Source organism: Marmota monax, unplaced genomic scaffold, assembly GCF_021218885.2.
Source record: "Marmota monax isolate L192 unplaced genomic scaffold, Marmota_monax_Labrador192_F-V1.1 WCK01_AAM20220418_F8-fsc00939, whole genome shotgun sequence".
Lineage (NCBI taxonomy): Eukaryota > Metazoa > Chordata > Mammalia > Rodentia > Sciuridae > Marmota > Marmota monax.
In genome coordinates, this window is record NW_026693461.1 from 1 (window position 1) to 119900 (window position 119900).

Here is a 119900-nt window from a genome sequence, read left to right on the forward strand (position 1 = left end):
AGTTTCCACTGTGTCTGCTATTTCTCAAAATAAATATACTCAAAATAATCCTTATGACAAAAAAAGGCATATTTTGATGTAGCGTATTCTGGTCTTCTATCTTTGTGGTTCCAGATAACATTTTCTGGTCTATTACAACCAGTAGCAAATGCCTATAAGCAAGGTCTGATTTTTTTTTCTTTTCTAAGTATGATGTAAACCTACTATCAGGAGAAAAGCATTAAGAAAAAAATATGAAAATTTGACTTGTATTATAAATAGAAGTACTTGCAAGAACAATTTAACATATTAGAAAACATGTGTGCATACTGTTTTGTATTTTAGCATTTATCTGAAGTTTTTAATAGAAAAATAAGATATATTCATTTTACAATATTTAAACATTCCAAAAATGCACAAATCATACATAGCAACTTTTCAAAGCTACTTGCTATTAGTAGTTTTTAATGCATGTTCTGAATAAATATATTCTTTTGTGAGTATATATATATATATATATGTATATATATTTATATTTATATTCTTATGTGTGTATTTATACACACACACACACACACACACACTGCAAAAGTGAGGGGAAATCTCATCCTACTCCTTCCAAAGTTTTACTGGAATGAACTGACAACAGACAGATTAATAGGAGAAAAAGACTTACAAATTTATTTCACATGAACAGTGGGAAATTCCAGGAGTGTGATTATCCTCCATATTAGTAAGGTGTGGACACTTAGGTATCTATCTCATAGATAGGGACATGTAGGGGAATGTTGCATTCTTTTTGAGAGGTAGTAAATGGTTATTAGGAAGGAGGAATGTTAGCGAGACAGATTAGCTTTTAAATGATTCTTTTAGAAATTTGAATGAACCCCCAAAATAGACATCTTGTGACAAAACTCTATCTAGGTATAAATTCCTCAGTGGTCTTTTCTGCCATTGATAATTAGATACTAGGGAGAAAGAAGAAGATAATTGTGTTCTCTTTGGCAAGTCCAGTTTCAAGGCCAATAAGACAATGTCAGAACAAAGTTTTCCTCATGCCTTTGGAAAATAGAGGATCAAGAGAAAAAATAGCCAGTGGTGGAAGAGTGGAGGTCAGAAAGATATTGATCCTCCAGCTCAGCATGTCAAAGTGCTACATTTTGGGATGTTCAGATCTGCTTCATTCCTGTTGCATTTGTGTCAAATAGTACTTTGTTGTGAATGTACAATGATTTCCCCATTTGCTGGTGACTTTCTCTGGACATTCTGTATGTCTGGCTATGCTTAAGCAATTGTGCCTGGAAGAAAATCCTTGCAGTCCAATTGATTGTTCATGACTTTTAAAAATGATATACCACCACTATTGTTCTAGTCTCCCAGGGTAGTTTGTAACAAATTACTATAAACTTGGTAGCTTAGACTAATAGAAATTTATTCTTAAATTTCTGAAGATCCAGGTGCAGGAGGAAACTTCTTAAGGAGTCTTTGTGGGAGACTGCTCCACTGCCTCTTTAACATCTGCTGTCAGTAGTTGTTCTTGGTATTTGGGGGCTTGTGGTCACCTCTCTTCCTATTCTGCCTCCATCTACATATCAATACATCTTTTTCTGTCATCTTTAATATCTGTCACTCTCAACTCTCTCTGCTATTCTCAGTTGTAAGAGTACATGTGTTTTAATTTAGTGCCCACCTAGATAATCCAATATGTCTCTCTGTCAAAATCCTTAACTTAATCATATTTTTTACCATATAAAGTCAGATTAAAGGTTCTCAGTATTTGGATATGGACATGGTCACCATTCGGCTTGCTCTACTTGTTTTTACACAGTTCTAAAATTAAAATATTAGAAAATATGGGAATTGTTTTTATGAAAGTTTCAGCTCCAATTCTTCATAGATAATCACATGCTGGTTCACATTATTTTTCCGAATTGGCCAATTCTAAAATAATGTTAGTGAGCATGATCCTTATTATCAATTAGAATTCTCAGAGTCATTTTAACTACAGCAGTAGTTTACATCTAAAAATAGGTTTTGTATTAAAGACATTGTGTGGACCATGCTCAATGGATGTCTTTCTTGCCTGGATGTCAAAGTAAATCAGTCCAACAGATTGAAAAGATGGTTTACTTTGAACAATAAAATAGTCTCCCAGGACTAGATTCCAATTTTAATTCAATTACATGTTAGAAAAGAAAAGATTTGGTTCAATTTAATTCCTGTTATAAAATTGGGCAAGTTGTCTCCTAAACTTAAACACCATATATTAGTTTGACATTGCTAGATTCTTTTGTGTAAGAAAAGAAAGTAAAAAGATCAGTCTATTATTATTTAAAAACATATTAATTTGTTCAGGTACAAAATGGGACACTGTTTAGGTCAGATGTGAAAGAAGACATGTGCTTTAATGTAGAGCATCCAGATGAATTTATGGTGAAGTCAATAGTCTCCTAGCTCATATTGATTTAATCTGGTACTTAGTTTGCTGAGTACATTATTTCTAGGCAGTATATTGAAAGATAAACTTCTGGACAGTGTAGGCTATTGATAAGGCTTCCAAGAACTGACACATGCTTGTTTAGGTTTTGGAAATTGAAGAGGATTATTCACAAGGTTTACAGAGGAATATTTCAATATTCTGTGCAACTGAATGAGTCTTGAGTAAAACTAGAGTCTAGCATTGCTAATAGTTTTATTACTTTTGGATCCTGCATCTTTTCCATAAATTAATCAACTTAACTTATCAACCCATATTAATTACAGAAGACAAGGAAAAGTTTTTGGGCGTTAGTATGTGTTCTATCATATAAGTTGTTGAAAATCACTTGAAATACTCATTTTTTTTCATTAGCTTTCAAGCCTTTCTTTTGTTAATGGTAGCAATACATTGTAGACTCAAAACGATAATAGAATGCACTGATAAATATAAATAAGATAGAAAAAATGTTGAATTTTCAAATTACTTTGAAGGATAGTTCTAGTTTTTGAATTCCAAAAAGTAAGTATATTGATTCTGATGGAAATGATAGCTAAAGCATATGTAATAATTGAATTTGAAAATTCATTATAGTAATGAAACTGAAGAAGTGTAATTGTGTGGAGAAGAAGCAGCCTCCAAGTTGGTGTGTTAAAGTAGATTCAGCCTCAGTGACCCTAATAAAAAGAAAGTAGTCATGGTACCAATTGGTTACCTACTGAACAATACACTTGGAAAAAATCCTTTTGCACCTCTGATCCTTTATGCCTTCATCTATGAAATGGGATTCAAAATAGCAGTTTTTCTGAATCTGTGGAATTATCAAATATCAATAAAATTTTAGACAAAAATTGAAAGATGTAAAGCATTATTTTTCTTGCATCCTGTGATAAGTAAATTTCATCACAAAACGTCTCATATAAGGGGGACAGCTAAATTAGCACTTACTACATATCATCTGCTAGGTATAATAATTAACATTGCTTTTGTAGTTGGAAATAAGCCTTATGCCTACTTGGATTTTAGGAAGCTATCCTTAAAAGAGTTATTTTCTCAGATTAAAAAATGTCATTCCTTTGCTAAAAAGTTGATATTCTACTGTATTTTTAGTTAGATGCAGAGATTCTAAAACACTACCTTTCCTATTTTAATAATGTTCTATTTTAAACACATGGATATCAACTACTCATTCATTGCATGAGTAGTTGATATCCATGTGTTTAAAATAGACCATGATAGTTTAGGATATGTAGTAAAAGAGATGTAACATAAATTAACCTAAGTGTAACTACCAAGGAGGATACTTCTGGCTCATTGCCCCATTTGTTGAAAAGAACCTAGGGTATGGGTTGGTCTTTCTGGAAGAAAATGGTCTCGTTAAGGCAGTGTGAAATTTCATAGAAATGATGATCATGTAGAATTTGAACTTATTAAGATCTCTTTGTTCTGGTTCCTAAAATCGTGTGTAAATTGAGTGTAATAAAACATAGACTGAAGGGTGAGGGCCGGGTTTTCAGATGTACCTCCCACTTTCCCTTGAGGCTTTTCCCTGAACTCAGAGAAGTTCTCTCTCCAGAGGAAATGAATAGAAAACACATTTGTTCAAAACATAAAGGTCTCCCACATTTGCATGGTACTTGAGGGTGGGATGAGGCTGCATTCTTGAATTAACAGTGCCCCCCTTAAAATAGCTGCAGAGGCTCCCAAGTTCCTAGTGTGACTGAAGCTGCTCTGATCAAAGCTGTCTTCAATGCCGTTCCTGTCAGATTCTAAGATTTTATGTGACTTTCAAATTCCTTTACTCATCTTTTTCTAACCGCCACTGTCAGTTTCCACCAACTTAGTATTTAGATAACATTTTCTCCATCCTCTAATATAACCTCCCTTCACCTGGTGACTGTTGTCTTCATTCAGGACTTTAGAACATGTGGCTCTGGGTGCCAGGCATGTGACTGTTTATTTATTTGAAAGAACTGACTCCTTCCTAGCTTTAATCCAGTCATATGAAATTCTGGCCCAAACAATATTACCTCTTAGTATCTAAAGGTCTACATATTCAGCATCATATTGAGAAAATGATGAAATAAACATATTTGATATGTTATAGACTCAGCATATTCGTCTATCACACACACCTGATTAAGAAGTTTTAATTCTGAAACATAAGGTCTATAAAATAATTTTTGTTTGTTTACTGCCCATTTTATCTCATTACTAACACATGTATACATTATCAATGCTATTTTTAATAATGTTCTTTTAAACTTTGTATTTCCATTGTTATTGGGTATTTATTTAGTTGAATTTTAGAGCAATCTGTTCAATACCTTAATGGGTCTAAAGAATTATTTGAATGACAATTAATGCCAATCAGTTTTCTTTCTCATAATTAAAGATATACAATATATTCATGTACACATGTATGTATACATGTGTGTATAAATATATATATATATATATATATATATATATATATGTCTGATTCTTCTTTACCTTGTAGTTTTTCACTCATGCACACATTTTCTCATCAAATCTCTCTCTCTCTCTCTCTCTCTCTCTCTCCCTCTCAGAGTCAGTTATATATATATATATATATATATATAGAGAGAGAGAGAGAGAGAGAGAGAGAAAGAAAGAGAGACCCATATAGATGTACACACATACATATACAAGCATATTAAATTTTACTAATTATTAAAAGATGGTCACAGTTATCGGAATTAGTTTATGCTAGTGGTATCAATGAGGCTGTGGAATTCAATTATACATGTGACACTTGTTTTCTATTTCTTTAGATAACGCAGAGCCTGTCTACCTCTCTTTCTTTGCTTTGCCTTCAAATATTGCACTTCAGCACAAAGTGACTAGGATTAAAGATTCCACAAAAAACCCAAAGAAATCTATTCAAGAGGTCATCTATCAACAGGTAAAAGTATATTTTAAATTCTGTTTTTTCTTGGCAGCACTCACAAATGAAAGGGACAAAGCATAACAGGCACCAGTTTTATAAAATGTTACAGAATTTTGCACAGGAAGAAATCATGAGGCCAAAGAGTGTGTTTGAACTGTATCCTGATTATTAATCAACTCAAGAGTTGCTAATAAGGAAGAGGTGACAGTCTTGGTGACAACCTTTCCAAGGGCTAATTGATCTGGCCCCACTTTCCAATGAGTTAGTTAAGAGATCAGAAGATGTCGCTTTATGTGAAAGAAACAACATAGGTACTAGGTAAGAAAGTGAAGAGGCATATGAGTGGTGACTTGCAATCTGGAGCATGAAACTGTAATTCAAATCAAGAAAATATGTGGGGAACAGAAAATAAAAGATCATAGACTAAGATACTAAACTTACAAACTGAAAAAAGTAATGCAAAAACAAAAAAAAATCAAGGACTCAATCGAATAATGCTATTTTGTAAAAGGGAAAGAAAGCTTTTGAAAAGTTTGAAACGTGTAACATCTGAGAAAATAGATTGACTTCTATTACAAATAATAGAAAATTCAAATACTTAATGACCTGAACAACAAACCTGCAGTTTGAGGCTATGAACATTAGAAAAACATGAATGTAGTAGGGAGATGAAATCAGAATTCCAGGAGGTCTTTCTGGAGGATAGAATCTAGAGAAATGGGAAACAGCTCATTGTCTATGGAAGGCTGATGTGCAGATCATAAATTGTCTTTCAAAATTGTTAAAGACTTTTCATTGGATGAATGACATTTGTGGAGATGATTGATTCCTAGAGTAGATGAGTGTATGCTTATGTTTCCATGTGTTGTGCTGTGTGTGTGTGTGTGTATGTGTGTGTGTGTGTGTGTGTTTGCACGTGTGTATTGGAGATAAAAATAGGAGGAGTTGAGGGAAAGGAGAGCTAGCATAAGTCATTGCTATGCATTTTTACTTCTTTCAGATTTTTGGATGCTTCTATTTTTTGAGCCCTTTTTCTAGATTTCAGTGGTACATTCATTATTTACCTGTGTCTACATTAGTCAAAATGTATTCAGGAGATATTGCCTTTCTTTACTTTTAATTTAGGTTGTGATCTAAACTCAGCCTCTTCTCAGGCCCTTACGCCACAATTGCTAACATTAGCTACATGGTGTTGCTATCTCCTTGTAGAAAACATTTAAATTAAAAAAAAAAACAAAAAAACTATCTCAATCAAATGTATGTGGGCCCACATTTTATTTGTTTATATATTTAACTTATTTTATGGCAAAACAACAGATTATATCTCATTTTATTTGGAAGTGAACAAATTCATTTTTAAAGCTAAAATTATAATTACAGAGAGAAAATTACAGCAGGTGGTACAATGGGTAAAATAACTTCTTTCCAAGCACAAGTAGTTACAACTAAAAGTGTCCTACTACACATCAAAAACAATGCTGAGAACTTGAGATACAGTGAACAGCTTGTTATCTTGGACTAATGGCAAAGACATACATTGAATAAACCATTAGAAATGCTATTTGAAGGTAACAATTTTATAGAGGTTTCAAAATTATTAATTGAAAGAATGAGAAATTTGGAGGAAAAAATATATTTTCCTATGGTTTAGATTGAAATAAGAAGTGCAGGGAAAAAGTACTTACTGAAATATAATTTAGAATATCAGGATACAATGAACAATCTACCATCCCTAGGTTTAGCAAAATTACATGGGCAATAGTATCTAACAAAATACTGTTAAAACTGGTCATGTAGCTATGTATTTAGGAGTTAAAAATAATAAATGAGAAATTCAAATGATAGAAATGTATCTATATGTAGCACATTTATTTATGTACATTAAATTTATATACATTAAAATACATATTGAACATACATATAAAAGTGTAAATATTTGCTGTATTCGTTATTTCATCAATTTCAAGAAACACATGGCTTCACATCTTTGAAGTGAGGATGTCTTGCACTGGATGGCATATTACCATCAGTTTTGCCAAAGTGCCAATCATGACAGGGTCTTGTATGCATATATAAATTTGGTGCATAATCAATTGGTGATTGGTCAATTTTAATTCCTTCATATTTGAGTCAATAAACTCATTTAGATAAAGAAATATAAGTTCTACTTTCTTTTTTATTTTTCCTTAATATCTTCTGTTGATACGTTCTGTTAAGATCAAGAAAATATTGGGGTCAAAACGTAAAATATCCTGAGCAGCTTGAAAGAAATTGCTGGTGATATTGATGGGGCACTCTGTAGAAATGCTCTTGATACTCCAGGGGAAAGTATCTCAGTGTCATTGAAAATTATTTTTCAAAAAGTGATTCAGAAGAATCATCATCTGATCATGAAAATATTTATGAATACATAAACCAGTTGGAAGTTTTTATTTGTTTTTCTATTGGTTACATGTTGGTAGGTTGAATTTTGATAGAACTTGAAACTGTCATTTCCAATTTTGCAACACAATTATATTTGTTATAGTTTAGTTCAGTGTTAGGACTGTGGGTGATTTTGTTTTTCTTTACCATCTCCATTTTTCATGTTTTAAAATTTTAAATTCCAGGCACCACTCTGCCTTCTTGTTTCAGTTACCTACTGTAACCATGTAACCTTTGTGCAATCTACTTAATGCCACATGTTTTACATTTTTATGCCTTTTGTTAGTGAATTTGCAGTTTAAAATGACCTGCCAGAGTGCTGCTGATGTTCCCCAATGCCAGAAGCCTGGGATACACCTTACAGAGAAAACATTTGTTAGATAAGCCTCATTCAGGCATGATTTACAATGCCGTTGACCTTCAGTTTGGTGCTAATACATGAACAGTATGTATTAAAGGATGCATCTTTAAGTGGAAATACATATCAATGAGGTTATATATTGATTGATGAAAATGTGATTGGAGTCGCATATAAACTCAATCCCATATTTCCTCTAAAAGCAAATGTTCAGAATTTGCTAATACTGGGTTCAAGATAACATCATAGAACATACCTCCAATGAATAATAAGAATCCTCTATACTCCAAAACATCAGATTAAAAAACCTTTAAGAATATTGTCTACATGTAAAATTATAATATTAAATCAAAAATCTATTTCTGAGAATACTTATAAATGAATCTATGAATGTAAATATTTGTATGTAATATATAGAATAAAAACATAGATTTATATATAATGCCTTCATTAAATTACTATTAAATTTTGCCTGTTGGACTTATATATATATTCTATAATAAAAATTTTACATAAAATATAAAATATTTAGTTCATATATTACATATGAGTTTGTGAATATATACACTAGATAGCACATGCACAAATACATACATTGTAAAAATATAAATACGATTAATTTAAAGCTTCTCATATAATTTGGAATAGTTGTTTCTTAGAGAGCAGGTGTAATCTGGAAGGGCACATAGAAAGCATCATGTTAAAAAGGTCTATCGTTATTTTTCTGAAGCCCTAAAATTATTCAGTATTAGCAAAAAGACTGACATTTCACATTCAAATTCAACTACCATTTATTTATTTATTTAGAGGGGTTACCAGGGATTGAACTCAGGGGCACTTAGCCACATTTTATTTAGCCACATCCCCAGCTCTATTTTGTATTTTTATTTAGAGGCAGGGTCTCACTGAGTTGCTTAACACCTCACTTTTTTTTGAGTCTGGCTTTGAACTCATGATCTTCCTGTCTCAGCCTCTGGAGCTGCTGGGATTACATGCATACACCATCACATCTAGCTGGGATTTATGACTTTTGAAGTCACTAAAAAATTGAATCACCCAGTTGAATTTCTAAGTGTTTACTATAGCAGATGTGATAAAAACTACAAAAATTTATACTCATGAATTAATAATGAAAGATGGATTAGCTTCTTTTATGCAAGCAGAAAAATTACTAAATAACATTTTTTAAGTCTGTTAATTGTTTTTACACTCTACAATAAACAGTAGTTACCATACAAATGTCATTTAATATTTCTTCAGTATTTCTCCAAAAATAATTTTTTTCCATTGACAAGCAGTAAGAAAACTGGATACTTTAAAATACAATAAAATTTAGTAATCTGTTGATTCAGATTCTTTAGACAACTTTCAAAGGCCAATTGCCATTTTTAGCTTATTTAATTAATACATAAAATCCACCTCTTTCTTTTTTATTTTTCCTTAGTGTTAATGATTTTTAAAGAAATTATTTCTAGTCCTCATGTATTATAAATTGATGAGTAAGGAGAAATAAGTAGTATAGGAAAAAAGATGGATAATTTTAATTGTTTCCAAGAAAGAAAAATGATTATAAAAGCAGAGTATAAATATACTGCTAACATTCATATTTTTAAAAAATAATTATTGATAAGTTGTGGTATTTTGGGTTGCTTTTTGAAAATTTTATCATCTTTGATAAATATTAAGTTAATATAAAGTATTAACTTGATAGAAGTGTTTTTGTCCTGATGATCATGATTGATCAAGATATGCATTGTATGGACAGTTTGTGGTTAAAGCATTTTATTTTATTTACTTATTTGTTAGTTTTCCATCACCATGACAAAATACCTGAGAAAATCAATGTAAAAGGAGAAGAGGTTTGCTTTGACTCTGATTCATGGTTTCAGAGACTTCAACCCATGGCTCCTTGGTCACTTGGTCCTGTAGCTTTGAGTCCATAGTAAAGCAGAACATATGACAAGGAATATATGGTGGAGCAATAAAGTTCACCTCATGGCAGCCAAGAAGAAAAGAAAAAGGAACCTTCCAATATCTCCTTCAAGGGCACACCCACACTGACTAACTTCCTTCCACTTGGCTCCACCTCTTAAAGGTCCAACCACCTCCCATTACCACCAGAGGCTGGCAATGAAGCCTTTACAATGTGACTCTTTAGGAGATACTTAACATCCAAATCATCCTACTGTCCCTATGAAGAGTGAATAAGTTTAAAGTTTAAAGAGTGAATAAGTTTATTGTATAATGTACAACCCAATGACTGTATTTAATAATACTGTATGTATTCTGGAAATTTGTGACATGAGTAGCTTTTAGGTGTTCTCAATAACAACAAAAAACAAAAACAGAAATGAAAAATGGTAACTATATGAGGAGATATGTTAATTAAATTGAAGGTAATGATCAGTTCACTCTGTATATGCGTATTAAAATGTCTTAATTTGCACCTTAAATATGAATTTTTAGGCAAAAAAGAAAGTTATGACCATGTTCACAATCATCCAAAAGTGAAATAACAATAGGTCATTTTACAAGCTAGATTTTCTGAAAATGTGTGGCAAAATTAGCACTTTTTTTTCCACTTATTTCTGATTTACCCTTTACCTTTCAATTAAGGAATATCTACATATAGAAGATATTTTATTTCAGTCTAAAGAAGATACTTAAAGTAGTGGCAATTGCATATTTCCAAGAACTAAGCAAGCAGCATCACTCTCCAAAAACAAACCAACAAACTAGGGAACCAAATATTTTTAATTTAATCATGTAGTTTTAATATTATATTACTTTCTTCCATGGGAAAGTGGATGTTCTAAAGCCTCAACAAACAAATTTATTTTGGAGATTTTATTTTATGTATCTTTCATAAAATGGTAGGTAGCACCAGTTCTGGAAGTATATTAAAACTAGTATAATTCCACAGAAGCATATAATTTTTAGTTTATTAGTTTAGAAAACAGATTCAGACAGAAATGATTTTACAAACTATCACTTATTAAAAATAGAAAAATTCCAGAGTATGCCTATTAAATATTTTATAATTCTTTGTATTTAATATCTAGTCCTTTGAAAACTTTGTATACACAATTTTAAAGTCAATATTTTGAATGTAAAAAGTATTTTATTTTAAGTGGTGGCAGTTTCATTTTCTTTATGTTTGGAAATAAAATTGAAATAGTTTTTATTGTTTGGTTGATTTAGATGTAAATTCTTAACTTCACTTCAAGAAATTTTTGTCCCGTAAATTAAATGCTTTCAATTTTTAGTTTATAGTAGTCCAGGTTATATACTTCATATTATTTTTCATAGATTTTCTGAATTCATGAGTATAAAATATTCATGAAAAATTGTATTGTAGTTGTAACTGGGAAGTACTATTTTAGTAACTAGCAAGAGTGACATACAAAAATGCAAATAAGGTTAAACTGTTATTCATTTTTTTGTGTGTATATAGGTTACTTGAATTTGAAATACAGGAGCGAAATGCCACCAATGCCAAGTTCCCCACCTTTATACCCACCTCCTGATGGAGGATGGGGCTGGGTTGTGGTTGGAGCATCTTTTATCTCCATTGGATTTTCATATGCATTCCCCAAAGTCATCACAGTATTCTTCAAAGAAATTCAGCAAATATTCCACACCACATACAGTGAAATCGCATGGATATCATCCATTATGCTGGCTGTTATGTATGCAGGAGGTAAGGTTGTTGTCTTGGATTAAGTAGAATTCTGGATTAAGAAAACAATTCCTTCATGCCACAGTTCTACTGTGTGATTTATGTGCACTATCCTGGTATATATTAAAGCCCTGTTTTCATGGTACAGTCACAAACAATCAAAAGTATTACTAAGAAATTTTAAATGATTTTAATCCAGTGTCTAAAACTATTCATTTTGAGCCTCTGGCATTGTTTGAATGAAAATTTATTTGTAAAAATCAAATTTACTAACTTTTGAAATTTCCAAGGTAAATAATTTTCTATTTAGATTGGAATAAAAGCTGCACTAGTGTTGCTATCATTTCTTATTATTGGTCTAGCTGGGAGAAATGTTTTTTTTTTTTTTTTTGAATGAGAAGGAAACTTGTTTAAGTTGCTGACAATTCATAAGCCCTGAAAATACTTTACCTTACACTGCAAAAATAGAGTGTTATTCACATTCTGGAGTCTTTCAGAATCAGGTAAGAAACAATTCCTTATTATTATAGTTCTCATTAAATATGACATATTTTTTATTTAAATGGTTGCCTAATAACATGTTGTTATATTCTATATTTTAATGATGGGTTTGAGTCATGAAGAATAATGAATATATCAAAATATCATCTCACTTCTGAATGTTAAAAAAATGGAATTAGTACATTTTTATGTGGCTTGTCATCTTTAAATCAGTCTCACTAGAAGACCAGACTGACTTACAAATTTTTTTAAAGCCATTACTTAAAATACATGGATTTTAGAGTTTTCATTTTCCAAGTGGATATTTAACTGCAAGATACAATTATGGACTCAGAATATAAGAATTTAAACAAATCATATAAATTAGTATCATTTTTTAAATTTTAGAAGTAAAGATGATGTGGCTCTTACTGACAGAGATATAACATTATTGCTATTTGCCCAATATTTATTAATATTTAGTTTCAGCCAAGGCCTCCCTCATCACTATACAGGGTATGACTTAATCCTCTTAACCTATGAAATAAATGTTATTTTCTCTCTCTAGATGAAGAAATGGAGAGATAAAATAGCTTTACTGAGTCAAACATCTCACTAGTGGCTGATAAAAGTGGTACTTCAAATATTTAATCACTGTATTCTCTGCCTTTCTCGTATCTTCCTCTTTTCATCTAGAAAACGACAGAGCCATAGCTAACCCAGGCCTTCTGCAAGCCCAATGCAATGTTTTTTTCCTTCCTTGCAATGTAGTGACTTATGTACTACATCCACCAAGGTCATTTGTTCAATGACATAATAATTAATTTTAATGATGTTATCTTTTCATTGCACTATCAATGTAAAAAAAAATCCTGAAATAATCCTACTGTGTGTGTGTTTGTGTGTGTGTGTGTGTGTGTGTGTGTGTGTGTGTGATGTGGGCATACACACATATGTTGATATTGGTGTTTTCTATTTTTTTGTTAATCAATAATTTTAGATTGATACAGCATGGGACTACTTAGGTTAAACTGATGTATTTTTATTTTAATATCAAGTGGTATCTTCAGAATGCTATTTGGACATGTCAATAAGAAAATCTGCATCTAAAACCCTTTCTAAGAATCTCTTTTGTACAGTTGCTGTAAGCATTTAGCAATGGTATTTTTTTATGAAAAAGGACAAGAAATATTGTGCTTTGGGTTTTGTTCTTTCAGCCAGAGGGTAGGTGTTCTTTCATAATGCTCTGCTAGAACAACACACAAGTCATCTTAACTTGAGCTCCAAAAGCTGTTAATATAAAGGAATGTAGTGTTTCAATCCCCTCTTAAATACACAATACCTTTATTTATTTTTATGTGGTGCTAAGGATCGAACCCAGTGCTTCACATGTACAAGGCGCACGCTCTATCTACAGCCCTAGCCCTCCCCCTCTTAAATACAATGTAAAAAGAATCTTCTAAGTGACTTAACATCAGTTTATTGAATTTAATTGGACTTTAGGTCCTATTATATTCTTAATTTTATGCTCTCCAAATTGATGACTAACTTATAGGTGAGACAAAAATTGATGTTATTAAATTAAGACTTGACTTAATTTTTTACACACAAACCCAAAGTCTCAGTGGCTTAAGGCAAGGTAGATTTATTTCTTACTCAAGCAGTGTTTCATCTTGTGGCTATGCCATCATAAGTCTTTGTAGATTATTCTTTCAATCTTCTCTGTTTCCTGGACAAAACAAAGATAGACAGCATGGATGATCATAAACTTCATTTATGCATACATTCCATGGGTCAGAACTCTTAAAACTTCCCTACCTAGATTTAGGGATTATGGGAAAGGCCAGCATTCTAGAGGAAAACTCAGAGCTGCATGCAGCCAGCTATTGCTGGACTGAACTTTATACCTCACCAGTCATTTTTCATAAACAAAAGGAGAATGGGTTTATGGACTTGCCATGGACATATGACAGCCTTACACTCCCTGGCTGAATATAAAAGCATCATAGAAATGAAGAATGATATGAGTTTAAATCACTATAAAATATAATTTTAATTTCCTCAAACCACTAAAACTTGGTATGAAATGATAAGTAAATACCTGCATTATATTTGTCATAAATAATTTTTTTCCTTTTATTTATACATTTATTTTCTTTTTTTAAATGTATGGTAAAAACTCAAAAAGGTCCAAAAAAGATTTCTTGAAATTCATGAATAAAATGGTAGTTTGGCAGTTACAAATTTTTAAAAAGTTGCCTTAAACTATTTAGGATAAATAGAATTCATCTAAGTTAAAAATTGACAGATATTTGCTTCCAGTAGTTCAAGAAAGCAACGCTAAACATGTGAAAATATTTAGTGTGTAGTAATTGATGATGGTAATATTTAGGTGAGATCCTAGTACTTGGAGTATTTTCCAAACTCCTCAGTTATCATGGCCAAAACATTTGGTATGTCATCTGTGATCATGGAAGAAAGTTGGGGATTTTAGAAATTTTGTTACGCTTTTTTCTTTCCCTTAAAACTGGAAATATAGTTTCAGATTCTTTGCTTAGTGGGTAGAGATGGTTATAACTGCTATATCTACCGTCTGATCTAGATCTCATGCATTTACATGGCTTGTTGGAAATAAAATTAATGTATTATTCTGGTAGTTTTTAATCTTCTAAAAAATTAATTTGCACATTTTAAGCTATAATCTCAATGTGAAAACAGTCTTTGTTATGAGTGTGCATGATTTTTTCAGAAACACAAATAACCATTTAGAACAAAAAAGCCTGATAGATTCAGTTACTCTAAGGTGCAGGTTATTAGTTCTGCTACTCAGATTGCAGTGTTTTTTCCAAGGGCAGTCCATAGATTTTTCTGTTTGGGAATACAGGGTCTCTTGATAAAAATATATAATTCTAGGCCTTATCCTCAACCCCCTCACACCAGAATTTTTGTTGGTAGAGTCCAGAAACTTGTATTTTTAAACAAGTATATTGAAAATCATCTCACTTTATGTATAATGTATGGGTTTACTGCTATAGAAAACATCAATGCTTGATTGAAAAATATATACATATTTCTCTGTAGGTTTTGAAAGATCTTCATGTTAGAGAGGCCTTTTTGTTTGATGATTATAAATTTGAAGACCATATGAGGTCTTTGAGGTGAAAAGGCACATCACTTACTATGAAGTATAATGACTCTCTCTACCAAGCAACTGAAATATTCTGTTCAACATAATGCTAATTACATTAGCCTGGAGAACATTTAAGATCTGACACACTCATTAGGGCTTAGCGCTCAACCTATTAATCTCTATGGTTGGGTCATTGAGTAAGATGGAGCATGTTCTCAGGCCTGGCCTGTGATGTCAGGGCTGGAGTCTCTTGTAGTAATTAGTTGGCATCTGGACCTTGGTAGCAAGGTATTATCTTTTCTTTTGATGTCTGAATTAAAAATGAAACTAATAAAAGGTAAGCAGGAATGATGGAAAAGAATGCAAATTATGTTGATTTCTTACTTTATCCTTAGAATAATGGCACTAAATTACAGCAACCCATCTGGCTATCCATATGGTCTCCTGGAGTTCTAGCAAATTTCAGCAAATAGGTCAAGCAAAGTGGTCACCCTATTAATACAGTGCCAAATAGCAGTAGAAAACATATTATAATTTAAACTTTCTACATTGTTTAGATGGAAACAGGGATTTATTTTGTAAACAGTGATTACATAGGATAGTCTTTTAGTGTGGTGTTTGTCTGCTATTCTCTTGAATGGGGATCCAAGTATGGTTGGTTACCTGCACAAGTACTGAGTTTACACTTTGGCCTACCCGTGTCTCTTATAGTTTTTCTGGTAATATCTATTCTGCTTTGAAAGAATCAGCTATTTTGGAGAGCAGAATTAGCTTTTTTTTCTGCCTGGGAATTTATTCTTTGTTTTATGTAAGCACCGATTGCCAATTGTGCTAAAGTAAGATTTTATGATGGACCACAGCACACAGGGGAGTAGAGCATTAGACCACTGAGCTTATTTTACTGAAGGCCAAGAAGCAAAAAGATTTAGCATAGCAGATTGGTGGCCTAATATTTACCAGATATTTTTTTGCTCTCTTTAAAATTTAAATAAGGTCACTATATTATTATGTTTTGTGCTTTAAATATTTTGTAGACTGAGAGAAGCTATTAAAATGATTCAATACTGCTCTTAGTAGCAATTAAAAAAAAGGGCATTCCCATTGCCATACTTGAGATAGATTGGTCTTTCTTTTTAATTTTACAAAGCCAGAAAGCCCAGCAGGTATACTTGGACAATCCTGTGTAAGCAGTCTTGACTTCCTGTATCTATGCCATTTAGTTGTTTTGTTTATTCAGTTTTTGATTGTTTGTTTGTTTGTTTTTAACATGAGAATAAATGTTGCTAATTTTTTCCTAGGAAATAAGGTATGGTGTGGCAAAAACTATCATGCTCAACTTTTATCCCCTTAGAATGAGATCAAGTGACTAGTTTTGGCTGATTAAACTTTAGTGGAAGGACATGTAACCCCTGCACACCTCCTGGAAGAAACAGTGTGAGCACCTTCTTCTCTTCTGCAGCAGCCAGGTTACACATGGCATGGCTAACAGTGAAGGTCCCTTTCCTACTGCAGACATTGAATAATTAAACAATGCTTATTCAGTTTCTGAAGATTATTATAGAGATGAACCTAGGATGTATTGATCATAAGAGGAAATCTTTGTTGGATAACTACCATATGACTTATGTGAATTATTACATAGGTGCTGGAATAGGCTATGAGATATCTTTAGTCAATTTAGAATATCATAAGAATGTGTGCACATGGGGTACTTCGTCAGATCTCTGCTGGAGAAGAGAGAGTCTTTAATATTTAAAATGAAAAAAGCAGTTGTAGTAGATGTCATCCTTGACAGTTTTCATAGGTGTAAAAGTGAGAGAGACAGGCACTTCAAAACACAGTACAGAGAACAAATCATATCCCAGGAGATTTCTCTGATTAAATGTCCTTCATCCATCCCAAGACAAGGCAAGGGTCCAGGACATATTAGAAGTATGCTTAGGGCTTTGAAACTGTTCCAGAAAATTCTTTGCCTACAGAGGGCTGATAATGTACTGCAAATAATATCATATTTTTTACTAAATTTTTATTAAAATGCTTTCTGACTAACATATGTGCTTTAGACCGTGAATCTTTCACTTACTGATTTATAAAAGAAAGTATTTATGTGGTTGCATTTATTATTGCAAATGACTGTAGCCTGATTCAAATACCCTTCAGCCTAGAGAAATGTTCACAGAGGAGAAGAACAGATACCACTGTCCTCCAGGTCAACTAGCACCAGTGATTCTATTTGTTCAGTATGTTGCTTTCTTGCCTCTTTCTTCTTCTGGAAGGGCAGCTTCATTTATTTATTTTGGTATCTTTCCCCGGCATAAGGAAAATAACTGCGGGCATCTCAGTCTCATGTTTCAGGCTCAAATTTATCTTGACAGAGTCTGTCCCTTTTCTCTATATTTCACTCTGGCAAATTCTAGGGAAGATAAAGAGTACCTGGCCTGGTTTGCTGGTGCCTGCAGGCAGAGGATCATGGAGGGACTAACATTGGCAGCCTGAGTAGAGGAGTTCTCTAATGGAAGGATGATACTATTTCCAGAAGAAAGAAGGTTGCAGAAGAGATAATAGGGCCTTACTATTGAACTCTTTTTCAAGAGATTAATATATTATTTTTCAAAAGTAAAAGCATGTGTGGGATTTTACTAATCACTCATGTATAACCTTTCATTTAGATACTTTATACCTTTTGGCATACATTATATGCCCCAAAGCACATACGGTATTTAGACACTCTGTTGCCTAATGACATACAGTGTTTAGTAGCCACCCAGAAGTCTCAAGTGCATGTTGTGGAAGTTGATACCTAGAGTGGAATTTAGATATGGATAGTCCTGGAATCTCAAAAGGCTTAATTAATGACTTACTAGTCCAATGAGAGGCAGCAGAGTATTTTAAGTAAGACAATGAGCTTCAAAACCTCAGCTTTGAAATTGAGACTTTGCCACTTGATTGTTCAGGCTTTTTAAAACTTAACCTTGGAATTTCAGTTTCTTCTTGTGTAAAATCACAAAAGAGAGAATGTGTGTGTGTGTGTGTGTGTGTGTGTGTTTTAATATATACTCCTCTGGTCAGGGTGATTATCATTAAACCAAAATTTGAATTATAGGAAATTACAGTGTATCAGGATGTTTACTCAGTTTCCTTGAAATAGGGCCATGAGTCAGATTAGAAATATTAAAGGTATGAGAAATTTAAGAAATGAAGGCAAGACACAGAAATAAGTGAAAAGCGAGGCCCAGTGGGATGATCCAGCTCTGGTAGAGACTGGATCTAACAGCAAAATACAGCCCTTGCGCTTTATTTAAATAGGTGGGAGCACCAGTAGGATTCAGAGTGAAGAACTTCCTGAAAGAAACAGGAAGAAGGTGGCAAAGACAAGGTGGTTAGGGGTTAGCAGGTTATGCCCACCTCCTCTACTTCCGGCTGTTGCGCTGCGTTTGCACTTAGGGCTGTGTGAGCCAATGAGCCAGGGGTTCAGCATAATCTGAGCAGTCTCCAGTAAGAGTTCTCACCAAAGAAACCCCTCGCCTTGAGATGGCTGAGACAAACCCATAATTCATTCATGGCCCTCCAACAACAGTGTTTTGATTATAGTGCTTGTTGCCATCCTGTTCTTGGTATTATCCATTATGCAATGAAACCACAGATAAGGAACAAGAGAAACAGAGCAAACTGTGCCAATAAAATTGGGAAATGGGGTAAAGCAAGAAATATAAGTAGGTCAGTAGTCATTCCTAAAATAAATTCCAAAGCCTTTATTTATATATGCTGTGGCATTTCCCCCAGGCCTTCTCCTGAGTAATGAAGTGGGCACTGGTCATTCATTTGGGTCATCCTTTGAAAATCCAGTTCAGAGAATTCCTAATTTTATCATTTCCCATCTTCCTAAGGACAAAGTCAGACATTCAATTTCTCAGAATTCCTTGTACTATGGACACAGACATATGACCCAGGCCTAACAATTTAGTGCAACAGGTTGGTTTTGATTTAGAAACTACTGATGGGAAGAATCAGATATGTCCTGGAATACATTCAGATGAAATGGTTATAGATAATCCATAGTCCATTGGCATAAAAGTAACATCAATGTTCAGAGTCAGTGGGGCTTGTGATGTAGACTGTGGTATGAGCTATTTGTAGCTCATGTCCCTAATGGAGCAGTCAATAATAGAGCATGATTTGGGCAGCACCCAGTTTGGGTTTTTGATTCTCCCTCTTGTTCTGTGACTTACTTTTATGTTCTTATTGAGTAATTTCTTCTTTAACTCTGGGATAGAGGGTAGATATATGTGGAATTGGGCTCCTAAAAGGTCCTACTGAGGGGAGCATGGAATATTGACTTGCGATTGTTGTTTTGAAAACTTCCTATGAATGTTTCTTCTATAAAAAGGAGCTTTGCTACTCCCCCTAAAAACATTTATATTAGGATTGAAGATTTAACAATAGTTCAATTAACTATTCTTAAAGGGTCTTGTAAAATAGAAATTAAATTTCATATTTTCACATGCTGTGAATGACAAGTTTGATGTATCATGTCTATCAAATACACTTTAAGTACTTGTTTCATTATTATAATACTAGTGCCTTTGGCAGAGTAATTGCACTATTTCAGAGAGGTTTTCAATTGATTAATGTAGGTGGCTGTCCTTAAGCAAGAATTTGCCCAGCTGGTTAGAAATATATCCTGCAGGAATATGGTTCATACTTTTAACCCTAAGGTAAGACCACAATGATTGCAGAAACTGGTAATGTACATTTATTACTCAAGTATGTATGGTCACCAGAGGTGAGTATGTCCAGATAGTTCAGTGTCACAGCTGTAGAGAAAAACCTTTTAATAGTTTCACTTATTTATTTATTTCACAAGTAAACATTGTGCATCTACCGTGTGCAAAACAATGGTGTGGCCCTGGGAAAGTCATATGGAGCCATAAGACACTGTTTTCAGAATATAAAATAGCTATTTGTATGTTTCCTTTTTAATTGAAATCATGATACATATTAGTAAAGAAACAGGAGGTGCCATATTACTAACTTAGAAACGCATAGCTGAGTCATCAGGCTATGTCTCCTTGATATCTGATTTAATTATAATGTTGATTCACTAACATTGAACTTATGGCCAAACAAGATAAATTAGTCCTGAATGAAACTCATCTAACTAATATATTTTCTGTACAAGGCAACTCACTGCCTTCTTGTGCTTAAGAAAACTAACAAGTACTTCAGCATTATGCTTAGGTGCTCTTTTAAGTAGTAGACTCACCAAGACAAAAAGCAAAAAAAAAAAAAAAAAGAAAAAAGAAAGTGTGGCATAACATACAGCATGAAAAAGACACATTCGTAGCATGAAAGCTGTACTAAGAAAGCAGAGCATTGCCTCTACTGACAACATATATCTCAGGCAGTGTAAATTCTTCACTTTGCACATACACACCAATGACTGTGAAAGCACTGTGAGTATTGATTTGGGGGTTATAAATAAATTTTACTGGGCGGCAAATTTGCAAGTAAAGAATCTGGAAATAATGAGGATCAACCAGGCCTATATAACGTTTCTCTGATAGAATTATACCAGATACATTGTATTTCCTGTGCTGTGTGTAAATATTCACAAATATTCAGCATTTTTATTACACTTGTTTTATCTGTTGTTTGTTGAGAGTGGGATAAGTCTGCAGAATAACAAAGCTAATTTACATTAGCAGTTATGTAGAAAATTCTTAAAGGAACACAGCTTTGCTAAGCTGTTAAAGTAGTAATAATTACACGTAGACTCTTTTCAGTTACTAGAAGGACAGGGTAGTACTTTGGAAAGCTTCTATGGAAGCAGTGATGGATTTTTGAAAATGATGAACAACTAACAGATGATCCACAGCTTTGAATTATGCTGATTAGAATATGCTTTGTTTGATGACTACAGCACTCTCTTGGTTCATGTCATTTTGCTTTGGCTTCACCTCTCATGCAATCAGTGATTTGATTAGAAGCACTAAATAGAAGTGATCTGTATATTTTCTCAGCATGCCAGGAAAGGAGTGTGCATTCCTAGAAGGCTGAAAAGGAATAAAAACATTCAATACAACTCTGATCTACTTCAGATTTTTCTCTTCTCTTTACACGATGAGTAAAAAGCTTCTGTAAATAATATAATATTAGAAATCCGGATAGTGAACAAAAGGGAACAAAAGAAGAATCACCGTGTGGGTTTGATATTTCAAATTTTTCCAGTCTTCCACTTAGTAATCCAATGTTCATGTCAATAATTGACAATGATAAAGAAATATAAGAATCATCTATAGACTAAAGCAGTGAAGGTACCCTTTTGGTATACTAGGAGGGAAAAAAGCCATATAGTAAGTTCAAAACTTTTGAAATCTATTCCAAATTGGGTAAGCTGTTGTGATATTGAAGAAATATAAAACAGTATGTGTTTTGGCAGTGACAGTTGTAAAATCTATGTAGCACAAACAACAGATGGCTGCTAAGTTGACTTTGGGGCAAGAACTGGGCTACAGAAGCTGCTGTTGAAACAAGTCTTAATCAATGTTTAAAATTTCTATCCTCTTCCAAAGAGCAAACCTGGATCTGGAAATAGCTTTTTTTTTTCCTTTTTTTGGTGGTGCTGGGGCTTGAATCCAGGTACTTGTGCTTGTACATGCTAAGCAAGCACTCTACCAACTGAGTCATATCCCCAGCCCCTAGAAATAGGAATTTTTTAAAACCTCCCTTGGTGTTCTTTGTCCCTTGTTGTCTCTGACAAACTTTTCCCCCTCCATCTGGAATATGCAAAGGGTTGAATTTTAATAACTTCATTTAGGAAGTCCTTGAACACTTGGAGGTTGTCATTAACCTTCCAAATGCCTCTTGGGGCACCAGAAATATTTCACAATTAGTTTAAAATATGTACAAAATATCTACAAAGAATTAATTTGGCACTTTCAGATAAAGAAAAACAAATTTAATGCAATGACTAAGATAAAAAGAACTGTAAGCCTTTCTCATGAACACTGATCCATGCTAAAAATATTAAATACCTTTATGTTGTGGCAAAAATATTACTTAGATATTTCTCTTAAGTCAAGCACAGTATGTTGTAGAAGCTGCCTAAAACTTTATAAAAACAGCATAATCTTAGTCCTTCATGTTGGCTTCCAGTTTGGGTCAAGCACAGGTAACTAGGAGCTTGAGGTGAGTAGTGGGTGTTTGTGAAACTGATTTCCCTAACAAATATTTCTGCCCCTGCATGTGATAAAAATTCCAGAATACACACATGTGGAAAAAAAGAAAAGGCTTTATTTGCTTCTATTTTAAGTACATATTTGTGATCTCTTATTTTGTCTGTATGGTATTATTCTCTTAGGATGATGGAATGAAGCAGCAGGTAATGTTGTACAATTATTTGACAGATTTTTTTTCATCTACTTGTAAGGAAATAAAATCAAACATAGACATTCTTCCCCCCCCCCCCCCGTATATATTCTGCAATCAATTATCAGGAGGTAGTCAGTAATAGCAGTCAGGAAATCACATTTCACAAAGTATCTGAATTTCTATTTGGTTCCAAACAGTACTTTTTATTGCTTTAGCAAAATCATATATATATATATATATATATATATATATATATATATATATATATATATATATATATATATATATATACAAAAGGGACCAATAGTATTTAATAAAAATTCCTTATCAATTCATCCTTACTGGGGATTATTATATTGTGAATCCTAAGAATAAGATAGCATGCTAATTTTCCAAGGAAATATTGAAAAATTAAGTCTTTCAGACTTTAGAGCTCACTTTTCTGTTCACTTTTATGTATTTATGGCATTAAACTTATTACCACCATATCCTTTCCTTTTCTAATCTCTTCAGGTTAGTATCATGTACAACTGTCATGTAATCCATCAATTTCTTGTTATCTATTATGGTGTCACTGTGAAAAGAACACAGAATTGTAAGGAAAATAAATTTGTCTCCATTTGGATTTTTCTTATGTCATTGTTAGTTATATGTTTTTGCTAGACCAAAAATTTTTATTAGTTATTTTTAAAAATATTTTTGGTTGTAGATGGACACAATACCTTTATTTATTGATTTTTATGTGGTGCTGAGGATCAAACCCAGTGCCTCGTACTTGCTTGGTAAGTGCTCTTACCTAGCCACAACTCCAGCCCCTTACTAGTTATTTTTATTTATTTTTTTTAACTCACCTTCAGGAAATTGGTTTATGTTTTTTGAAAGAGATTTTAGTCTTGTGAAAGAATAATTATTTTGCATGCCAATAAAAATATTTCTCTGTTATTGAAAAGGATCAGTCATGATAGTTTGAGTTTCTTGTATCACTAAAATAAAATAGAGACTGAGAATATAAACTTTTAAGTCAGAAAGATTTAGTAATGACCTGTTGCCAGTATATCCTTAAGCATATTATCTATCTCATCTATACCTTAGTACTTCCTTTACAATATGGTGAAAATTATAGATTGCAAGCCAACACTTTATTGTACTTAAAAATAAAAGGGAGTCTATTAAATAATACTATTATTAACACTACCATCATCTAATCACCTCTTTTTTAATCATGTGGCCTCTCAGTACTTAAGCTTCTTATCTCCAGGAAGACACTAACTCTCATGTTCACTCCTTAATCTTGTCAATACCACTAATTATGAAAACTTAATACAATTTTAATTTTCTCACATCTGACTCTCTAACCACCAGGTTCCATTTTCAGACTATTTCTTCTAGTATTATAATTCTAATAATCTTTCAACCTTATTGGTACTATCAGTCTATTGATACTGTCACATTTATCACCATTCTTTTCCATATTACATTTCCCCTTCTTATCTAGATAAATATCAGATTCCCAGTGATTACTATTTTTTGGGTAACTTTTCAATTTGCCATCCTACTACTAAATTTCCTCTATCCATTGATGAAAACAGAACTCTGATTAAAGCTAGCTTTCCATCTGCTCAGTCCCTGCATCTCCATACATGAAAGTAACTGAAGAAAACTAAACTGTAGGATTCCCTGGTCTCTTTTAATTAATGATTTATTTGATGCCTTTAACCATGCCTTCTCAGGATTTATTTCTAGTTCTTCCTAATCTCCTTAAACCTTCAATCTTGGGAAGCTTGGCTCTTGGATTTATTTTCTCTCTGCACTTGATTTTGATTTTTAAATAATTTTATGATTTCAATTTCTTTTGCATTTCCAGTTTGGTCATTTACTTCTCATTTCATTGAATTAATTCTTTGTATTTTTTTTTAAGTTCACAGAGCCTAATACAGTTATTTTGAATTCTTTGTCATGCAGTTTCTATAGCTCCGTTTCTTTGGGGTCAGCTAGTGGGGGATTACCGTGTTCTTTTGATGGTATTATTTTCCTGATTTTCCATGTTTCTTGTTGCATTACACCAATGTCTGCACATGTGAAGGAGTAGGGACTTAATATGGTTTTTGCAGTCTCCCCTTTTTGGGAAATCCCTTCATTATTCAACCAGTCCAGAGATTCTGGACAGGCTGTCTAGCATATCTGAAGAAAAGTTTACTGCTGGAGTCCTTGGGCAGACTCAGCTAGTGCCTGGGTTAGCAGGTGGATGACCTGGTACCTGGATCTGAAATATTGGACCTGAAGCCTGTATCTCCTGGTTGGACCTGCTGATTGGATCTGAAGAGGTGGTCCTGAAACATGGTCTATAAGAGGATATCTGGAGCCTGTGTATGTGGAGGCCATTGTGAAGTCTGTGTCTACAATGGCTGACATATTCTGGGGTGAACCTGGAGTTAGTCCTCAGGTCAAGATCTTGGGTTTATGGGGACTGGTCTGGAAACAGAACCTGTAGGACTGGTCTGGAAACAGAACCTGTAGGACTGGTCTTGGAGTCTCAGACCCTGTACTCTGACCTGGCTCCAAAGTCTACATGAGGTAGGTTTGGATCATGGATCTGCTGAAGTGGGGCTAGGCTTAGGTCCTCAGGAATTGGGGATTGGCCTGGTGCTGGCCCTAGAATACAGCCTGGGACCAGTGACCTTGTACTTTCTCACAACTTTATTATTTATAGTTCATTACCTTCTCAAATTATATTTCCTTTCTTGAATTCTAGACCTGTATGTAAAAGTTTTCTTCAACATATTCACTCATATGCCTAAGTGACATTTTTAACTTGACATATCCAAAATTTATCTCCTAGAATTATCCTCCAAATGTGTTAAATAGACCAAAAAATATTAGAGCCATTCTTGGTTTCTCTTTCTCACACTCTCTCTTTTACCTCAACCACCACTCTGCAAATTTGTTGCTTCTGCTTTTAAATATATGAAACATTTTATCATTTTTTTCACCACTTCTGCTATGATTACCTGGTCCAAAGGACTGTTATTTATACTGAAGATTATTGTTGTCTTCTGTGCTGTAGTGTCCCTGTTTCTGAATATAATTGCCAGTAAAATACTGTTGTAACCTAAATCCAATCATGTTCTAAGGCTTCCCCATCTCATTCTGAATATCTGCCCTCCCACATTTCCTGCTGGAATCAATATCTCATTATACACCCTCTTGCTCATTCTTCTGTAGTTACACTGTCTACCTGCTGTTCCTAGAATATGCCAGCTATTCTTTTACCTCAGGTATTTATACTCAGCTTTCCCTTTACCTGAAATGATTTTCCCTTGAATTAAATGTCTTTACCTTCTGTCCCCACTAGTTTCAGATCTTTATTCAAAATTCCTCTTCCCATATAAGATGAGCTACCCCATCAAAATTTCAATACTACATGAACACAATTCTACCCCTCTTTTATGCATTATATTTTTTCCTCCATAAAATATTACTATCAAAAAAACCCATCACTATCTAATTTAAATTTTCTAAGGATAATACTGTCCTATAGAACTTTCTGAGGCAATACTATATAATAAATCTGATTATCCAATAACTGTCATCCACTGTCTACATATAGCTATTGAACACTTGAAATGAAGACAGTTTGTATAAGGAATTGAATTCCTATTATATCTCATTTTAATTGAATTAAATTTTAAAAGCTGCAGTTGGCTAGTAGTTACCATATTAGACAGTACTCATTTGGAATGTAAGATTTTAACTTCCAACCAGGATATAAGCTTTATGAAAGGATTGATTTTACTTTAGGTTTGCTAACTGCACATAGTAGGTCTTAAAAATATTCCTTAAGGGATGATAAAATAGATCATTATCAAAATTATTATAGCAATGATCAATAATCAAGGCTCTTGTCCTAGATATATGACTCAATAATGGTTTATTGTTCAGGAATCTTTCATTCATATTTTTCTCTGATTTAATAATTATGTATATTGAGATTCTCTTATGTGCCAAGAACTGTACTTTATGCTGATGAACAAAGATGAATAAGAAATTATTGCTGATATGCAATCCAGTTAAGAAGATAGAGAAGTAAAAATTATTGAAGCCATGTTACAGTCTTAAAGACAGACATTAACTACCATTAAGGAAGTGAACAGGAACAAAAGGCAGCCTTAATATTTAAAAGTGTATTTGATGGAAAGGAAAATAACAATGCATCCTGGAGGAAGGAGGAGATTTGGAATGTTTAAAAGAATCATCATGTTAGTATAAACGCAACAGAGAAGATATTTAAAATTAATTCCTGAGGTCACTATGTAAAGATGAAGAGAATACTCAAATTCTGATAATCCTTTAGCTTCCTGTTACAAACATCTAAAGCAACAGTTGTCATCAACTATTGTTTGACTGTTTGTATTGTTCTTTCATTCCCATTGCCTGCCTTTCCTTCTGTATAGTAACTGTTTTTCTGCTTATAGTCAAGGAACATTTTAGAGATTGTTATGATTTGGATATGTCATGTCCACTAAAAGCTTATTTGTGAGACAGTACAAGAAAGTTTAGAGGTGAAAGGAATTGGGCTATGAGAGCCTAGTCTAATCAGTAAATTGATTCACTTGAATGGATTAACTGGGGGTAACTGTAAGCAGGTATGGCGGCTAGAGGAGGTGGATCCCTGGGGGTGTGGCTTTGGGGTATATATTTTGAACCTGGTGAGCAGAGCTCTTACTCTCCCCCTCCTGGTGGTCACGTCCTGACCTGCTTTTCCCCACACAATTCTTTGGCCATGATGTTCTGCCTCATCTCTGGCCCAGAACAAGGATGTCAGCCATGAGCACCAAATAAACTCCTGTAAAATTGTTCTTATCAGGTTTTTTTAGTTACAGTGGCCAAAATGCTGAGTAAAACAAATATTGTACTTATTTTTTTATTCCTAAATAGGTATGGAGGTTATAAGGACTCAAAAATGGGAAATATAATTGTGGAGATAAAAAATACATATGGATATTATGGATATATAATGTCTATTAAATATACATTTGTGATGCTAGGGATTGAATTCAGAGCCTTGTGCATGCTAGGCAAGCATTCTACCACTGAGCTGCACCTCCAGCCTTTATATTATTTTAATATTATGGGTAGCTCACCAGGATCATAAGCAGTCAGATGCACTTCCCATGAAAATTTTAGAGCACAAAGGCCTGAATGGCAGTAGAAGTACAAAATAGATTCTCTTCTCTTAAATCCTCAACAAAATACAGCTTTTATGTACATCTTTCTTAATACCACTGAGGATATAGTGATAGTGGAATAAAGAATACTGGTAGTATGATGAAGCAGGGTAACTATATACCCTTCACAGCAACCAAAGAACATATTGGGCATTTCCCCTGAAAACTAAGCTTAATATCATGCTTGAGTACTAGCTTCAGAATTTATATATATATTCTGATTTATATATATATCATATATATATATATATATATATATCATATATATGTATATATTCTCCTATATATATTATATACATATATATATATATATATATATAAATATATAATAAAAAAGAATTATAATTTATTAATTTGATTTATTTTTTCCCAAGTAAATAAGTATATTATAATATAAATCTATAAGCAGACATCCTGGAATCCCTTGGATGCTTACATCTGAAATGTTTACCAAGGAGCACAACAGAACAGGGATAGAGCTTAAGGCACAATTGTATATTTATTTATACAGAGCATTATTAACTAAGTAGTGATTTCACTGAGAATACTTTCATTAAACTATATTTAAGGTAAATGTTAGAACTTTTATTTTAAGAGTAATTCCTTTAAAATTAAGATGTATATGGAGCTGGGTGCAGTGGCACATGCCTATAATCCCAGCAGCTGAGGAGGCTGAGATAGGAGCATTGCGAGTTCAAAGGTAACCTCAGCAAAAGTGAGGTGCTAAGCAAATAAGTGAGAACCTGTCTCTAAATAAAGTACAAAATAGGGGAGTTGGCTCAGTGGTCCCAAGTACCCCTGAGTTCAATCCCTGGGATCTCCCCACCCCCAAAAAAGATGTAGATGGAATTTGTACATTTAAGAGTACAAAAGTAAAAGAAAATCCCTTATAAGTTTTGTATCTGTGAAATGACAATAATAATACAAAATCTTGTGCTTATGAACATATCGATAAATTAGATAAATCGTACTATGTAATAAGTTGCTCAAACATATAAAGATGACTATTCATATTTTAGTAAGGAAAAATAATGGAATATTGATAAATATATTGTTGAATGAATGCTTTTCCTAAAAAACATATCCATACATATTTAATCACTGAAATACAGGAAATAATTCTTTGTATATACTCATAACTAAATGGAACATTGCTAATGAATACTTAATGTCAGGCTATTGGTATAGTTTATCATCCAACAGCTGGAATCCAATTGAAACTTTATATAATAATATTATTTAAAGAAATATCCTATTTATTTGAATTCATAGAGTTTTACAAAGTGAAGGAAAGTTTCCTCTACTGCTGTATTTTACAAATTAAGAAAGTTATGCACTTTCTGAAAGTCACAGAGTGGCATTTGTCGGATGAAGTCATTCTCTCTGACTTCCAGGCTTTTATGATGCTGTTCTTTTGGAATTATTTTTCCTTTTAAAATTAACACAGGGGCTGGTGTGTGTAATTCATGATAGAGTGTTTGTTTAGTATGTGTGAGACCCTGATTTTGGTTCCCAGAAAAACAGCCCCCAAACAAACACACACCACCAAAAAAAGTAATAGTCTTCTATTAGAAATAACTTGCCTCAAATTATTTCATAATAAAAATATTATATAGACTTACAGTGTTTTCAGTACAACTTAATTATACTTTGTTATGTAAGACATTCTGAAAATTATACTAAAGAAAGAGAAACTATCTATTGATTATTATATTCTCCTATGTGGTAAGTAATAAATGTTTTTATTTTTCAACATATTTAGTGTTTTCAAAAATATGAACAGTTATTCCATTGTCTATCTATTGTTTTAATAAGCACAGTCAGAACTGAGGACCAAGAAACCTGACTTCTAGTTTCAGATCCCGGTCTTTGGGCTCTCCATGTTTCTGGCTGTGGTAGTATAGCTGTGCTCTCCCTCACTGTCCTGCACTGAAACCTATCAATTTCACCTCAGCCCCTCCCCAAAGTCAATGATCATCATGTACATAGCTGAAAAAAATGGGAAAAAATTGAAAATAAGATTATCCAAACATTGGTACTTTATGTTTTATACCTAACAGATCAAAATATAGATAGATAGATAGATAGATAGATAGATAGATAGATAGAGATTGTATCTACCTATCTATCTATATACATACATCTTAAAGGCACCCAGATTATTATAGTAATCATACTGAATTCATTTACTTATCTAAAGAATTATATCCAAAAGGAGTGAACATCAGGCAGTATTTTTTAGTATCTACCCAAATACTGTCCTTTGGTGGAGCAACTTTAGCCAACTGATATTTAGTATTACAGTTTTTAGCAACCGTAGAAAATATGTAGTGGCTATAAATGTTATACTGAGAAAAAATAAGAATACATACTCAGGAAGAGTTAGTTATTTAGTAATGGAACATGAGTTAGTCCTTGATGTAACTTCTCTGGTCTCACCTTAGGCTGACTATGATAATTTAATACTGAAGAGGAGAGAAAGAGATGCTCTTCAGATAGAGGAGTGAAATTTCAGACAGTGGGGAAAGTAGATTATTAGAAAACCATACAGTAGTATTGGGACTCTATCGAGTTTCCCTATGAACTGCGAGATACTGAAATTTAAAGACAAATCATTATAGTTTTGTGTTTTCTCCAGCAATTTTAAGATCTTCCGTATAAATGTAGGAAAGGGAATGTGCTTGACTTCATTCTGGGTTGTGTATTTTTCCAAATGAACATTATGGAGAGAAGAATAAGTGAGTCAAAGATGCTTTCAAAGGAATTCTGTAATAATTAGCCGTCCAGTTTAAGTTCTATAACAAGGGATGGGTTGTTGGAGAAATTGATAAATGTGGGGAATTGGTGGGATAGCATTTGACATGGCAGTGTGTGTCAGAAACCTTGATGTGGGTGAAAAAAAGTTAATAGATTATCTGAACAAGTGAAATGAAGGAACAGTGCTCCAAGTTAGTGAGGGGGGCATTTGCATATGAATCAAGGCCCAAGATGTGGTGCCATATTGGTTGATGACAAATTCCAGCTTATGATCACTCAGTGCATAATTAAGGTAGAGTATGTCAAAAAAGAGAAGGAAAAACAAAAAGGGAACTTTAGAGGACACATGTAACTAAGATATATGACTGGAAGTGGAAGAGAAAGAAACTCTTGGCCATAGGCCAGTTCGATGAGAGGTAATAGCAGCAAAGAGGCTGGAGAGGGTTATGCATCTTGATAGATATAGCTTCAAACAAGCACAAAGATTTACACAAGAGCAGGGAGAACACTTTTGCCATTTCCTGGCTCTTGAGTATTTGAGTGTGGGATTAAATGTTGAGATGGTTTCAAGAGAAGTAATTTTGTCATGAAATACCAATGGCACTGAAAAAAGAAGCCCCAAAATATCAAAAAACAAACAAATAAAGAACAAGCAACCAGCCATACATACAAGCAAAGAAAAAAAACCTTGGAGCTCCAGAGTAAGTATAAAAAAGTCAAAATTATAGATAGCATGTCAGGTGGTAGGTTTGATAGATTGCCTGGATATAAAAGGTCACTCTGGGAATGATCAGGATTAACAGGCATTTGAGGCATAGTATAGAACAAGCAAGATCCGAGAGAGTGAGCACTTAGTTGTAGTTCTGTGGTTCCAGATATTTCCTTTACTGATTCAACAGCATCCACTGCATTTTCTCCCCATAACTATATGCTAGGATATGGCCCTGATGGCTGTGTGCACGTCTTTAGGCAACCAAGAGCAATTTGTCAATAAATGATAGTGTCTTGAACTAGGGTGGCAAGTGATCAATATGAATTTACCCCTGAGCAATGGGAATGGTCTCAAGTGACTGGCAAAATATAGTATTTGGATTTTCAAGACTGAAACCTATCATCAAACAATGTTTAGATAATGAACACCACACTGTGATACCTATGGGATGATATTCAGCCATACCCTGTGAGAGGACGCATGCTTCCATAAAGTGTGGTGTAATTTTTGAAAAATTTCTGTGAAGACAGGAACCTAGAAATTCTGAAAGTTTGCCATTTTCTCAAATAGGAAGAAGTCAAACAGATAGGTAGATGCCCTACCTGGATACTTGTTTGAGATTATTTTTCCAGCTTCTATTTTCATCTGAAAATTTATTTTCCTCAATTAAAAAATCACAAAATACTCTTCCATTTCAGGTTATTGATGTTGCCATTAAGTTGGGTGAAAGGCGTGCCATGTACATGTAGCTACTGGATGCTCAATATATTTTAATTAGTTGTACTTATGGGTGATTTTGATAATTGAGTTCATAATTATCCACGTTTCCCTGTAGTCATTTGTTCATACTATTCAACTTACTGTTTGTTCACTACACAATTTCATGGAATCCATAGAAGGTGAGGGAATCGATTGGCATAAGGACACATCAGGTCGATGACCAGGCTGTGCCTTCCCTTTCCTACCACCTCATTTTGTCTTTTTACTTTATGTTAATCTTTTTTTCAACAAAAAGATGGGAAAAAAAGTTTAGAAAAATGGTATTTCTCTTATTTAATTCCTTAAAAGTTCTCTCTTCCAATTCCCATACCATTATTTGTCCTATGTTTTCATTCCTCTCATTTGATTATCATTTACAGGACTTAATTCTTTAATTGTACCCATAAAAGCCAGAAGCTTTATGATTCATCCTTTACTATGTGTAAATCAATTCTTCTTTCCCTTTTAATACTGCTATATTAGAATTGCACAGATAAAAGATTTTACAAATGACATGCTTTTGTGGTTTTTAAAATAATCATATGAGAAGGAAATAGATCTTCACCTTGTAAACAGATTAGTTTTGTTAGTTTGTGGCTGATATCAAGTTGTTATTTGCCTCTTAGAATTGGCCTTCTAAACCAGGCGCAGTGTCACATGCCTGTAATCCCAGCAGCTCAGGAGGCTGAGGCAGGAAAATGGCAAGTTCAAAGCCAGCCTCAGCAATTTAGTGAGGCCCTAAGCAACTCAGTGAAATCCTATCCCTAAATAAAATATTTTAAAAAAAGGTTGGGAATGTGGCTCAGTGGTTAAGTGCCTCTGGGTTTAATTCCTGGTTCCAAAACAAAAAACAAAACACAAATGGAATTCTAAGAGTAAACATCTGAATGAATGCAGAGTGACAGTTCAGGTAAAGTTAAGCACAGCTTTCAAACAGCACAATGAGGCTTGCTGACAATTTAACTGATTTTTTTTCCCTGAATAAATCTCTCCAATTGTCTGTTTCTGAGGAAAAGTTAAAAGTAGGTCTAGGAAGGGATTCATTCTTCTCCACTTATAGAAAATTATTGAGCATCTTCTTTTGTTATCTCTGGTGGCCTGCAAGCTTTCATTGCTGCAAAAGGATTGTTCAGTGTCTACAGAGGTCAAATATGACCAAGCTATTTATAGGAAGCTAGACTTGAAATTTCAAGACAAGGGTTCTTCTGAGCATTATGCACCAGGAATTATTGAAGCCTAACCTTTCAGGCCTCAGCACCAGTTATTGCTACTACATTTCCTCATTATTGTCAGGGTTCTTTAGTTTCCCAGCATAAAAGGCACAAAATCTTCTCTCACATTTCTATGTAAAAGAACTCTTCATCTTCTACTCCCATGCACATTGACAACTGCTTTAAAAGGGTGGGCTCTCAAAAAATAGAAATAGCCAGGAAACACAACTCCTAAAGTGAAGAGCTACTGAAGTTTCCAAAATTTTCTGCTATTTGCTACATTAGTATATAAACCTTACAAATGCTGGATATGTTTTAACATATGAGTGTATGTTTAACTTACTGTTAAGTAGTTGCAATTGAGTACAAATTTTGGTAAAGCAATGTACTTAGTAAACCAAAGAAGTCACCCAAAGATGTGGGAAACTACTTGGTTAAGGAGGAGCAGACAGGCAGCAGGACATTTTGCCTGAGCATCTGGGCAAAGTCCATTGATTTTTTGTTCTTCTTTTCCTAATTTATTTTGAGAGACATTCAGATTCCAAATGGCATTTTTATGCTCAGCAATTGTCTCAAAATATCTTCTTTTTAGAATGGACTGGTTTAGTAAACTAGTCTTTTAGTTTACTAAAGTTCAACCCAGTTTATAGATCAAAGGGAATTTCAAGGTCTCAAAGTCTCTTTATCACTTGTACTTATCAGTAGTATCTTTATCCATACATGCCACCAGACCCATGAGACCCTGTGCTATTTTACAAATTAAAAATAAAAGAGGTTGCCTGGCACCTGTAATACCAGCAGGGAGAATCGTGAGTTCAAAGGCAGCCTCAGCAATGATGAGATGCTAAGCAACTCAGTGATACCCTGTCTCTAAATAAAATACAAAATGGGAGTATTTGATGTGGCTTAGTGATTGAGTGCCCCTGAGTTACTTCGCCAGTACCTAAATAAATAAATAAATAAAAATAAAAGAGGGAAGTTATCATTCCATAAAAAAAATCACTGTCATCATCATCATGAAACTGTAATCTAAAGCAAATATATTGTTTATTGAATTTCTGCCTAGACAAATCCTAAACATCATTATGCCAAGTGCTCTTGTATTCTTAGCCTGGATCAATTTATTTTATGTAAATAATTATGCATACTGTAAATTAAATTAAATTGAAGCATTCAAGCTCACATGTCTATATTTTACCCTTTATTCATATGCATGCTCAAAACTTACAAATCAAATATGAAAGTACCCTGAAGACTTTTTCAGAAAATTCTAACCTAAGTGGCAGAAAACAGTAACATTTTTACATTTGTGTAGCATTTTAAAGTTTATAACACCCTTTAATAAGTACCAATTCATTTGAATTTTATACAGTGTATTAGTTTCAGGAAGGGCATGGCCTTCATTTTTCCAGATGACAAAACTGAAGTCCAAAAAGGTTAAAAGACTGGCAAAAGATCACAGGACTAGTTTCTAGAAAAGCAAACCTGGTAGCTCTCAGGTCAGTGCTTTGAAATGTTGGATAGTGGGAAAAGAGTCCAAGATAAAGACTTGTTAACCTTTCTCTCAGCTTTTCAAATCACTGAATTCGTTGGTAAAGAACTTTGGATTTAATGTAAAAGAATCAAGTTCTAATCTTTATTCCATTATTTGTTAGCCATGTGACTATTGCAAATCATTAAATTCTCTGAGCCTGATTCTTCCTCTGTGACATGTTTGTTTATGCGGCTCCTGGCTCTGTCACAGAGAGGTTGTGTGACCCACACCAACACAGGGCAAGTGCTCTGAAAATGACTGAGTGCTCTTCTACAACATAAACAAATATTATGCAAGCCACCTTGGCATATTGTAGTAAGGATTTCACCCAGGAGAAAAAGACAGGGTCATGCCTCAGCTCCACTACCAGGAGTTGATTCCAGGCAAGACATTGAACTGCTCGCTGTGAGAATCTGTTTTGTCCACTGTAAAATAAAGACTTTTGAGTGATATTACATCAGTAAATTAGTGATGCAAAACAAATTTTTGTGAGAGGCCAAATGGGATAAACAGAAGCATGAAGGTCTTTATACATTGAAAAAGGGCTATGCATCTATTCATATATATGAAGGAAACCCTCATTACCATATAGTATACTTAAAAATATTTCTAGTCTTATGTCAGAAAACACAGTGGTTTCTGAATCTCTAAAGTTCTAAAGAAAATAAACTAAAGCAGGTATAGGAGAAAGCAATATGCATGAGATCATCATATGTGACTAAAAACCTTGCTTATAACTTTTTATGTGTTTATTTTCACACTTTTACCTTTCACAGGAGTTTCAACCCTTTTGCCCCAGTGTTTCTTAATTTTTCCCAATACCCAGGTTCCTTATTGTTCTGCTACTTTATAAAGGATTCCATAGAAGTTGAATTGACATTCCACACTGACTCCTCCCTTCGCGGATTATTAATTTATCACTCCACTTTCTCCATTGAATTGACTTGATGCTTGAGCCAGATCTAGTTAGACTTAGGGTCTAGTCAGCTCCAAGATCTTTATCTCCTCCCTTCTGACACCAGTCTTGAACAAGAGAATGTCTTAAGAGTTGATGTAAGAGATCACTTTTAAAATGGCATTGTTGAAAAGAATGTGTAATTTATTCTTCTTGGAAAAGGGTGAGGGAGAGAAGGAGAGGTAAGGGAAGAGAGGAAGGAAGGAAGGAAGGAAGGAAGGAAGGAAGGAAGGAAGGAAGGAAGGAAGGAAGAAGGGAGGGAAGGAAGGAAGGAAGGAAGGAAGGAAGGAAGGAATCCCAAATTTGTCAAAACAAAAGAGACCCAACAAGGGCTCTGGCGAGTTCTGACAAGTGAGCAAACATGTTTAAATGGTAACTTTATTCCTTCAATGTGCAAATGCTATGGGATGCCTCAATTTAAACATGACTTTCTGGGAACAGAGTGAGGCTCAGGCTATTGTCACATTATTGCTGAAGTTCTCTTGAGATTATAGTTGATTAAATGGGTTTGGAGATTTTGATGATTTAGATAATCATCATTGTTTTATTCATGCAACAATATTATTTAGGTGTTATATTAGAAGTAAACATGATGAAAATAACAGATTGAGAAATATTATTTCATTAGGTTTATAATGACATATTTTTAAAAATATTCACATATTGCTATGCATTTATACAAACATGTATTATTCTCTAGTTTCTTAAAATTCAACTTGAAGTTTCCTTTTCTATGGCACTAACAATAAAACCCAATGCATCTCCATATAACTAAATCATTTTGATTGGAGACTTATTTAACTTCTGTCTCATAGTTTTTATGTTTGAAAAAGAATATTTTTTTGCTACTAGAAAACCTCAATTCTCATCAGAAGCATAATGTGTTATATCTTTCCTGAATTTGGTGTATTTCATTGAATAATTTTAATGTGCTGTGGCTGAAGAATATCATATCACTCTTCACATGAAAGGTGGTTCCAGTAAAGCCTGATGTCTAAGCCTCATTTGTAATACCGATGATGGGGAGCCTGTGGTTTAATGGCTACTGATTTTTTTGAATTTATGATGCATTTCAGCCATTAGTAGTGAGCCACTTTATATCAGTCCGTGGGAAATAAGAGTTCTGTTGGTGGTGGGTTTTATTTCCTGATGTCAGATGGGAAAATGTGCCCATTTCAAGAGAAAAAAAAAGAATTATGCAATGAAGTAGAATTAGGTCAGAAGTCTACCAATTCTATGTAATAGGTCTCATACATCATGGATTTCATGGGCCTTATCATAGATTACTGTGGGGGTGTTTTTTAAATGAAAAACTGTAGCCCTGCTGGTTTTGCATTATATTCAAACATAAATTTAAAATTCAATTTCCACTAAGTTTTTTGAACATTTTTAATAGATATTCATCATGAGATTTTTCAGAGTAAGTAATATAAATTTTATACATTGGAGATTGCCATACATTTAAATACACACCAGCATTAGATTAAAAATGCCAGTGTTTTGGTTGATTGCATTGTTGAGAGAAGAATTTCAGACCAGTTTATCAGAGTTCTCAGAAGTTATTTTTGCTTAGTAATGGGCCTTTTAAAATAATCAATGCAGTCTCTAAAACCTCTTTCCTCTTGTTACATCATTAAATAATTTTAGTTTAAACTGTGTCCTCATAGGCATTTGATTACTAACAAAGTGTTGATGTTCCTTTAATTGCTTTGACTGGGAGAAAAACTGGTGTGACTTCTTGATAATGTGGTAAATTGAATGGGACTTTTCCTACTTTTCTTTTAATGCCATGATGATATGGACTCTTCATTATGGATTCTTCATCATGAGGTTCCTCGCTCTAGACCTGTCTCTGTCACAAACTTTCTGTAGAACTTTTCCAAATCAGTGTTACTGTCCCTGGTACAACAGCAGAATTGATGGACAATTTGATTACAGTTCTGCTTCTACCCTGCTAACTCATACACCAACCCAAGAAGTAGAACAATTGGTTGCTTCTCTAATGGTTTAATATTCCAGCTTATGTCTTGTAGGTCAATACTAAAAACTAGTGAATCCTACATAAAGACTGTGGATTGCAAAACCTGATAAGGATTTGCCTCTGGATATGAGACAGTGACCAGTGACCTCTGTTCTCATATTTCAATTCCTATACTTTTTAAATGAAATTTATATCAAATTACATTCTAAAAAATATCTAGACTGTGCTTTCTTCTGAAGCCTTATCACAGAGATTCTTTACTTTTCAAAAAATGTTTTCTTATCAACTCCAGGGTAGGTATCAGACCTAGACTATTTTACTCAGCACATTTACCATATTTGATTTGGATGGCTGCAGGTTTTGATTTGGAGACACTTTAGCAGTCTATGTCATAACATCACAGAAATCTTTCTGCCAAAGAGTAAATAATTTTATCTATGAAGTATGAAACTATTAAGATGTTTTGAAAAATCTGTTCTTTACTAACAAAATTGGAGTTTCTGAAAGCGTATACATGAACTATTATGAAATGTGCCTATATTCTGAACAGAATTAGGAACTTAGGTCAAATGAAAAATAAAATTAAGGTGTCCAGAATAACTTTCAAACATCTTAATATGTCTTGAATAGGAAAGATGTGAGAAAGCATGTGGGTTTGCTCCAGTGGGGTGAAAGTTTTGGTGATTGAAGTCTTCTCTATTCTCCAAGTAAATAGTTTGAGAAGGGAAAATTGCTGAGTGATGATAAGCAGGAAAAAAAAGAAGGATTAGAGATTTGAAGAGATTTAGAAAATAAAAGTCATTGTATAGAATGTACATGATTTGGTTTAAAGAAATACAGTAGAATGGCTATACAGCTTGGAAAATAGGTATACCCCTCAAAAAGGCAGGTGATTGTGAATTTCAGTTATTTAGTTCTGATTTCTTACTACAGTCTAAGGGATTAAGTATTAACATCAGATGACTCAACAAATTCTATTTTGAGTAGGCAGCTTGCCAACAGAACAAAGAATGCATTCAAGCTGGACTACTATCACAGTTGTAAAGTGAGGTGAGTCAACAGTAGGAAGACTTCTGCTTTGAAAACAAGTTAGGGGATTAAACTCTTTCTCAAACATTATCACCGTTTTGGCCTTAAGATCTGCTGATAGACATGTGACTTGTTTGGCTCTACTTCTCAAAGGTGAAAAAGAGACACCAGGGAAAGAAAGCATTTTATTTTTATGAAACACACATGACTTATGTGAATCTCAAAAAAAAAAAATTACTGTAGGCTATTTTTGCTCTAGGATTTTTCTTTCTCAACTTCCTGTTTGCCCCTGTGACTTGTTAGAAATACAGTGACATATTTACATGTTACTCACAATTATCTTGCTGGATTTTTAAAAATATTATTGACTAGCTCAAAATTCTGACATAGACAAACCAAGTATTTAACCTTGTTTGTAAACTATAAACTGTCTTGACATTCATCATCCCCTGACAGATTAGTCTGTACCTGCCCCTGGTTTTGACTCTAGCTTATTCAGGAGAGCTGGCAGCCATACTGCAGCCTTGCCTCAGATGGAGAAAAATGCTGACAACAGGTCTTAGGTGAAGACTGAATGCAAATTTTAAACCCCAAGAAATGTAACCTTTAAGTTCAAAAGAATCAGTTGATGATAATGAAAATTTTCTAGAGCAGATTTCTATTTCTGGAATATCTCCAAAGATCCCCATGCAGTTGGTATGTCAGAGCACTTTAAGAAACCTTACCCAGTGTGTTTGCAATCATGGCATGAGAAGAATAAACCTCTCGGTGCTGTGCTGGCCCACTGCTAGAACCGACTCCTTCTTGGCTCTTAGCTCTGGATTGGTCTTAGCAGTATGGGTTTGCTGGAGTTTTTTGGAGATGCTCATTAAAAACAGCACAAGAAAGACATCTGGAGGTAGAATGAAAGGTGTCCTAGGGACCGCACCCTACCACTTTTAGTTATCACCATCCTTTTCACTTAACTATATAGTTTTCTGAATAAACAGGAAGGCATTAGCTTGGACTTCAAGAAAACCCCAGGGGCTCCTGAGGCCAGCCAGTGGCAAAAAGGAGTAACTTTATGCTATTGATTTGTTGGCTGACAGCTAGTTTTAGAACACAGAGGAAAGGTGTGCCTGTTTAATGTGCACTGTGCTGGCAGGCTTTCCTTTACAAGGTCCCCAAGTACCCAACTAGGAAGAAGGTGAGAAAGAAGGAAGTCAGAACTGTTCCACAAGGGAAAGAAGAACTAAAGGCAGAGGAAAATACCTTACAGAAATCTGATGAAAATGTTATGGAGAGATTTAAAACAATCTAGCAATCTACAGAGAACATCATGATCTGAACAATAAACTCAGAGGGAAAACAACACTATATCAAAAACTTTTAGAAAAATAAGTGTTACTTATATATATGAACTTCTCTAGAAGTATTTTAAGCCATGCTAACATAAGAAAGCAGAATGAATGACATCCTCAGGCAACTCCTTTATGTCTATTGTATATAAAAAGACATTTTGGGAATTTCAGTCTTTAGCCTATTTTTCTCTCTGTATAAACCCATGCGTGGTTAATTTCAATTTCCTTCATATTTCACCAATTTTAGTTTAGTTACTAGAGCTACATTTATTGGATGTCTAAGAAAATATCTTTCATCCTACAAGAAATCACATCTATCTGTGTGTGGTTAAATAAGTAGGTGATTAGATATACAGAAATTATTGATAAATAAGTAATCATTCTTTCATAATTTAATCTGTATAATGCTAGAGTACAGGAAAGTGATGCTTATGTACTAGGGGAAAAATACATGTGAATACCAGTTGCTCAAGGGACCCATTATGCTTTTTCACTAATAATTAGCACCAGTGAGGTAATAAGATAAATTTGCTATGTTTGAACTAAAATGAGATACCAGGGTAGGGAGAAAAATTAGAATAATTACTGAAAATCAGAACAAAAAGCAAACTTTCAATGCAGAATGAATATACAACTATTTATTTTCTAGTCTCATTAGGAATAAAATTATATAACAAATGTAAGTTACTTAGTGGATTCTTTGTAATTTGGTAAGAACTCAGCAAGTGTTAAAGTATTAGAATGTTTTTGACATGAGAAACAGAAGTGAAATCCTGTTAGGTTAAACAATTTGAACATTTATCATCTGACACAGTTAGGAGAGCATTCTCTCATATGGATTGAAAGTAGCGTAGACCCTAAGGTTAGTTGATTTAGGAGTTCAGCTTCTCTCATCTCCATTCTCACCTTCATCCTTATTCTCCATGCTTTCATAATTATAAATTGGCTTCCAGGAGCAACCTAGTGACTTAACTTTGCTTTTCACTTCTGAAAGGGAAGACAAAATTTCTTGCCTATTCTAGAAGCCCTAAGTAAGTATTTTGTCCCATTTCATTGGCTCATATTGGTTTAGTTCTAGCTATTCCCATATGGTACTGGCTAGGAGGATGAGATCGCTGGCACTTGCTTCAGACATAAACTTCATGGAGATGGAATGGATACTGAAAAATCACAACATCCACTACCCTAATAACAACCATGAGTATGACAGATAACTGCCTTATGATTTACCACAAAATTAGTTGAATATCAGGTTAAGATTTAAATCAACAAATAAAGTAATGGAAGAAACTCTGTACATAGGCATCCAAGTAGAAATTCTGTGGATTAGTCACCAAGTTCACAATGGATGACACCATATAATCCACATTATATTGTAAGAGACAGAAGTATCAAGACAAAAGCAATGTATGCCTTTACACAGAATTGTAGAAGTTATGATATATGTGCAAATAAAGAGGCAGATATTTCTTCCTCTGAATTCAAGAATACTATGTACATAGATCTTTCATTTAGGATGAATTTTGCAATTTTATAGTTATTTCTTACATCTTCAAAAAGGCATTCCAATCAAAAAGAATTGGAATGAAAGTAGTAGAAGTCATGTATAAAGCATAGTGGGCACTCAATATTTATGTGGAAAGTAAACTTTATTCACAAAGATCATGAAATGAATGTAAAAGCCAAAGTGGAAAACTGTGAAGTTGGAGATGAGTAACATGATAAATGGGCTATGTTTCATTTTAAAGTATTTCATCTTTATCCTGAAGCTGATAGTCAATTGAGGGTGTTAGGAGGGAAAACCATGATTGATATTGTGCTTTTTGAAGATCATGCTAGTGATCTATTTGTGTTCAGTAAACATCAAACGATGAAACACCAACAAGGCTGAAAAGAAGCAACTGGTTTCAGGGCCTGTTTAGGTACTAAAATTGGCAGTACTTGGTACTTAATCTGATGTCCAATGTGAAGTGCAAGGAGTAATCTAAGATGGTGTCAAACTTTCTGACTTCATTGAAAGGATAGCAATGTCACTCTATGAGATCAGTTATACAAGGAGCAGAAGCTAGTTCTATTTGAGAAGCTCGAATGAAGCAATATTTGTGACTTAACATTATTTTAAGAGACATCAGTGATATCTGTACACAGCTGAAAAATGCTACAAAGGACTGTCTTTTCCTACAAACAGAAGACTTAGAAATTTTGAATTCAATAACTATGTGGTAAAGTCGGAATAAAGTTTGGTGACAGAGATGAGGTGAATTAACATTTAACATTGAGTAGAGTAAGGGGGACTATAAGTTAATGCATTGTTATTTATAATTATCTTTACCTAGAACATCATTAAGCGCAGCCCAGTTTTGTTCTAGCCATATTGACATTCTTCATAGGATCTTCCCCAGTGCACCTGTGCCTAGCTGTAAATTATTGTATTTTCCCTTCAAAGAATATTGACAAAGTGGACAACAAAGCAATTAGGAATTTTATGGGTGAGAAAGTCCTTGAAATCTGATTTTCTCCCAAAGTAAGAAAGTGTTCTTTATACTTAAATTAAAAGACAGTTCACTACCAAGAAATATACATGCATATACATATATAAACACACACACACATAATGAGATAATAGTTGTTACTATTTAAGCAAAAATTACAACTATCAGATTGTATTATAAAGTTATCAGACTGCACATTTGAATAAATCAGTATTCAAAACTAGAAATATAGCAATGAAATTATTTAATATAAGAATTCAAAATACATTTGTACAGAAAACAGTAAATATTTATATTTATTTTTGTAATTACAAAAATTATAAAAGATCTCCTAAGTGTTTTATAACTCCTTTTTTCTAAAATTTTAATGGTAGGTCATATCATCCTATATCCTGATCCCCACCATATATCTGGATCTTATGATCTTACCTGCTTCTGTTTGGTCAAATGAAGGAACAAAATCCAGTGAGAGAAGAGGACAGAAGTAAGACACCATGAATGAGAGAGGGCAAGGTGTCTAATTCACATCATTTAAACTACATGATGCTATCCACAGCAGTAAACCATTCTCAGACTGGAACCAGTCATCTCAACAATTTTTTCTCTCTAGCCTTAGGGTAGGTAATGGATAAGGGGAGTGGAACTGGAAAGTAGGGAAGCAGAAATTATCTTGATGTGGAAGGAAGAAATGGAGCTTATCTCTTTAATATTTGAAAACCCCCTTTTTTTTTTCACTGATGAGATAACATTACCTTATTTTATCCTCCAAAGACCCTGTGAAATAATCTGTGAACCATTAACAGAGATATGACTATCCTAAATGGCTAAATTATGAAGTCAGTCTTAGATTTGATCAAAAAGTTTTCCTGAATTTTTCAAAGGATTATGCCAGAGGGCTTATTCTGTGTAATATATTAAATATGGACTTCAATTTCTATCATACCCATCACATCCATATTTTGCACTGAATTTGTGCAGTTGATACATACAGCCTGCAGATAGACATTTAAAGCCAGTATTTTGTATAATGCCATATGGTATTGTCTTCTGATAAGTAGACAAATTGACAAGGATTAAGATTTGACAGCTATATTGTGTGTAAATTCTATTGACCCTTTGATATCCAAATTAAAAATAAACATGCTGCATCATCTCACTTATATGTGAAATCTAAAAAGGTTGAGCTCACAGAAAGAGAGAGTCAAATGGTGGTTACTAAGGGCTGGTGGGGGAGAGAGTTTGGGAAGATGCTGGTCAAAGAATACAAAATTTTACCTAGGCAGGAGAAATAGGTCCAAGAGACCTATTGCATGAAGGTGCTAACTATAGTTAGTAACAATTTATTCTTGAAATTTTGTTAGGATGCTAGATTTTAAGTTTTCTCACCACACACACACACACAAAAAAAAACTTTTTTACAAGTTTGTGAGGTAATGCCTGTTAATTAGCTTGATTAAGCTATTCCACAATGAGTATATATATATATATACAAGTATGAGTATATATATATATATATATATATATATATATATATATATATAAACAATCAGTTGTACACAATAAATATATACAATATTTATTTGTTGATTAAAGATTAATTCTCTTTGACTTAATTTAAAAATAAAATACTGTATTATACACTTCAAAAAGTAAGAGAGTAGACCTCATGTTGAGTATTCTTAGAAAAGTAAAACTAAAAAAATTTTAAATGAATTTAGAAAAATTGTAATGATGAATAATTCCTAGTTGGATTTTAATTTACTAAAGAATAATCTATTGTCTTAAAGATGCTATATTTTCTCATGTGCTACTCACATTACAAAGGAATAATGGAATTATTTGAATTCAATTAGAAATTTATAACATTGTTTAAAAGGAAACCAGCACCAAGGTATTCTCAAAAAGAAAAGTTGAGTCTCTAGCATACAGAGCATAATTATTATAATTAATTAATTCAGTCATGATAATATGTCACATAAATTGAATAAAATGATAATATTGATTAGAAAATAATGCATGGAGAAGGGAAAAAATAAGCATGCCCCATTGAATAGAACACTGGTCACTAATGACTGCGATGTTTACCTGTATACATAATGCATATTTGAAAAGAATATATATCACTGCCTACTTATGAGTGACATTTCTGGATCTTAAAAATTTAACACATTTTCTTAAACGTGGTAGTTATTTATTACTGTTAAAGCACCATATGCACATCTCTGTGCCTCCCTATTTTAAGTTAGGCCTCCAATTCACAGTTAACTGAATTTCAGGCATCAATTTATGAAGAATAAACACATCTCCACTTGTCAGATAGCTTAGGATAACATTTATTTTAATGAGTGTGTTATTTTTCCATTTTCAATACTTGTTGACATTTTAAAATAACAAGGCTGTCAGTTTTATTATATAATTTGACATGGAAGATATTTTGGGGTCAATCATCAGTCTTTATCATGACTTTTCTGAAGAATTTATATATTTAAGGAGTGACTTCTGTACATTCTGAAACTAGACTAAGTCCACTAAACCTAATCTACTTTCTGGTGATTGTTAACCATGAATATTTTATCTTAACCTCAGCACATAAGAAACTTTCATCCTTCTTCAGAATAAAACCAAGCAAATATCTTACAGTATTTATGATAAAGTACACAGAAGTATCTGTTGTGATATTTATAATCAATACAATTAAATTGCCTATTTCCTTATCTACATGTCTGTCAAGATCCATTCTTCATATGAGGATATTAGAAACATTCAAGAGTCATTAAGATAGTACCTGAAATTCTTATTTACAGAATTAATTTTACTTCATATTTATAGTCATTTATATTAAAACCCCTTGACAATGATAAAATAAACATTATTATTGCTATGGGTATATACATGACTGCATGACCAATGTAATTCTGCAACCTGTACACTCAGAGAAATGAGAAATTATATCCCATCTGATTCAAATGTACTATATGTCAAGATAATTGTACTGCCATGTGTAACTAATTAAAACAAATAAAAAAAGATGTAAGACAGAAACCAAAAAAAAAGAATACACAGAAACATAGTAATATATATCCTTTAACTAATTAGAACAAATAAAAATAATTTTAAAAAGTAATGTATATCCTTGAAGTTATTTTACAAAATAATAGTTATCAGCTACTTTTTTATTTTATCAATTGCTTTTAAACTGCAAAGAGCTTTTCATTCATGCTCCAGTGTTTTTCTACAGATTACAAGACTAAGAAAAAATATGCATACTCTAAGAAAAGAACCCATTTTTCTAATGGATGTAAATAAATACCTCTCTTGTGATGTATGAGTTTAAGATTCAACAGAAAATATTTTGTGGGATATATTTTGGATAAATTCAGGGGGGGATATTTTATTTTAGAACACGTTGATGCTCTGTCTTTTAGAGAGAGAACAATATAATGGTGTGTTTAGGGATAAATTATGTGAATATTAAATGCCCTGTCCTTTCAGCTGAATTACTTTACATCACTTCTTATAAATTCAACGTTTTTGTTCCTTAAATTGTTCTAGTAACTAATATTAGCATGACATTTTAAACCTAGCCGTTATGTTTTTTAATGAGATTTATGTGCAGATCAGAAATAGATGGCCTATGTTCTCAGTGGCCATAGAGAAACTGAATTAAAATTCTTGTGAGCACCCTGGAACTTCTCCAATTCTGTGGATCATGTTAGTTTAAAAATAATAGATTTTAGTGGCCAAAAAGTACCCAGACCCTCTTATTTCAAGGACAAACAATACAGAGTGAGGCCTTGTGAATCTAAACCTCTCAACTTGAGAATTATTTAGAATGCAGCCAAAGAGCATTGGCATTTCCAGGAGTGAATCTAGATTTTGGTGCCTTGAAGGAGCATACCATTTAGAGGAAAGCATTTAAGAAGAAATATCTATCTATCTATCTATCTATCTATCTATCTATCTATCTATCTATATCTCACATACACACACACACACACACACACACACATGAATGTATCTTTTCAAACTTATGATCCTCCCTAGGCCTAAAGTGCAGCACTTTGAGATAAGCTTCTCTAGTTTTATAGTAAACCTGCATTTGGATATAGTAAAAAGAACATGAAACAAGCATGAAATTGACTAACGACTTCATTATTCTTAATTAAATATTGCATGGCATCATATGTGGATTCTCCTGTTAAATATAAAACCAAGTATAGATTTCAAACAACTAGTTCTTTACAACTTTCAATAATTAATCCTCTTGAAAAAACTCACATGTATCCTGCAATACCAAACTTAACGGGGGGGGGAGGGTACTGGAAGATGTATTGTACATGTTTACAGGAAGTGTGTGGGAACTTTTTCTCCACCTCTGTGATATCTTGATCACTCAGGATTCAGTGCAGTTTTACCCAGAGTGAATCTCATGAAATGAGAGATAATCTCATAAGATATGGAACTATTCATTGTTAAATATTTGATAATATTTAATTTCTTTTCTTCATGTTAAAAAAAATTGTGTTCTCTTGATGTCTATTTTTCTAACCCTTCAAGTATTTGGGTCTGTGAATTAACTACTTAAGTTATACAACTGCTTTATTATCTGTAAAGGAATGTATACAATTTCAATGCATTTTTTGACTCTATAATAATATGTTCTATAATAACTATAGAAAATGGTTATTTATCATAAATGCTTTGTGGCATTTGGATTTATTTTTCATTTTTATGACTTTTACCCGTGGCTAAAAATTATTTTATATTTCTTTTTAATAATATTAATAATGAAAGATCTAAGAATAAAGTATTATTTATAGCATATATGTCTCTCTAAAAAACATATTATGAGTACATGTATCACTGAACCTTTGTCATTTGGCATTTCACATAAACAGTAAATATTTCAGGTGAACAATACATTCTTGCTAAGAAACAACTGCCTAATGATAGGCAGAGTTTCATGGAAATGATGATTCCAGAATGGCCAAGAAAACTTTAGACAAAGTTACACATTTTTTTCACATGTTTATCTATTTATTCCCTTGCTGTCAAGACTCTAAGCATAAATTCTCAGCATTTTCATGGTGTCTGGGGTAGTTCTGGTATTTATCAAAGAGAAGTCCTGAAGGTGGTCATTATATTGCAGAATAAGTAGGAGATTGGACTTAGACCTTGATACATTTGATCTTACCAGTTGTGCTCACCATATTCTAATTTGTTATATATGATGGCAGAATGCAATTCAATTCATATTACACATATAGAGCACAATATTTTTATCAAAATCCTGGCATTTGCTCACTGTATTTCTTAAGGGGCTTTTGCTTTTCTATGAGCCCTCAGTAGGTGACCTCCATATGAGACAGGTGTTACATGTAAGGCCTGGCTGAATTGTTCTCTAACACAATCTGAGTCAAGGTAAACAGACATTCTTTGCCCATCTGCTGCTCTTTGTTCATTGTCTGTGTCTGCAGTTGAAGTTGCTCTGGCCATAACCTGCAGTATGAGACGCATCTTGCCTTACATATCCCATGCCAGAGACATAGAGGTGTGAGGAATCCTTCCCACTTGAAACATTCCATGAAAAGCTTTCTTTTTAAGTTATTTTCATTCTAGCTTGAGTACCCAAATGGAATACATTAAGATAAACTTATAATTCCATCTCCTTTATTCTGTTATATAATTATGATGCATGGTGAACTGAATGAAAGTTATTGCAAAGTTTTGAAAAGCTAGGTCATGGCTTATGTATTATTTGCTTATCTAAAATTAGCCACTGACATTGCAACATGTACCACCAGGGATACATTTACCATCAAACAAGAATTTCCATAACTAAAAGATATCTAAAGGTTTTTCTTTGAATTTCTTCTTACAATGTTTGCATAAGAATAATATGCAGATAGTAATATGTTTTTGAAATAACAATGGAATTTCAGTATCAAAATGATTTGATGCCTTTGTAAATTTAAAAATAAGTAAATGAATGATTATGGGACAAGACAGTGATAACTTTTGCATTTGATCCTAGTTTAAATTTATATTTCCCTTATATTTCTACAAAGTGTTTTCATCATTTTAATCCTTTTTTATCTTACTTCACAAAAACATTGTATCTATATCTAATTTTTTAAAATTATCTGGACTTATAGGTCCTACATGTAGAAAAATTATTGTACTTGACTTTTATATTATTGTAATAGTTGGTTTAATCAAAAAATTACTAAATAAAATATAATCATTAACTGCAAAGGTATCTGTAATGAAATGAATGAATCCCCGTATATCTAGATGAATATTCCTTATTGCTAGATAAGCAGAAAAATATTTTAGTCTCAATTGTATTCCTCCTTTGTTTATATAGAGATAGCTGATAAGTAACTTATTGACTAGAAAAGAAGATGATATTTGTTAAAGTATTTGTTAGTAATGTCAGTCAAATCTTTGAACTTAGCAAAAACCATGTAATGATTAATTATGAAAATTATTTGTAATGATCTGTCAGCTAACAACAATTTCACTGTCTTCCCTCAATTTTGTGAAAAGGACAGACTTGAAAGCAATCTCATTTATAAGAAGATTATTTCCAGGTTACATACTTCCTAATTTCTGAGTTCACCAAAAACATTCACCACAATTTACCAAATGATAATTAAGTATATTACTTTTCTTAAATCTGAATCCAAAATGCTCATAAAACATAGAGGAATCAAATATACACTTTTGTTGTTATGGATTAAATATTTGTGTTCCCCCCAAATTCATTTATTGTACCTCCAACCACCTGTTATAGCTGTATTTTGTAATGGCACCTCTAAGGAAGAAATTAAGTTTAAAAGAGGTCATAAGAGTGTGGCCCAGATCCAAGCATGCAGTGAGATGTCAGTTTACCCACACACTGAGTGAAGAGGACCAAGAAACTGATCTTTCCAACCCCTTGATCTTCAACTTCACAGCCTCCAGAACTTCGAAAAATATGCTTCTGTTGCATAGGGCATAGAGTATATAATAGTTTTTATGGCAGCTCTAGAAGAAAAAAAACTTTGAAAATAAAGTTTTACCATATCACATGCTTTATGTGAAATATTTGTGAAAACATTGGAGATTCAGACTTAGCTCATTTAAAACACTTAAAAAGGATGCCTCCTAACTGAATCATCAAAACCAGTTCCCGCTCTCAAATTAATCAATTATATAAGATTTAATTTAGGCAGAAAATGTCTGAATTGATTTTTACATTCAAATAAACATTTTAAATGCATTTGAGTATCACTGTAAAAGCACTGAAAAATAAATTATATAATGCATCATGTAAAAGCTACATCAAATTAAAATGCTATTGATCTAACTCTGACACTTATTTTGAAGTGTTTCAGTATAATATGCAGCAAAGATTATAATTTATTTATAAAGTAAGGACATGATTAAAGACATGGCATTATTTTAGTAAGTATGTATATGAGTATTTTAAACCTCGGGTATAAATATTCAGGAATGCCTCACTTTTTTTTTATTTCAACTATTACCAACACTTTCTATAAACTAAGTGAAAGAGAAAAGTACATGCTGCTAGAATATGAGAGGCCCAATAACCACTTTAGTATTTTACCTTTTAAAAGTAGGAAATTAAAAAAAAAAAGCTTTATAAGACAAAATGTGGACTGATTGTAATTAGAATAAATGTTTTATTATGATTTTATAAAATGCATTTTAAATACCTGACAGCATAGCACAAACAGATTGTACATGGAGTCATGTAAAATAGTATTCATAAGCTCAACATAAAACCTTGGTACTCTAGAAAAGATTTCTGTTACAATTATAAGAATAAGCTTCAGTGATCTGAGCTATTCCCAGTGTTCACAGATTCTTTTCTTTCCAATTAATTACATGTTTTTGGAATGAGCAAAGAGAATAGCTAAAAAGAATTAATTTAAGTCATATTTAGCAAATGCTACTTTTTATCAATGCTCTGTTTATTTTGTTCTCATCACACTCTCCCTTAAGGGAATTGCATTTTTTGAATAAAATGAAAATGAAAAAAAATGAAGTCAGTGCACAAAAATTCCATCATTTTCTTGCCACACTACAATGTATTTGGTTTCATAATTTTTAAAAAAGGCCCCAAGCTGGGCGAAGTGGTGCACACCTGTAATCTCAGTGGCTTAGGAGGCTGAGACAGGATGATCAAAAGTTCAAAGCCAACCTCAGCAACAGTGAGGCACTAAGCAATTCAGTGAGACCCTGTCTCTAATAAAATACCAAATTGGGCTGGGGATGTGTCTCAGTGGTTGAGTGTTCCTAAGTTCAATCCCCAGTACAAAAAAAAATAAGATCCCAAATACCTGATAAGTAAAAAGTCTGCATCACCCCAACCCACCCCACCCTAGTAACATAAATACAACAGAGAAAGTCAGGGGGCTATATAGTGTTTTGTTTTAGTTGGATTGTTGTTGTGTTTGTTTTGTGCATGTTGCAGAGTGGGGGTTGGTTTTGGCTTTTATTTTTTTACCTTTACTTTTTGCGTTTATTAATCATTAATTATTTCTTTTTTAAATCTAAGAAAATTGTTCTTTCAGTTGACTGTTTTGGGCCTTCAGGTTCTAAAGTGGATTCCCATGAAAGTAGAGTTAGGAAAGAAGACCTTACTTAATGCTTGGAGTTAGTATGTGTGGGAGATGAGGATCAAAACAATTAAATTCCTTGAAATATCAATACCCTTTGGAAATTTTTCATCGTGTTTCAAGAGCAATTGCATCTTAACTTTAAAACTACTTATCTAAATGGTTCCCATGTTATTATGTCATGCCACTGTTTTCTCTGTAGAATATCATCTTCTTGACCACTGTTCAGCTTTCTCTTAACTCCCGAAGGGATGTCAAGTTCTCCTTTTTCATAACTGTCTTGAAAGCTCCATAATAGTATTAGACTGCCATTGTATTTTCTCAAGTGTTTGAACCATCCTCATTTACTTATCTCTGGCTTACTTTAAAGTGACCCTCACCTCACAAGCTTGGGATAAGGTTAGCCCCAGCAACTGAAAAACACTTAAAATGACTGGCAAACAAATAATACTCTCTATATTTTTCAAATGAATGAATGAATTCCAGAACAAGTTACCAAAGCATAGTATGATAAAACTTTACAAAACAAAACCTTTAAAAATCTCTTGGCTGAGTGATTTTCCATAATCAATTCTTCCCAGTGATCAGAACTTTTCATTGACAGAGATAAGAATGTCTGCATTATCTGAGAACCTTTTTAGATGTGAGCATCTCTCTCCCTCTTTGAAGGCAGTGTCACCATGACTGCTACAGCTCATGTCACTCAGAGCTACAAATGTTTAAAGAGATGTACAAAGTTGTAGAATTACACCTTCCTTTTTTTCTACATTGCCAATTGTTTTTAATTTCTCCGTTTGAAGTGAGAAAACAGCCATCTACCATAGAATATTTAGAAGAGCATCCCCCATACCACCTTCCCAACTTAGAACTAAATATTTAATTTTTGATAAGCAATTAATTAATGGGGTCAATTCTTCTTACTAATTTAAAAAGGAATGGACTATGTATGTTTCAGAATGCTGAAATTTACCCTTGGCAACTAAATATAAAATTCTGTACTTTTCTAGCCATCTTTCATACCTATGTTATTTAGAACACATTCAAACAAGGAAAATTACAGATGTCATGAACAGTGACTGTTAATACTAGAGTAACAGAATTAAATCACAGGAGGTATAAAAGTTGATTTGACACTTTACCCAAAAATAAATCTATAGGTTATGTGTTTTTGATAAGGAAAGTTTTCTTTTTTAAGAAACATAAGGCTTTCTAGCAAACACCATGGCAATAAAATAACTTCAAAATGTAGACTGGAATTAAACCTGAGAAACTTTAAATTTAAAATATTTTGAATTGTAGCATCTGTTTATAAGAAATTTGAAATATTATAGAATTAATAAAAACTTAGGAATTAAAGAACCATAAATGTCTGACCATCACTCGGCCCTTAAGCTCCTCTATGATATGCTGAACAGATGGTCGTTATAAGTTATGGTTAATCAATTGAAAGGCAATTTCAAAGCTTAAAGAATGTCTTTTCTATCAAAATCAAAGTCCTGTAATTTCTGTCTATTCTAATAATTTTCCCACTTGAAAATTTTTCAAATAATGAAGAAGTTGTCATGTTCTTCCTAAATCTTTACTTAAATCAATATAGTTATGTATCAATATCCATAGTGAATTAGTTCTAGGATACTAAAATCTATGGTTCCTCAGGTCCTTTTTGTAAAATGGTGTTTTATTTGCATATAACCTCTGCATATTCTCCTGTATACCTTAAATTATCTCTATATTACTTATGTTTATAAAGAGTTGTCATACTACATTATTTATGGACAACATCTGCTCAAAACAGATGCATTTTAAAAATATTTTTGACTTGTGGTTGATTTAATCTGTTGACACAGAGGACCAAATACATGTACCTCTTTTCACTATTCTGGGTATAGGATTGTATTAAATGTTCATTGTGTGAATGAACTATGCTCTACAGATAACCCACTTCTATTTATCTAGTGACCCAAGTACTTCAGTGGGAATTTTATTTCCTTCAGGATTGAACATATCTTTACAGTGTGGGTCCTGCACATTTCAGGAGGTTTAGCACTGTGTTCTCAGTGCCAACAAATGTCCCCTAGAGATACCAGACACTTATGTTGTAGGCTCTCAGTTAAGACACTTATGTTGTAGGGTTTTTTTGTTTGTTTGTTTTTCTGCTTTGTTTTGGTAATCACATGGTCCCTATTACTTGAAGTTAGTACAGAAATGTTGATGTGGATGTAACCTATAGCAGAGCCCATTGGCAGACCACGAGAACACTGACTGTAAGCTAGTTTAGGACTCTTTAGTCCCTCTCCTCTATTAAACTTACTGGTCTGAAACTCCATCTGCACCTTCCATATTGATTGCTAGAATTTCATTAGCCATCTGGTAAAATATCTTCACAAAGGCTGATGTGTTCTTTTCTATATTTATTTGACACGTAGATAGATACAGAAAGAAATGTGTTTAGTTTACAGTGATAAATTTGCTGACTTCTATTGATCATAGATTTCTATTTTAGGTTTTATAATAAATCTCTTAATCTAGTTTAGTTTCTTCCTAGAATCTTCAGGATTGATGTCAAGCTCATTAATCTACTAAAGGCATATTTTTGTTTGTGAGAAATAGGTTTTTATTTCTATAACTTGACTTTTCTCTCACTACTGTGGTGTTTACACCTCCCCTGAACACATTAACTTAGTCACCCTGTCAGCATCTATCAGTGCTTAGAGACCCTGACACTCATTACTTATTTTTATATTTTGTCCTCCAAAAAATTATTATTTTTTTTACATGAGATTTGAATCTCCTGCCTGTCAAGCCTCTCAGACATCACACATTTACTCTCCTTTCTAGGCTGTTCTTCATTAGCCCAACTAAGTTAATTCCCTCAACTGTATTATTACTCTTCTCTTGGGCTTTCGTTTTTGCTTCCGAAAACTCAAATTTGCTTTGCATTTTAATGATCTGAAGCCTATTTCATATTTGTGTAATTTGTTCCCTTTCCATATCAAACAAGTTTTCATTACTTCCCAATCTTTTGATTTTGGTTTGAGTCTACAATTCCGGACATTTTCAACTATTCCTTCTCTTTTTATGATCCTCCCCACATTCTGTCTTCAGTAAGTTGAAGTATATTACAAATTCTTTGCTCTTTTTCTCAAATTTTCTCAAAAAGCTTGCATTCACTGCTCATAGGTCCACATGCTCCTCTCTGCAGATCTTAATTGCACATACTATTTCTACATATTATGTATGGTATTCTTAGGAACTTGTTGATTTCCTCATTTGAAAGGATATGAAGAGCATGCACAGTTCTTTTAAACCATTAAATGGTGGGTTTTATTCATTCTTTCATTTTTCCTTTCAGATGTGCTTTCTGAACACTAATACAGTTGAATCTGTTTACAGAAGTTATAGATGGTGTCAAAAGATATAAATGGCTTATTGTAATTTTTATAATGCTGTATCCTGCTTTAATAGTAACATTACATACATTAGAACACACACACGTATATACCACAATTAATAATGACTTCAGAAACCATTCATAACCTCTAATAAAATTTTACAATGATTGTGTCTGTAGATAAATATAATTTGTTATTAAGAACTTAACTATATGCTGACCATAATAACATATTTAAGTAGTGTCATATATTTTATTTAAGCCTTTATGAAATTTAGAATGTCAATAAACTCTTGTCAAAGAGTTTTCATTTAATTTATGAATGTATATAGTGCAATAAATTTATGATTGTCACTTATTTCAGGAAACTTGTAAAATAAGCTATTAAAATACTCAATTCTTCAAAGTAAAATTGAAAACAGGTTCTTAGACATTTTATTGAATAATTTTTAAAATAATAACTTCCAGTAATTCCAAATATTATCCTTCTTTGTACCATAATGTTTAAGGAAACACATTTAAGAATAACGCTTTTTCACTACAAGTTTATTTGCTGCTATGCTTTTCAGCTTCAACACCCATTGGGTGGTTGAACATAAAGTACACACCTTACTTCATAGGAAGTTTAGAGGAAGAGTGACCATAGATTGGCCTCACTGTGGCTCCATGCCCATCCCACTGTGATGCTCTTGAACTGCTAGGGTTTCAGTCAGCTTTTCCGCCGCTGTGACTAGATGACCCGACCAGAAACACTGTAGAGGAGAAAAAGGTTATTTTTTTAGATGTGTTGGTGTGTGTTTGTGTTTTGAATACAAGGGACAAAGTACCTTCTATTATTCAGAAGTCTTAATACACAGAAGGCTGGCTCCATTCCCTGGGGCTTCAGGTGAGGCACAACATCATGGCTAGGAGTGTGGTAGATGGAAGTGGCTGACTCTGTTATAAGGAAGCAGGAATTAGAATGAGAAATCTCCACTTGACAGATACAAATATATATCCCAAAGTCACGCCCCCCATAATTCCCACTTCCTCCAGCCACAGGCTACCACTTCAGTTATCACTCACTTAATCCAATGGGGATTAATTCACTGGGTTAAAACTCTCACAACCCAATAATTTCTCCTCTGAATCTTCTTGAATTGTCTCATATGTGAGGTTTTGGGGGATACCTCACATCCAAACCATAATAGTTAGCTACTGTGGTTCATCTTTTCCTCCAGCCATCTATCTCCAAGGGTAATATGGCTGCTGTAGTACCAGGCAATATATGCATAAAAGAAAACATCTTGTAATATTAAATCTTTTTTAAAACTGGGGGACTTTTTTTCCCAGAAATCATTTGTTGACTTCCATTCATGTCTCACTGGTTAGTATTGGATCCTAACTTGGCTCTAAACCATTAACTATTAGGGAGAATGAAATTACCATGATTGACTCTCTTAGTAAACCAGATTTTACTTCCACCTCAGTAGAGTGTAATTCTCTGAGTATGTGCCTGCATAGTGAAAAATATGTTGTTACAAGGTTCCATGTAGTCTCAACCAAGGGGACAGGCAGGATACATCCTAAGTGTCCTTAAATGGATTCACAGATTAAACAATTGTGGCATATAGAATATTAGTCAACCTTAAAAAAGAAGAAACTCCTGTGATTTCCAACAAAATGAATGAACCCAGAGGACATTAAACGACCCAGAGAAAGAATATATATTGCAAAATCTGACTTATATGTAGAATCTAAAACAGTCAAATTAGTAAAAGTGGAGAATAGAATGATTGTTACTGGTGGAAGAGAGGATATCAGGGAAAATTAGGAGATGTTGGTCAAAGGGTACAAAGTTGTAGTTCTATACAACAAATACTTTCTAGAGATCTAATGTATAATATGAGGGCTGTAGTTAATACTACTATATTGTACTTGAAAAGAGAGATCTTAAGTGTTCTTGCCACACACAAATGCGCTAACCATGAAAGGAGATGGATATGTTATCTTGACTATAATAAGCTTTTCACTATGTACATGTATCTCAAACTATGCCATTACCATTGTACACAGTGTGTGTGTGTGTGTGTGTGTGTGTGTGTGTGTGTTTACAAAAGAGGAAACAAGAGAAATTGTCTGCCCAGTCCTAGCCCAAAGTATTAAACAAGAGAATACTGGTTTGGACATTAATTATTACTTCTCTAAATTATGTTGATTCCCTGGAATGAATATACAGGACTAATTTCTTAAGCTTCGTAGCACTTTACAATATACTGGAACTTATGTAAAAAGAGCACAAGCCATATTAGAAAGCACATTCTCTTGGTACTTTGTCCCTTGTATTCAAAACACATATATGCACTAACACATCTAAACCTACACTAGGTAGAAAATCAAATACTGTACTGCACAGTGGCAGGGAGACTGAGGCAAGTGGACCTTATAATTTGGTTAGGAATATTTGCTCATAAACTAACATTCTTTTAAAGAGACACATTAAAGTGAATGGAGAACATATACACATTTCTAAAATGGCCTTTAGCTTGGAATATGTGTTGTATATTTTTTTGTTTTGTATGTGGTTTAGAAAAGAAAAAAGATTCAGAAGATTGAATATCTTTTTTACAAAGATATTCTATCTATAATGTATGCTATAATAAATATCGGCATCATGCCAATGAAGTGATGATGGCATCCTAAGACAATCCTAAATCTATTCAGAAAATAAATTTCTTGAATTAAATGATATTTATCATCTACTATGTGAAATTAAAATTTTCTATGCCTAACTAAATTATAAATATGAGTAACCTTCAGCCCATACCACACTTGTACTGTAATTCTAGGAACACAAATATGCAAATGAGTATAATATAATATAACATAACATATAACAAATATGTAAGTGAATATAACATAATGTATGTATGTAAAGAGAGAGAGGATCAAAGCAATTAAAAGGTTAAGGAATTATTAAAAAGATGAGTATATAGAATGCTTTAAGACAGTGTCATTTAAAACTAATTGTGAAGTGCAGATGAAGGAAACATAGCATTTTCAGCAAAATATAATGTTTCATAGGACTTCATGTAATATTCTATACATAGTAATAGATATGAGAAAAAAATTCTCAAGAGTGCAATGTTTTTGCATCCTTTGGAAATGGTCATATTGCTAATTATTTGCCTAAAACATAAGAATTCTCAATTTACAAATTGCATTTTCCTGACTTGTTCATGGAATATTTAAGATGTTTTCTTTTCTTTCTTTCTTTCTTTTCTTTTCTTTCTTTTTTTTTTTTGAGAAAAAGGATAAAGAAGGTTTATTGCTTTGCTAGCAAAGGAGAAACAACATAGGCACTCATGTCACAGAGGCTGTGGTTCTGCCCCTCAGCAGGAACTGGGGGGTGGGGAAGCTTTTAAAGAGGCAATTCAAAGGCTACATTCCACATGTTCTCTGTCTGGAGTTGTAATTCACTTCTTAATTTGAGAGTCATTTCTGATATCTTCTGGTACTATCCCCAAATCTGGATTACTTCATTCCTATAGTGGTGTGTACTCAAAGACAGAAAAAATCTGCCTAAAATGGGGAAGAAAGGTAATCCTATTTTCCCCTGAGATTAGGGACTGGGGAGAGATTAGGGAGGAACCAGGAGAAAGGAAGAGAAAGAAACATGTCTGTTTTAAAAATCAATTCTAGTGGCAGAGCAGCAAGGGCTATTATCAAATCATAAAGTGGAACACTGTTACAGTTCCCCACTGTGAATTTTTGTATTCCATTTCTATGGAAAAGTGGGCAATGACTTCTCCAAGTTGCTTTCTGCTAAAAGAGGACAACACTGAGGGAATTAACCAAAAGTCCTTATTTTCTATCAGGTATGGACAGTTAAGGATGTTCAGCATCATAGCAGTTCAGAGGTCCACAATGGCAGATGGCAGGTGACTGGACAAGGCATACCTAGGGCAAGGATCATGCTAAGACAACAGTAAACACGACAGCAATGCATTCCTTTTTTGTAAACAAGTAGCACAAAAGCAATTAGCATTTCAGCCAGTCTCTGAAAACCATGAAGACAGTAACTCATAATCATACCATGAAAATCAGATCAAGTTTATCAATGTAGGAGGTTAGGAAGATTTGTAGGCCTATGAGATCAGACTCAAATTAACTCAGGACAAACTTAGGAATCTAGAGTCCTCTGTGATCATTATTAGGCACTGGCACATAAGAACCATTCTTTTATAACCAGTTTACTTACTTGTGGTAGGGCTGACACAAGTGTACATCTTCAGTTACATTAAACAAACAAACAAACAAAAAATTCTTTTTTCTTTTAAATGGCCACGTAGGACTGTGCTTAGGCTATATTCTCCTTCCTGTTGTGTAAGACCAAGTTGGTTAAAACTGAGATTCCTCAGAGGTCACCCTTAGGGACCTGTGCAAAAACCTCTTGGCTCCTTTCTGTTTTTCTCTACCAGTGGTGCCATCTGCCAGAGTGGATCAGGGTCTTGTTGACCAGACTCTCTGAATTATATATCCACATTTCAAAAATTGTGTAGAGATTAATCTATTCCAACATTTAGTTGAGCATGGTAAATTTGAAAAATATCAGAAGCACTTTCAATTCTCCATGTTAGATCCACTGAGATAATTCTTCGAAACTAAATAACCTTTCAAGCTTTGGAAAAGGAGATATATAATAAGTAGATGTTAACTACTTGTTTAGTATGAGAGTATTAACAGATTTTGTGAAATTATTAATATGAGCTAGATTTTTCTAATATTATCTAATATCTTTTAGAATGCAAGTAAGGAATAACCCAATGTCCATTGGTAAATAAATAAAAAAAGTTCAGTGATGTCTTCTCACATTGAGTCTGTACAAAAAGCAACTCCTGGCTTGGCTGATTCATTGACCTTTTCATCTAATCAGGGCTTCATTATCTATCCCATCTACCTTCAAGCTAATGCTTCACAGTTCAAAGATGTCCATGGCATCTCCAATACCATACTCTCACAAAAACATCCAGAAGCATTTGCTTTCTTTTTAAAAGTGAGGAAAGTCTGTCTCAGAAGCTCCCAGAAGAATTTATCCTATATTAATTGCTCCCAAATGCACACATTCAAACCTGTGTCTAGTTCTGATGCTGAGCCATCATGATGAGCTTATGGTACTTGTGATTCACCTCTCAGGTGGGGCCTGGAGCCTCTCAGAGCAGTATAGGTATATAGTAAAATAAGGATTTGATTAGGAAAAAGGAAAGATTTGTGGCTCTTGAGAAGGCAACTAGCAGTTGTTGCAGCACAGTCTTTATGTTTCCATTTTCTTAAAAATTATTGCAAAGAGCAGCAAATGCAATGTATAAATAATGTGAAATGCAATGTTACATGTAATACTGTTTTTGAAATGAGCATCATACATGTAAAAGAGAGTGAATCATTTCTTTCCAAAAAAAAAAAAAAAAAGTTCAGAGGAATGATAACAGAATACTTGAGCAATCTTTCCAAACTATTAATTTGAACCTGTTTCCATATGTACAAAATAGACACTAAGTAATAGTACCAACTCGTAATGATGTAAGATTTTATGCATAAAGAGCTTAGAATAGCATCAAGTGCTGAAGACGTCTTATGTTTATTACTAACTAACCATTGTACCAGCCTCATAGAGGGGAGAATCTTCCCTACAAGAACATAATGTAGCCTGTGAACACTAGGAAGTCCTTGCTGTTGTTGTCCTTGGGTACAGAGAATTAGAATGGTCACTTTCACCACTCTTTGGTTTGAAAAAAGTGGTATTTAATACAATTTATTAAATATTTACATTTATTAAAATTTAATGCCAATTTGTCCTATTTCCTCCCTTCTCTCATACAAATAACATGATAATATCTTTTAAACAGCTGTGATGATTAAAGTTAGTAAATAAATGCATTTCGAATTTATGGAAAGAGAGAAGAAAATAAGAAAAAAAAAAACCAAATAACTATGCTTTTATAAAGCAAAATTGAAGAAACCGTCTTCCAAACAGGCCAATGACATTGAGATTTGTGAAGAAAAAAAAAATTCAGGGTGGAAAATATGGCAAATGAGCTATAGATATGTAGATACATCTTAAAATAGCAGTTTAGAATTAGCATTGAACTTTGGAAGCTTCATCTATTTGTGTGGTGAGAATATGCTCCCTGAGGAATTGTTACGTCTACTGAGACCTGATTATGAGAAAAATAAGCCATTTCTATATTATATATGGCTTCCAATATCCCCCATTCCTGTTATGCCCCAAGTGTACCTAGCACACTAATCCCTTTCCTTTCCCTGCTTTCTATGACTGTCCACACAATTCATTCTGAACCTTTGCATGTTGTCTTATGCACTTGCAATACTAATTGAATGTTGATTAATACACTATCAGTGTCTCCAGTGGACACAGAGAAATTTTTTCATCAAAATGAATGAGCCCTACTAAATCACATTGAGGCAATTATCCTTAAGGATGTCCCAACTGAAGATAATTTACTGTGTAGTATTTTATCTCCATCCTTTGTAAAAGCAAATGCAGTACCTACTTCATAATTATTCCCCCCATGTTTTTCATTAACCTAAAATGAAAGATCATATATACAGAAAAACAAGGTGAACTTTCAATCCCAGATCAAGGCAGGATAAAACTCAAGAAAACAAATAGTGAAGATAATCTCATCCTCCATTCAAATAAAAATAGTAAGCTTCCTAATTCAAAACATCTGTTTGAAAAAATCTTTAAAATACAGAAAGCTACTGTTAATAAGCACACATGCTTACAGACACACACACACACACACACACACACATACACACACACCCTATTGTAGTAAACACAAATAAATTTCTATAATTGCAAACCACTTTCTCCCAGTCCTGTACTAGTGCTTTTTGTCATTTGATTTGACAAGATACCACATATACAAATTTGAAATAAAGCAAATGGAAAATAAATTATGACTCTTTATCATTTCTTCTGTTAGTATTTATGTCATGCATAAAAATTTTATATAGCTCCAATTGATAGTCAATTCCAATTCATAGTTTCTGTCAGAAATTGATAAAATATATTTTATGAAATGTTCATTACATTACATTCAAATTTTCTTGTAGAATTTATCATGTAGTTTTGCAATATACAGAAGAAATAAAAGCAAGTACTTTGAATTCAGATTTACAAAACATAATAACAATATATGAAACAGACTTGTTCATTTATATGTAGGTCAGACATTTTTAAAATATGTCACCTCAAGCTCATCTGTTTATAATTATATGCAGAACTCTAAATTCAGCAGTAGGAAATATATGGTCTAGTACTTGTATTCAGAGTCCCTAAGACCACTCTTAGCTTCAATGATTTGTTAAAAGTACTCACAGGACTTAGCTGACCTTTGAGGCTACCTCTTTCTCATGGCTATGATTTATTAGAGTGAAAGAATGAAGAAAAAATCAGCAAAAGGAAAATATGTAATGCAAAGTCCAAAGGAAACTAGGTATAAACTTATCAGAATCCTCTCTCAGGGGAGTCACACTAAATGGGCTTAATTCCTCCAGCAACCCCTTAGGACAACATGTATGAGGTGCTTTCTGTCAGAAAGCTATTGAGACTTAGTGCATAAGGTTTTTATTAGTGAACTGGCCACATACATATTCTCTGCCTTCCATGAACCAAAATTTTAGACTCCCAGGAGGAAAAATGAGCATCATACATGAAAAAGAGATAATCATATACTACATTGCTTATTTGATGGTGAGCATGAACCACATTGTACAAGCACTTTTGGTGTAGTCACCCCTTTTATCATTTAGAAAATCATGCTCCTGAGATTCAAGCTCCCCACTGCAGACAGGGGCCAACTTTGCAACAGTCCTTTCTCTGGATAGCAGTCTTAGTCCTGCTATGCTAAATCTTTTCTGCTCAGTAGTTAAAAGCACAGTTTTGTAATCCAATGACCCTGGGCTGATATTTTACATTTTATTACTTCATATTAATGTGACCTTGAGCAAGTTATTTAAACACTTTGCACCTCAGTTTTATCAACTGTTAAAACGCTTTAATTAGGCAATTATCATAGGAGTGCCATGAAAAGTATATGTAATTAAAGCATGTACAATTCTTAACACACTGTTTACAAAGAGTAATGCTCAATAAATGTTGATGACTAATATGGTGTATGGCAACTGCCTGCAAAAAGCTTGGAATAGGATGCATGAACAAGATTCATAAAATATATAGAAAATAAATGCTCTGTGTGTGGTGTGTGGTGTGTGTGTGTGTGTGTGTGTGTGTGTTACCAACTGTAAATGCACCAAGAGTGTTGAAAATAGGCAGTTTTATAATTTAAAAGAACTCACAAAATATTTCTTGCTGAGATAAATGAGCATTCTTTTAAGTGTTATGAAGCTACAGTAGTAAAAGATTGTTGCTTATCTTTCAGAAGACAAGGACCTAGTTGTCGTCTGGATAATAATATTGTTATCCTCGTGCCACTCCCTGACAAAGTCCTTCTTTACAGTTTCATGAAAGTGGCTGTTATTCTTGAGAATAAAATTCTGAGAATGAATTAGAAGGATAAGTGTGAATTAGAAGGATAAGTGGCTAACCGGGTCTGGTGGCACAGGCCTATAATCCCAGTTACTCAAGAAGCTGAGGCAGAAGGATCTCAAGTTCAAGTCCAGCCTGAGCCACTTGGCAAGATGCTCAGCAACCCTGTCTCAGAATTAAAAAGCAAAAAGAATGGGGGGATGTATTTCAGTGATAAATCACCCCTGGGTCCAATCCCTAGTACTAAAAAAAAAAAAAATCGGGAATCGGGGGGATAAGTGGTTAGATAGATCAGTCTTAGACACAGCCTTACTACACTTTTATGAATGTTCTTGGAAATAAAAGATTATTATCCTGGTACTCTTGCACACCTTTTGGGGGAATTCATTCTTTTCTTGTAGCTTTGTCTTTCTAATTAATATAACAAACTCAACATCTACTAGAATGTAGAGAGCTGCTGGATGGTGGTGTGTTTTGCATTTAATGTTGAATGACTCCTAATAATAAACATTTAGAAATTTTTTTAAAAAAAAGTCACTTTTACTCTATATTATAAATTTAAATTGCCCTCAAAACTATTACCAAATAGAAAGACTTTATGACAATTTATTAGCATTAAATATTGAGGAGGAAAGAGCTTCAGTTATGTTTAACTAGATCACTTATAAAGCATATCTCATTTTGCTAGAAAAGGAGTATAGTTGACTTGTATAAATACATCCTCACAGGACATTATTTAACTAAAGTACACAATTAAAAATAAAAGCATTTGTTAAAATTAGACCTCTCATTGGATCTTTTTAAAAATTTATCCTAATTAGTTATACATGACAGTAGAATGCATTTTGGTTCATTGTACATAAGTGGAACACAGCTTTTCATTTCTCTGGTAATATGCAATGTAGAGTTGCAACATATGTGCAGTCATACTTTACTGAAGCCCTTATAGAAGTTATAGAAGCATACTCCTCAAAAGAAAAGAAAGGAAAAGAATTAACACTGTTAAACATTTTCTTTAGTGGCTACCCTTAGTTAATCATAGTAATGAGGAAGAAGCCTTGGTGTGGTTATCCCAAGCTAAAGATGTAATTATTCATCATACATTGCAAATTAACTTATGACTCATAACTACATTCAAATTTTAATTTATGTAGTTTAGACCAATACATTTATACAATATTGTAATTGATTATACCATTCATCAGTTTGTTAATTATTCAGCTACCACATAGAAAATGAAGTACATAACATAAATAATATTGAGAATACATTGTTCTAGTCCAAATAATTAATAAATAACTTTAAATCTATTCTGAATCTAGTATTTATCGTATCATCCATCATAGTTCTTAATATCACATTGATTATTTCCTCCTCTGTACAACAATGTATTGAAGACTGTAGTTGTGTTTTATTTATTATTTTCTTCTTGATGTGATTCAACTGGTTTTATACTAGAAACTTAAGAAATGATGCACTGAATTGATTTCAGTTAAGTTGAATTGAATTGAATCAGTTAAGTAATTTTCAGAAAAGAATTGGTGTGGAATATCATGAAACTGCCACACATAAGTTTAATAATTAATTATAGCCAATCAATTTATTGTGACTCTTCCTTCCTCACAGAAAGTTATTTTAATTTATTAATATGCTTTTCAATGAAGATGCATATTTCCTAAATCATAGAGTGGTATATTACATATAATATATATGTGTATAATTTTTCTTCTTGTCAGTTCTTCAAGGGAGTTTTATGACATTAGGTACAAAATTCTATTATTTTCACTTGTGCATCTTTTTAAAACAATTTTCCTCCAACTTGTAATCACAGATCTGTATTTCATATGGTTTTATAAAAATTTTAATATTTTGTAATTTATTTTTGAGTTATCTCTGTCTAAAATTATGCATCATTCTTAGTCATTGTGACATATTAAATCTCATTAGACACTGATGTTTAATTTCAAAATTATATTTAAAGAATAAAAATAATATTTATATAAGGATGAAAGAATATGGACATATTGATGAGTGAATCTCTGTGTGTCTTAAATACTATCCATGCAGAAAAATTTAAATGCAGAGAAACAGTACTTAGCAGATTTGTAATTTATAGTATCACTAAAATAATCCTTTTTTAATCTTTCTAGGTCAAATTTAGTCTGAGTATTTGGACCTAATGTAGTCTTTTTCTCTTTAAAGTGGTATCCCAAGTTTCAGATGATGTATAATTTTAAGTTCAAAAGGAAATGTCAAAGCAAACCATTTACCCATTGACAGGTCCTATAAAATAATATGAATTTTCACTGACTTGAAGATGAGCTCAGTTAAGTTGTACTGGTGTTTTATGATACACCAAGACAAAAAAAAATGCTGTACACAAAGTAAATCACAACACTTTCTTAATATTTATAATTTTTATAACACAAAAAGAGCTTTTGTAGACTTAACTAAATCAGATTATTTTAATGATACTAATTGTTTCTGAATATTTTATACCTGTGCACACATACACCCATGACATATATTTTTTAATTATACGTTAAATAAGTTGGGTAAGCCATTCTTAGAATTTTTTCTCATTTAGTATCTGAGTCAGTTCTCAGTGTTTATGTTTCATGCATAAGATTGTTCTGTTTGCTGGTGAGGCAACTATACACCATTTTTCTAGAAATTTCATTTGAACTGCTACACCCATTCTGTAAATTTTGATGCTGCTACTTTCGTTTTTTAAAAATTAGTTCTTTTTAGGTATACATGACACTAGAGAGTATTTCAACATATGATACATACATGGAGTATAACTTATTCTAATTAGGATTCCATTCTTGTAGTTGAACATGATATGGAGTTATATGGTTGTGTATTCATATATGAACATAGAAAGGTTAGTCTGATTCATTCTACTATCTTTCCTATTCCCATCCTCCCTCTCTTCCCTTTATTCTCCTTTGTCTAATCAAATGAACGTCTATTCTCCCCAACTCTTTATTGTGTGTTAGCATCTGAATACCAAGAAAACATTCAGCCTTTGTTTCATTTTACTTAACATGATAGTGTCCAGTTCAATCCATTTACCAGCAAATTCCATAATTTCTTTTTTATGGCTGAGTAATATTCCATTGTGTATATATACCACAATTTCTTAATCCATTCATCTGTTGAAGGCCATCTAGGTAGATTCCATAGACTTGCTATTATAAAGTGAGCTGCTATAAGCATTAATGTGGAAGTAATAATGTAGTATGCTGATTTTAAGTCCTATGTGTATATATGGAGGAGTGGGATAACTGAATCAAATGGTGGTTCCACTCCAAGTTTTCTGAAGAATTTCCATACTGCTTTTCAGAGTGGTTATACCAATTTGCAGTCCCACCAGCAATGTATGAGTATACCTTTTCCCCCACATCCTTGCCAACGTTAATTTTGTTTGGATTCTTGATTGTGGCAATTCTGACTGGTGTAGTTTTGATTTGCATTTCTCTAATTGCCAGAGATGTTGGACTTTTTTTTTTCTGATGCTGCTACTTCTTTTATCTTACCAGAATGGGTCAACAGAAGACATTTCATGTCTTCATGGTTTATTTTTATATATTCCTTTTCAAATGCTCCTTAAAATGATTAATTGAACTATTAATCATAGTTCTCTCAAGTCACAGGAGATAATAACCAAATGCAAACATGCATAGGCCATGATAGCTACATTACTGCCTCCGACTGCTAACTGATGAACAGAGATTGGAAGAAACCATCAAGTATAAACCATTCTTGTTACTAAGATAATATGATGTGAAAACAATTGGTATTTTAGAAGCAGTGATATATGGTATTAAAGAAAAATCATTGTTGCACATAATTAAAAAACTGAGCTCTAACTAATGGCACGTATGTGTTTGTATACACACATTATTCTTTTATTCTACAATATTTTTATGAGTTCTTTTTAGTTATGCATGACAGTAAAATCCATTTGACATAATTATAAAAGTATGGAGTGTATCTGTTCTAATTCAGTACCCAGTACCTCTCCTTCCCCTCCCCTCTCCCCATTTCCTGCTCTTCTCTTTATTGAGCCTTATGCCATTTACCCAGTTACTTTTTTAAAATAACTTGTAGATATACATGATGGTGAGATTCACGTTCACACATGTACCTAGGAAAGTTATGTCAGATTCATTCCACTGTCTTTCCTTTTCCCATCCCCCATGCCTTCCCTTCATTTCCCTTTTTCTACTCTACTGAACTTTTATTATAAGATTCTTACACAGACAAGCCATTTTCATAATCCCTAGATTTTTATTATATAAACTTACCTGCATTTTAAAAGACAATTTAGATTTCTGAGCTATGTTTCATTTAAAATTTTTTCCACAAAAGTTGAATAGTTAGGGTCATAAAAATTATCAACACTTCTAATTCATTATTTCATGTGCTTTCTTATATAGAGTTATAAATAACCCATCAGCTGAAAGTGGTAGCAAATGCCTGCAGTTTTTTTTCCTTGAGAGGCTGAGGCAGGAGGGTCACTGGAACACAGCCTGGGCCACATAGAGACCTCTATCGCAAAACCTCTATCTATTTGTGAAGTTTTGAAAAGTCCTCATTTTATTCCATATGAACTAATTTTTTCCTTGAATCATTAAAATATGCTTTTTCAACTTTCAAAATTAGCAACTTTAAAGTATCAATAAATGACACCTAACTGAATATTTCTTTATCTTCTCTGTACTTTAGGTCCCATCAGCAGTGTTTTGGTGAATAAATATGGCAGCCGGCCAGTGGTGATAGTAGGAGGTTTACTCTGCTGTTTGGGAATGGTTTTGGCCTCTTTCAGTACCAGTGTAGTAGAACTTTACCTCACTGTGGGCTTCATTGGAGGTAAGCCAAGTTTTGTTTTTAGCTTTTTTTCTTAACATTTCTGTTGTTTCAAAGTTCTGCAAAAAGCATGAACAACAAAAATACTTATTTTTTTAAATTTACTTTTTAAAACCATGTTATTTTAAAGTATTTTTATCTGATCGTGCATTTAACTACTAACTACTTTAGACTGGCCATTTTATTTCAAGAAATGAAAAAAGTTATTGTACACGTTAACTTTCAACTCTTAAAAGTAGTCACTTAACTATTAAAAAACAAATGGCTTTGAATTATTTTCACTTGACTTTTTACTCTTCAGACAGTTGAGATGGAGTTGAGAAAAAAAAAACTCTCTGCTATAAATAAGTTTTTTATTTTTTAAAAACTTATTTTTTTTTGTTTTTATTACTCAGAGTATTTGACTTACCACTGATAATACGTTAAAACTTGTGTGAAAGAGATATTTTCTGTATGCGCTGATTGAAATTCAACAATAAAATGACTGTGTCTGCTTTCTGATTAGTGGTAGAGCTTTTCAGTCCTGTCCTTTCTCTTCCTCACTCAAATGAACCTGTTTAGAAGTTCAGTAAGGCAGTTTGCCACAACACAAACATGCTGAATGGCACACTGTCACTTGATTATCATGGTGCCACATGCAGAATAGCTATTGACTCTAAATAGAAATTGAACATTTAAAAGCACCACTTTTATATGCCTGAACAATAAATTATATTTAAAAATCTACAAAGTTTTAACAAAAATTATCTTCAATATATTCAAGAGGCTGAGTCTTCCCTTATGCCTAGAGATAATAAGTAAGCATTTTTGTTTTATAATGATCTGAGATCAGTCTAACCTGCAGTCATGTATCATTTCATGGAAAAAAAAAAGTATATTATAGGCCATAGTAATACTAATGTTAAAACTCTTCTCTTTGCAGCCTGTCCACTTTTCCATGCCTTTGTGATATGGCAAAACACATTTTGATATTTTAAATGGCAACTTTCTTACATCTAAGCATTGTCACGATGAAGAGAGCGCCCTTTGCTTTGTGCAGACTATTCACTATATTGAATTTGATCATGAAATGTTAGGATGGGCCTTCAAGTGGGCATACTTAAAGATAGGATGATTACATCATCCTGTATCAGAAATACCTATTACACTATTATTATTCTAATGTGTAATCTCATTCCTTTGGGCCTTGAAGGCCTTAGTACTTCTAGAGTTGATGCTATATACATCTATGAGGGTTTTACCTTGTCATTATCAGCTAGCTTGGTTTCTGACTTTGATTTACAGAAAGCATACAGCACTAACTTTTAAATTTGACTCAGCACATGCATGATGTGTGATCAGAGATAAATTAGCCTCTGTATGTCTCGGTCTATAAAATAGGGCTAATAGTTATTTTCCCAGGGATTTGTTGAACAATTAATGTGCAAAGCGAATACATTGTACTTTGCAGAGCACTCAGCATGTTGTTATTTATAAATAAATATTAGAAAATAATACCAATTACACTACCATGTGTGCAATGTCATGAAAGTTCTTTCTAGAACTTGACTTTGGCAAAAGACTTTTTGTTGTTGTTGCTGAGTGTGTGCACTCTCAGGAAGTCTGTTTCCTTCAGCAGTGGCAAACAGATAAGTTACGGAGCCAGATTCAGATCAATTGATTTAAAGTCTTGTGTTCACTGTACCATGCCAGAAATTGTTAGCCTGGGATAAGAGCTAAAGACAAAAGTTCCAGGCGACAGAATGGGAGGGAAATGACGTAAGATAAAGAAACTCTGAAACACAATACGTGGATTTTAGCTTATGTTCTTCCACTTACAAGCTATTTGATCATAGGCAGGTCAGTTTTATTATTTATGAGTGGGATATAATTACACGTACTCTGCATATCTCACAGGTAGAGTTAGAGATCATGCTGCTCTGTTATTCCCCAAGGCATGTTCTTGGTTCTTTCCTGAGCTTTTAGAGATGCTTCTATTCATATAAAATGTCTGTTTGAAAGAGTTGGAGTAAGTATTTGTACTTAAACCTCTAAGTCCCAGAACTTACATACTTAACCACTTTACAATACTGTTTCAATTTAGGTAAACTGTAAACATAGAAAAATGCTCACCTCTCTAGCCCCTAAAATAACCGAATAATGCCTAGGGTGTGGGGGTGCAGGGGAGAGGTACTTCACATGAATCAATTTTATGCACTTTCAAAAGTACTTTATTCATCAATAGTGCTAAATATTGCTTCAGTGGGACACAAAAGCTAATTCATTTCTCAAAGGCAATAATACACTGCCAAGGAGTTCCCTACACTATGGGAACATGGGCTCATAGAAACAATCAGCTTATATCCTTGAAATAAAAACATATTTCAAGTAAAGCAAAACAAAACAAAAACTTCTTTTTTATTTAGCACTTGCGTATCTACATACATTAAATTTGGAATGTGAGGGATATAAAGAATGAGATTAATCACTTAAATGTATTACTCTTTTTTATTATTTGCATAGTATTCAAAGAAATGCCTCTGGGGTATTACAAATTTTTTTTACAAATTATGAGCATTTTAGCCTGTCCACATTTCTTCAACTCTGAAAAGACAAAGTCTTTCCATTTTTAAATATCACTTTTGTCCACACAGAAGAAATCTATGTATTTGCAAATAAATGTATATTAAGAGGAAAATGTTAATTTATCTGTGGAATTAAGTGATTTTTAATAAGATCTAAATTCTGTCCTCCTTTCCATCGATCCTGTGATTTTTCATACATAGGTGGAAGTTCTTGGTTTTATATCTGTGCTTTAAAACATCATTTGAAGTATACAGTTATGACAACATTTTTAGATGTGTACAATTACATTTATGCTTATAATCCTCAAAAATTACTACCTGCTGCTGCATTTTTCGTTCACTTTTCCCCACTTGAATATGCCTTCCAAAAATAGTTTCTTATGTGAGTGGTGTAATATGTCTGTGTTTTCTTTTTTCCTCTTTTGTCTTGTTATTTTTAGGTTTAGGTTTAGCCTTCAACCTGCAACCAGCCTTAACCATAATTGGCAAGTACTTCCATAAGAAATGACCCATAGCGAATGGATTGGCCATGGCAGGGAGTCCTGTTTTCTTAAGTACATTGGCCCCTTTCAATCAGTTCCTTTTTAATAGTTATGGCTGGAAAGGAAGCTTCTTGATTTTAGGAGGTATATTTTTGAATGTCTGTGTGGCTGGGGCCCTCATGAGACCCCTTGGCCCCAAACAAACTACTCAGTCGAAAAATAAGATTAGCATAAGAGCAGAAGATACAGAATTGAAGAAAATCCAACAGAAGAAATCGACATGGAACAAAATTAACAAATATTTAGATTTCTCCCTTTTTAAGCATAGAGGATTTCTGATCTATCTATCTGGAAACGTCATCATGTTTCTGGGTTTTTTTGCCCCTATTATCTTCCTGGCTCCGTATGCTAAAGACAGGGGAATAGATGAGTATTCTGCAGCTTTCTTGTTGTCTGTTATGGCTTTTGTTGATATGTTTGCCAGGCCTTGTGGAGGATTAATTGCAAACTCCAAACTTATCCGTCCCCGAATCCAGTACTTCTTCAGTTTTGCCATCATGTTTACTGGAATCTGTCATCTCTTGTGCCCGCTGGCACAGAGCTACACGAGCCTGGTAGTATATGCAGTATTTTTTGGCTATGGATTTGGGAGTGTTAGCAGTGTCCTCTTTGAAACTCTCATGGACCTTGTTGGAGCTTCAAGGTTTTCCAGTGCAGTGGGACTTGTCACTGTGGTAGAGTGTGGCCCCGTTCTTCTTGGCCCTCCTATTGCTGGTAAGAATATTTCTCATCAAGAAAAGCAAAATAAATTATGCAAATATTCATTAGCTAAGAAGTTCTTTACAGTAAATCATGTGCTTTCAATAATACTAATGGCCGAAAAAGACTGTAGGGGGATTAATTTTTATATTTTATTACACATTTTAAAATTTCAGAATTAGTTGATTTTATACCTAACTCTGTTTCAGAACCTGGACCTATGAATTTGAGAACTTAAGTTAGATTGGTAATTAGTTGCATAATTTTCAGGACTTCTATCCTGATTAGTTGTTATTTTGTGCTTTTAGGAATATAAAAAAAAATGTGACTTTAACATTACTGATCAGATTTCTGTTCTGCTTATATAAAAATGGGTACAAAATGTAAAATCGTGTCCTGAAAATTTCAGAATTTGTTTTTTAGTATGTTATATTTATTTGTAACTAACTGCCACGGAAGCCATACCTTTATATCACTAACATATAATACAGGGATAAAGAAAAATCCATTGAAAGTTGTTCTTTCTACTAGATAGTTTATGTTGCGTATTTACAATTGATAAGGATTACCTTTATATTTTAAGATTTGAAATATTTTTAAAGATGTCTATAAAAGTGTCTATGCTAAATTAACTCAATAAAGAAAGTAATACAAGTTTAGTGTACCACCAACAAAATTGAGAAGTTGGTCTACTATTAAAAAAAAAGAAACAAAGAAAGGTAAAATAGTCATCACAGAAGTATTAGATTTTTGTTGGACTTCCTTGTCAGTATTTTATGGCTTCCTTTTGAAATACAGTTAAGAGTACTTTTGAAAGGAAATTATATTTAGATTGAATCATGCTTCTGAACCCATGATAAAGACACATGCCTAATTACATTCTGACATTAAGACTTGTCTAGTCTTAGATTTTAAATGTTGTTAATATTAAATTATTTTTTGTAGGACAGACTTTTCCAGCAACTACTGTATGTTATTTTGGTCACTGCTAAGCTTAGATTCTTGGCCTCCCCCAAGTGCACAGTCAGGTTAAATGCAAATTTCCCCATGTATTTAGTCTGTTGTTAAACTGCTTTCTGTGTGTCATCAAAGAACCGTTTAAAAGTGGAGACATTCATGTTGAAAATGTTACTCTTAATGCCCTCATTTACTTTTGTCTTTCACTTTTTCACTTGGTTAGGAGAGCAATAGAGCTGGCTGTAATATCTTAGTGGTGTAATTGTTGGTTTTTCCTATCCTCTAGTATTTAGGGCAGATTTTAGGTAATATGTTTCTCAGTATGGATATAACACAATATCCAAACAATTGTTGAAAAAGGGTGAAAGCCATTAGGTCTTGTTATTTATCAGCCATCTGATTTTCTTACAAAATAAAGCACAATTGGACTATATTTTCATATGAAATTGATTTGACCAAATGAATTTTAGAGTTTATGCATTAGCATCAAATTCTAACTATCAAAAGAGAAAAATTATACATTACCATGCGTGGTGATATGAAAAAAATTAAGTCTAATCAAAGACATAGTAGATTGGCTCTAAGAATTTTTTAAAAAGTGATATGATTTTGCCACTTCTGCACATACTAAGAACCTGCATCAATATATTTTTAAGGCAGTTTCAGTTACTCTGAGTGCCTGTTGCATTAATACTGGCAAATCATCATGTCATTTGACGCTGATTTGACGTAATAGATCTGGAACTCATTGTTGAAGCTCTCAGACTGTAGCATAGATATCCATTTTTTAATACTATTTCTGCCTTGTGATACTCCTTGACTCTCAGGCCGGAGTATCCTTTTTAGTATTTGATTACTACTGAAAATGTCTGGCACATAGTAAGCACATAGTAAATACTTTTGAATATTTGGTGATTTTTTTCTGACATTCTTGCTGCTGCTGCTGCTGCTGCTGCTGCTATTAGCCCTGGTAGTAGACCAATGAGAGGTAGGGAGTGTGTGGGTTTTATTTCTATTGATTTTTTTTTCAGACTGATCTTTAAGTTTTATACTCATAAAAAACTGAAGCTTTAGCTCTGGAAATCATATCTGGTTTCCTGATGCTGAAAATTTCCCAAAACACTTAGAAAGTACAATTATTAACTAATGAGGCCATGGGTCTTATGTTTTCATATTTATATTGACTATCACACAGACAGAAATATTTGACTAAAATTAGAAAGGAAAACAAAAGTTATATATACATATATAACATTTTTGTTATATATACATATATTTTGGGCCTACTCAAATGAGCTCATTCTAACATCTACCTGTTTAAACCAGAGAATTTTATTCAAATAGATAAATATTATAAGTACCTAAATTTAAAATTGAACCTTTGACTACTTTTTAGTTAGAATGCTAGAAACTCTTGCTAAATAGGCTGACTTCAAGGGTCTATATTGGAATCACTTGGAATGCATGTGATAAGTAATATAGCTTTGTACACACTGAATTTGCTGTTAATAATTATTAAGAATTAAATGCCTTCATGAACAAGAGGAAAACTAATTACAAGCTGAAGGATTTTTAAGTCAATAAGTCTTCAGCTTATGTGGTACCAGCCTAGTTCTTCAAGGATCTCAATAATCAAATTGAACTAATGGTTTCTTCCTGATTAGTTTGGCATTGATACTGTAGACTTAGATAAAGTAAAAACAAACAAACAAGCAAAAAAACTGTAATTAGACTAAAAAGTGATATAACACTTGAATAAGAGTTTACGTGAAACCATATTGTAGAGTTGTTATGAATATGAAATTCAACGGACCTCAGAGTCCAAATTCTGCCGCATACTAGCCATGTAACCAGATTACTTCATAATAAGGATCAAATGAGATATGATAGATCAAGTTCTTAGCCTAGAGATGGAGATAGGGAGCCATTTAGTAAGTTGTAAGCCCTGTCAAAAATAGTATGAAAATCTTTGTGTCTGTCCTAAAGACTGCATTTTTTCCTCTTTATTGAAGAGAAAATGAAGTATGGGAAAATGACACAATCTTGATGGGCATGCTATAAGTAAATAGATAAATATATCCTTACTTACAGGAATGAGTTAAAAAATATATATATTTTTTCTGGTAGTTATCAGTACACAAACACATATATACCTAATTTGTCTTAGTTGTATATTTTTATTGGAAGGAATAATTTTTAATAAATTTAATGCACTACTATTATAATGATCTAAATTTATGTACATGCTTTTATTAAGCTTATATAGACATCATAACCTAGAATGCTTTTTCTTTGTTAAAGTCTTGTTTAACATTAATTTAAATAAGAGGTGTGTAATTTGTCTAGAGAAGAGTTTCTTTGATATTTTTTATCATTTAATAACTGTTTTATATGTCATCCTAAAAGATGTTCTTTGTCTCTTAGGTAAATTGGTGGATATAACTGGAGATTATAAATACATGTACTTAGCCAGTGGGGCTATTGTGGTAGCCTCAAGTATATGGCTGCTCATTGGTAATGCTTTAAACTATAGATTGCTTGCAAAGGAAAGGAAGAAGGACAAGGCAATGAAGAAGCAAATGAACACAGAGGAGTTCAGAGAATCCGAACCCTTGAGCAATGCTAAACAGGATGAAGTTACTGTCAAAATGCCAAAAGGAGAGAGTGCGCCCTCAGAAAGAGAAACTAATATTTAACAAGAATCACACCTCTGATTTCAGTATTCATGACTTTACTTAGAAGTTTGCTTCTGTTTTGCAAAATATTGAAAATGTTTTTAGTTGAAACAAGCAGCCACAGATAAGAATGGAAATGAGATTTTACTCGATGGCAAATTGTAAACTAGTTCCTAAAAATTTGTTTGGATAGTTAAATTTTGAGGTTATGTGTGGTGAGCCGCTTCTGCCGTTTCTGCAGACTATGGTCGCCATTACAAGATGATGCTGGCTCCGCTGTGGTCTGTGACAAACAACTCCTTATCTGGGAGAGTTGGCACATGATTTTTCACCACCCTGTACACCACCCTGTGAGAAAGCTCCACGCGGCAGCTTTGCATTGGGGCTTGGGATGCTTTATTAAGGCTGGGAGGGGCATCAGAGAGAGAGAAGAAGAAATATCAGGGGCCTGAATAAACTGTTGAAAGAAGATTCCGAGTTGCATCTTCCTTGCGGGCAAGGGGTCGCGACAAGTGGTGCCGAGACCCGGGAACCAGAACTTTCAACAGTCAGGGGTGGTGCACCGGTTAGTCCCAGGTAAGTGGGATCCGCGATCAAAGCGGGGTTAGTCCCAGGTAAGTGGGATCCACGATCAAAGCGGGGCAGCTCCTCTCTAATGAAAGAGAGAGCCTTACATTTTATTGCAGCTGCACTGTGTACTTTCGCTCCTACTTTCGCTTTTGTCTTCTGTGTTTTTTTTGTTGTGTCAGTTTGCTTTTGTTTTTTGTGCTTCCTTTGTTGTTGTGTCATGGGTGCCGCATCTTCAAGTCCACTTCTCCTGGCCCTAGATGGCCTGTTATGTTCCAAGGGACTGGAAGTGAAACATAGTACTTTACAGAGATTTTTACAGAAGATAGATATCGCTGCACCGTGGTTTGCATTTTCGGGCAGCCTTACTGTGCCTAGTTGGGATAAATTAGGCAAAGATCTTGACTTTGCTTCTGAGCAGGGCATATTAGAGGGTGGGGTGATACCCCTTTGGAAAATGGTCCGTGGTTGCCTTACAGATGGTAAATGCCAGGAAGCTGTGAGTGAGAGTCAAGCTATTCTTGAGCAATTGCATGAGGAAAAATCTGAAGGATCATGTAGTGAAGTGGCAGAGACTATTAAAAGTAACAGTAGTGAGAAGGCAAAAGAGCCTGAAGATAAAAATAGGAGAAGGCTCTACCCAGACTTGACCGAATTAAAAACGCCTGAGAACACAAGTGACTCAGAGAGTTCTGAGGACCTTGATATATTGTTACAACAACTACATAAGATAAAAATGAAAAAGAAGAAAAAGGAGACACAGGGCACGCAGGCCTACTGTAAGAAGGGGAAGGGAGTTAACATTGGTCAACAAAACTATGAGGAGGAGGAGGTAGAATATCTAGAAGAAGATATGGTGCCGATTGCCCCACCTCCGTATGTGGGGGGGAGCCAAGGTTCCGGGAGATCTTTTCATGCACAAGTTTGGAGGACAGTTAATACAGATATGGGACTTGCATACCCTGTATTTCAGGACAATAACAGGGGAAGATATCATGAGCCTTTAGACTTTAAGATAATTAAAACCTTGGCAGAATCTGTCCGCACTTATGGCATAGATGCCGCTTTCACTCTCACTCAGGTGGAGGGACTTACTAGATTTTGCATGACTCCCTCAGATTGGGCTAGTCTAGTCTGCGCTTGTGTTTCCCCAGGGAAATATTAGGAGTCCATAGTTGGCTGTTTAATGTTTCTGGCAGTACCCAAGACTTGGAGCGAGGTAGGAGACTTAAAATTTCTGCAAATAATTCACAATTATCTAATGCTACATTACCCTCCGCAGCAGTCTGTCTCCAATCTCCGTTCCTGTTTCTTTTGGCTAATGATACATCCAGGGGATGCTTAATTGCTCTAATATTACCTGTTATTTGTCTGAGTGTTGGAATGGATCCTGGCCTATGGCAGTGGTTATGAAAATTCCAACTTTTGTCCCGATCCCGGTTACTGCAGATCCAGAGTCATTTCCTATTGTTGAACTGATTAGAGCCCGTAGAGATTTTGGAATTACGGCAGCCATAGTGACAGCTGTGGCGGTATCTGCTGCTGCAGCAGTTATAGCTGGAGTAGCCATGGCCAGCCAGGTACAAACTGCTGCCACTATTAATCAGGTTATTCAACAAACATCCACCATACTTGAATCTCAAAGTAGAATTAATCAACACATTTTATCTGGGATTCTGGCTGCTAATCAAAGGATAGATCTGCTTCAAGCTCAAGTTGAGGAATTGTCTGACCTAGTACATTTGGGTTGTGTTGATCAACGTGCACATTTATGTATAACCTCTGTCAGATTTTATGATTCCAGAAATGCCTCCCGCATCATCGGGGAATATTTATCTGGAACCTGGTCCATGGAAGCAGAAAACTTGATCCAGTCTCAAGTAACTCAGATAGCTGTTCTGAATAGCACCCGTGTCGAACCAGTGACTTTGGGTCAATTCACCAGTTGGCTATCCTCTGCCTTTTCCTTTTTTAAGGAATGGGTGGGGGTAGGCATTTTTGGTGCAATGTGTTGCTTCGGTATGTTCCTCTGTTTGTGGTTTCTCTGTCACCTTAAAGCCCACAGTGCTCACGATAAGGCTATGATCATACAAGCTCTTGCAGCTTTAGAAAATGGCAACTCACCTCAAGTCTGGCTTTCGCATCTTAAACAGTAAACCTTTGACATGGTCGTTACACCCCAAGTTATTATAACATTGCACTGTGATCAACATGACTTTCCTTGTTATTCTCTTAGTGTTGGAAAGCCCTTGCACACTGCCGGTCTTACTGCCATTGCACGCAGATGGGTTTCCACACTAGTGCTTTTCTATCGTCTTAAAGTCCGTGCCTTTCTTTCAGGGTGCTGTCAACTTGTTTGTCGTTATAAACAGCCACAGTTCAGCCTCAGCTATCCCCCTTCGTCCACCATCGTCATGATACAGGATGCGAGGCAAGGCACTGCACTTGAGTGATCCTTCACGTGGACCTCAAGGAGAGCATGTCCTATTGCATGCGGGTTAGACGCGTCCACGCCCCGCCCCACGAAAAAAGGCGTCGGCTGATATGGCTTCAGATCTGGGGAAGGCGCCTCCTTAGGACTGAGTCATACTATGCAGCCACTTCTGCACAGTGGGATAGGACCTCTACTCTCACCTGTATTGTTTTAAGAAAACAGAAAAGGGGGAACTGTGGTGAGCCACTTCTGCTGTTTCTGCAGACTATGGTCGCCATTACAAGATGATGCTGGCTCCGCTGTGGTCTGTGACAAACAACTCCTTATCTGGGAGAGTTGGCACATGATTTTTCACCACCCTGTACACCACCCTGTGAGAAAGCTCCATGCGGCAGCTTTGCATTGGGGCTTGGGATGCTTTATTAAGGCTGGGAGGGGCATCAGAGAGAGAGAAGAAGAAATATCAGAGGCCTGAATAAACTGTTGAAAGAAGATTTCCAAGTTGCGTCTTCCTTGCGGGCAAGGGGTCGCGACAGTTATGCATACAAAGAATCCATGCAACGAGTTTATTTCCATGCTCAACTCAGAATGTGGTGGTTGAAATACAAATTTTAAAGTCTTCCAGGCAGGGAATTCTAGTGTCCATTATAGAATGAGATCTAAATCTCAAACCCTGATATAATTACTTAAAAAGAGAATCCCATAAAAAGCCCTCTTCTCTTCACATTTCATTTTTTATTTTATATTAAAATTTAAAATAGAGGAAAAAATTATTTTTCTCCTCATACAACTCACACACAGAGAGACACACACAAATACACACATGTTCATAAACATATACACTCATGTACATACCCACATGAACACAGAGTATATAGAGAACAAAAGAAAATAAATAAATTTGAAAAGGATATTATCATAGTCACTTATTCATTTTTTTAAGTAAAAAAAAAGTCCATAAAAACAAAAAGAATGTATATTTGCATACTGTTTTACAATATGGATTTTAAAGATAGGCACATAGATGAAAATGAGGGTGGTCTTAATTCAGAAATGTAAGTGGCTGCTATTTTAAAAAGCACTTCTGTGTATAAAATAAGTCTGAGAAAAAAGAAAGACTCCATTTTATACCATTACTTTTGCGCATTTTTAGACTTGACTAATCCACACCCAGGATTTCTTTGAAGGGGTGTCACTAGTGCCTGGTGCTAGAGAATAGAGCCCTCAAATAATTTTCAGAATTCTTACCTAATATATAAGTCAAACTAAAGATCTGAATGACAACTAGCAATGAGCTATATCCATTAATTTTAACAGGATTTTAGTTTTTAATCCACAAATTAAGAACCAGGGATTTCTTTTAACTAGGCCTCAATTTAGTTTCACCGTCATACTGAAATATCAAAGAAGAATGAATCTGAATCCTAGCTGATAAGTTCATAAACAGACCAAATCCTAATTTTTTTCCAATCCTTAGCAGTGATCTAAGGTTCCTGTTAGGCGCAATCCATGTAGTATGGCTAACTAAGATTGTGAGATCATTTTATTGAGCCTTCTAAACTCTCTTCTAAATTTCCTTCTTTCCAAAACAAACAAACAAAAAAATAAAAGCAAGATCAAAGCACAAACAGGTCTTTTCCTCAGCCACTGAAAATGGCTATAGGAATGGTAGCTCTTGAAAATTTTGCCCTCTTACTTACTTACACTATGCTGCCTGTGACTATAAGCAGGAAACTATTTTAAAAAAGCCCTAGAAGTATAGACTGTGTGGCTTGGAATTGTGAGTATGGTTAATAACATGATTGCAAGAACCTTGACAGATTGCAGCACAGGTTAACTTAGCAGTTTGTCATTTTCCTGTGTGAAAACATCTGAGAGTCTAAATTTCTCTTTAATACAGGCACATTTGGTAGTTCTGTGCTTTCAAAACTACAAATATCATAGCTAAAATGATAAATATTTACACCTACAAATCTAAAGATTAATATTCTGATTAATAAAAAGCATTTATGATATTATTATTGAAGTAATATCACCCTTCATATGTCCAAAAAACTTGTTTTTCCTTTTCTTTTTTTTTTTATTGCAGTAGAGGCAGGTGCCATTCTTATTTCTAATGAGACTGTACCTGGACACCATACTTTTGTAAGAATTCACATTAAGGATTTGATCTTTAAAATTTTTGCACTCTTTAAGCATTTGGCTCATATTTAGGGAGTGACATAAAATCTTTTGTTTTCATTTCACATTTGCTTTTTTGCATATGATAGGATGTTTATATTTTTCAAATATTGAATAAAACAAGATGTGCCAAGATCATAGATAAATAAATGAAGAAAATTGTGACATTATATGGCTGTTTTTCATTTAGTTTCACTCAATCTTGATTCTCAAATTAACTAGTTTTATATTATTAGTGCTTTTGTATTCAATTCTAACTCATCCCATGAAATGCAACATGGTTGCTGTGTAGTATTTCTCCAGTTATAAACACTTCCGCAAAAATACCTTGCATTCTCTGAAAATACACATCTAGACTAATACAGGTATCAGACCCAGGAAGGAATAATTAACAAAGTAATGATCTTGGAGTTTTGGTTCTTAGAACCACATCCTTATCACCAGCTAGTAGAGACTTTCTGTGGGGTGCATTGCATTCCATTGCCTTCTCCATGGGAAGAAGTTTATTTGCCAACTGAAGAGTCAAGTCAAACCAATTTACACTTGCTTTGCTGCTCTTTGGTTGCCTTACATTATCTCTTCATATTTAACATTGATTATATTAATTTTTTAGGGGAAAAAAGGAAGAAAATTTGCTGATTCAAAGTATGATGTCATATATATATATATATATATATATATATATATATATATATATAGTCATGCCTGAGAGTGCACAGCATGAAGTCATAAAAATACATGCATATTACCTCGCAAAATTAGTCCAGAACACACATGAAACATGATATAAATACATACTAGATTAAGAACTCTTTCAGTATATTATAAGTCATTCTACTTGTTCACTTTTATTACTTCACTTCCAATCATTGGAAGAATAATTGCAGAATCAAAGATTGAGCAAAGAATATTGGCCCAGAACTTTCATTTATTGCATAGTCACATAAGTGGAGGAGTAAATATATTTAGCCTCTGTGTCTGAAAAATTAGTGCTGAACATATTTCTTTGCCTAAGTAACAATAGATTTTAGATGTTCAAGATATGAAGCAAAGTCAATTACTGCTAAAGTTCCTACTAGACTCTGTTGCCCACCATGGAATTTATAGGAGGATTGTCATAAACCAGTGTACCAAAATAATTTATGATCACTGTCTATTTTGCCATTTGTGTTAACTTAGCATCCCTTATATTTCAGTATTTACCCTTAAATATTTCTTCACATTTTCTGACAGATCATAGGGTATGGACTTGTCCTGACCTGTCCACATCCTCTTTCCTAATCCTTTTTAGGTCAACTTGGGTTATAGTATATTTCACATGGGAAGACATGATTTTTTTATCCGTATTAATTCATATGACTCATCGATTTCACTTGTTTGGTACCAGATTCCAACTAAATTAGTTCATGGGCCCACAGGCTTCACCTGGACACCAGAAAATAAGTGAAACACTTAGGTTTGATAGGTCTAAACGTGCATTTCAAAATCCTGGAATTTTATACACATCATTTTCTGCCTATAAAACGACAAGGGTATTTAAAAAGGAAAAGACACCATATAAATATTTTTTATATAGATGCTAAAACCTTGATTAATTAGTTAAAACTTTTTTCATCAAAAATCTTTTTTTAAATCTTATTGTGTAGAATATTTCAGTTTAATAAAATTAAAATAAAATAATAAATGTAAGACTCTAATTAGGGAGAAAAAATACAAAGTGAGAAGGAAACTAATATTTATGTATCATATATTTTGCTTGTATAATGCCTTTTAATATTCAAACCAAAGCCATGGTAGAAGTAATTAACTTGATATAATTAATGAGTAGAAATAAAAACAGACATAAAAAAAATCTCAGAAAAGTCCCCAAAGTTAAAAAGTAGTATGTGACCAAACCAAAATTTAAACTCAGGTTTACCTAAAAGCAGAAAAGAGCCCTTCCCTGGGGTATTCACTACCATGCTGCTTCCAAATAGAAACTACAGAGGCAAAAGTAGTTAAAATATAGGTACAAAAATGTAAGCATTATATGGTAAACAAATTAGATTTTACTGAAATTTGTATTATTTGTTCAGTGTTTATTAGAGAATATGTTTGCCATAAACTGAATATTATTTCAAATTGCTTGCCTTTTTTAGACAATGGAAATTATCCCAAATAATGGTGATGATTATGTAGTAGCCATAATTATTTTAAAGTGACTTTTTTCTCATAAAAATAGCAGCATATTTATATGACTCAGGCATAATATATTTTCCCTGAAGTTGGATTTAGAAGGAGAATGGTATTTACTCTGGATAAGGAATTCCTATACTGGTTGCTATTTATTGTAATGTAAAAAGTCAAAACTACTTACTATAAAACAGTATATTTAGAATTTTAATGATTATCCCCATTTATGGGATTATCCAAAGCTGCCACAAAAGGAGTTAAGAGATACTCATTACAGAGTATTTGATTTATCCATATAAAGTGTATTTCTTTTCATTATTTAATACTACTTCCCCTGAACAGTCTCACTTTTCAGGTTTTTCTGAACATCTGTATCATCATTCATTTCTTAGCATTGTTGCTTCATCTTCCTCCCTCTGGACTCTTGAAATCCTGATAATGTGTTTCTCCTACCTCTATTGAGGGATGCACTTCTAATGCACTGCTTTCTTTATGACCTCATGATGAATCTGGTCCTATCTATTTGTGATTTGGAAAAATGGTTGTCCTGAGGCCAACTGTATATACCTATCTTTCCAAATTAGAGAACTCCTATGACTATAGATATGAGGTTTTCTGGACAGTGAATAAGCTTATGTTCTAAGTGTTTTATTAGGTATAGTTTTCCTTACGCACAATAAATATATAATTGAATGTGATTTTAAAAAATCTTTTTTTTAAAAAAAGTCTTCCTATCCTTGTCACTTATTATCATGAATGTTTCTGTTTTTCTTGAAGTGCCTGACACTTTTAGAAACAAAACTGACCATCACAGCATTGCTCCATTATGTATCAACCTGTAGGCTTTGGCAATGAAGTAGTATCACTGATAAAACATATCAAGTAAATTTCTTTTTTTTTTAAATTTTTTATTGTGGGTTGTTCAAAACATTACAAATTTCTTGACATATCATATTCCACACTTTGATTCAAGTGGGTTATGAACTCCCACCTACACCCCATACACAGATTGCAGATTCACATCAGTTACACATCCACTGATTTACAAATTGCCATACTAGTGTCTGTTGTGCTCCACTGCCTTTCCCAACATCCACCCCCCCCTCCCCACCTCTCCCTTCCCCTCCCCTCCTCTCTCTCTACCCCCTCCACTGTATAACCCTGAGGGTCTCCTTCCATTACCGTGCAATTTACCTTCTCTCTCCCTTTCCCTCCCACCTCTCATCCCTGTTAAATGTTAATCTTCTTCTCCTGTTCTTCGTCCCTACTCTGTTCTTAGTTACTTTCCTTATATCAAAGAAGACATTTGGCATTTGTTTTTTAGGGATTGGCTAGCTTCACTTAGCATAATCTGCTCTAATGCCATCCATTTCCCTGTAAATTCTATGATTTTGTCATTTTTTAATGCAGAGTAATACTCCATTGTGTATAAATGCCACATTTTTTTTAATCCATTCGTCTATTGAAGGGCATCTAGGTTGGTTCCACAATCTTGCTATTGTGAACTGTGCTGCTATGAACATCGATGTAGCAGTGTCCCTGTAGCATGCTCTTTTTAGGTCTTTAGGGAATAGACCAAGAAGGGGAATAGCTGGGTCAAATGGTGGCTCCATTCCCAGCTTTCCAAGAAATCTCCATACTGCTTTCCAAATTGGCTGCACCAATCTGCAGTCCCACGAGCAATGTACAAGTGTACCCTTTTCCCCACATCCTCGCCATCACTTGTTGTTGTTTGACTTCATAATGGCTGCCAATCTTACTGGAGTGAGATGGTATCTTAGGGTGGTTTTGATTTGCATTTCTCTGACTGCTAGAGATGTTGAGCATTTTTCCATGTACTTGTTGATTGACTGTATGTCCTCCTCTGAGAAGTGTCTGTTCAGGTCCTTGGCCCATTTGTTGATTGGGTTGTTTGTTCTCTTATTGTCTAATTTTTTGAGTTCTTTGTATACTCTGGATATTAGGGCTCTATCTGAAGTGTGAGGAGTAAAGATTTGTTCCCAGGATGTAGGCTTCCTATTTACCTCTCTTATTGTTTCTTTTGCTGAGAAAAAACTTTTTAGTTTGAGTAAGTCCCATTTGTTGATTCTAGTTATTAACTTTTGTGCTATGGGTGTCCTATTGAGGAATTTGGAGCCCGACCCCACCGAATGTAGATCGTAGCCAACTTTTTCTTCTATCAGACGGCGCGTCTCTGATTTGTTATCAAGCTCCTTGATCCATTTTGAATTCACTTTTGTGCATGGCGAGAGAAAGGAATTCAGTTTCATTTTGTTGCATATGGATTTCCAGTTTTCCCAGCACCATTTGTTGAAGATGCTATCCTTCCTCCATTGCATGCTTTTAGCCCCTTTATCAAATATAAGATAGTTGTAGTTTTGTGGATTGGTTTCTGTGTCCTCTATTCTGTACCATTGGTCCACCCGCCTGTTTTGGTATCAGTACCATGCTGTTTTTGTTACTATTGCTCTGTAGTATAGTTTGAAGTCTGGTATCGCTATACCGCCTGATTCACACTTCCTGCTTAGCATTGTTTTTGCTATTCTGGGTCTTTTATTTTTCCATATGAATTTCATGATTGCTTTCTCTATTTCTACAAGAAATGCCGTTGGGATTTTGATTGGCATTGCATTAAACCTATAGAGAACTTTTGGTAATATCGCCATTTTGATGATGTTAGTTCTGCCTATCCATGAACAGGGTATATTTTTCCATCTTCTAAGATCTTCTTCTATTTCTCTCTTTAGGGTTCTGTAGTTTTCATTGTATAAGTCTTTCACCTCTTTTGTTAGGTTGATTCCCAAGTATTTAATTTTTTTGAAGATATTTTGAATGGAGTGGTTGTCCTCATTTCCATTTCAGAGGATTTGTCGCTGATATACAGGAATGCCTTTGATTTATGCGTGTTGATTTTAAATCCTGCCACTTTGCTGAATTCATTTAATAGCTCTAATAGTTTCTTTGTAGAGCCTTTTGGGTCTGCTAGATATAGAATCATATCATCTGCAAATAGTGGTAATTTAATTTCTTCTTTTCCTATTTTTATGCCTTTAATTTCTTTCGTCTGTCTAATTGCTCTGGCCAGTGTTTCGAGAACTATGTTGAACAGAAGTGGTGAGAGAGGGCATCCCTGTCTTGTTCCAGATTTTAGAGGGAATGCCTTCAGTTTCTCTCCATTCAGAATGATGCTAGCCTGAGGCTTAGCATAGATTGCTTTTACAATATTGAGGTATGTTCCTGTTATCCCTACTTTTTCTAGAGTTTTGAACATAAAGGGATGCTGTACTTTGTCGAATGCTTTTTCCACATCTATCGAGATGATCATATGTTTCTTATTTTTAAGTCTATTGATGTGGTGAATAACATTTATTGATTTCCGTATATTGAACCAGCCTTGCATCCCAGGGATGAATCCTACTTGATCATGGTGTACAATTTTTTTGATATGCTTTTGTATCCGATTCGCCAGAATTTTATTGAGGATTTTTGCATCTAGGTTCATTAGAGATATTGGTCTGTAGTTTTCTTTCTTTGAAGTGTCTTTGTCTGGTTTAGGTATCAGGGTGATGTTGGCCTCATAGAATGAATTTGGAAGTTCTCCCTCCTTTTCTATTTCCTGAAGTAGCTTGAAAAGTATTGGTATTAGTTCTTCTTTAAAGGTTTTGTAAAATTCTGCTGTATACCCATCCGGACCTGGGCTTTTCTTAGTTGGTAGTCTTTTTATGGTTTCTTCTATTTCCTCAATTGATATTGGTCTGTTTAGGTTTTCTATATCCTCCTGACTCAATCTGGGCAGATCATATGACTTAAGAAATTTATCTATGCCTTCACTATCTTCTAATTTATTGGAGTATAAGGATTCAAAATAGTTTTTGATTATCTTCTGTATTTCTGAAGTGTCTGTTGTGATATTGCCTTTTTCATCCCGTATGCTAGTAATTTGAGTTCTCTCTCTTCTTCTCTTCACTAGCATCGCTAAGGGTCTGTCGATTTTGTTTATTTTTTCAAAGAACCAACTTTTAGTTTTATCAATTTTTTCAATTGTTTCTTTTGTTTTGATTTCATTAATTTCAGCTCTGATTTTCATTATTTCTTGCCTTCTACTTCTTTTGCTGTTGTTTTGCTCTTCTTTTTCTAGGATTTTGAGATGAGGTATGAGATCATTTATTTGTTGTTTTTTTCTTTTTTTAAGGAATGAACTCCAAGCAATGAATTTTCCTCTTAGAACTGCTTTCAATGTGTCCCATAGATTCCGATATGTTGTGTCTGTGTTTTCATTTAACTCTAAGAATTTTTTAATTTCCTCCTTGATGTCTTCTATAACCCATTGATCATTCAGTAACCTATTGTTCATTCTCCAATTGATGTATGCTTTTTCCTTCCTTCTTTTATCGTTGATTTTCAGTTTCATTCCATTATGATCAGATAAGATGCATGGTATTATCTCTACTCCTTTATATTGTCTAAGAGTTGCCCTGTGACATAATATATGATCTATTTTTGAGAAGGATCCATGTGCTGCTGAGAAAAAAGTGTAATTGCTTGATGTTGGGTGGTATAGTCTATATATGTCAATTAGGTCTAGGTTATTAATAGTGTTATTGAGTTCTATAGTTCCCTTATTCAACTTTTGTTTGGAAATGTGTCCAGTGGCGAGAGAGGTGTGTTGAAGTCTCCCATGATTATGGTATGGTGGTCTATTAGACTCTTGAACTTGAGAAGAGTTTGTTTGACGAACATAGCTGCACCATTGTTTGGGGCATAAATATTTATGATTGTTATGTCTTGTTGGTGTATGGTTCCCTTAAGCAGTATGTAGTGTCCCTCTTTATCTCTTTTGATTAACTTTGGCTTGAAATCTATTTTATTTGATATGAGTATGGACACGCCTGCTTGTTTCCGAAGTCCATATGAGTGATATGATTTTTCCCAACCTTTCACCTTCAGCCTATGTATGTCTTTTCCTATCAAATGCGTCTCCTGTAGGCAGCATATTGTTGGGTCTTGTTTTGTGATCCATTCTACTAGCCTGTGTCTCTTAATTGGTGAGTTTAAGCCATTAACATTTAGGGTTATTATTGAGATATGGGTTGTTCTTCCAGCCATATTTGTTTATTTCTGTTACTAAACATGGTTTGTTTTCCTCTTTGCTTATTTCCCCCCACCCCTTTACTGTCCTACCTCCCACTGTTGGTTTTCATTGTTATTTTCCATTTCCTCTTCCTGTAATGCTTTGGCGAGGATGTTTTGAAGAGATGGTTTTCTAGCTGCGAATTCTTTAAACTTTTGTTTATCGTGGAAGGTTATAATTTCATTCTCCATCCTGAAGCTTAATTCCGCTGGATACACAATTCTTGGTTGGAACCCATTTTCTTTCAGTGTTTGAAATATGTTATTCCAGGATCTTCTAGCTTTCAGAGTCTGTGTTGAAACATCAGCTGTTATCCTGATTGGCTTACCCCTAAATGTAATCTGCTTCCTTTCTCTTGTAGCTTTTAAAATTCTCTCCTTATTCTGTATGTTGGGCATCTTCATTATAATGTGTCTAGGTGTGGATCTCTTATGATTTTGTACATTCGGCGTCCTGTAGGCTTCTAGGATTTGGGATTCTGTCTCATTCTTCAAGTCTGGGAAGTTTTCTTGTATTATTTCATTGAATAGACTGCTCATTCCTTTGGTTTGGAGCTCTGTACCTTCCTGTATCCCAATGACTCTTAAGTTTGGTCTCTTAATGTTATCCCATATTTCTTGGATGTTCTGCTCATGGTTTCTTAACAGTCTTGCTGAGCTGTCTATGTTCTTTTCCAGTTGAAATACTTTGTCTTCATTGTCTGATATTCTATCTTCTAAGTGTTCTACTCTGTTGGTAGTATTCTCCATTGAGTTTTTAAGTTGGTTTATTGCTTCCTGCATTTCTAGGATTTCTGATTGCTTGTTTTTTATAACCTCTATCTCCCTGTATAGTTGATCCTTTGCTTCCTGGATTTGTTTGCGTAATTCGTTGTCGAAGTGATCTTTCATTGTCTGATTTTGCTGTTTAATGTCTTCCTTGATACTCCAGATCATCTGAAGCATGTATATCCTGAATTCTTTATCTGACATTCCATCTGCTGCAGCTGTTACCTCTTCTAAAGTTGCGTTGACCTGCATTGCTTGTGGTCCTTTCTTTCCTTGTCTTTTCATACTGCTTGCGTATCTTTCCTGCAGGTGCGGGCGGCGGCTCTGCTCTCTCCTTATTCCAATTGGGGTGTCATGGCTACCACGCCGGCAGGTCACTGGGCCTGTTCTGGGAGCTGGTGGCAGCTCTGTTCTGCCCCTACTCCAATTGGGGTGACGAGTGTACCACGCTGGCAGGCCACTGGGCCTGATCCGCCGGTCGGTTGCAGGTTTGCCTACCCTGCAGGCGCGGGCGGCAGCTCTACTCTGCCCCTACTCCAAATGGGGTGACGTGTCTGTCGTACCAGCAGGCCACTGGGCCTGTCCCGCTGGTCGGTCGCAGATCTGCCCACCTTTCGGGCATGGGTGGAGCCTCTGCTCTGCCCCTCCTCCAATTGGGGTGTCGTGACTACCCCTCCTGCAGGACGCTGGGTCTGTTCCTGGCAAGGGAGGCAACTCTGCTCTGTCACTACTCCAATTAGGGTGGAGTTTGTACCACGCTGGCAGGCTCCTGGGCCTGATCCGCCGGTCTGTTGTAGGTCTGCCTACCTTGAAGGCACGGGCGGCGGATCTGCCCTGCCCCTCCTACCACGCCTACGGACCCCTGGGCCTGATCTGCAGGTTGATCGCTGGTCTGCTCACGCTGTGGGCACGGGTGGCGGTTCCGCTCCGCCCCCACTCCAATTGGGGTCACGTGACCACCACACCGGCAGGGCCTGATCCGGGCGTGGGAGAAGGATCTGCTCTGCCCCTACTCGAGTTGGGGTGACGTGTGTACCACACTGGCAGGCCACTGGGCCTGACCCACCAGGCTGTCACAGGTCTGTTTACCTTGCAAGCGCGAAGGGCGTCTCTGCCCTGCCCCTCCTACCACGCCCATGTACTACTGGGTCGTGGGTCTGCCCACCTGGCGGGTGTGGGTGGCGGCTCCGCTCCGCCCCCTCTCCAATTGGGGTCACGCAGTCACCATGCTGGCGAGCCGCTGGGCCTGCTCCGGGGGATGGCGGCGGCCCGGCTCCTTCCCTCTGGCTCAAGGACAAATTGAGGAGACTCAGGTGACTGAGCCTCACCCCCCTTACCAGGAGACCAACTGCTTATGTCACCGCTGGTATTGATGAAGATCTCTCCTCCACCGCTTTCTGCTGACATCAGATCTCTGCCATGTTGGTATCCTATGCGAATGGCAGCATTTCGTTCCCCTTGCTGGGCAACCCAAGCAACGGGTGAGTCCTGACCGGCCCTCAGCAGGACCCGGACCAAGACGCAGTTTCCGCGGGCTCCTAGCCCCGGTCCAGGGAAGTTCCAGGAGCCGGAACTCGGCCGCTCCGTGCTCTGTGTAAGCTCCTATAAGTGTAAGCTCCAAGAAGCAGCCCCCGCGGGCTCAGTTCCGGGAGCCGGAATTCGGCTTCTTAGTGCTTGGTGTTTGCTCTGATAGTAGCAGGGTCCAAGAAGCAGCCTCCGCAGGCTCTGCAGCCCTGAGCCAGGGCGGTTCCGGGACGGTTCCGGGAGCCGGAACTCGGCCGCCCCGTGCTCGGTGTTCACTCCGATAAGATCAGATTTTAAGAAGCACCCAGGCGCTGAACCCTAGCAATCTGTCTGCGAGCCACAGGCGAATTGCAGCCTGAAATTACCTGTTCTATGGCTGAATGAGCTGCGGTCAGTCAAAAACAGGTATGGTGACGTCAGTTTACCAACATGGTGGCTGCTGGCCTCCTCTGTGGTCTGACCGGTGTGGAGAACCGAGATGGACCGCTTCCTTCCCCGTCTCGAACCCAGAATTCAGCCCTGAGTGCGGTGCTTGCGCGTCTGGCAGAAACTGCAGCGCTGTAACCCTGCGTCTCTATCCCAGCGCGCGTTGCAGACTCTAGCCGCGGGGCGATTTGCTGAATAAGCAGTTTTACCCTCCGTGCGACAAACCTCTCATGTTTGAGTCCCCGTAGCCGATCCTCGTGCGATGGAAATCCTTCCTCCAGGTTCCGGCGCACCCCACTATTGCTGGAAATTCCTAACAAGATATCCTTTAGCCGTCCTGACTTGTCATACTCCCACACAGTGAAGCAGCACACGGGGGTAATGCACTCCCCTCGCCGCCATCTTCCCAACCACCTCAAGTAAATTTCTTGTAGTTTATAAAACCAAACATCAAAATTATGGATATGAAAAACTAAAATTAAAATCTTGACTTTCTCATCTCACCTTTTTTCTTTTAAGATTTTTGACCTCTGCATATCCATATGCATGATCATGTTTGAGAATCTACTGAAGAGCTAAGAAGCCCAAATATCAGTATTTAACTATAATGTCTGTGTTATTGAAATCATGTTCATTTTTGTTGATGCAATTAAAATGAATTTTGCTGAGTTCACATCATTTTAGTTCTGATTTTTATAGTTTGTGATTTTCTGTTCTTTGTTATCAGTTGTTCTTATGCTGTAGATTTGAGCTCATTAAGAATTTCTGCTATATGATTTTAGTCTTCTGTCTCCAAATGCTTTTTCCTCAGTTCATGTAGGGACAGATTACATAGGAATTGCTATAGTTATTTTATGAATGATAATTTTTAAATGTCTACCTTAAGAGCAAAATTGACATTGACTTTAGTGGTGTATGGAAATTCTTAGACCAAATTACTTCTCCATTCCAACCCCCTGATGCTCTATCTTTTCTCTCCCTTTTACTCTTTAATTATTTCCTTTTATTTAATGTCGAGATAATTTTCTTTAACCTTTTTACTTAATCATAGACAGTTTTGCTATGGAACTTTTGTTTCTTTGAAGTGGGTTTGGTTATACACCCATTATTTCCCCAATCTTCATGTTTTTCTATCTTTATCTGTACTTCTTAATGAAATGAGCCATGTTCAGGAGTAATTAGGTAAGCCAGCACTCACTGATTATAAATTTATTAATATTGCAGCAAATATTTTTCTTCACATGATAAAACATTTCTTTTGTTTCTTTGTTTTTAATTCAAAGGTAACAAAATAAGCTGGAAAAACTCTGTATGAAAACATTGGTACTGACACTCTACTAAGGCATCATAAGTTGGTAAAATGTTCTGCTCAGAAAAAGGATGGGATTTTCATCTCATGAGTTTCTGGGTAGAATTTTAAAACATTATTTTTATTCAGACTTCTATTGTGTTTTATTTTTGTTTCCTTTTTTTACTTTCATATGTATCTATAACAAGTTTTTTTTTTAGTTAGACCCAATTAATTTATATATTTTGTTCATTAACATACAGCAACAATATTTGACATGTTATTCATGGACTTTATTTTTCTAAGACCTATTATTTCTAGTTAAAGTATGAATTTCTGGATTTAGTAAAATAAGACATGTGAACTGAAATATTTATTTTCCAAACATTAGATATAATTGTATTTTTATTTGTATTGTATTTTGTTTTAACATATTTATACACTGAAAAATGTACTCAATTAATTTGTTACATCTTCTCAACCCTCCAAACTAATTTTGTTAGACATCCACATTTTAACAGTACTAGACCATAACAGATTAAGGGCTTTGCCTAAATATACACCAATCCTCTGAGTTAATGCAGGGTTGGAGATGGAACCCAGGTCCTTTAACTCCAAAGACATTTTCTTCTGTATTGCACTATGTAAGCCATCCTGTTGGAACTGATGACTTTTATAGAGTAAATAAAATATTTTCCTAGAAACACACTTGATAAATTCTTTATATTCCATATGAATATTTTATCCAATCATACTTTGTAAAATCATGTTTCCAAACTTAATTTGAAAATATTTGCTGATTGCAATAGTAGATAATTCTGGATAAATCAGAAGTAATATCTACTGGGATGAATGATTTTACACAACATGTTGTTATAATAATATCAAAGTTATTTAAAATACCAATATTATGCTAATAGAAATAATATTTCAGTTTCCAGTAATTACTTTTTTGCTTACATTTATATTTTAAAAGTAGCATTCATGCATTTGTTCCCTAAATTAAAATGCCAGAATATAGAAAATAAAAGTTTGTGAATTATGAAATTGCATGCCAGAAATTATTGTCATTGTATTACTTGAGGAGATCATGCCTACAATCTTAACCTAAGAACCTGAAGATATGTTAAAATAATTAGAATATGGTCTATCCCCAAAAAATATTGGTTTTGAAATGGTAATCTCACCTAATTACCAATACTAAAATGCACAACAAATGTTTGGAAACAGTATAACTAGAACTTCTTTTGTGCTGGAAATACCAACTACCTCCATCATACCTAGATAGATAGATACTCTTTCTAAATTATCTCTGTTTCATATGCCTTCAGAAAATAACAAGAACAACAAAAATAATCAATTATTTTTAAAGGATTCTTGGAGGAAGAGTGGTAGCTTTTTAGAGCTTTGTTCCAGAAAAACATAAAAACAATAATCAGTGCTTAATATTTGTTTGCTCAATTCATTGTTTGTCCCTAAACACATCTGCAGTCAGTGGTGTGTTCAATTAGATTCAGCCAAATTAACATTCCTTTACTGTTTCCATTGCCATTGTGATAGGAGGCAGTCTCAGTAGTTTCAATGTGTGCATGTGATAGATATAAGGCACCTTCATTTGTAATCAGGACAAAAATGATGTCATACTTCAGTCACAATCTGTCAGTATAGTAATTCCTATGTGGGAGATGAATGAGCATAGTCTTTTGAAATATTTACTAAAATTGGCATGTGATTTGAAGTTTTCATATAAAGAATTTCCTCCCAAATATGTTAAACTCATTTTAGTTAAATATTTCCTAGATTGAATAATTTCCCATTTTTAAGAAATTTTTGAAAAAAAAAATTTAATAGTTTACATTCTTTCAACAAATACTCCTTTCTCATCCCAGTATTAAACTGGAGCAGATATTAAAAAATAAGATTTTTTTTTTTTTTGGTATTGGGAATTGAACTCAGGGGCACTCAAACACTGAGCCATATCCCCAGCCCTATTTTGTATTTTTTTTAAATTTACACACAGTGTCTCATTTAGTTTCTTAGCACCTTGCTTTTGCTGAGGTTGGCTTTGAACTCTCGACCCTCCTGTCTCAGTCTCCTGAGCCCCAGGAATTTTAGGAAAAGTAAGATTTTTGAAATAGAAGTTAAAGGTAGCAGAATACACCAGTTACTAATAGGGCATTATGTAAAAATGTGGATGTGTAACCGATGTGATTCTGCAATCTGTATTTGGGGTAAAATTGGGAGTTCATAACCAACTTGAATCTAATGTATGAAATATGATATGTCAAGAGCTTTATAATGTTTTGAACAACCAATAAAAAAAAATTAAAAAAAAAGAGTTACCAACTGGCAAAAAAAAAGAAGTTATACATAACATATTACTAAAATTAAAATACACATATGTAAGACATTCCTTGGCCATAGCCACACCCAGCTACCTTCTCAAGAATTATTTAAGAGATTGGATTTAAGGGTTAATCTGTGCAAGTATTTTTAAAATATAAATTATATCTTGTGTTGTAATTTTATGACTTTTAAGTTTAAAAGTATAATGAAATTGCTTTGTTCTATAGTATTTTAATGACTGCTGAACAAGTTGCCACATGATCTATTGACTGTGGTTAGTTAACCTGATATAAAATAAAGAGTAGTTTTGCTTGACACATAAGTGGATTCAATCAGTTGTTTTTATATGACGTGAATTTTGATTGTCCTATTTCATTTCTTTTAAAAATTAATAAAATATAAAATAATTAATTTAAATATGCGCCTGTCAATGTTTAAAAATATAAGGTAGACCATCTTCCTTTTGCTTTCTTACAGATGAATGTACTTAAAGTGATTGTGATTTGATCTCGATAAATTTATTTATTTATGGAATTTTCTTTTGAAATTCTTTGTGTCTGTCGTAGTTGTAAACCTAGAAAATAAGACATATGTAAGAAGTTAACAAAAAATGAGAAAAAATTTGCATTTACATATAAGAACATATTTTTGTTTTAGCTAAATTTTATGTAGATTTATTTAAATGAGGAGTTTATTCTGTTGTAAATCAATTAATTGTTCCTGCTTCCTTTTAAAGCAGATTTGCTTAATACTGCATCATTTACCACTTGAATTTCAGTTGATTTACAGTGTTACATGGGAATAATGTGTTAGAGAAATATCTACTGTAGTTTCTAGTCTTACTACACAATAAATTTAAAACCAAATTGTCAAATTCCTCTGTGGGAATATATGTTTTACCCGCAGTTTTGAATATATTTTCCAATTCATCTCTTTCTTACTAGACTGTGAGCTCCTTGTGGATAAGGATGCCATCTTAGTTAGAATGACAACAACTTGAATGCCTAGCAAAGTGCCAGGCATAGAGTAATCTTATTGAAATAACATGATGGATCTAGATAATTAAAAGATACTACAGTATTCTTTGATGCAGCTTGATATATATATATATATATATATATATATATATATATATATATATATATATTATAAGACTTCTCTAATATTAAAAATAAGACACAGAAACACCTGTAACATTTTATTTACTTAAAATTAATGTTCTGTATCAAATTCATTTTTTATTTTCTCAAACATTCTATGCAAATGCTGAAATATGCAGCAGCAAAACTTTATGGTACATATCAACTAATTTTATTTTCTTTACAAAATCAGAATTGCTCTATTTAGGCTTCCTAGGGTTGTTGACAATCATTTTAATGACTAAAGGTGCTACTTATTTCCAACATTGACCTTGATCATAAGTGCTCCTGTCTGCTAAGCTTTATTTATGCTTTCTTGGGGGTAAGTGGGGAAGAGTGCAATAAAATTAGAATATCCTTTTTGTCTGAATTATGCAATTTAGAATTATCTGTGTTCCTTTGTACTCTATTATTATTGTATTGTAGTTATTATTTCTTACTGCTCACTAATTTTTTTTGCAAGCCTGTGCTGTTTCTTAGAAAGTACATGCATATATTTTTCTATGATGTATAAGAAAAAAACTGTATTGCTTATTAAAATTAAAATTAAGATGACAAATAAATTTACGTGTTAAACTTTTTTAAATCCAATCTATATTGCGTTTTATTAAGGTCCATGAAATGCTGTGCTACACTCTACACTAATCAAAACATAATGTCCAACACAAGCCCACATGTAGGAGCACTTCTCCTTTTGTCTGAATGTATGTAACTGACAAATGTCAATGGAAGTCAGAGGAGTGAATAATACAACCAGTTTATTCTGGCTGAAATGAATGTGTAGGGTTTGTTCTTCATGAGTATATACACATGTGATCTAAATGATATTCACAGAATAAACACACAGATCAAAAGAGAACACTACCCACATCACAGAATTACCATTGTGCCCTTCCTATCTCACTGTCTTTCCCTTTACTTGCTTTTAAATGAACTTTTTTTTAAGAGAGAGAAAGAGAATTTTTTAATATTTATTTTTTAGTTTTTGGTGGACACAACATCTTTATTTCATTTTTATGTGGTGCTGAGGATCAAACCCAGTGCCCCGTGCATGCCAGGCAGGTGCACTACCGCTTGAGCCACATCCCCAGCCCAAAATGAACTATTTTTAGAACACTTTTAGGTTCAGGGCAAAATTGAGAGGAAAGTATAGGATTTCTCATTAACTACCTGCCTCACATATGCATAGCTACCACTACCTACACTCCTGAACAGAATGGTACATTAAACAAACCTCTATAGACATGTCATTTTCATGAATGGTGCTTTTCGTGGTATATTTAAACATCATCGCTGGGTTCAGTTGCACACGCCTGTAATCCCAATGGCTTGGGAGGCTGGGGCAGGAGGATCGCAAGTTCAAAGCCAGCCTTAGCAACTTATTGAGACCCTATCTCTAAATAAAATATAAAAAGGTCTGGGGATGTGGCTCAGTGGTTGAGTGCCCTGGGTTCAATCCCCAGTACAAAAATAAAAAATCACCAAATTCTAGGTTATTTAGATTTTCTCTAGATCTCTCAAGAGTTTTATAGTTTTTCTTTTTACATTCAGTTAATTTGTATGAAGGCAGTAATTCATATTTTTTTCCATGTTAATATCCAGTTGTCTCAGTACCATTTACTGAAGATTATTTTTTCTCTACTTCTTAATTCTTTTGTCAAAGACCAGTAGATACTCTGACTCTGTTTGGGGGCTTTCTGTCCTATTCCATGGATCTGTCTATTTTTTTGCCAGTTCCACAATGTCTTGATTATTGTATTTTTATAATAAATTTTTAAACCAGGTAATGTCAGCACTCCAAATATGTTCTCTTTAAACATTGCATTGATTCTTCTTGGTCTTCTGCCTGTCCATATAAACTTCAGAATTTAGTTTTTGCATGACCACAAATTAACTGGCTGGGATATTGTTTATGATACAATTGAACCTATAGATGACTTTGGGAAGATCTGACATCTTGATAACATTAAATCTACTATCTATGAACATTCAATATCTTTCCATTTATTAAATTATAAAATTATAGTGATATAATATATTTGGGTTCATTTTGACAAAATAATACATACAAGGAATTTGAATTCAATACCTATGTACCCCTTTACCTTCCCTCTTCCCATGCCCTCTTCTCAATTAATCTTCCTTTTGCTCCTTTATTTATTTATTTATTTTTATTTAAAATTTTAAATTTTATTTGTATTTTCTACATATACATGCAGGTGAAATGTAATTTTACATATAAATATATATCTATATATCTATCTATCTATATATATATACATTCATGACAGGATATTTTGTTAAATTTCTTCCATATTTCTATCTCTTTCCCTTTGTCCCTCTCCTCTTCTTGTTCTCCTTCTTCTTTTTTTTTTTAATTTTTTTTATTGGTTGTTCAAAACATTATAAAGCTCTTGACATATCATATTTCATACATTAGATTCAAGTTGGTTATGAACTCCCAATTTTACCCCAAATACAGATTGCAGAATCACATCGGTTACACATCCACATTTTTACATAATGCCCTATTAGTAACTGTTGTATTCTGCTACCTTTCCTATCCTCTACCATCCCCCCTCCCTCCCCTCCCATCTTCTCTCTCTACCCCATCCACTGTAATTCATATCTCTCCTTGTTTATTTTCCCATTCCCCTCACAACCTCTTATATGTAATTTTGTATAACAATGAGGGTCTCCCTCCATTACCATGCAATTTCCCTTTTCTCTCCCTTTCCATCCCACCTCATGTATCTGTTTAATGTTAATCTTTTCTTCCTGCTCTTCCTCCCTGCTCTGTTCTTAGTTGCTCTCATTATATCAAAGAAGACATTTGGTATTTGTTTTTTAGGGATTGGCTAGCTTCACTAAGCATAATCTGCTCTAGTGCCATCCATTTCCCTGCAAATTCTATGATTTTGTCATTTTTTAGTGCTGCGTAATACTCCATGGTGTATAAATGCCACATTTTTTTTATCCATTCATCTATTGAAGGGCATCTGGGTTGGTTCCACAGTCTAGCAATTGTGAATTGTGCTGCTATGAACCTCGATGTAGCAGTATCCCTGTAGTACGCTCTTTTAAGGTCTTCAGGGAAAAGTCCAAGAAGGGCAATAGCTGGGTCAAATGGTGGTTCCATTCCCAGCTTTCCCAGGAGTCTCCATACTGTTTTCCAGATTGGCCGCACCAGTTTGCAGTCCCACCAGCAATGTACAAGAGTACCCTTTTCCCCACATCCTCTCCAGCACTTGTTGTTGTTTGACTTCATAATGGCTGCCAATCTTACTGGAGTGAGATGGTATCTTAGGGTGGTTTTGATTTGCATTTCTCTGACTGCTAGAGATGGTGAGCATTTTTTCATGTACTTGTTGATTGATTGTATGTCCTCCTCTGAGAAGTGTCTGTTCAGGTCTTTGGCCCATTTGTTGATTGGGTTATTTGTTTTCTTATTGTTTAATTTTTTGAGTTCTTTGTATACTCTGGATATTAGGGCTCTATCTGAAGTGTGAGGAGTAAAAATTTGTTCCCATGATGTAGGCTCCCTATTTACCTCTTTTATTGTTTCTCTTGCTGAGAGAAAACTTTTCAGTTTAAGTAAGTCCCATTTGTTGATTTTTGTTATCAACTTTTGTGCTATGGGTGTCCTATTAAGGAATTTGGAGCCCGACCCTACAATATGTAGATCGGAGCCAACTTTTTCTTCTATCAGACGCAGAGTCTCTGATTTGATATCTAGCTCCTTGATCCACTTTGAGTTAACTTTTGTGCATGGCGAGAGGAGGGGATTCAGTTTCATTTTGTTGCATATGGATTTCCAGTTTTCCCAGCACCATTTGTTGAAGATGCTATCCTCCCTCCATTGCATGCTTTTAGCTCCTTTATCAAATATAAGATAGTTGTAGCTTTGTGGATTAGTCTCTGTGTCCTCTATTCTGTACCATTGGTCCACCCTCCTGTTTTGGTACCAGTACCATGCTGTTTTTGTTACTATTGCTCTGTAATATAGTTTTAAGTCTGGTATCGCTATACCGCCTGATTCACACTTCCTGCTTAGAATTGCTTTTGCTATTCTGGGTCTTTTATTTTTCCATATGAATTTCATGATTGCTTTATCCATTTCTACAAGAAATGCCATTGGGATTTTGATTGGCATTGCATTAAACCTATAGAGAACTTTTGGTAATATCGCCATTTTGATGATGTTAGTTCTGCCTATCCATGAACAGGGTATATTTTTCCATCTTCTAAGATCTTCTTTTACTTCTCTTTTTAGGGTTTTGTAGTTTTCATTATATAAATCTTTCACCTCTTTTGTTAGGTTGATTCCCAAGTATTTTATTTTTTTTGAGGATATTGTGAATGGAGTGTTTTTCCTCATTTCCGTTTCAGAAGTTTTGTCGCTGATATACAGAAATGCCTTTGATTTATGCGTGTTGATTTTATATCCTGCCACTTTGCTGAATTCATTTATTAGTTCTAGTAGTTTTTTTGTAGACCCTTTTGGGTCTTCTAGGTATAGAATCATGTCATCTGCAAATAGTGATAATTTAAGTTCTTCCTTTCCTATTTTGATGCCTTTAATTTCTTTCGTCTGTCTAATTGCTCTGGCCAGTGTTTCGAGAACTATATTGAATAGAAGTGGTGATAGAGGGCATCCCTGTCTTGTTCCAGATTTTAGGGGGAATGCCTTCAATTTTTCTCCATTGAGAATGATGCTAGCCTGAGGCTTAGCATAGATAGCTTTTACAATGTCGAGGTAAGTTCCTGTTATCCCTAGTTTTTCTAATGTTTTGAACATAAAGGGATGCTGTACTTTGTCGAATGCTTTTTCTGCGTCTATTGAGATGATCATATGGTTCTTATTTTTAAGTCTATTGATGTGGTGAATAACATTTATTGATTTCTGTATATTGAACCATCCTTGCATCCCAGGGATGAATCCTACTTGATCATGGTGCACAATTTTTTTGATGTGCCTTTGTATCCGATTCGCCAGAATTTTATTGAGGATTTTTGCATCTATGTTCATCAGAGATATTGGTCTGTAGTTTTCTTTCTTTGAGGTGTCTTTGTCTGGTTTCGGAATCAGGGTGATGTTGGCCTCATAGAATGAATTTGGCAGAGCTCCTTCTTTTTCTATTTCCTGAAATAACTTGAAAAGTATTGGTATTAATTCTTCCTTAAAGGTTTTGTAAAACTCCGCTGTATACCCATCCGGTCCTGGGCTTTTCTTGGTTGGAAGTCTTTTGATTGCTTCTTCTATTTCATCTATTGTTATTGGTCTGTTTAAGTTGTGGGTATCCTCCTGACTCAGTCTGGGCAAATCATATGACTTAAGGAATTTATCAATGTCTTCACTATCTCCTATTTTATTGGAATATAGGTTTTCAAAATAATTTCTAATTGTCTTCTGTATTTCTGTAGTGTCTGTTGTGATATTGCCTTTTTCATCCCGTATGTTAGTGATTTGAGTTCTCTCTCTTCTTCTCTTCGTTAGCATGGCTAAGGGTCTGTCGATCTTATTTATTTTTTCAAAGAACCAACTTTTAGTTTTGTTAATTTTTTCAATAGTTTCTTTTGTTTCAATTTCATTGATTTCCGCTCTGATTTTAATTATTTCTTGCCTTCTGCTACATTTGCTGTTGTTTTGCTCTTCCTTTTCTAGGGCTTTGAGATGAAGTGTGAGCTCATTTATTTGTTGGTTTTTCCTTTTTTTGAGGAATGACCTCCAAGCGATGAATTTCCCTCTTAAAACTGCTTTCATTGTGTCCCATAGATTCCGATATGTTGTGTCTATATTTTCATTTATCTGTAAGAATTTTTTGATTTCTTCCTTTATGTCTTCTGTAACCCATTGATCATTCAGTAACATATTGTTCATTTTCCATGTGATGTAGGATTTTTCCTTCCTTCTTTTATCATTGATTTCCAGTTTCATTCCATTATGATCAGATAAAATGCATGGTATTATCTCCACCCCTGTATATTTACTGAGGGTTGCCCTATGGCATAATATATGGTCTATTTTTGAGGAGGATCCATGTGCTGCTGAGAAAAATGTATATCCACTTGATGATGGTTGATATATTCTATATATGTCAGTTAAGTCTAGGTTGTTGATTGTGATATTGAGTTCTATAGTTTCTTTATTCAGCTTTTGTTTGGAGGATCTGTCCAATTGTGAGAGAGGTGTGTTGAAGTCACCCATAATTATTGTGTTGTGGTCTATTTGATTCTTGAACTTGAGGAGAATTTGTTTTATGAACGTCGCAGCACCATTATTTGGTGCATAAATATTGATAATTGTTATGTCTTGTTGGTGAATGGTTCCTTTTAACAGTATATAATGTCCTTCCTTATCCCTTTTGATTAATTTAGTCTTGAAGTCAATTTTATTCGATATGAGGATGGCCACCCCTGCTTGCTTACGAGGACCGTGTGCATGGTATATTTTTTCCCAACCTTTCACCTTCAGCCTGTGTATGTCTTTTCCAATCAGATGTGTCTCCTGGAGGCAGTATATTGTTGGATTTGTTTTTTTAATCCATGTTACCAGCCTATGTCGCTTTATTGGAGAGTTTAAGCCATTAATGTTTAGAGTTACTATTGATATATGGTTTGTACTTCCAGCCATGTTTGATTATTTATCTTCTTTTTTTTTTTAATTTAGTTTGTTTCTCCATGGTTAGCTTTCCCCCCACCCTCTGTCTTTATAGAGGCACTTCCCACTGATGGTTTTGGTTACTGTTTTTCATTTCTTCCTCGTGTAGTGTTTTGCTCAAGATGCTTTGCAATGCTGGTTTTCTGGCTGCAAATTCTTTTAGCTTTTGTTTATCATGAAAGATTTTTATTTCGTTATCGTACCTGAAGCTTAATTTTGCTGGATACAGAATTCTTGGTTGGCATCCATTGTCTTTCAGTGTTTGAAATACGTTGTTCCAGGATCTTCTCGCTTTCAGCGTCTGTGATGAAAAATCCGTTGTTAACCTTATTGGTTTACCCCTGAATGTAATCTGCCTCCTTTCTCTTGTAGCTTTTAGTATTTTCTCTTTGTTCTGTATATTGGATATCTTCATAACAATGTGTCTTGGCGTTGGTCTACTGTGATTTTTGTGCTCGGTGTCCTGTATGCATCTACAATTTGTATATCCGTTTCCTTTTTTATTTCTGGAAAGTTTTCTGTAATTATTTCTTTCAGCAGGTTACTCATTCCCTTGGTTTGAATCTCTGTACCTTCTTCTATCCCGATGACTCGTAGGTTTGGTTTCTTTATGTTATCCCATATCTCTTGGATGTTTTTCTCGTGGTTTTTAACCAGCCTTTCTGAGTTGGCTAGGCTCTTTTCAAGATGATATATTTTGTCTTCATTATCTGATGTTCTGGCTTCTACTTGCTCCACTCTGTTAGTGATACTCTCAATTGAGTTTTTAATTTGGTTTATCATTTCCTTCATTTCTAGAATTATTGTTTGGTTTTTTTTTATAATCTCAATCTCCTGATAAAGATGCTTAACTTCTTCTTTTATCTGTCTATGTAATTCATTTTCAAAGTGTTCTTTCACTGTTTGGATTTGCTGTCTCGTATCTTCTTTAAGGTTCCATTCCATCTGTCTAAGGTATTCCTTGAGTTCTTTATATGACCATTTTTCTGCTGACTCTAGGTCCTCCTGAATATTTAGGCTGTCCTTCATTGTTTGTACTCCTTTTCTTCCTTGCTTTTTTATGCTGCTCATGTTACTTCTTGTTCTGTTTGACTGCTGAGTTACTGTTTACTCTTATAGATTTATTTGATGCTTGAGAGGAAAGATATTAGAAGGGAAGGGAAGAAGTCACTAAAGAGAATGAGAGTAGGCAGGTAGAATTCAAGGAAGGGGGAATAAGAAGATTGAAAAGAAATGAAAAGACAAAAGAAACAAGAATAACAAAGATTAGATAATAAAGAAAGAAAGAAAAGACGAAAAAAAATTTTAACAAAAATAAGTGATAATAAAAAATTAAAATTAAAATTAAAAAAAATAATAATAATAAAATAAAAAAAATTAAAAAAAATAGAAACATTGAAAAAAAAATTAAAGAACAACAACAAATAAAAATTGAAAATGGAAGAAAAAGAAGAAAAAAAAGAAAAAAAAAGAAAAAAAATGATAATAATAATAATAATAAATGCAGTCCTAGAGTTCTATTAACTTCTCTTCCAGTAGGTGGAGCTGTGCCCACTGGGCCAAGCTTCTCCTCTCAATAGGTGGGAACCATTCACTGTGCAGCAGCTCTTTCTCCTAGACAGGGCGGGTCTCCAATCCTGAGTGTCTAGGGCCTTGTCTTGTGTTTCCTCAAGCCAGGCCGTGCTCACCTGTGGCGCTCACCACAATACTGGCTACACACCAGGTCTGCTGCTCCTGGGAGCCCTGTTTTCATGAACACCTGGGCTCACTCTCCCTGTTTGCCTCCCTCAGACCCTAAGTTTGTAGAGCTTGGGGCTGAGATCCCCCAGCAAATTTGCTTGCCCTCCTGTAGCCACACCCCTGGTAGCTGGTGCAAGAGACCTCAGTTGTCAGCACTGGTGGGAGCGGTAGCCGGGAGTTCCGCGCCGCGGGTCCCGCGCCACTCCTGATTCCCTCGGTCTGGTTATTGCGTTCACAGGAGAGCTGGGAGTGGCCCTTAAGGTTTCCCCGCTGTGTGGAGAGAGATGGCTAGGGGGTTACACACCTGTCGCGCTGGTTTCAATGCAGTTATCTCCTCCGCCCGTGACGCCATTTCTCTGCCATGGTGATATCCCATGCAAATGGTGACCGTTTGTTCCCTTTGCCGGATGACCACTGCAATGGGTGGGTCCTGACTGTCTCTCCCAATCCCCGTTTCAGTCCTGTGGCCACTGCCTATGAAGGCTCGGTTGGCTTTTACCTCTGTAAGTTCCTAAGGGCCGGCCAATTATTTCAGCGGGATCGTTAGTGCTGAGTCACACGAAGCAGGAGAACCGGAGCTTAATTGCCTCCTATTCGGGCTCTGTGTGTGTGTTCTGAGGGGCCCAGCCTGTACACCCCAGATCCACGTCAGCTCAACATTGCCTAGTGATCCTGAGCAAACAGCATTTAGACAGTTTACGGCTCCCTATGCCCGCGCAGTTGAAGATGTCAGAGACTTGATCTCTCTGCGCCTGCCACCATGTTACATCTCCTCAGTAATATTCATGTTGCCCTTACAGCTTCCTGGTATAAGCAAGTTCTTGGGATTATACAAACTGCTGCTTCTGTTTCCAGTCCAGATTTCTAGAAATGAAACTCTGGGCCGCGCTGATGAGCGTCCGCGCTTGTCTGCGACCGTAGCAGAGCCGCCCTGGCCTCCGCAGCTCTTCAGCCCGGTGCCAGGCCCCAGGGGCCCAAGCGGCTGCCGCCGTGGCTCCCCGTCCCCCTCCTCCGGAGCACGGGTCCCCTGGCAGGGGGGTGCAGAACGACCCCAGAGCAGGCTCTGCCCGAAGGTGCAGCGGCGAACAGGCCACAGAGACGCTCGAGGCTGCAGTCCAGCCTTCGGAGGACAGGGCTCGGCACGCAGCCCAGCTCCAACCTCTAGGTGCGGCTGCCGGACAGTGTATACAGAGCCATCAAGACAGCAAGCAGAAAGCAAATGGCGACTCCCGCGGAGTGGATTTTCGGCACAGAAACCACAGCCCCGCCAGCAATCCCAATCCACAAACTCTCCCTGTATAAAAAATATTCAAAAAAAAAAAAAAAGAAAAAAAAAAAGGCGGGGCGCACTGAGCTTTCTTTGCCTCGGGTACTTACAATCCACTGCTGATTACACATTCAGCTTCTCCGCCCGGAGCGAAGCGAAAGAGGAAGCAGATGGGATCAAAGCGCCCGTGGCTCTGAGCAGCCAAGCGTCTCTTTTTCGATTTCTTTGTTCTTCCTGCTCCTTGGCAAAGTGGTCCACTACAGATTAACGGTGAAAGGAGCTTTAACAGACTGTGCGAAATCTCTATTAAAGCCGCTGCTTTGAGCACCACGCTCAGCACTTCAGCAACCCCCGTACGCAGCGGCCATCTTCCCTCATGTTCTTCTGTTCTCCTTCTTCTACCCACTGACCTACTCTATCCCCTTCCCCACCACCTTCTTTGATTATTTTCATTAGAGTTTTGGAGTTTTCCCTATATAAATCTTATACTCATATTTTGTTAAGTTTATCCCCAAGAATTTAGTACTTGGGAGTGCTAATGTAAATGGTATTGTGCTTTTAATTAGAAATTCCACTTGTTCTTTCCTGATATGAATGGTCTATAGATTATTAATTGTGTATTCTACAACCTTGCAGTAATCATTTGCTACATTTGTTTTAGGAGGTTTTGGTGTTTGTTTTTTTGTCAGTTAAAATCATGCACTGCATGTTTCAGTCTATGGCAGATGGCATATAACATTGTGATCCTATGAGATCCTATGAGATACATTGCTTAGAACTTATGTGCCTCTCTTAGTATGTGAGTATACATTTTATGATATTTGCACAATGAGAAAATCACCTAATGACACATTTATTAGCATACATCCCTATCATTGAATAGCGCATGACTGTAATTCATATTTTCTACATGGATTATCATGTTGTGTTTGAACAGTCTTATTTTCCTTCTCAATATGTGTACATCTTTTATTTGTTTATCTTTTGTCTTACTGCATTAGCTAGGACTTTCAGCATGATGATGAAAAGCGATAGTGAAATAAGACATCCTTAAAGCTTTGAGTTTCTCATAGAGGGTTTTTATACACATTCTTTATCAAGTTAAGGAAGTTCTTTACTGCTAGTTTACTGAGATTTTTTAATTGTGAATGAGTGATGGATTTGCCAAATGCTTTTTCTCCATCTATCAGTGTTATCTTTGTGTGTGTGTATGTGTGTGAATGTGTGTATGTGTATGTATGTATGTGCGTGCACACGCATGCCATGGGAGTTACCAGGGATTGAACTCGGGCACTCAAACACTAAGCCACATCCCCAGCCCTATTTTGTATTTTATTTAGAGACAGGGTCCTACTGAGTTGCTTAGGACCTAAAGTTGTGAGGCTGACTTAGAACTTGAGATCCTCTTGCCTCATCCTCCCAAGCCCCTGGGATTACAGGCATATACCACCATGCCCTGCTATCGGTGTTATCTTTTGATTTTTCTTCTATAACTTGTTGATGTGATGGATTACACTAACTGATGCTTTAATGTAAAATCTGCCTTGCATTCCTGGAGTATATCCCACTTGGTCACAGTGTCTATTTATTTTTATGCATTGTTAGATTGAATTTCCTCATATTTCATTGAAGATTTTTCCATTTCTATTCATGAGAAATATTAATTTGTACTTTTATTTTTGTATTATCTGTTTCTTTTTTATTTTTTTTCATTTGTTTATAGACATGATACCTTTATATAATTTATTTATTTTTATGTGGTGCTGAGGATCGAACTCAGGGCTCATGCTTGCTAAGCAAGAGCTCTACCACTGAGCTACAACCCTGGCTCCTGTATTATATATTTCTGATTTTCAGTGATGCTAACAAATCTGGCAATCTCTTTTCTTTGGTGCATTTTAGACAACTGACATTCAAAGTGATAACTGATTTAGTTGATACAGTTATCTTAACATCTATCATATGTGTTGCTATTTTCTATTTGTTCCCCTGTTGTTCTTTTTTGTTTGTTTGTTTGCTTGTTTAAATTGAGCATTCTTATGATTTTCTTTATCCCTTTCTTTCCAATTTCAATAGTACTTGTTTTCTTTAGTGAATAGTTATCCTAGAGGCTGGCAATCAAAGCCCATGTTTAGAAACAACAGTTTTTTTTCTGGAATGTGTGGGTATCTTATAAAACAAAACAATTCTGACCTGGGGATGTAGCTGTGGTACAGTGTAAGGCCCTGGATTTGATTCCCACCTCTGCAAAAAAGGGGAAAAACAAATTAATTGCTCCTTCTCATCACTTGTATCATTTCTATTGTTCATTTCAGGTATATATAAGCATGCAGAATCAAATACATTGTTACTATTATTATTTTGAACAGTTTATTATCTATTAGGTAAACTGACAATAAAAGGAAGAGTTCATTCTTTTTCAGAAATCTTTTCTGTAGATCCAAGTTTTCTGATCTATATCATTTTCCTTCTCCCTAAAAAAGCCTTGTTTTTCTTTGAATGTTTCTTGCAAGTAAGGGAATTTCTTTCTGGCAACAAATTCCCTCAGTTTTTGCTTGCCTGAGAACATCTTTATTTTGTCCTCACTTTTGAAGGATAATTTCACAGAATACAGAATCCTAAATTAGTGGGCATTTTTCCCTCAACACATTATATACGTCACTCCACTCCTTTTGCTTGCATGGTTTCTGAAGGAGAAGTCAGATGCAATTCTTATCTTTGTTCATCCATAAGTATGTTTTTTTTTTTTTTATCTTTGGCTTCTTTTCACATTTTTCTTTAATTTTCTGTACTTGGCAAATTATATGTCTAATTGTAGTTTTTCATGACTTTATCCTGATTAGTTGTTCTTGGAGATTTCTCAGTCTGTTGGTTTGGTATCTGACATTAATTTGGGAAAATTTCCAGTTTATACTATTTCAAATATTTCTTCTCTTTTATTCTCCTTCTGGTATTACCATTATGCATATGTTATAATTTTGTAGTTATCATGCAGTTTTTAAGCAGTCTCTTCTTTTCTCATATTGTTATTGTGTTTTAGATTTTGAAGTTAGTATTGAGATATAATCAAGCTCAGAGAGTCTCTCCTACCTGGTTTCCTGGTTACCATGAGCCCATCCAAGACACTCTTCATTTTTGTTATGGCATCTTTGATCTCTAGCATTTGTTTTTATTCTTTCATGGAATTTCCTTTCTTCTGCTTACATTGCCCACCCGTTCTGGCATGTGATTTACTTTATCCACCAGAGCCCTTAGCATATCAATCATGGTTGTTTTATATTTCCCAATTCCAACACGCCTATAGTAACTGAGAAGTTTCAGCATTTGCTCTATCACTTCAAACTGTGTCCTTTGACTTTTATTACATTTTGTATTATATATTATACATCTATATGTATGTATATATATATATATATCATATTATATATATTGTATTATTTTGTATTATATATAATATATATATTAGTTGTAGAAGAACAAAATACCTAAAATACCTTTATTTTATTTATTTATCTTTGTTTTTTTAATATGTTGCTGAGGATCAAACCCATGGTCTCAAACATGGTAGGCAAGTGCTCTACCACTGAGCCACAAACTCAGCCCCACATTTTAGACTTTCCTTTGATTGCCACACACGATGTCCTGTGCAAAAGGAGTTGATAGTGAGATGTTGGTCAGTTGTGGGGAAGGGGAAGCCCTGTAATCAGATCAATTTTTAGTGAGCTTGTCTTTCTGCATCATGATCTATAACATATATCTCATCCTTTCTGCCCTGGTAGATGAAACAAGTTTGGCTAGAGTGGGTTGAAGTTGAGAATTTTCCTTCCCTCAGTTCAATTAAGCTCTGATTAAAAGCTCACCAGGTTAGGCTCTGGTTAATCAATTTCTTCTGAATGCAGAACTTATTAAGAAGAATTGAGTGGCATGTGCCTGTTATCCCTGTGGCTCCGGAGGCTGAGGCAGGAGGATCTCGAGTCCAAAGCCAGCCTCGGTAACATAGTGAGGTCCTAAGCAACTTAGTGAAACCCTGTATCAAAATAAAATATAAAAAGGCCTGGGGATGTGTCTCAGTGGGTAAGCTTCAATCCCTATTACCAAAAAAAAAAAAAAAGAACAGAATTCTTTGATATATTTCAAAATGCTTTATTTACTGTTAAGGCCAGGTAACGTCCTGCGGTAAATCTCATGTAGGTGTGAGGGCCTTTAATGACCAGGATCTTTGCAGTTTTCCATCTCCGCTAGCTGCCCTCACTGAGTCTGTAGTGGCTCATCAACTGCAGTGTGGTTTCCCTGCCCAGGCGCTCATTACTGTGGTGTTGCTGCTGGTGGGCTTCTGCTCCCACACACTGTGGTTCATTCCCTTTACCTGGTGGTCTCTCCATTGTGGGGGCCAGCAATTGGCCTTGTGACTTAACACAATAAAAGAGTGAACTGTTAACACAATATTCATTTTCCATTAGGGATTGAAACTACATTTTTAGAATGTAAAAAAAGGAAATGACTCTGACAGTTAGGAATCTAAAAATGATAGGTCATGATAATTGAAAAACTATGAGCTTACATTTAAGGTACATATTAATGAGATACTGGTATGCAGTTTCTGCCAATTTCATCTACTGACCAAGCTATCTTGATACAGTCCTATCATGATTAATTAATTATGTAACATTTCATAAAATTAATATAATCATTAACATTAAGTATTAGAGAACATGTACTTATTATACACAGGATATTCTATAATTTGGAATTTAGAGAATCTTTGATGGGCACTTGATACATGTACAACAAAGAGAACTTGAAAAATATTAAGTATCATAGATTTACATTTGATTTCATAAAAACTAATATATTGTCGTGAGAATAGAATGGAATATTAAATTTAAGTTACCTAGAATTCTACTTCACTTATAATAAGGTATGTATATTGGTGTTATTATAAATTGCAAGATGTTCCCTTTTCAATATAATTTTACCTCATGAAAATATTAACACATTTCACTAAATTAAAATTATAGAAGAAGTTCTATAATACCCTATTATTACTTTAATAGAAGTCATTACTATCAAATACAGGATTTCTCAAAGAATATACTATTGCAAATAAGCAAGGTGTATATCATAAGTAATATTGTTTTAACACTAGCTGTCCACATGAATATATCTGATTCAGCATGACATCAATTGAGAACACATTTAGAAATAAAGGAAACTACAGCCAGCCATCCTGTATGTGCCCCATCCTGTCTCATCTCTGAAGTTAAGCAGGGTCAGGCCAGGTTAGTGCTTGGAAGGGAGAAATACCAAAATCCAATCATAGTAGTTCATCATAATAATTGTCTCCCTCCTCTCCAAATAACATGAAATCCAGAAATAGCTGCCAAAGTCTCTCTTGGGTACAGTGCTGCCATTATATTCCAAGGTTCTTTCAGGCTCTGCTTTGTGGGTCTCAGCACTCTGGCTTTCACTGTGCTTATCAGTAGACTGCTCTAGCCTCCATCATCACATTGACATCCTGGTAGGACAAAGGGGAAAAGAGGATGACCAGCAGAGGGGCATAGGGCCATGCTAATTGAACTTGACCCGACCCTTTCAATATTTAAGCAGGGACTTCCCTGAAGTGCATTTCAGTGGGCTCCCAATGCCATTCCACTAGACACACTGGGTGAGGTGGTGATTCTTCCCCTTGGGCTTCAGTAGACTCTTATCTTTCCTGTGCTAAAAGGGCCTTTCATTTATTTCTAACAAGTCAGTAGCAGTATGAGGGTCACATGAATATTGAATACCTGCCACAGTGTGTTCTATATTCATTCCACTTAGGAGAAAATATAGAATAAAAACACTATGCACTATACTAGCTCATAAATCTTCCATTTACAATTCCATTCAATCAGAACCAAAAAATGTTTTCTTTCCTTATACTCTCTGAGAGCGAGCGAGAGAAAAAGGAGGGGGAGTGAGTTGTTTTTGTAGTGGACAGGGCCTTGCTGAGTGAGTTGAATGTGGTGGTAAGAAGTTTTCTGTGCACAAATTTGACCAAATTGACAAAGTAGTGATTTTTCAGGGTATAACTGACAAATGAATAAAAATAGAAAGAGTATATGAGAAGCTACCTACACCACAAAACACTGCACTTTATTCATTTGACAAATACATTTGAGTGCTTACAATTCTGAAGATAGTCTGAATGCTTAGTTTATAGTAGTCAACAAAATAGAAAAACATTCAGACTTCATAGAACTTACATTCTAATGAGGACAACCCTAAAGAAATAAAAATTAAATCATTTAATATGTTAGATAGTTAAAGCTAAGGAAAATAATAGACCAGGGAGGTTATGATTTTAGAGAAGATGGAAAATTAGATAAGATGATATTTACATAAAAAGCTAGAGGAGGTGAAGAGACAAACCTTGAAGATTTCTGAAGGAAGAATAACCAACACAGGAACCAGGTAAGTGCAAAAAGCTTTCATCCAGGAAGGTACAGGGAGGGGTCAGCTTGCTTGAACAGAGATGGGGGAGAAGTAGTGATGAGATCCCAGAGGAAATTAGGGATGGTTTCATAAAAGACTGGTCACATAAAGGACTGTGACTTTCACACAAATGGAAGTAGCATTTGTTATGATTATTTTTCATCAAGATAGAAGACAAAAGTAAAAAAAAAATGTCATTGCAAGAGAAACCTATGTATTGGTCAACTTTCCCTCACTGTGACAAAATCAAAGGAGGAAAGATTTATTTTGGCTCATGATTTCGTAGGTTTCAGTCCACGGTCCCTTGACCTATCACTGTCAACTTTTGGTGAGGTAGAACATTAGGGAGCATGTGGTGAAATGGAACTGCTCACCTCAGGGGAACCAGTAAGCAAAACCAGAAAGAAAGAGGTCAGAGTCCCAATATAACCTTAATGACAAGCTCCAAGTGATATGCTTCCTCCAACTAGGCCACACTCCAAAAATTTCCACTTCTCCCAACATGCCACCTGATGTGGACCAAGTCTTCTATACATGAGCCTTTGAGGAACATTTGTGATCCACACTACAACACCTACAGCCAAATCCAGGTTGCTTTCCTATCTTGATAAACATTGTCACACTCCACCTATGGTCCCTCTTTTAAATCATGTGGGTCTTTGTGGGTGTTTCCTATTTCTAATCTCCTAGTTCCTCATCTCCCATAACTATTTTATACCTAATCCTCCACTCCTTTTCCTTCCATGATTGTTTATTCTTTGTATTCTAGATAGGTTTTCTTCAAAACACCACTCTCCCAAAATGTTCATTGAATTTTCTATTTTATGAAGGCTAAAGATGAAAATCCTTATTTTCATTAAAAATTCTCAGTAGTTATTACTGTGTATTTTCACACTTATTTGTTAATAACTTTTTTATAATTTCTAAAGTAGAAATCCAGGTGTGGTGATGTACACCTGCCATCCCAACTATTAGAAAGGCTAAGGCAGGAGGATCACAAGTTGGAGACCAGCTTCATCAAGTTAGCAAGACCCTGTCTCAAAATAAAATATAAAAAGAGCTGAGGGTTCAATACCCAATACCCCCCCCCCAAAAAAAACACACGTTTTTCTAAAATAAAATCACATAGTTTTCTTATTTTTATAGGTCTGCTTGTTTTTGTTGTTGTTCATTTGTTTTACCTCATGCTATTCTTTAAGCCTAAAATCCTTTCTATCATTTCTTTATCTGATGCATTTCTACTTACTGTGATACAGTGAATAATTTCAGGTGCTGACTTTTTCAGTAAGACTAAATTACTAATTGAACTTTAATTAACATAGAGGCTTGAATAGAATATGTGCATATAATTTTGCCCATTGTAAATTATGAATAAAATTATCATAGGCTCAGAAAAATAGTATACACTTGCTGTAGCAATATGGAAAAATCATAAAAACATGCCAGAAACCAAAGTTTCTACTAGAAAAATGTAGAATGATCATGTGCAAAGTACATAAGAACTTTTTGATATCTGCCTCCCACCAAACATTCCACAGTCCTATAAACTCTGATCTTATTCGTATGTTGATCCAGATAGCAAGCTTACAATCATCCTCTCTTAACTAATGTCTCTGGGTTCCAACCCTTTGTGCAATTACTATTTCCAGATTCTAAACTTACAAAAATGTTATTCTCTGACAAAACTCCATAATGAACAGAAAATGTAATTACATGCGAAGAGTAAGGGGCACAGACAGTGGGAGAAGTGCTTAACCAGAGCACTTAATTCTAAAATACAAGGATAATTAGAGGAAACTTGCTATTGCTTAATATTGTTTTCTTCCAAAATATTCTATAATTTTCTAAAGGACAAGCATCATGACTTCATCCTTCTTTTATATTTCTTGATACTGAGCATGCACTAGATGCCTATACATCCATGATGTACTATATGTCTCTACATCCATACTGACTATTTCTAGAATATGCAAAAATTCTCAATTATCTCTCTTGAATACTGAGAGTACTATTGCCCAGGATTATGCTTCCATTTAACTAATATTATGAATTAGATGAACATCTATAAAATGTAGGAACTAATTTCCAGATGTTTTTTGTTGTGGTGGTTCATTTGTTTTACCTCATGCTATTCTGTAAGCCTGTAATTCTTTCTATCATTTCTTTATCTGATGAATTTCTACTTACTGTGATATAGTGAATGTGTTTTTAGTTTATAAGTACAGACTATTTCACCTTTATTTGACAGAAAACACGCCCACACTAGGTAAGTGGAAGAAATTATTTTTTCCCATAACTGACTTGAAGTGCAATTTGATTCAAGGGTTCAAATTAAGTTACTAGGACTAAGTCATTTTTCCATTGCTCAGTATTGATTCCTTTATACTGATTATATTCTAAGGCTGCTTGTGGTTGCAAAATGTTCACCAGTTGTTCCTGACTTACATATCAGCAGGTTCAAGTTCATCCTTCCAAGTCCTGGGTTTAACACTTATGTTTGGATAAATTTTTATCAAGGGTTCATCGTTGAACCAATCCCATATGTATGACAATTCATGACTTTGCCCAGACTGAATTTCAAATACAGTCTGAGTTAGGCCTCAATAGAACTTCATTGCTTGAGTATGGGTGGAGGATATTTCCCAAGAACAAATTTTAGATTTTGTACCATAGAAGAGAGGATACTGGGTAATCAGAAACAAAAATGTCTGCAATACAGTATAAAGAAAATTGATGACTCTAAGATGCTGTGCTCCTATTGATTGTATGTCTTCATTTCTAATTTGCTTTGAGATAACAAGTGTCTCATAAGATTAAAATTAAAAACTCATCATCACCTTCCTCATACCAAGCTTATTGACTTCTATGTGAAAGCATTAGACTAAAACAAAGTTTTCTCATTATTTAAAATGAAACTAATTTAACAATTTTCTATTTTAAATAATAAGCGAATATAAAGCATGGTTTTATTCACTATCTCAAAGTCAAACTTTCACATTTTATTTTATTTTTCAAGCTTAATTATAAGAAAATCTACTTAAAATAGTTTTCTATATTTGCCACTTTATAGAATTTTCTTTATAAATATTGCCTGTACAACTTTTGTTTTTAAGAGAATCTAAAGCTTAAGACTTGTTAATTTTATACCATATTAAAACTTGAAATTCTATCAGTTGGAAATATAATTATATAGCACTAATCATTTAAATACTATTTTGAGAAAAATATTATAACCAAAATTTTATATGTATATTAGGAAAAGAATAGAATCATAATATTTCTCTAAAGTGCTAATTCTTCTATCACAGATTTTTTTGTATAACACATTTGGTAAAAGATAAAATTTTAAAAAATATATAATATGAGGAAAGAGGTGGCCAGAGATATTACTAATTGAGCAAAAAAATGTAACAGAGAACCATATATATATATATTTATATATATATCAGTTATAACATTATTTATAATAATTTAAATATAAATTATTTATATATGCATAAGTATGGATATATAAACCATTTACATTTATATATATAAACCACTTATATTAACCAAGTAGTTGTAATCCATCTTTATCCACCTTAAGGGGAACAAAATTTTTTGAACAGACACTTAGAAACTTCATAGAATGGAAGGAAGGACTACAGACATCAGACCATCTCTGACATTAAATCACTGTCAGGAATGTTCTCCCTGTGCAGCTTTGTTCCGTCTGAGTGATGTTGTAGGGAAATATACTCTAGGATTATAGCCATGCAACTCTGCAACATAGGGAAAAAGAGATACCCTCTATCCCTTACAGGTAAGTGTGCATAATGGCTCTCCGTCCAACACACAATAATGTGTCAACATTAATTCTAGTTAAAGAGCTGGAAAAGTATGCTGGACTCACTGGTAGAGTGCTCACTGGTAGAGCACTTTCCTAGAAAGTTCAATCTCTCACACTTAATACAAGGAAACACTAGGCAGGTGATTTCAATTATCCTTTCTTGGATTTTATGCCCAATCCTCTACTAATCTCGTGCAGTCTGTTTCATAGATTTTGAATCTTCCACCCAGGGTTATACACCTGCCCTGGGATCAGGAACCAAATTGTGTTACTAGAAAGGAAAGAGGATTTCTGAACAAAGACATCAGGCATCACAATAACCAAAGGAAAAAGAATTGGTTAGACTAGTGTAAACAGTTGTCTATTTTTGTTTTCCTGTGGAGAAGTATAAAAATATTTTTCAATTACTGGTTAGCTTTGGCAATAATAAGGTCAAGGCTTGAGGGAAGTGAGCCCTAACAAAAATGTGTTGGCATCTTTTGGAGCCAAATTAATCTCCAATAGTGTTTTCAAAATTTTCAGTATATTTAATGCTTACCAAATACTCATTTTTTTTAGAATTTCAAGTTATGTTAAAGAACTTAATATTTTTATTTTTATCAAGATTGACTATGGGTTTGTAAGGATTTAGAAAATCAGTGTAACAGGGCTTGTTTTGTTGACAAAACATCAATTCCGAAATTGATCCCAAGGTAATGCTTCAAAACCAATTTGCTGAATTTGAGCAAATGAATAAGCATTAACTTTCTACTTAATTGCCATCCCATATCAAGGGAATATCTAATACATCATTTGGATATTTCATCTTGATGAACTCTAATTTCTAATTGAATTTGAGATAACATCTTCAGTTTCTTATCTTTTATTCTCATCCCATCCTTAACTGAGATAGAAAGCAGATTATTAGCAACATTTCCAACAGACAGGATTCTCAACTACTTTTTTCAGTCAGCGTGTATGTATGTATGTATGTATTGTAGTGGGGATTGAACTCCATCCCCAGCAATTTTGTTTTTTGAGACAGTAAATCCCTAAATTGCTAATTCTAATTTAATGAGGCTGGTGTTGAACTTGCAATCCTCCTGCCTAAGCCTCCTGAGTTGCCATCATTACCATTTTCACTAGAAGTGCTTTCTTTCTTCTCTGTGAAATTTGTTATTTTACTAATTTAATTTTTTTATTGAAGCATTAACTAAGGCAAGGATTTTAATGGGCAAAATCATATTCAGAATTATTTAATAAAAATTTGCACATGTATGAAGAGGATATTTGCACCTTTGCTCTGAATTTTTAGGGCATCTGTGAACTAAACAATGTTTAAGGACCTATAAAATTATAATAAACAAAAAGTTATTCCTTTTTTGAATAGAAATAAATAATTAGTGATGATTATTTGGTGATAGTTCATACCATTGGGGACTTACTAAATATATCGACCATTAATACTAACAACACTGAACCCAAAAGATACACCAAGTGCTTGTTGTGAGCTGGACTCTCTTACTTTCCATACATTACCTAATTTAATACTTGGCTCAATCTCATTAAATAACCCTGATTATTCTCATTTTACAGTTGAGAATACTACAACTTGGAATGATGAAATACTTGCTCAGAGTCACTTAACTGCAAATGAAAGATTCAGAATTGGAATCCATTTCTGGTTCTTAATTCAATTTCTCACCAGGAATAGAATAGACACTTAATAAATGTGAATTGAGTTCAATTAAAATTTTGACATAAGGATTATGTGACAGCAGGATAAGAATGAAACAATGCTTAACCTCTCATTTAACTCTTCTTCAAGTAAATGGACTGCAATGTTATTTTTTTACCCCATCATCAGACAATGCATATTCATTTTTATATTTTAATATTTTAAAGTATGTTATCCTTTTATTTAAAGTCAACTCATCTTTTGGAGCACTTAGACAAAATATGTCTCTAGGGTAAGGCAGAATTCCTTCGATGTGCAGAGAGTAGTTGAACTATCATGTCTTTACTGTTATGAACATAGCATGAGATCACATTAGCTTCTTTTATTTTTTACATTTTTTTTTTTTGGTGAAAGAAATCAAATCCAGGAACTCATGCATATCAACATACATTCTATCACTATGCTTACTCTGAGTCCCTCATATCAGTCTCTTATTGGGATTATCACTTTCTTAACATGATCAAGGGACTTTAATTCAAATGGTATTCTGTGAAACTCAATATTCTTCATATATATATATATATATATATATATATATATAAATAATACACCACATATGCTGTAGGTTTTGTATACAATTATAGTAATTTATTTCTATGACAAATCTGAAATATTAGATTCAACTCAATTCAGTTATGACCTCTGAAGGAACATGCATGCTACTTTAAAAATGATTAAATTGATAAAATGAGTCCAAATCAAATAGAGATGCAACTTGAAAAAGAGAAATTGTGACTTTTGTCTTTTTCATCTTTTTATCTCTAATAATGAAATTAATAAGTGGCTATTTAGATAACATCTTCTCATTTGCCCTTAGAGGACAATGATTGAATCTGCTCACCTGGTAGAATTAGCCATAGTACAGCAGATTTTATTTCTTCCAGTGGAAGAGAAGGGGAGGAGGAGGAGGAGGAGGTGGAGGGGGAGGAGGAGGAGGAGGAGGAAGAGGAGAGGAGCAGGAGAAGATACACTAGTGTCATACAAAACCTTTATTACTCTACACCAACAGGATACATGCTGGGGATGGCTGAGGCAGGCAGAGCTGTAGATGAGGACACAACCCACCACCGTGTCCTCTCAGTCCCTGCTGTATCCCCTCAGGCATCACCACAACTGGCAGTGATTAGGTTTTGTTACATTTTAAAACTATGTGAGAAATTAACTAATCTGTTAAGAGTCATTGCTGAAAAGCAACTAAAACAAAATAAGACGTTGTTTTCTGTCTGTCTGGAGAAGTAAATGAAGTAATGTCACTTAGAAACCTAAAACAGGTTTTCTGAAATTCCATCTTGTGCCTTACAATAACATGGTTGGGGACTGAAGCATGTCTTATGAAAATAATCATTCTGACTTGTTATCAGTGAAAGCTGATAAAAGTCTGGGAATATTCTAACCCAATTTGAATTACCAAAATCTTCTAGGTTGTGACAGATATGGAGATAAGATATGAATATATCATGGGCCCAGGGGCTACCCCTGTCTAGAAAACAAGAGACACAAGTAGAAAAAAAAATCCAGATAAGTAGTTTGTGAATTCCATTTTTATGTGATAAACAGTTGGCAGCAATCAGGCGGTGGGATCCAGAGACAAACAAAATGGGGTGGGGGGTGTTTGCTGTATCAACTTTCTAGGTGCCTGTTCTTAAACTTGGCTTGGGATTTTTTAATTTTTTTAAATGACCTCTTTAACAAAGATAAGATATTGGAGAGACACGACTATGGGGCATAAATAGTGAGATACTGTCAATATTCAAATGTAGATTTAAATTCCACAAAATTAGGATAAATTTTACTATCTTAATTACCTGTATATCCTCTTCTTAATTCTTATCTTAAAACCGTATTTGGGGATGGAAAAATTAAGAGGCAGTCATTTGGATCCTATTTTAATTTGAAGATTAAAATAGATTTCTTTCTGTAAAATTCAATCAGATAGAATATTAATCATACAAGTAGCCCTCTTGTGTGACATTTCTATTTAATACTGATATTTTAAGTTTTTGTTTCACTACAACTGGATTTGCTATGGAAAATTCAATTCCCTATGGAATTACACATATACAAAATGCCTAGCAAGTCCCACACTAGTGAACAGCTTTGATCAGTTAGAAGTTATCAACAGTCGGTTTAATAAAAATGTGTTTTTTTACTCCAGTGTCCTTAGTAGATTCTGAAAAGATACAATGCCACATACAACCTTCATCTTAGTTTTAAGTGAGATAAATAAAATTATTTTACTTTTAGATGAAATGAACGAAACAGAGAAATTACATGGCATGCACAAATTTTCAAATCATAGAAGAAAAGGAATTTAAATATCCAGCTTCCTCTCGGTATACAAAATTGTCTCAATTTCTCAAATTGGATACATTTTAGCAAATGATAATGTAGAAATAATATAGCATCTGATCCTGATTAATAACACATAATTGATATAAATATATTGCTTGCTTTGCTGCCTAACGGAAAACATTTATGATTTTAGTGTTAAAAGAGAATAGTGCAGAGAAACTGGATGATAAAGACTTGAGAATATTGAGAACCTATAGA

The 119900-nt window shown here is 34.5% G+C and overlaps 1 protein-coding gene across 3 annotated transcripts; it reads left to right on the plus strand.

Moving 5' to 3' along the window:
* Window positions 1–5233: 5233 nt before the first annotated feature.
* On the plus strand, window positions 5234–75892 carry Slc16a7 (solute carrier family 16 member 7). Of its 3 annotated transcripts, none has more exons than XM_046457778.2 (5): window positions 5234–5381; window positions 11603–11848; window positions 68110–68253; window positions 71781–72070; window positions 75437–75892. In XM_046457778.2, the coding sequence occupies exons 2-4, from the start codon at window positions 11632–11634 to the stop codon at window positions 71795–71797; spliced, it is 378 nt and encodes a 125-aa protein (XP_046313734.1). In that variant the 5' UTR covers window positions 5234–5381; window positions 11603–11631; the 3' UTR covers window positions 71798–72070; window positions 75437–75892. The 3 variants fall into 3 exon arrangements, with proteins under 3 accessions (XP_046313734.1, XP_058439445.1, XP_046313732.1); XM_058583462.1 differs by having other exon boundaries at window positions 5236–5381; window positions 71255–72070; XM_046457776.2 differs by having other exon boundaries at window positions 5237–5381; window positions 71255–72070.
* The last annotated feature ends 44008 nt before the right edge of the window (window positions 75893–119900 follow it).

Coding starts and splice junctions, on each gene's coding strand:
- Slc16a7 (XM_046457776.2), top strand. CDS start 71,344: ATGGCAGGGAGTCCTGTTTTCTTAAGTACATTGGCCCCTTTCAATCAG. Junction 72,071..75,436: donor TCTTGGCCCTCCTATTGCTG/GTAAGAATATTT, acceptor TTTGTCTCTTAG/GTAAATTGGTGGATATAACT.